The sequence below is a fragment of the Panicum virgatum genome, chromosome 9K (genome assembly GCF_016808335.1).
Source record: "Panicum virgatum strain AP13 chromosome 9K, P.virgatum_v5, whole genome shotgun sequence".
In the NCBI taxonomy this organism is placed as follows: Eukaryota; Viridiplantae; Streptophyta; class Magnoliopsida; order Poales; family Poaceae; genus Panicum; species Panicum virgatum.
In genome coordinates this window covers 60,946,839-61,080,746 of record NC_053144.1, presented here as the reverse complement: position 1 = coordinate 61,080,746, position 133,908 = coordinate 60,946,839, and the positions used below count along the sequence as shown (strand labels likewise).

General features: G+C 49.8%; 12 protein-coding genes and 3 long non-coding RNA genes across 19 annotated transcripts; 6 read left to right on the top strand and 9 right to left on the bottom strand.

Annotated features, from left to right (window-relative positions):
- Nucleotides 1–8,831: 8,831 nt before the first annotated feature.
- On the bottom strand, nucleotides 8,832–9,980 carry LOC120646677 (chaperone protein dnaJ 11, chloroplastic-like). Its single transcript, XM_039923094.1, has 2 exons — nucleotides 9,202–9,980; nucleotides 8,832–9,022 (listed from the first exon to the last, which is right to left on the bottom strand). The coding sequence occupies exon 1, from the start codon at nucleotides 9,790–9,792 to the stop codon at nucleotides 9,307–9,309; it is 486 nt and encodes a 161-aa protein (XP_039779028.1). The 5' UTR covers nucleotides 9,793–9,980; the 3' UTR covers nucleotides 8,832–9,022; nucleotides 9,202–9,306.
- Nucleotides 9,981–10,914: 934 nt separating this feature from the next.
- Nucleotides 10,915–11,768, top strand: LOC120648855. Its single transcript, XR_005665103.1, has 2 exons — nucleotides 10,915–11,116; nucleotides 11,200–11,768. It is a non-coding gene; the product is annotated as an uncharacterized LOC120648855 (long non-coding RNA).
- Nucleotides 11,769–12,580: 812 nt separating this feature from the next.
- Nucleotides 12,581–20,146, top strand: LOC120646676 (probable 4-hydroxy-tetrahydrodipicolinate reductase 2, chloroplastic). The gene is made up of 8 exons (XM_039923093.1): nucleotides 12,581–12,857; nucleotides 13,945–14,199; nucleotides 17,571–17,672; nucleotides 17,792–17,866; nucleotides 18,152–18,253; nucleotides 18,822–18,931; nucleotides 19,076–19,163; nucleotides 19,260–20,146. The coding sequence occupies exons 1-8, from the start codon at nucleotides 12,693–12,695 to the stop codon at nucleotides 19,326–19,328; spliced, it is 966 nt and encodes a 321-aa protein (XP_039779027.1). The 5' UTR covers nucleotides 12,581–12,692; the 3' UTR covers nucleotides 19,329–20,146.
- Nucleotides 20,147–20,324: 178 nt separating this feature from the next.
- On the bottom strand, nucleotides 20,325–21,913 carry LOC120646675 (proline-rich protein 4-like). Its single transcript, XM_039923092.1, has 2 exons — nucleotides 21,667–21,913; nucleotides 20,325–21,089 (listed from the first exon to the last, which is right to left on the bottom strand). The coding sequence occupies exons 1-2, from the start codon at nucleotides 21,836–21,838 to the stop codon at nucleotides 20,494–20,496; spliced, it is 768 nt and encodes a 255-aa protein (XP_039779026.1). The 5' UTR covers nucleotides 21,839–21,913; the 3' UTR covers nucleotides 20,325–20,493.
- A 1,313-nt stretch (nucleotides 21,914–23,226) lies between these two features.
- LOC120646674 lies at nucleotides 23,227–24,513 on the bottom strand. Its single transcript, XM_039923091.1, has one exon. It carries the CDS (start codon nucleotides 24,349–24,351, stop codon nucleotides 23,389–23,391), a length of 963 nt encoding a protein of 320 aa, XP_039779025.1. The 5' UTR covers nucleotides 24,352–24,513; the 3' UTR covers nucleotides 23,227–23,388.
- Nucleotides 24,514–27,313: 2,800 nt separating this feature from the next.
- On the bottom strand, nucleotides 27,314–29,592 carry LOC120646673 (3-ketoacyl-CoA synthase 1-like). Its single transcript, XM_039923090.1, has one exon. It carries the CDS (start codon nucleotides 29,415–29,417, stop codon nucleotides 27,804–27,806), a length of 1,614 nt encoding a protein of 537 aa, XP_039779024.1. The 5' UTR covers nucleotides 29,418–29,592; the 3' UTR covers nucleotides 27,314–27,803.
- A 12,149-nt stretch (nucleotides 29,593–41,741) lies between these two features.
- On the top strand, nucleotides 41,742–42,855 carry LOC120646672 (26.7 kDa heat shock protein, chloroplastic-like). Its single transcript, XM_039923089.1, has 2 exons — nucleotides 41,742–42,131; nucleotides 42,232–42,855. The coding sequence occupies exons 1-2, from the start codon at nucleotides 41,870–41,872 to the stop codon at nucleotides 42,684–42,686; spliced, it is 717 nt and encodes a 238-aa protein (XP_039779023.1). The 5' UTR covers nucleotides 41,742–41,869; the 3' UTR covers nucleotides 42,687–42,855.
- Nucleotides 42,856–47,351: 4,496 nt separating this feature from the next.
- LOC120646671 (glucan endo-1,3-beta-glucosidase 10-like) lies at nucleotides 47,352–49,974 on the bottom strand. Its single transcript, XM_039923088.1, has 2 exons — nucleotides 48,590–49,974; nucleotides 47,352–47,886 (listed from the first exon to the last, which is right to left on the bottom strand). The coding sequence occupies exons 1-2, from the start codon at nucleotides 49,850–49,852 to the stop codon at nucleotides 47,821–47,823; spliced, it is 1,329 nt and encodes a 442-aa protein (XP_039779022.1). The 5' UTR covers nucleotides 49,853–49,974; the 3' UTR covers nucleotides 47,352–47,820.
- An 18,282-nt stretch (nucleotides 49,975–68,256) lies between these two features.
- Nucleotides 68,257–69,175, top strand: LOC120648854. Its single transcript, XM_039925501.1, has 2 exons — nucleotides 68,257–68,584; nucleotides 68,669–69,175. The coding sequence occupies exons 1-2, from the start codon at nucleotides 68,461–68,463 to the stop codon at nucleotides 69,121–69,123; spliced, it is 579 nt and encodes a 192-aa protein (XP_039781435.1). The 5' UTR covers nucleotides 68,257–68,460; the 3' UTR covers nucleotides 69,124–69,175.
- A 2,631-nt stretch (nucleotides 69,176–71,806) lies between these two features.
- On the top strand, nucleotides 71,807–79,138 carry LOC120646670 (filament-like plant protein 4). The gene is made up of 6 exons (XM_039923087.1): nucleotides 71,807–72,506; nucleotides 74,387–74,487; nucleotides 75,103–75,298; nucleotides 75,549–77,874; nucleotides 77,950–78,010; nucleotides 78,306–79,138. Exons 2-6 carry the CDS (start codon nucleotides 74,401–74,403, stop codon nucleotides 78,729–78,731), a joined length of 3,096 nt encoding a protein of 1,031 aa, XP_039779021.1. The 5' UTR covers nucleotides 71,807–72,506; nucleotides 74,387–74,400; the 3' UTR covers nucleotides 78,732–79,138.
- A 424-nt stretch (nucleotides 79,139–79,562) lies between these two features.
- On the top strand, nucleotides 79,563–92,160 carry LOC120646668 (homeobox-DDT domain protein RLT3-like). 4 transcript variants are annotated; one of them, XM_039923083.1, is made up of 18 exons: nucleotides 79,563–79,846; nucleotides 80,619–80,709; nucleotides 80,792–81,193; nucleotides 81,934–81,986; nucleotides 82,509–82,733; nucleotides 82,831–82,893; nucleotides 83,083–83,299; nucleotides 83,383–83,483; nucleotides 86,237–86,323; nucleotides 86,405–86,536; nucleotides 87,212–87,352; nucleotides 87,483–87,605; nucleotides 87,724–88,182; nucleotides 88,638–89,012; nucleotides 89,111–89,764; nucleotides 90,553–90,657; nucleotides 90,782–91,000; nucleotides 91,463–92,160. In XM_039923083.1, the coding sequence occupies exons 1-18, from the start codon at nucleotides 79,832–79,834 to the stop codon at nucleotides 91,487–91,489; spliced, it is 3,489 nt and encodes a 1,162-aa protein (XP_039779017.1). In that variant the 5' UTR covers nucleotides 79,563–79,831; the 3' UTR covers nucleotides 91,490–92,160. The 4 variants fall into 4 exon arrangements, with proteins under 4 accessions (XP_039779017.1, XP_039779020.1, XP_039779019.1 ...); XM_039923086.1 differs by having other exon boundaries at nucleotides 79,579–79,846; nucleotides 90,887–91,000; XM_039923085.1 differs by having other exon boundaries at nucleotides 79,579–79,846; nucleotides 90,887–91,004.
- A 7,861-nt stretch (nucleotides 92,161–100,021) lies between these two features.
- Nucleotides 100,022–109,124, bottom strand: LOC120646667 (brefeldin A-inhibited guanine nucleotide-exchange protein 2-like). Its single transcript, XM_039923082.1, has 11 exons — nucleotides 107,706–109,124; nucleotides 106,152–106,469; nucleotides 105,706–106,051; nucleotides 105,135–105,557; nucleotides 104,775–105,061; nucleotides 104,341–104,614; nucleotides 103,342–103,820; nucleotides 102,922–103,243; nucleotides 102,443–102,818; nucleotides 101,648–102,333; nucleotides 100,022–100,976 (listed from the first exon to the last, which is right to left on the bottom strand). Exons 1-11 carry the CDS (start codon nucleotides 108,965–108,967, stop codon nucleotides 100,365–100,367), a joined length of 5,385 nt encoding a protein of 1,794 aa, XP_039779016.1. The 5' UTR covers nucleotides 108,968–109,124; the 3' UTR covers nucleotides 100,022–100,364.
- A 6,836-nt stretch (nucleotides 109,125–115,960) lies between these two features.
- LOC120646666 lies at nucleotides 115,961–117,367 on the bottom strand. The gene is made up of 2 exons (XR_005664536.1): nucleotides 116,375–117,367; nucleotides 115,961–116,286 (listed from the first exon to the last, which is right to left on the bottom strand). It is a non-coding gene; the product is annotated as an uncharacterized LOC120646666 (long non-coding RNA).
- Nucleotides 117,368–122,037: 4,670 nt separating this feature from the next.
- LOC120646665 lies at nucleotides 122,038–123,063 on the bottom strand. 2 transcript variants are annotated; one of them, XR_005664535.1, is made up of 2 exons: nucleotides 122,398–123,063; nucleotides 122,038–122,280 (listed from the first exon to the last, which is right to left on the bottom strand). It is a non-coding gene; the product is annotated as an uncharacterized LOC120646665 (long non-coding RNA). The 2 variants fall into 2 exon arrangements; XR_005664534.1 differs by having other exon boundaries at nucleotides 122,038–122,268; nucleotides 122,398–123,062.
- A 1,968-nt stretch (nucleotides 123,064–125,031) lies between these two features.
- LOC120653020 (LOB domain-containing protein 30-like) lies at nucleotides 125,032–127,101 on the bottom strand. The gene is made up of 2 exons (XM_039931005.1): nucleotides 126,641–127,101; nucleotides 125,032–125,823 (listed from the first exon to the last, which is right to left on the bottom strand). The coding sequence occupies exons 1-2, from the start codon at nucleotides 126,986–126,988 to the stop codon at nucleotides 125,392–125,394; spliced, it is 780 nt and encodes a 259-aa protein (XP_039786939.1). The 5' UTR covers nucleotides 126,989–127,101; the 3' UTR covers nucleotides 125,032–125,391.
- Nucleotides 127,102–133,908: the final 6,807 nt, after the last annotated feature.

Sequence of the window (133,908 nt, the reverse complement as noted above, 5' to 3'; positions counted from 1 at the left end):
ACGGCTCGGCCGGCCCTCTTCCCCGTCGCGCCTCCCCTCCTCCCCGAGCACACCTAGCCCGACCCCTCCTCGCCTAACTCTGCTCCCTGCCCCGCACGCCAGCCGCTCCCCGCAGCAACTCGGCGCACCGCACTCCTTCGCGCGCTCCGCACGCCGCCCACGCCACGGCTGCCCAGCCGTGCCCGCGCCGACCACACCACGCCGCCCGGACCCACTCGCCCGGCGCCCACGTGCCTTCCCCGCGCACCGAGCACCGCCCCGGCCCGCACGCCGCGTCGCGCACTGAGCACCGCCGCTGCCCGCGCCGCGGCACGCGCGCACGACGCCAAGACGCTACATCGCCACGCGCGCACGCGCGCGCGCACACGAGCCTGCCACGGCACGCCGCGCCGCACGCCGCTGAGCGCCCTGCCGTGCCACGTGCGCGTGCCCGCGCCGCCCGCCGTGGACGCCCTGCCTCGACGCCGGCCGCCCTTGCTCGCCCAGCACCGCGGACCCGCCCGCGCACCGCACCCACGCGCTCCACACGACGCGCGCCGCCCGCCGCGTAGCTCGTCGCTCCGTGAACAGAGCCACGCGCGCCGCCCGCCGCTGGCGCCCTGCTCCGCTACTGCTCCACGTGCGCCGCCCCGCCACCATTGCTGCCGCTTCCCTGTGCCACACAGCGCCACCGGCCCCGCTCGCCGCCTGCCCGAGCGGTCAAATCGCCGCTGTGCCACCTCGCCGGCCGCGCCGCCGCGTCCCGACGCCAGCAAGCGGCCGAGGTGCCATAACTTCGCCCCGCACCGCTCGCCGGACGCCCCCCGACCACACCTAACCGCCATTACCGCGCTCGACCTCCCCGACCGCCTTAGCTCGGCTATAAATAGTCCCCGAGCACCACATCCGCCACCACAAGCGACCACCGCCGCCTTAGCTCCTCCTCTACTCCCCTAGTGCCGCCGCCGCCTGCCTTGTAGCCCCGCCGCCGCTGGCCGCCGTGGCCAGGCCGCCACACGCCACCACCGCTCGAGGTGAGGCCGGGGAGCAATCCCCCGCAACTCCCTCTTTCTTTCCCCCTCACTACCGGCCGCCGTCGTGACCCAGGGAGCCCGAATCGGGCCGCCTCCGACGCGCCGCCGCCCTCCCCTGTTTCCCAGTGCGAGGGGAGGGAGAGGACAGAGCACATTTGCTCAAAACCCCCTCGTCTTTATTCAATTTAATTAGGAGTCCTCCCACCTTTCTAATTCATTTGCAAAAGAACCCTTTCCTAATTCTTTATTCACAATTAAACCCTACCGCCACAAACTTAATTCCAAAGATATCCCTGCATATTTCCAGCGAACCCCAAATATTTCTAGAAATCATAAATAGGCCCCTGGTTCTCCCGAAACATTTACAAACAGGTCCCTAGACCTTTATTTGACCCTAGACTTTTTCACAACCTATCATTTTATGTACCAAACGATCTCTGATCAACTCAAAACTTTACCATACCAATTCTAATACAATTTTAGGCCGTACCTTTAGCAAACCACTCAAAGATGTTACTTCTATCTCCACATTCTATGAGTTCCCGATTCGAGCTCAACGATAGGTTCTTGTTTTCTGAGTATTGATTGTGTGCTTATTTGTATACGCCGTAGGCCACGGAGTGAACGAAGGAGAGCCCGTCAACGAGCAGTACTGTGAGCAGGAGAACGAGGACCAGTTCCGCGACCCCGAGCCCGAAGGACAGGACTTCCCCGAAGGCTTCGAAGACGGCAAGTTCAATCCCATCCTGTGATGCATGTTTATGTCCTAGTTTTTATAAACACAACCCAAAGGCATGCTTTATAAAAATTGCATATGTTTTACTTGCATGAAAAACACGGTTGGATAGCCACCCCTTGATTTGTGATGACCATTCCTTGACCACCTAGATTAATGTCTGATTTTACTTGGACGTTAATCGATATTAGAATGCTTAGGACTTTGCTCATAATACAATTTATTTTTATAAAGAAAATGTGTGTGTGTGGGAAGGGATAAAATGTGGATTTTCGAAAAGATGAGTGTGGACGGGATGGACGGCATTTCTGTGTGAATTGCCGATTGGTGTGCTTATGCCTGTGTGGCAGGGCAAAGAAGGGAGATATCCATCTTGTCGTGTCTAAGGACCGAGTTGGTGTGTCATCTCACCTAACTCTACTGTTGTGCAAACCACTCGACCGTTGAATGGGCAACGGCATAGCATAAATCCCACTAGTTGGTGTGATAGCCCTCAGGAGGGCTAAGAGCAACGGGTGACCAAGGAGAATGGATATGTTCAGTGTGACTTATACCCCGGTTATACCTCAGAGTTGGGTCGATGACCCCTTGGTGAATCCCGTGATGGTTAGTCAGACTTAGCTATGGTGGGTAATGGCTATGTTGGGAACTACACCGACACGATGGTGTTCGAGTTGTGGTATCCTACTTGTGGGTAAAGTTGCACACCTCTGCATAGTTAAGAATCTATTCGAATAGTCCGTGCCCACGGTATTGGGCGAGTTACGGTGTGGTCACATAGCTAGTGTTTCATTGGGATGGGCTGGTGTGAGTTGTTTTGGAATTGTGTCCGGCAGTTGTGCCATGTGCTACGACGGACGGGGAGTCCGGTAGCAGTTTTAAAATATGAACTTCGTGTTACCACAAAGACTGTTTTCTAAAAAGGTTTTTGTAAAATAAACCCCTACATAAAATATCGTTTTTCTGCAAATCAAACCATAACCTCATCCTTGTTTTACCTATGCATATTAATCTGATATAACCCCCTCCGTGGGTGTGGTTGGACTTGCTGAGTACGATTGTACTCACCCCATTCTTACTTTTTACAGAAGAAGATCCAGACTTTGTGCCAGACGACGCTGAGTAGGGTTTTCGTTCTACACCCAACCTTGCCTGTGGAACCGGCCCTGTCGAGATGCCTCCGCTGTCGCAGTACTCTGAGCCTGTGCTAGACCCCATGTGGTTTGCGGTCTGGTGTTATGTTGTAGCTTGGTTAATTATTATCATTATCTGTATCGAGTGTCCTCCAAGGTTTGTACGGTTTTGAACTATCTGATGTAATAAATGTGGCATCAGCCTCCTGGGACTGGTGCTTTGTATCACATTTAAGTCTTCTCTTATGAGGGGACGCTTCAGCTGTCTTGATGAAGATCCAGTCCGCGGTTTTGGAGGGTCCGCGAAACCCAGGTAGGTGGCCGGTTTTGAGAAAACCGCCAAAACCTCACGCGCGGAAAGATTCCCGCCTCTACGCCGTGGCCCTAGACGCCGTTCCCGCCTCGTCCTTCTGACGGCCCTAGACGCCGCCCGACGCCCGTCACCTCGTCGCCCGCAGCGAGGCCATAGACGCCGTCGACACCCGTCACCTCCACGACTTGGCGTCTTCAACCGCCGTCCGCCTCCTTGGTTTTGTGGCGCAAACCAAGAAACCCGCCTTCCGTCGCCGCTTGCGCCCTCGATCCAGGTGTGGACGCCACAGCTGCCACCCGGTCCGAGCTCCGGTCCCGGCTGCCCTTCACCGCCGTCCACCGCACGGTCCATCGGCCACAGCACCTCCATGGCAGCTCCCCGTCGACACTCGACGCCCGTGTACCTGCAATCCAAAGACCAAGCGCACGATCACACCGCACGATTGACAATTCACTCATCACAAGCATGATAGAGTACTCAACATTCCTCACATGATGAACGCACGCTCGCTGCAGTGGTTGGAGACGATCTACAGTACCAGCACCAAATATTCTCCCAAGCATTTTGCAGCCTGGTTGCTCAAGCAGTACGTGGCAGGAGCCTATGCGGCGAAAAATCCTACATCTCGATCCCGGGCCTTATTTTAGAGAGACAATCCCTCAACAACCGTGGAGGCGAACGAAATCTTTGCTTGCCCGAGTATAGTACATACCAGCGGCGCCTAAACAACACTGAGCAGACGCTAATCGGGGCCCATGCTCAACTAGGGTTGGAAACGAGCCGAGCCGAGCCAGGCTCGGCTCGGCTCGGTGCGGCTCGGTGGGTGGACGAGCCGAGCCTGGCTCGGTTCGGTCCTTTGGCGAGCTCATTCAGTAGGCTCGGCTCGGCTCGAAGGAGGCTCGCGAGCCAGCTCGAGCCGGCTCGCGAGCCGGGGCACAGCAGTTGCCGCCGGCCAGCGACCGGGCAGCACGCGCGACGGCGCGCGGCCGAGCTGCAGCGGCGCATGGCCGGGCGGAGCGGTGGCGGCGAGGGAGGGGGAGGTAGGACGCACCCACGCCTGCGGCCGTGCTCCGCCCACGCAGCGAGCGCCATGGCCGTCGAGAGGATGGGGAGCAGGAAGGAGAGGAGAGTGAGGGCGGAGAGGGAGGGAGGGGGCGGAGGGCTGGCGTTGACCCGCCAGGGCAGCGAGGGAGAGAAGGGAGGGGGGCGCCGGCGTGGACCCGTGGCAGTCGGCTTCGCCCGCGCAGGGGAGGAGAAGACGGCGGCGGGGAGGAGAAGACTGCGGCGCCCGCGAATCGAAGATGGCCGGCTTTGGGGAAGAAGGCCGCCCACGCCCGCGGTCGTGCTCCCCACGCCGCTGTCCGCCCGTCCCCTACTGCTCCGCGCGCCGCAGCGAGCTCCGTGCACGCCGTCCTTGCTTATCCGCCGCCGCCATGAGCACCGCCGCACGCCGCACGCCACGAGCCGCGAGCTTCACCGGGAGGCTCCGCCGTTGGAGGGTAGGGCGGCGGCCGGTGGGCGCGGCTGATGGCTGGTGGCGCCGTGGCGGGCAGCGGGCGGGCGGCCTCCGGCCCGGAGGGCCGGAGTGGGGGCGAGGGCGGCGGCCGGCGGGGACCGGCACTCCGGAGTCCGGCAGGTCGGCAGTCGGCAGGGGACGGCGGGCTGGTGGCGGCGGCGGCGCGGCGCGTCCTGCCTCCTTGCTACTGGGTGGATGGGCCTATGAGGCCGCTGGGTGGATGGGCTGCTGGGTGGATGGGCCGGCCTGCTACTGGGTTGGCCCAGCTCGCGAGCCGGCTCACGAGCTGAAGCGAGCCGGCTCGGCTCGGCTCGCTGTTTGGACGAGCCTAATATCTGGGCTCGGCTCGGCTCGTTCAAGGCTCGCGAGCTGCTCCGAGCCGAGCCGAGCTGCACCGAGCCCGAGCCAGCTCAAGAGCCTCGAGCTTTTTTTCCAGCCCTATGCTCAACTGTTTGACAAGTCCGATCCGTTCGAAAGAATAATGCAATCCAGATCCAAATAATGGCCCGATCAAAACAAAATCCTCCCTCAAGAGAGGCTACCGGCCGAGCTCCAGCAATCAGGTGCGTGATCGATCTGTTCGTCCGCTCAACAACCATGTCGTGTGTGTGTGTACCCGTCCAAGCTAACGGTACGTGCTGTCCGTCCGATCACGGATCCACAGATGAGATTCACACTGACTTCACCTGGCAGCAAATGAACGCGATCGAACTGCAGCAGAGGCGAGGCACAAAATTGCTGCACAGCGGCAGACGATAAACAATGACGACAAGATTCATGCGGCGGGCCAGGAGATCACGCGGCGACAGACGACTGAACTTTTTCCGGTCGGGCCACGCTGCCACGCGACGACAATGGTTGGCTGGTTGCGATCCTGAGGGGGCGATCACGACGATCTCCGTGAGCCGTGACAGGCAGAAAGGCCGCCGTCGCCCAGCTGGGGGTGGCGCCCGTCCAGGCCCCAGGGAATTTTCCTCGCCCACTGCTTTACTGTTACAGGCACCTGACCGGCAGGGACCCGCACGGGTGGACGGGTGCCACACTGCCAGATGCCGATGCTGATGCCGTTTTGGTTGTGGATCAGGGGAAAGGGGATCCCGCGCGATCGGGTCCCGTGACGACGCGACACGACGCCTCCTGCCGTCCCGCGCCGCCGTGTCAACAAGTTTCGCGGTCACCGTCTCACCGGTAGCACCACTAAAATGAGCGGAGCGGTGGGCAGCGGCAGCTGCCGGCGCGCAAGGCAGGCACGGTGTTTTTGGGATATTTTTCGCGGAGTGGCTGAAGTTTTGCGGAAGTTCTGGCCCGGCGGGGCCGGAAGGCGGAAGCACGGCTTTTTAATTTTTATATTTTTAAAAATGTTTTTTACAGAAATATATTTTCGGTTTCATATTTTATAGTTTTATACCCTTACCGCCCGGGGGCCTACCGCCCGGCAGAGGGGGCAGCGGGGACCTACATGTAAGTAAATATAAATTTTTTTTGCGCGGAGGCCCCCGGCGGGAGCCTGCCGCCCCCCTGCCGGGCGGCCCGGTGGAGGGGCGGCAGGCAGCCCGCCTGCCTGGTAGGGGGGCGGCAGGCTCCCCCCCAATATAAAAGTTGAGCCTCTTCCCTCGCAGCCTCATTTCCTGTCCACGAGATCCAGAGAGGAGAGAGGGAGAGAGGAGGGTGAGGGAGGTAATTCCAATGATTATATTTTTTTGTGAACCTTGAACCTCGTATGCCTCTATGACTCGGTCAAGTAGAGCTGGCGTTCAGAATTGTTTGATTTGTTTAATTGGTGCTTGTGCTAAAGGTGGCCATAAACCATGTGTCCAAGCATTTGGGGCTGACCAATTTGATACAATGAACGAAATTTAAATTGAACGTTAAACAAGATACCACATAAAATATTACATTGAAGGTTTCATTCATTACAACTAAATTCTATAGAAATACACACTGCCAACTAATTAAACAAGATATTTAGGCATACTACATACACAATATACTTAGTTTCGTACAAACAAATACATTGGAAGGTGTGTCGTGCACAACTACATGCGGCAAATGGGTCTTTGGATTCACATTGAACTTTTTGTGAAGACATTTCCGTATGAACTCAAAACTCCTATCTAGGGGTTTATCTAGATTGCACTGTCTTCTTTCCAATGCTGATAGATTTACTCCATATGAATCATGAGTAATTCTATAGAAGTCACCGTAATGAACTTGAAACGCCACCTTGCTCGACATATCTGGCCATCCAAAGACTTCATTTTAATTAATCCAATATCTAGAAACATGTTATGACTTCAATTATAACCACTAATCTGAACCCTAAGTGCTTGCAATAATAAAAAATACTAATCATATAATTAAACATACAAAAAAATTTCAATGAGAAAGTTGAGAAATATTGGTTACCTGCGGTTCGGATCCAAAATCTGGCAGGACTTCGTCGGTAGAATTACCTCCCTCACCCCTCCTCTCTCCCTCTCCCCTCTCTGGATCTCGTGGGCAGGAAATGAGGGTGCGAGAGAAGGGGCTCAGCTTTTATATTTGGGGGGGGCTGGTGGCGGCAGGCTCCCGCCAGGGGCCTCCGCACAAAAGAAAAAATATATTTATTTATATTTAGGTCCCTGCCGCCCCCTCTGCCGGGCGGTAGGGGTATAAAACTGTAAAATATGAAACCGAAAATATATTTGTGTAAAAAACGTTTTTAAAAAATATATAAATAAAAAAGCCGCGCCGGAAGCAGCTGCAAGACCGCGCGGCCCACTAGGCTGCGCACCTTCTTCTGGCCCACCCATGTTTATATGTAGTTGGGCCAAAAGTCCTCAGGAACTCGATGCTTCCTCAGAACAGATGGGCTGGCTAGCCTACCGGTCATGGTTATATGTTTTTCGGCCCGTTGTTGATGTGGTATGCTTACATCGTTTATCACTCACTCCGACCCAAAAAGAAAACACCTGTCTGCCGTCAAAAAAAAAACAAGAACAAAAACAAAAGGAACAACAAGAAGAAAAAAAAAACATCCTGCTCCAGCTCTCACTACAGCACTCTTTTAATCCTCCCAGAGAATGAGAGAATAAAGGCTCCGTGCTTCCATGGTTAAGGGCCAGGAGAGAGTTGGATTCATAGAAAGAGTGCCAGTGGCCAACGGGCAGAAAAACGCTCCTTGCTTTCTTGGAAACAACCATCTTTGCGCCAAGCATGGCCTTGGCGTGAAACGGAGGAGTTGAGCATGTGGTAGGTCTCACCCGCCCATGAATCCATTATCCATGATGGATAGCAGTGTAACCACTAGACCACCGAAGAGCCAAGCACAGCTAGAAAAGTATTTGCCCGATCATATGTCACCAGCCAATTTATGGGTGGACCATATTTGCCTGAAAAAGATGCATCTGATATTTGCTGGTTCTGTGCCTCCATGGGACCCGCTGGCTACCGCATAAAACCAAGATCCACCACCTCTCTCGCGAATTCTAGAAGTTATGCAATTAGTTTTATGATTTTATCATTAGTCTATATATAATACTTCTAATTACTATCTAAACATCAGATATTATAGAGCTAAAATTTAGCATCTGGGAGCCAAACGGCCCCTAAAATACAACGTCTATGAACTATGATTTCCCAATCTTGTGCGGTTGTGCCGCAGCATCAGCAGCTGCTCGCATAAAGAAACCAGAGTGCAAACAAAGGCGCCAAAGCTTATACAACAGCAACCGCTGAGCAGAGTCAGTTTTTTTACGAACAACTGCACACATCAAGCACGCAACTCTGACGAAACGGCGGAATTCTGTACATGGAGACGCAAACGAACAAGGGAATCAAATATATTTACTGAATATTTGATCAGGTTTAATACAATTTGCGTCGCTCGTGGGGCGACTTTGGAAGATGGATCCTGACCCTTTCCCTCGAGGAAAAACAAGCAATTCTGCAACTGGAAGCATTCAGAGCCCACAAGCTGCGCAACACGTCTGCACTCACCACGTGAGAAGAGTATGCGGAGACACTGACGGATTGCTCTCTCTTTTTTTTTTTTGAAAAAGTATTGCTCATTTCCCCCGCCACATCCACGATCACCCCAAGAAGAACTGAAGAAGAGTATGCAACGAGACAGAACAAGTCGCTTTCTGCTAAAACTTGGATTGCATTATTGCTGCAGCCATCAGCCTTATCTCCAGTGTAGATTAAGGCAACCTAGATCCTATCACAAAACCAGGCCAAAGTCACACATACACATCCACGATCCAAAAAGGGGGACGTCACACACCATGCGTTTTTTACAGGTCGCCGGCGACGGCGTGCGAGGGAGGCTGTCCTAGGGCGGAGCCGCATGGGGGGCGGGCAGGGGCCTGGCCCCCCTAATACTCCATTAATTCCACTTAGAATCTCTAATCAAATATAAAATTACACTATATGATTCCTCTAATTAGTTTTTGGCCCCCTCCAAATAACTACTTGGGCCCTCTCATTTGGAATTCCTGGCTCCGCCCAATACCACCATTCTTCTGGGAAGGTTCCATCCAAATGGGAAGGTTCCGCGGCCCGACGGGGACAGCGAGGGCCGCCCCAGCCGCAGGGCGCGGGAGATCTTTACGCTGTCACCAGCACTGGTCGGTCTCCCAGGTGCGGCGGGAGCGGCGCGCCGGGAAGGTGGGCGAGCGGCCGAGCGCCGCCGGGTGCGCGCCGTGGCGTCGGGCGGAGAGGAGGAGGAGGCGGCGGTCGTAGTCGGCGCGCTTGTCGGGGTCGGAGAGCGTGGAGTAGGCGGCGTGGACGCGGATGAAGTCCTCAGAGGAGGAGGAGGAGGCCGGGTGCGGGGCGGCGTCCGGGTGGACGGCGAGCGCCAGCCGGCGGTACGCGGCCTTGATCTCGCGCGGGCTGGCGCCCGGGCGGAGGCCGAGGACGTCGTAGAAGGAGGAGCTGGCGGCCGCCGCGTGGTCCGGCGCGGTGACGGCCGCGGAGGCGGAGAAGGACGCGGAGAGGGGCGGCGGCACGTTGGGGCGCGGGGAGGCCGGCGGGGACGCGGCCGGGGAGCCCGGCCGGAAGGCGAGGAAGCTGGGCGACAGCGCGGGGCGCGGGGAGATCATGCTGGCGCTGGCGGTGGATCGCTGCAGGAGAAAGATTTTGAGAGGCGGGTTGGATCGCTGCAGGCTCCTCCCCCTCCAGCCCTTTTATTTGGCTCGCCGCTCGCGTCGCTTTCGGCGTGGGTTTGGCGCCCGCTGGTCAACGATTTCTGTGGGCTGCCTGTATTGGCCGCTGTGCTAGTTGACTTCGTTGGTAACCGAGATAGAGGGAGGGGAATCTCAACCCTCGCTGTACGTACTGTTAATTGCTCTGGATCGACTAGATCCTAATAGATCACATGTATGTGAATAAAAATATAATGTAGACTAATGTTGGTAGTGGTAGAATTGATCAAATATGTAAGAGAGAGAGGGCTAAATGACTTGACTTGAGTTCTACCATTCTTCCTCTATTTATAGCCACTACACACATAGGGGAACCACACCCATTGATTGAGGTTTTGCCCACTGATCACAAGCAAAATCGTTTGAGACTCAAATGGTTTTTGGCAAGACTTAGGACTTAAATTTTGACTAAACTTGAGGGCCAAGTTTCTAACAAAACTTAATTTGAGGGCCAAGTTTCTAACAAAACTTGGGGCTCAATTTGTGTTTCAATGGTTTTCATCTCAACCTTCAATTTATGTTTTAACGGCTGAGATCAATTCCAACACGTACCACCACGGGCGATCGACCGACCGGATCAGAGCAGGTTTAGATTTCGCCGGCAGCCGGCTGTGACTCGCGGTGAGGCGGCGAGTATTTCTGGTGGGTCCTCTCGAAATTTAGTGCCATGCAAAACGTTGAGCCAATAACAGCCATGCTCACGCGTGTGGAGCCGGCTGTCCTGAAACGCCAGTTTGGTTCTCTCAACTCGTTTAAAGCAAGAATAATAATTTAGCTCAAGTCTAAGTGTAAGCATACTTGCAGGCTACCCTCAGCTTAGGAGGCGTTTAGAAGAGCTCCACTCTAAGAACTCCACCAACTCTTTCAAAATATCATGCCAAACGCGTAGCTCCAACAACTCCAACTCCGAAAAAAACATGAAGTTGGAGGCTAACTTCATGTTTTTCTTGGAGCTCCTCAAGAGGTGCTCTAAAAACACATGTTATGGACATCCATATGGAGTTGAGATAAAATTATCCACCTCTACCGCTGTTTACACAACATAACGTTTCAGAAAAAAAAAACGAGCCACCCGTGCGTCACCCCATCCCCTGCGCCTCCTCCATCTCCCGACCTCATCTCTCCCGCCGCCGCCCAAACTCTAGGCGCGCCTCCAAGGTTCGTCGCCGGCGGCCTCATATCTCATGCGGAATGGATCCCCAAGATGATGATCTTCCTTCCAGTATAGATATTGTGACCTAATTTCTTGTAAATCCCCTTTAATTTTTCTTCTTCTCCCTCACAATTTCTTCAAATCCATGGTAGGAACAGCCTCCGCTCCTTGAGGGGGGCCGGACCCCTTTATCCCACCGGCATCGGCTGGCCTAGCGCCGTCGAGGGCACCCAGGTGGCTGGGCGCGGCCGTGGCCTGCTAGCAGGCCGCAGGCCTGCACTGGCGCCGGCCGTGGCCGTGGCGCAGCCAGACTGGCGGCGCTCCGGTGAGTGACACCATGGCCGACGATGGCTTCAAGCTTCAGACGAGGTTTCGCGGTAGCGTCGCGCACATGCTCTCCGCGGTGCTCTCGTCCGTGTTCTGATTCCTGGACGAAGCAGTAGTTCTTTACTGTGTGGATTTGTTCTTGATGCTTCGCTAGCTAGCCCTGTAGCCCATGTCTATTTTGTACCCACGTAAAAATAGATTTGAGCTGAGACTTTTTGTTCACGTATCCTGTTGCATGATGAGAGTGGATGTTTTCTTGCACCACCAATGCACAACCCTTTATTCACAGGAACAATTGTCCGTGTAGCAAATTGTTGCAGCGAATTACTGTAGTGAATTACTGTAGCGCATCAAAGAAAAAGAAAAGAAAAGGTAAAAGGACTATTCCTCCTAATGCCTCCCATTCCTGGAGCTGGAGTCAACCAATCAGCCAAACACATTGAACAACTTCTTGTTTTTCTGAAGTTGGTGGAGTTGAGCTAAAAAAATATGGAGTTAGTGGAGTGGAACTGTTTTTTTGGAGTTGAAATGCTGCCAAACACGCGCCTTACTTGTATAGTGGTTAGTCTATTCATCATTAAAATATGGCCCATATCTCTCTCACAAGTTTTCTTGGTTCTTGTATCGAAGCAGACTGTAAGCTTACAGCCTACTTTCCTTCTCTCTCCTCTCCTCTCCTCTCTCCTTCACCTTATCATTCAGCATGCTATAATACTTCTTATTTGTGCTCTACGATGGATACCGCCGGCTTACGGCCGTTTATTAAATCTGCTCTCACGAAGCGAAACAGGGGTTATGGCAATGAGACGGATTCGGGTTGGATATCCGTAGGTTTGTTTATTGGGTTCGGAGTTGATTTTTCACCCACGATTTTGGGGCTTCGAAACCTAGCGGGTTCGATTTTAGGTTTAGTTTTCACCCGTGGATACCAAATGAAAACCCGAATAAAACTATCAAATTTGTTCTAAGTTGACTTGAAAGATTATTTACTATTTTATTGCTCTTATTTATACGTGTGAATGTTATATATACTTATTGCTCTTACCAGCGGGTTCATTTTTGGGATAGATTCACCCGAATCGGTGTTCGGGTAGATTCAGATTTTAAATTCGGATATCATTTTGGGTGTCCAGATACTTGACCCGATTCAAATCTGACCCGTTGCCACTACTAGAGCCCGCCTGGCGGCGTCTGGGCATGTCCATGCCGCGGCTCCCAGCCCAACTCCCATGCCTGTCCACTAGGCCCGGTTTCCACTAGAGATAAAACCATCCCGGCTATCTGGTACCCCGTGTCCCGCCGCCGCCGGAGTAGGAAGATGCTCTCACTCCGGCCACCTCACACCACGTTCCCTCGCACCTCACCGTGGCTGAGGTGGGGCCGCCTTGGCGGAGCCGCCGCGCCGCATTGTCTCAGCGCCGCGGCACCGGCGCTAGCACGGGAGACGGCCGCGGGACCGGGGAGCGTCTCCTTCCCGATTCTGGTACGCGTTCCGCCGGTCGTTCCCGATGTGCCGCTAACCTGTTCCGATGAAACGATGCGTTGGGGATGCTGCCTCTGCTATTCTACGTAATGGTTTCCACCTAGCACTAACGTGTTCGATGTAATGCCGCAGCGCGGTTCGCCGTGTTAGGCCTCGCCGGTGACTTGGACTGCCTTTTGTGGGAATCAGAGGGTCCAAAAATTTTAGGTTTGGATTCAGATGTGTCTTTTGATCCATGGGGTCTTCAGAAGATAAATTTGCTTACAACCTAATGCCTGAACAAATGTGCCCACGAGTCGCCATTGTACATCTACTAGGATGACAATGTCAGCGACACTACCTTTCTGGAGAAACAATGTCTCAATATTAATGTAAAAAATGTTTTTATCTTGGGTTGGTCATGAGTTACTTCACTTTCAGATTTTCTGTTACTCTTTCAAATGTTTTTAACAAGAAGCTAGGTTTCTTGTTAGCTGATACATACTGAGGTAAAAGACTTGGTCATATGAAGCTTGGTTTCCTTGCTGCAAAGAAGGCTTCTTCAGCTATCGCGTTTGCTTCTGTAACACACAAAGCAAGGGCAAAGTCGCTAATGTCTTCAGATTTTCTTTTCCTCAACAAAACTCCTGCTCAGCAATACTTTGTGCTGATAGTGACTTGTCTGGCTCATCAGGAACATCAGAACTATATAAGAATTTGATAAGATCTTAGAGAGAAGGATTTGGAACGAGAAAGACATAAGCCTAGCTGATTAACTATGCCGATGTGTAATTATTTAAATGTTAAGAGGTGGGCAACTTGTTTAGTACCTTATGTAGGTAGTTCCTACTGTTTTTGAATGGAAGAACTTCATACAGGGGAAACAAAAATATTTTAGCTCCTATTGCAACAGTTCTGTTTTCCAAACTTTTCAGCACTTTTCAGTTCACGCATTGAATATTGCTAGGCTCAATGTCAATGTTTTATTTATGCAGTGGATGCATTTTTTGTACAGTAATAGCTGTCCAGAATTCTTCTTTCTATCTTGCTGGTCTGATGGGACCTGATCTTTTGGGTACTTAGTTTGTCAATTTGTTCCCTTATGTAGGTGAATGGCTGCACTGGTAAAATGGGGCTAGCTGTTGCTGAGGCTGCTGTTCTTAGGGGCCTTCACCTAGTCCCCGTTTCATTCAGTAGTAGAGAGAAGGTTAAAGAAACAATACAAGTTGGACAAACAGACATTCGTATATGTGGTCCTTCTGCACGAGAAGATGATCTTTCATCTGTCGCTGATGAATTCCCAGATGTCATTGTTGTGGACTACACAGCACCTGATTCTGTGAACTGTAAACAGTTTAATCCTGTTTTTTTTTTTGAATATAACAGTTTAATCCTGTTATTTTCTCAGTATGCTATACAAATAAGTTATCATCACTTTACGTTATGAGATCATGATATCACCGTTTGAGAAATTCGTTCAGTCTTCTTGCTAGTTCATGCTAAACATGCTGGTGTTCATATAATATGTGACAGACCCGCCGAGTTAAACGCTTAATTAAGTGTAACCGCCATTATCTGAACGCATCAGGCGCATTAGCTTAATTAAGTGTAATTTGACAAGCTGTTTCCAACCCACAGGCCGATCGAAACACACCAGAAGTCTCGCACGAAAGCGAGCACAGAAGGTACCAGCATGATAAAATCTTACAAAAACAGTAAATAATATTAAGACTTTTACAAAATAGCTTTAAATTTAAAATTTACAAAAGAAAAGATAGCAGTGGAAGAGAATTTAATTTATAGAGCATTTTTACTAGAGAGTAAATAAAACAAACTAAATAAGTCGAGAACTACCGAGATGTAAAGACAAGGCACCACATCGAGCCCACCGATGTGAAACCTAGTTAGCTCCTATACCTGAAATAGGGTAAACAACAAACCCTGAGCAACTAATACTCAGCAAGACTTACCCGACCAGTGGGTATAACTTAGCCCACCTACCTAGACATGCAAGGGCTTTGGCTGGTGGCTTATTTTGCAGAAAACAGCGACTAAAGTAATTCCTTAATTTCCATATTTTAGCTCTAGGTTCTATATAAATTAACTCTAATATAATATTTGCACGAATCAACTATATCAAACATGGTGGTGCAATCAATAATAATTCAATATTTTCATCATCATAGGTATATAAATATACTCATTATCCCATCATAATACTACGATGCGACGCAGTGATCAAGGTGCTCATATCCGAGAGCGACTGACTGCGAATCGATCCGATTTAACCTTGCAAGGTGGACCTAACCAACACGGCACGCAAAAGCCCCGTCGGACCTCACGCACCAACCTTTCCCCTTTCCCCTCCCCGCCTCGAACTACAGAACCGCCCCACCTGCATATAGTCAGCCGAGCCCTATAAGAGAAAACCAAAAGTAAACTGCTGCATCTCAATTCTCCGCGGCCACTCGACTCGCCCTAAGGGGTGGGTAGAAGTTCTATACTTTTGAAACAAGGCAGTACTCGGCTTACCGGTTTCGACTACCTCCTACTCCCGGCATGCGGTTAGTACAATTCAAACATGATCAGCAGGGCCAACAACGGTACGGTCCTCAATCGACTCGGACGGGGCTAAGACACCCAGGAACCCTGTCCTGCTGCCATACCTATACATCATCATCATTCCCCGCCCGGTCTCATATTTCCATGTCAATTTCAACAACTCAGGTATTGTAAATAATTATATAACCTATATCTCACGAGTAACCGGAAATTACTCGACTTCTAAATATCATATATCTCGCGAGTGTAAGAAGTCACTCGACTTCTATCGAGAACTATTATGCATAGCATTTCTATCGTCCTATACATGCTAGTATAACTCAGGGAAACCTAAGGATCATGCAACTAGGGTTCCAATCAACTCCTAAAACGTAATGCACAAGTAATAAATACATATATAGGTGTCATGATTTCAAATAATAGGATGTGCACCGGGGCTAGCCTGAAGGTAACACTAAGTTAGTGTTAATATTAACAAGGCCTTGGGCCCTTCCGACCATTGGGCCAGGTCTTCACGAATCCCCTCTCAATCCTGCTTCACCGATCCTGAGCTTCACGATCCATCTGTAGTCGACGTTCTCACCACGTATTCTATACGAATGCATATGAAATGCCAATTAATGTACATGCATATAAATAATGTAGATATAATTTCATAAACACGAAGCAACTATTGACCGAGTATAAACGCTACGATTCTCATATAATTACGACTGTCAGCCCTGCTACTACCGGTCAGACCGGTCCGGCCTATGTGCGACTTGAGACCAAAAATCCGGAGTATCCGGACGTATTCTCGGAGTATCCGGACTCCCAAGCCCGGAATATTCGGACATAAACTCGGAGTAGCTAAACCACTACAAACCCAGAGTATCCGGACCCATACCGGTCAGACTGGTCCAAGCACCGGTCAGACCGGCTGGCCGAAAATAAACCCTAGCTAAGTCATATAATATTGGTTTAGCTCTCTAATTTAATTTAACCTGATTCTTCTTAATTGTAAACTATTCTTAAATTTCCAAACAAACCAACACATGAAGAATTCACTAACACCTCAACTATGTTTTCTAGGCCGGAAACTTGTATAGTGGACTACACATGCCTAAACTAAACCACTGCCTCGGTTTCATAATTTTTGGACTAACAGATTTGCCGAAACTAATTAAATGAGTCTAAACACCACTTAAACTCTACTATGGGCAAAAAGGACATTTCGCAAGAACAAACATTTTTCCCTTGTAGATACATACGTAACCAATCTAACAAAACTAACTTTGTATTTTTACCATTTTTCCTTGATTTATTAGGCAACCTGCAAGTTTTCGCTGAAATAATAAAAATAAAAAACCAACCACCGGAGACTCCGGGTTTTACCCCAGATTCTCCGGACACAATGTCCGGAGTTTCCGGGATCCCCAGTCCGGAGAATCCGGACGTATATCCAGAGTTTCCGGGTATACCTAAACAGTAGCCAACCTCGCGCACCCATGGTGAATGGCGGCGCACGCGGCACACGGAGCGGTGGTGAAAGGGCCGGGAAAGGGGTGGGGAAGGTGGAGGAGCTCACCAGGAATCCATTCCCATGGTCGATTTGGGTGGAGGAGGACCGGAGAAGCGGATCGACGCGAAGTGGCGGAGCTCGGGCGGCGCTCCCATGGCGGTCGGCGGTAGGGCCGTCAATTCCCGCCGGGGAAGGCTCGAGCAAGGCTCGTGGAGGTGCGGAACACGGTTTGGGAGGCTCTCGTGGAAGGAAATGGACGAATGGCAGCTGAAGATGGCCGGGGCGGTGAGAGCAGGGGCTCAGCTCGAGCTCGGGCTGAAGGGAGGAGCGAGAGCTGAATGAGAGAGATGCGGACGGGAGCAGGCAGCTCGGGATAGGATAAGGACATGGGCGGTCCGGAGTATCCGGGCACATTCCCGGAGTATCCGGGGTGTTACATAATATCTCTTTGCTTCTATGTTCAAATCAAAGTGTACATTCAATCTGTTAGGTCTCTATTAATTATTACATTTCTGTTCTTACATGGCAGGATAACAACAATTATAATATATTTTTTTATTGGGTTCATTCTAAGCCTTGACCTCTTGCTTTTACCTATATTATGTGGAGGGAGGGAATCTGAAAGCAAATCGCAGATGTTTGCTTTTTTTTTTTTTGGTTCTTCCTAGTAGCTATTTGTGATGGGCACAACTGGTGGGGATCGGCAGTTGCTCTACAAGTCAGTGCAAGATTCAAAAAACTATGCACTAATATCTCCACAGATGGGAAAACAGGTATATTAAAAAAGAATTATCTATTTTAATAGAAGTTAACACGTTAGTTTGTCATTATTGTACTTCAAATAGGTTGAAAACATGCACAAATTGTACCATTTTCTTTCATTCTTGATCAGGTGGTTGCATTTGTTGCTCTAATGAGAATCTTCGCCGAGCAGTTTCCAGGGACCTATTCGGGTTATCATTTAGAGGTACAATTCTACCTGGAATGTTTCTGTAAGAATCAAAGGTTAAGATAATGGTTTATTGTGTTTAAGGATTTAAACTTCTACTGGACCAGTAATGTATCATCTGTCAAGCTTGTCGAATGTCTTGGGGAAAAATGCTTGGGTTGCTCTGCTGGCTTCAATTAGTTGTCTAGCATGAACTTATTTTAGACAATTAGGCTAAAGATGTTTTTGGTGACCGAAATGAGATCTTTGGTCATAGTATCTACCATATCTGCAATTCTGAGTGCCATTATTTCCTTTTACCAGGTTTTAGAATCCCATCAAGCTAGCAAGAAGGACACATCTGGTACAGCTAAAGATGTGATTGCTTGTTTTGAGAAATTAGGTGTGCCATATGATATGAACCGGGTACGTTTTTATATTTATGCATAAATTATTCATGTTATCAGAAAAACATCTGTTTGTGCTCTGGAAAAAAACATCAACACTGTTAAACTACCACACTATTTCCATGGCTCAAGATGTCTTCCTTGTAATTTTTTTGTAGCTGTTCTCATGAACTCTTGTGGCTATTCATTTTCAAAGTTCCTGTATTGGAATAGTAATTATAACTAATAACTAAATTCGTGGTAGGATTCTATTTCCATGTAGAATAAGTATTTCTTGGAAAGAACTGTATAATTTGACCTAATTAAAGGTGGCTCCTTACAGTCGAAAGTCAGTACTTAAGTAGGATCTCTCTCTACCCGCATATGGTATGTGCATAACTGACCGAATAAATATGTGGATTTCCATGAAAATAGTTCCATCATTTAACACATATGGATCCATGGTTTCATTTTCAGAGTTGTTTGATGAGCACAGTGTTAGATTTGGTTTACTGATGTTTTTTCCCCTGTCTTGTTCTGTCACATTTTATCCTCAAAAGAAAACATAAAATTTACTAGATTTTGCTTATTACCTTCTTTGCTAGCAGATGGTTAAGATTAGGGATCCTGAGCAGCAGCTTGAGATGGTGGGTGTCCCTGAAGAGCACATTGATGGGCATGCATTCCATTTGTACCACCTCACTTCTTCTGATGATAGGTAATGACCAATCTCCTGAAAATTGATGGTACGGATAATAAAGGAATTCTACTCAATCATGGATACTTTTATAGGTTCTTTGATACATCAGACCAATTTGAAGGTTGATATTGTTTTATCCATGTTGAGTTTGCTGTGTTTAAGTGCTTCATTTGAGTTCCAGCACAATGTTGGTGGCCGTTCAATCTACGCTGAAGGAACTATTGATGCTGCAATATTTCTGCATAGCAAGGTTGTTTGATGTGTTTCTTTGATTATTTTTAAATGGTAGCACTGCGTTACAGATACCACTGTCTACTGGTACCTTACCCAGATTTGTCTAATGTAGGTACAATCAAAGGATTCTAAGAGAATATACAACATGGAGGATGTCTCGCGAGAAGGATATATGCGATAAAATTTACTGTTCAGTTGTTCATTAGTTTGAAGCAACGTACTGTTTTTTTTTTGTCTGTGGGGAAGTATTAGATACTTATTATTAGAGCTTCTTTGTGAGAACTAAATAAATAGTTAGTCTACTGAGTTCAAGTTTCTATCATAATTGAAGAAAAAAATACATTAGAAATAGAAAAAACTACGCATTAAAGAGTACTTAACTTTCTTTTGGGTGCAAGTGCAAAATAACAATCAATACATTGTTCTAATATCTAATTGAGAAAAATCATGGACTTTCAAAGTAATTTACATTCTCCTTACACGTCAGACTCTGGATGAAACCTCTCCAGGTTTTGGTTTCATGAAGTACCGTGCCAGAGATACGGCATGTAAATTACTACTCCGTAGATTCTGGATTTCATTTCAGTACTTTTTTGAAAACGAACTTGGTAAGATCCATATCTCTAGGGACAGACTGACAGTCATGCTCGGTGGAAATGTGGAATGCTTTGTCTCTGCCGTTTTGCCACTGACATTGTGCTTCATGTCGTAGAAATTCGCTGCTATATAACTAGCCCTGGGCTGGCTATGGCAACTTTAAGAGGTGATCACCAGAACCTGAACCAAAGTTGCAGGGTGCCGTCGATACAAGAAGTCGTACAAGAAGAGAGGTGGCACTCGACAATTCGTACAAGAATTCGTTTTGGTCTCTGCGCGATCCGACGAACTGCATCCGGTGCATTTAGTGCTCAACTAATCGTGCGCCGTCGATTTCAAGGAGAAGATAATGTCTGAAAGGGTCATTTCAGAGCTGGAGTTTTTTCAGTAGCTCGTACAGTTGTACGAAGTTAGAGGGTGAACAGTGGAGTTTTTTCAGTAGCTGGTACAGTTGTACGAAGTTAAAGGGTGAACAGAGGAGAGCGAAGGTGGTGGACCTTGATGACTTTTTCATGAGGATTTCATCTTAACTGAAAAGTGAAAACCCACTAAAATTGTCATTGGTACTAACAGGAGAAGCTTTGCTTTAAAAATCACTATCTTTATTTCTCAAATCACAGAGACAAGCAACGGCACTGAAACAACAATGACGCCGCGACACACGGCGCGAACAGCACGAAAACAATCACTGACAACACAACAACATCACCGAACACAGAAAGGCCAACATCTCGCTGCGCGCGCGCGCCCTAGTTCGGTTTCTTGGCGAGCTTTTCCTGCTGCCCGCCTGCCGCGGGCGGGGTCGTGTCGTCGTCGGCGAGCGGCGGGCACGGCTTCTTCCTGTGCATGAATTTCATCTTCGGCTTCTTCTTGAAGAACGGCTCGGGCTCCTCCGGCGCCGGGGGCCTGGGCTCCGGCACGGGCGTGGGCGTGGGCGTCGGGGGTCCGTACGTCGGCGTGGGCGTCGGGGGGTTCGGGGTCGGCCTGGGCGGCGGCGGCGGCGGCGGCGGGCCGAACATGAAGTGCTTCTTCTTTTTTCCGCAGGCGCACGCGACGGGGGAGAACACCGTGTCGGCCGCGGCCTCGAGGTAGGTCGCGCTGGCGGTGTCGGCGGTGCCGTCCTGGCTCAGGCTGGGCGCGATCCTGGGCGGCGCCTGGCCGACGCACGGCGTGTCGGGCGCGCTGTGGAGCTGGGCGAAGCAGTCGCCGTCCAGGCTCCCGTCGTCGCGCAGGAGATCGGCGGCGAGAGGGATGCGGAAGACGCCGGCGTCGTCGAGGGCGCCGACCGCCTTCGTCTCGTAGGACTCGTCGGCGGCGGATCTGCACTTGATCGCTACCTGCAGGCCTGCAAGGGAACAAAATTTTAGTATTCGCGGCCATGTCACGGGCCGCAAAAGTTGAGAGATGAGCGCGTAGTCAGGCCTAATCGGGCCTGATTCAGAAAGACATGTGGCCATATCTACTACTATTGTAAGTTGTTTCGAGGGACAGGAATTTTCTCACAAAAGATTGCAAGGTGTGAATCAGTGAATGGAAAGAAAATATGTAATTCGCAACAAAATGGTGTGTATTTGAAAAACAAATAGAAAAGTGTGTCTAATATTTTATGGGATTAAACTATTATAGTTTGTTGAGGATCGCAATATATTAGTTTCTGCAGCCCCATTATATTCAGACGAGAATATATAGATCATTCGAGTTACTGAGGAAAATCTTTCAGTTGAATTTCTTCTGGACATAGTGCTTTTGTAGATTTTTTTCTCTCTCTCAAAACCCTCCAGGCTGCCATTTGTTAACAGCTACCTCAAAATTGAATAGAAAGCAAGTCGCTACATTTAGTCAGGCCTAATTTTCATGGCCGTCAACAGGACTAACCGAGAAGAGCAAGTCTGCAACTGCAAGCAGAGGCAATTTACATCTACCTTGGAGGGTATCTTCGGCATTGACACCGTTGGGGGAGCAGTCGAGGCACTTGATCGAGCCAACCACGACCGGCGGCGCCGCTGCCGCCTCGGCCTTCCAAGCCGCTGCGCCGAAGCTGACGGCCAAGAGCGCAGCGAGAAGAGCCGCGACTTGAGGAAGACGAGTCCCCATGGCGGAGTCCTGCTTCTTATTCTTCTTCTTCAGGAGGATAGATACCTGAGGAAGAAATGGCTGTGAATTTGGTGTTTGGATGGCGAGATGGTGCCTGGGTGCATGCGTATATTTATAGGGGCCGGGAGGAGAGTGAACCTGCTGTGAGCCTGTGATACTGTGGCCGGCCGGCTCCGCGATTGAAGTCTGGGAGGGAGGGACAGGTACTGGCCGGTGTCCATGAGACAAGCTCGTGGTGGCTAAAAAGTTTCTGCAATAATTCAACGGATTTATGCAGATTTCCGGTGGAGTCTCAGTACTGATTTGATCATTCCGTCCGTGATCTGTACCTTTTTTTTTCTAACCACCAACATGTATTGCAATTACGCCGAACTTTTGCGTTGATGTAGCTACAGCAAAAGAATTTGAGCCACCCACAAAAAGATTCAGGTTCATTTCGTTTGAGAATTTGCCGTCAGATACTAGACGAAAACAAATAAAAAAAAACTCCTACGTTCTGCACAGAGATATCATCATCATGTTACAAAAAATATATATAATGCTTCAGAAAACCATCTTTCTATTCCAAATAGAACTCTAAGCTTCAGAATACGTCTTCATGGTTCTTTCTAGTGCCGGCCTTATCTGTCGTTCGACATTTGAAAGCCCATCGCCAAGACGCCAACGGTACCCTCAGACCCTCACCAATGTGGTGTGCTTCATCTGTCACGGTGCGGTGGCTCATAAACCTCGCACGGCGCATGGTTTGCGCGTGACGGGGAGAGGAACGGGGGAGGGTGGGTTGCAGCGACCATGTGCGTGCCGTCGCCGATCGAGCACGGAAACCATACCATACCGGCCGGATTGTACCTTGCTCGGCGTCGGGCTAATTGAAAAGCGTCGGTGGGGAAGGACATTAGCAGTGACAGCGTTGTGGCAGCTGGGCAAGTAAGCGAACACGCGAGGCGCTTAATTTCCGCTAAACATTTCGTTTCGTAGCTACATGCTGGCATGCCGCACGGCGAACTGATACGCCGAGCGATTTCGTAGAGCCGCCATTGGAGAGTAAGGAAAACACTCTGTCGTCAAGGACTGCAGAAATTGGTCCTAGTGCCTACCTTACCTGGAAAAATCGATCGAGCTGACAAAAAGAGAACTAGAGAAGAACTCCTTGGGTGTCACAGCTTCCAATCGAGCGAGAAGGTTAGGAAAAAAAATTGTGTGGCCCAAAAGTACAAATAGAATGGGCTGGGCTAGTGCAGGCCGAGGAGACAGCGGGCCATTTTGGTTTCGGCCTCCACGCCCCAACGGTTTTTGAGATCACTGTATAGGTATAGATTGCTGCATATGGCTAAACACGTTTGCGTTCTAGCGCAAACTTTTCATAAGAAAATGCATAGGCCAACTCAATTACAATTTGCAATTTCAAGTATACAACAACATCCCCACTGACATCAGCAACACCCCAAACACAACGAATACGTATATCCCCCGGCTGCTTGTGCCGGAAACAAGAAGAATTTTAGTAAATCACAACCACTCTCACGCGCCCATGCGTGCATGTCTCCAGTTCAGAGACCCAAACCCATGGCAACGGCGACGCTGAAACCCAAAGCAACTGAGATCCCACCGAGGCTGCATCCATGCTTCAGCGCCCCGCTGTCGTACGGGCTGTTGTCCACCAGCGGCTGGTTGCCGAACCCGAACGCCTGCCCCGCGGCCGCCCCGGCCTGCCCCTGCCCCGCGGCGGCGGCGCCTCCGAACTCGTCATCTTCCTGCGGCAACGGCGCGAGCGGCAGCTCGGGCTGCGGCAAAGGCGCCAGCAGTGGTGCCTCGGGCTGCGCCACGCCGCCAACTCCGGCGCCGGCACCGTCGTCGGCGCCGCCGTTGCCATCGCTGCCGAAGGGCAGGTCGCTGCTCCCGTGCCCGATGGGCTCGGCGAACGGGGGCAGCGCGGAGGCCAGGCCGGGCGAGCCGGGCATCCCGCAGTGCTGCGCGGCGCGGGGCTCGTCGCTGGCCTTCCACGCCAGCTCCCCGCCCTTGTCGAGGATGCGCATGTCGCCCTGGTCCACCAGCTGCAGCGTCTCGAGGAAGTTGTGCTCGTCGGACTGGGCGTCGTGGGTGTGCCACACCGAGGTGCTCCCGTCGAACACCTCCAGCCCGTTCCACGAGAAGACGAGCGCGCACGTGTTCACCGTGCTCACGGCCAGGCACTCCGACTCCCACACGCTCCGGCCCTCCGCACCGGGCGCCGCCGTGTCCAGCACCTCCACGTAGCAGAAGTCGGCGCCGAGGCCGCCGGCGCCGGGGGCCGTCTGGCTGCGCATGAAGTAGGCCGCGTACTTGCCCGACGGCGAGGTCAGGAACAGCACGGGGTTCTCGTCCCAGTGCGGCGGGATGCTCGCCAGGATCTGCTGCTTGGTCACGCGCTGGATCGTGCCGGCCGGCGGCGCCGTCGCCGCGGCGTGGGACGGGAGCAGAAAGGATAGCGCGAGGCAGCACATGGCAAAATGGGGAAGAAAGCTAAGCTGCATGGCTGCTGGCCGTCTGGGTTTTGTCGGGCCACTCGTGCGCCGGTCTCAGGTGGAATGGAAGTGATGGATCAGGATCCGTGTGTGTGTGTGTGTGTGTGTGTGTGTGTGTGTGTGTGTGTGTGTGTGTGTGTGTGTGTGTGTGTGTGTGTGTGTGTGTGTGTGTGTGTGTGTGTGTGTGTGTTCGTTGCGCTTTGTGCTTGTGCATGGGCTACCTGGCGTGCGAGTCTCTTTTATAGCGAGAGATGGAGATGGAGTGGTGCAGTATGGTGACGGTGTAAAGGCAACGTTGAGTGGTTGACGTTACCGGCTCCAATGTTTCTGTGGGAGATTAGGGAGGAGGAGGAGCTAGCACAACACTTTGCTAGGAGATTTGTTAGGCTTTGGGCGTTGACTAGTAGTGCCATATATACATGCATCCGGTTGATGCTGGGGATTCTTAGAAATATGATCTGATTTAACAACTGAGAGTGGAGCATACGTAGCAAGGGTATGACTGAAAACTCTGAATCCCATTCCGACGAAGCTGTCCATTTCAACATTGGATCAGGTTGGAGGAAACTTTATTGGTATGAGTCTAAAAAAACACAATTTTTCTCCTGGATACAACGCGGACTGGATTAAACTGGTCAACTTCATTTTAAGTTGTTTTTATACTATGTTTCCACCCACTCCACCGATAGTCGAATTCGGTTATTAGAATTGTATTTCTTCCCTAAATCACAGGTCGCGGACTCAAGTCGTACAACAATTCGCGAGAGAGAATAAAAAACCATGAGCTGTGCCGAGTTGGGCCTGTAAACATCTATCCGCAAATTGGTTTCTATTAGGCCCATGAAGCACACTATCATTTGTAATGGGCTTTGGTTTAGTAATTGCACTCGTCGTCATGGGCTTTAGAAAACCCTTTCGTCCTTTTTCTTTTGCGAGCCCAATTTCACTCTCAAAATAAAAGGGGTGATTTTTTAAGATAGATTAATGAAAAAAATGGTAACTTCGGCTCAGCTATGGAACCTTCCAGGAGGGTAAGCACAGTGCTAGCCGTCTCCATCTCCGTCGGCTAACCCTAACCAGCAATCAGCTAAGCGTCACACGAAACTGCATGCCCAATCAATGCTACCGTCAGATCTCCCCAGGCCATCATCTGGTGCCGCGGCGCCGTCAGGAATTAAATGGGAGCGACTCCGGCGGACTCCGAGTCCAACTCGACGGACGAAGGGAAGACGAGGTCGGCTGCTCGCTCTCGCGGAGCCAGGCAGCCAGCGCCCAGGGCTAGCCTCCCCTCGCCTTTTGATCCTGTCACACGGGAGTGGATGGAAAGAGATGGTTCGTGGTTGGGCGTTGAGAGGTTTGGCCACTTGACCTTCCCGATCAAGTTCAGGTTCAGCTCACTGTCTCTGATTCAAGTGGAGCTCGTTTTTTTTTTAAAAAAAAAAGATCAAGTGGAGCTGTGAAGGCCTTAAGGGGACTATTATATTCCAAGGGCTTCCCGAGTCGCTAACGCATGCTGTTTCAATGAGTAAACTAGCTTGCCTTGAATTGGACGTGGTGAAGTTTTATGGCAGATTTTGGTGTGCTTTTGCTGTCAAGGCAGCGCTTAATAATTTTCATGGAAGCATACATTAGACTGTAAGGCCCGGTTCCCAAAAAAAATTCTACAGTATCCGTCACATCGAATGTTTGGACACATACAAAAAATAACCAATTACACAATCTAACTGGTTAACACGAGATAAATCTTTTAAACCTAATTAGTTCATGATTATATATTATTTGTCAAAGTAACAACAAAATATGCTACAGTATCAAAACTAACAACTTTTCACCAACTAAACAGGGCCTAATTTTCAGAGTCCAAGTGTGTCAGTCTGTTCCGGTCTTACTCCGGCCATCGCACTTGGATTCCTACATCAGCTCGTCAAGATACATTGCCACCACGTCACAGGTGTGTTTGTCATGACACAATATATATGCATTGAAGCTACTCGTGGTGCACCGTGCACATACAGCTTGTCAGAAAGAACTTCCTAGCTCAATCATTATTACATCTACTAATGATTAATCCTTCTGATGCATAGTAAATGTAAAGCTGTGCAAGGTAAAGAGAACGGCAATAGTCCTCCTTTTTAAGGCCGAAAGCAACGGCCGATCACCAAAAACATATCAGCTGAAATTCTGCTATCCGGGTGGCCGGGTCGCATCGGTTGAGTCTTGTGTGCGTCAAAACTGTACTGCACATCTTGGCATCAAGTAGTACTGTTCGGTGCTTCTTTGGACAGGGTGACGATCCTGCAGAAAGTCCGATGAGCGTTGGGCGATGCTACAGTTCATAGACAGGCGCCGCAATTAGCCCGGGATAACGACGCAGAACCACATGGATCTGCTAGGTCAAATCCAACACCGAGCTACCATACATGGGCCGTGTTTGTTTAGTTGCGCTCCGTAAAGTTTTTGAAAAAGCATATTTTTACATTTGAAGTACTAAATATAGACTAATTATAAAAATAATTACAGAACTCGTTTGTAAATCGCGAGACGAATCTAATGAGCCTAATTAATCCGTTATTAGAGATTATTTACTGTAGCATTAATGTAACAATTTAGCATCTAATTACAGCCTAATTAGATTCGTCACGTCATTTACAGACAACAGTCGCAATACGTTTTTTATTTCGTCTAGATTTAAGTCTCCATGCATGTGCCAATTTTTTTTTGGAATTTTGATTTTTGTAACTAAACACGGGCCTAAGCCCTCGCAGAACCGGGCGTGTCGTGTCTCCAATCAGATACCCTTTTTACATGTAGCGTGGACAACACATTAGAAATCTTGGACGAGACTGCACGTTCTGAAAACACAGATCTTTCGTCAGGGATCTCCCATGCACCAATCATTGGCGAACATTTTTAGTCCTCGTTGGGGGAAGCAACAAAATAGCAAAACCTGTGAAGCCTCACAAAACACATGTGATTTAAAACTTGGACTTGGCAACAGAACGTGTACTATACAGCTGTTGATGATTTAGTAATTCACACTTGATTGATGATGAACCTCTAGTCATGTGAAACTGCACAAGTGTGTCCGTCCGTCAACTCTTCCCCGGCGTCTAGAAAGCCAAGGAAGACAAAGGACCAGACAACAAAAGGCTGAGAAAAAATAGCAGTGCTCGCTCTTGGAATTCATTCATTTTACACGACATAAAATGAATCTCTGAATTCCAAAAGCCAGCACTGTCTACGCACGGCAACCTACTACACTGCTGGAAGAAAGAACGAAAAAGAAAATTACAGAGAAAATTGAGAAAGAAAAACATATATGCTGTGTTCTTTAGTTTCCCTCGCGCACCCTTGTTCAATTCGTTCTGTCGTCGTGAGTGATGTGAGGAAATTAAAATCGAATGGAATAATCATACAATTGTTGTGTGATGCATGGTGATCAAACCACGTGACGTGGGCCATCAGACGTACGCCTTGGGAGGGTACTTGTCCACGTCCTCCGCCCAGGGGTTGCAGCAGCTCCTCCGGTCCCCGGCGGCGCCGCCGCCTGGGGACGGCAGCGCCGGCACGTCGCGGAGCGCGCGCCACACGGCGCTGTTGCACTTGAACCCGGAGCCGAAGCCGATCTGCCACACGCGGTGGCCGCGGCGCACCCGGCCCTTGGCCTCCGCGTACGCCAGCTCGTACCACAGCGAGCTGCTGCTGGTGTTGCCGAAGCGGTGGAGGGCGCACTTGCTGGGCTCCATGTCCGTGTCCCGCAGGCTCAGGCTGCGCTGCACCTCCTCCAGCACCGCGCGGCCGCCGGCGTGCACGCAGAAGTGCTCGAACGCGCGCCGGAAGTCGGGGATGTAGGGGCGCACGCCCTTGACGCGGAACACGCGGCGCATCATCAGGGACTTGAGGAACTTGAGCTGCTCGGACAGGGGCAGCACCAGGGGCCCCAGCGTGGTGATGTTGGTCTTGAGCGCGTCGCCGGCCACCGCCATGAGCTCCCGCGCCAGGGAGACACCGACCTTACCGACCTCGTCCTCGCGCTGGTACACGCAGTTGAAGCACTCGTCGGCGGCGCCCTTGTGGGTGCGCACCGTGTGGAGCAGCCGGTACTTGGCGCGCCCGGCGTCAGCGCGCTTGTTGGACAGCAGCGCCGCCGCGCCGCCCATGCGGAAGATGCAGTTGGAGAGGAGCATCGAGCGATCGTTGCCGAAGTACCAGTTGAGGGTGATGTTCTCGGTGCTGAGCACGACGGCGTACGAGTTGGGGTTCGCCTGGAGCATGTCCTTGGCGAGGTCGATGGCGATCAGGCCGGCGCTGCAGCCCATGCCGCCGAGGTTGAACGACTTGACGCCCCCCCGCATCTTGTAGTGGTTGATGATCATCGACGCCAGCGACGGCGTCGGGTTGAAGAGGCTGCAGTTGACGATGAGGATGCGCACGTCGCGGCGCGGGTCGATCCCGGTGGACCCGAACAGCGCGTCCAGGCACCCGAACATGACGGCCTCGGCCTCCATCCGCGCCTCCGCCATGTTGAGCCTGGGCGGGCGCGCCTGGACGCCCGGGGGCAGGTACGTCTCGTCGCCGAGCGCGGAGCGGTTGGTGATCTTGGTCTGGAAGTCGAGGGCCGCCTCGTTGAAGCAGCCGGTGCTCTCGGTCATCTCGAGGAACCCCGCCTTGGAGATCTTGTGCTGGTCCTCGGGCTTGTAGCACGCGAACTCGACGAGGTACACCGGGCGGGGCCGCTTGAAGTAGTAGACGGTGAGCAGCAGCGCCGCGGTGCCGAGCCAGGCGACGCAGGTGAGCAGGTCGATGGAGTAGTAGATGACGTCGAGGCGGACGAAGGAGTAGGCGGCGGCGGCGAGCGCGGGCACGCAGAGCATCGGCAGCACCGACGTGGGGCTGCCGCCGTGGCGGATCCCGAGCTTGACGTACTTGAGCTTGATGTTCCGCGCGAAGTCCGGGAGCCGGCGGCGGATCTTGATCACGATGCTGGGCGCCGGCTCGCCCCCGTCCGGGTCGCGGAAGGCCATCTCGGCCGTCAAGCGCTCCCGCTCCATGACCGCCGCCGGCGCAGCCTCCATGGCGACCGGAAGCGACCGACCGACCGAGCTACCTAGCCGATCGAAGCTCGAAGCGGGTCGGGCGGCGCGGAACGGAACACGACGTCGTCGCCTTTGGCGTGAGCTGGGAGCGGGCGGCGGAGCCGGATGCGTGTGGTTTGGTCACGCGGGCAGCTCCCGAATATATAGGGCGCGCGGCGCACACGACGGGACGGCCGGAGCGGTCAAATTTATGGGCGCGTCGAGGCAACTGCTCGTCTCCGACCCGTATGCCATGCCCGAGTACGAACACGAGCGCGCGCGGAAGCCTGTACGCTCACCAGACCGAAACGGTGACGTGTTCCGGTCGCGCAACAACTACTATCCGTTTACGGCGACACCTGCTACTGTTGCCGAGCCGGCACACGACATGACTTACTGACTCGGAGCTCCGTCATCGGAAGGGGGAGGATGAGGTGTCAGGGGTGGGGCCAGGCCGTGGAGGAATTAAGGGTAAGCAACGGGGAAGGGCGAGAGGGATAGGTGGGGAGGGTGGCCTATTAATGACGGTTGTTACCGGGGGACGCTCAACTACTTGGAATTAAGGAGGCACAGGTGGACGTGTACAGGATCCGCCTGGCGCGGCCGCCGGGCGCTGGCCTGCCCCTGCCTGCCTGCCGCCGGTGGTGTGGCCGGGAAGCCAGCCAGCAAACAAGATACAGCCAGGGGGCACCGGGCCAGGGCCAGGCAGGCAATGGCTCGCGTCGGCGTCGCCCACGGCCCAGCGTGCTGCGACTTCGCTTCCTCATTTGATTGACCGGCCTTCGTTGGTTGGGGGGCGGCGTTGACAGGTTTCTTCCTGCGCTTCTGCTGACCCCTATTTCGCCACGAGCGCATACTCTCATATCTCATCCATACCCCATGTACCCAAAAAAAAATCTCTTAATTGCGGCGTCGCGACGTTTTCATGGCGGTTGGATATTTGGATCAGGCATTCAGGCGGACAAGGACTAGTGAGAGATGAACTCGCCTGGCGCTTCTTTGCAAGGCCTGAATATCTTCCCTGTCCCCTAGAGCAGAGCTTCTTCTCCATGCACTGCTCTCTCTTTCCACACGCGAAGCCGAGAGGAGCAGAGAGCAATCAAGTCGGCAGCGATTCTTTTCGTATCATTACGCGGCGGCTCTTCGGGCCGCCAGCAGGCCCCTTCCCGTGCGTAATTCTGTTGGTTGGCCGGTGTGATAGGTTCCTTCCCGGCGCTTGCAGGCCACATGAATGCGCTCTAACAGAAAAAAAATCGTATCCTGACTTCCCGAGACACTGGTACAGACAGACGTATGGAAATACCCTTTCTCGAAATGATGCTTACACATAATAACAAAAGAAGAATCAAATAAAACCGATCTGGTTGCTTCGAACAAGTCTTTTTAGCGGTTAGGCCGTCCACAACGGGCCGAGCATCCTAAGGAGCATCTCCTACTCGGTTTCCACGCCCTCTCTGTCTACAGTGCCAAACAGTACGTCTACAGTGTCAAATAGTACATTTGCTCCTCCATTTGCTCTTTTCGCTGTGGACGGTCTTAGGCAGCTGGATCGCCTGGACTGAAAAAAGGAGCAGCAGATGAAACGCGGCACGCAAATCACGTGACGACTGACGACGCCCGGCCGAGGTATATAAGGCAACTTAGGGCCACCGAGTCTATCGACTTGGAAGTAGAGATACAGGAGTAGAGTAATGTATCAGCAAAGCTAGATGCCACTGCCCGAAACGAAGAGACACGCACGTCTCGAGCTCGGAAGTTCCGGTAGGAGGCATCATCAATACCACCAGTACAACGGCAGGTTGCAAGCAGCTTTCCGTTGACAAAAGACTTCGTTTGGCGGCGATGATCGACCAGCAGAAGGATCGCAAAAAACGGCGTGGGCCGGCCGTGCACCGAACGATCGCGCCATGTTCTTCTCAGAAGCTATGAGCCATTTAGGCCAGTCTCAATGCAGGTTTCCTGAGGGTTTCATCAGCATTGAAGTCTATGCCACATCAGAAAAATGCTTACTTGGCAGAGGAATTAAGAAGAGAGAGATTGAAACCGTTTCGTGGTGACGAAACGCTCTGGGCTCGGATACCAAGTCCCACGAAACCACATGAAACGCGCACTGAGAATGGATTCGTTTCATCCCGGATCCGCTACGCTGCCCCTCCCTCCCTCCGCTCATGGCACCCCGCGCTCGCGCCGCCTCCCAGGTTCGCGACCTCCTTCCGCCGGAGGGAGATCCCGGAGGGGAGCTGCGCGGCTCGCCGGGGGAGATCCCGGAGGAGAGCTGCGCCTGGGGGAGGCCGAAGGGTGGGCGCGAGACTGAGGGAGGCGGGAGGGGAGCGCCTGGCGGAGGGAGGGGAGCTGCGGCTCGCCGGAGAAGAAGCCGAAGGGGAGCTAGGGAGGTCGGAGGTGAGCGGTGGGCCGGTGGCTCACGAGGCGGAGCAGAGCGACGAGTCAGGCGATGAGATTCTCGTGAGGAAGAAGATAAGAAAGATATGGCCGGGTGAAAAGAAAATTAGAGAAAAAAATAATGGTGAATGACAGGTGGGGTATCAAATGAAAAATGGACCCGTAGAAACAATTGCAAAAAAAGCTATAGAGTTCTCATGGTATATTTGATCACAACACAATGTACATATTAAATACTGCATCCTGCCTATGAAACTGTGTAGCGAAACTATGCACTGAGAGTGGTAGTTTCATGGTAGTTTCATCCCACAGAAAAGCTGATGTGACAGTCTAGGTTACAGTGCCATGAAACTCGCACTGTGACTGGCCTTATTATAGTGCTGCCGGCTGCCGCTACTTGGAGAGCTCGCTAGCGAGCTGCAGGAACTTGACTAGAATAGTGTTCAAAGCTTCAGATAATAATGCCGGATCACTTTAGTAGTTAGCACCAGGGTTTTTTTTCCCAACCGGACACCCCAAACCGGAGCACTCCGGTTCCGGTAAACCATCCCAGTGCAAATTCAAATCGTTCGGCGCATTTGGGAACCGACCGGTTTGACCGATATACTGGCCGGTTTGGCTGGTAACCGGTCAAATTCAATTTTTTTGTTTAAATTCAAATGCCCGCAAAGTATATTAAATAAATATTTGTATAACATATTTTAGTCTAAATGAACCCTCCAACCCTCTTTTGTACTATTTTTACATTGTATTTGTATACTTTTGTATGCACGTTTTTTTGTTTAACTTCGAATTCCTACAAACTATACTAAATGAACGAATTTTTGAGAAAATTTGACACCATTAGATTTGTCGCACCTTGAAGTATTTTTAGGAACTTTTTGGATTTTTTTTCTTCATTTTTTTGAATTTAAATTTAAATTTTGAATTTGGGCCGGTTTGGTACCGGCCCAAACCGGACCGGTTCCCACCGGTTAGGTGAACCCTGGTTAGCACAGCCATGGGCTGCCTTTCTTCTTCGCTGGCAGAGTCCCTGCCCGACTACGAGCTCATCATCTCTCCCTGACTCCCTCCACGGGCCACGGCTCCACCTCCGCGCAACTCCGGCATCGCTCCATTCCATGCCATGGCACGTAGCCATGACATGATGAGTAAACGAGCAATGGGCAATCTGGCAATGCATTGCATCGGCGACGCTGTCGACAGGGTGATCTAGGCGCCGCCAGCGGGAGTTTGCGGAAGCCAGACGGTGCACGGGGTCGGCTGCCGGGATGCCCAATAATTTGGGCCGGTGAGTGGTGAGGCGAGAGCAGCGAATTGAAGGGGGTACAGTACAGCTGCCTGCGCCCATGCTCCGGGTTGTCACCGCCGGTGCGGCTGCAGGCTGCAGCCGCGCGCACGGACGCGGTCAGCCAGGCGTAGCCTCAGGCGTCAGCCCTCGGAGTAGTCAGTAATGGCCACTGTCTCGCCGGAAATCTTGATGCAAGTGTGAATAATGCAGGCTCCAGTCTCCAGTCTCCAGTCTCCTGCTTTGCAGTTGCAGGCTCGCAGCTTGGCTTGAACAATGCTGCGTTTGCAGCGACGACTTCAAAAACTTGCTAATGTCTTGTTTCAAAAACGAGAGAGTTTGCTAGAGTGACGGAGACTCCATCCAGCAATTAACAGTGCCACAGCGACATGGAGCAGATACCAGGGTCTGACTGACCGAGCCGCTAGTGTGGATTCAGGCGGCGGCTCAGCAATTAACACCGTACCAGTAGCCGTTGGCAGTTTCCAGTTTTTTATACGCCTATCAGCTCTTTAATGTTCCTGAGACTTGCACGCACTTAACAAATGTCAAGTCTGTTGACTCTGGTAATGGAACGTGACTATTAAGACCAGTGATTTTGTCTACTCCTCGGAATAAATTTCTCCTGTCGCAGCCTCGCGGGCAGGTTCCCATACAGCAGTACTAGTATACTATGTAAGAAAACCAATTGTGTAAATACAACTATTAAATCAAGTACTCTCTCCGTCCTAAATTATTATTCATTTTATCTTTTCCATATGCATAGTTTTTGTTATGAATCTAGATATCTAGATTCATAGTAAAAATTGTGCATCTAGAAGAGTAAAACTGATCGACTAATAGTTTGGGACAAGGAAGTAGTCGACAATTTTTACTGTACATGCTACGAAGTACTACGGTGGAATTGAGAGTCCTCTCTAAACTTGACAGGTGGAAATTCTGGCAGATGAGCGTCACACGCCGTTTTTTCAGGTAATGCCAGTGCGCCCCGGCCGGGCGAGCCCATTCAGGGTTGGTGTCGTCTGGCGACAAGATCTCCATTATTTTTCACAGGACCAGTGGCTTCGGCAAGCATGCAGTCGATTGCATCGTAAGCTAGCTTTACTATTAATCGTCTGAAATCGTACACTTTTAAACTGTTTTGCTGGGGGGCGGAAATGTGGTCTCAGTTCGTCTTAGTACGCGCCAGTACAGTACCGCAGCGGAGAGCAGGTTAAGGCGCGCTCATGGCTTACCTAATCCCTGACTTGCAATTCAATTGCTTGTTGGAACGAGGGCAGTGCAGGCTAAGCCTTCCAGAAGGGTTCAATTTCCTTGGCGATCTGATCGACGGTTGATTCTGTGTTGCATTTTTGTTAATTTTTTTTGCTGATAAAGGTGACACGGAGCTGCTGGTTAGATTGTAGCATTGCAAATTTACATGACTGACAGAGCTGCATCATGCAGCCACATTGCTGGAATCACTGCAAGATACTAGATACCTTTGGCTGTAGAGTGGAGACAGTATATGCACCGGGGGCGGATCGGAGATAGGCTAGAACTGCTCTATTTATTGGAGTCAGCTGATCCTGACGATTTTGTGAGTAATCCAGTAGAAAATCTTTATAGTTAGCCGTCAGTGACCCCAGGACCAGGAGACCTGATGATGAACGGCAGCTCTGTGCCGTGTGGAGTGTGGACTGTGGGACATGATGACCAGCAGCGTCATCGGATAAGCCCATACGCTGATACGCAGTATTCTATTGGGCTAACAATTATAGACAGAGTAACGGCACACAGTTTGGGCCCATCAAGCGGGTAATAGCCCAGCCGTAAGGAAGCCCATTACAATCCTCATCCGGGGATCAGGGCCCACGAAACTCAGCTGTAAGAAAGCCCATTACAATCCTCATCCGTGGATCAGGGCCCACGAAACTCTATCCAGACATCCATGACATCATCTCGAAGCGTCTCGGAGCGCACGAGAATGTTCAAGAGAAACCGACAAGCCTGGAGAACCCCGCGCCGCCGTCGCGAAGCTCTCCCGTCCCACTCACTCCCCCACCGGCCACCGTACCATAGGGGTGGTAACGGGGGGTGCGATTATATATCGATGAAGGCGATGTTTCCTCAAACTATCGCCTTAAGTACACCTCTGGATACTAATTTAGGGCGCAATTAAACTCATTAACATTACGTGTTATGCATCCATCTAGAAAGAAGATTCTCTCCATGCAATTGATGATGTCACTCACATGCTTGCTAATTCGTAACTAAAAAAACTATAAGTATTAAACTGAGCATCAAAATAAAATTTAAATTGCACCATTATCTTTTTTTAATAAAATCTTCAAAACAAGACTACACTTGGCCATGTTTGCATGATATTTTTTAAATATTTAATAAAAACATTCGAATACTAAGAATAAATATTTTAACAACACGAACAACTAATTATTTTATACAAACAAAAAGATTAAATATAACGAACAAATAATAATACACAACGAACAAAGTATTACGCATTGCGAACATTTGATTGCATAGGATAATAAAAAAATAGATATCACGAATAAATTAGTCAACATCACGGAACAATTTAATCTACAAAGCGAACAAATAATATAATATTACGAACAATTTGTAATATGATGATAAATAGTTTTACATGAGGATAAATACATCTATGTTGTAAAAATATATTTTTATAAGCATAATTTTTCATCACGAATATATAGTTTGTATAGTAGATAATCTAATTAAAGATATATTTAATAGTATACAATCATAGATTGATGAAAGGAAGTAGAAACAAGTTTAAAAAATATAAAGAAAAAATTAAGATACAAATAAAAAAGGAAAAGAAGTAAAACAAAAGGAGAAAGGAAAATATTTTGTATATGCATGCGTACAATAAAAAATATGAAAAGAAAAGGAAAAGAATGTAGAAAAAAGAATAAACTAATAAGAAAAGAAAAAAGAAGAAAAAACTACTCACATGACCTAATCATCGGCTGCATAGTAACCGGACCCCTGTATAGTAACCGGACCCCTCTCCAAGGAAAGGAATCGTCACCCCGCCTCGGGGTGGTCCGGGGCCACCACGTGTCAACAGGCTCAGACACGTATATAAGGCCGCTTGGTCTCCTTATTAAGGCTCACCTACCGCGGCATTCATTACGACAGGAGGACGTCCGCATTGATGTAGCAGAAACCGAGGCGATACTTTGACCAGGGGACACTATTGATCCCGTATTACCAAGATAGTGGAGCTGCTGGCGCCGCCCACGCCGCGCCTGCCAGTCTGCCATAACAGATGGATACGACGGCTCGGCTTCACCCATTATGACGCCTACATAATAGCCTCCACAGGCCACGCCGCAAGCTACGCTCCCCTAACGGACACCTTGGTGACGGGACAAGAGAAGACCACCTTTCGTCATAGCACTAGCAGGGCGTGGGAGCGTATCGGAGGAAAGATTCGTAACCACTGTAGCCATCTAAATACTCTGCGTAGTATGCTGCGCAGTCACGTTGGGCCCACTTGTCGGGGCCCCAACGTCCTATGTATCCGCCCTCTTGGTCTATAAAAGGGGGCGCCCGCTAGAAGGAAAACTCAGGCTGGGTGAGAGCCAAGGCCCGGCAGAGGATAGATTTATACACAACAGAGATCAAAACTTCTCCCAGTGGATGTAGGGTATTACGCTCCGGCGGCCCAAACCACTCTAGATCATGTGTTCTTGTGTGCTTATCTCAGAGCTAGATCAGCCCAATCGCCTAGTACCTTCCCGAGCACTCCCTCTCAGGGAATAGGCGGGTGCGTTCCGCCACCCGGCTGTGGGTACTCTAGAAATCCCACGACATTTGGCACCGTCCGTGGGGAGGATCAGGCGCTGGCTGGATCTTCAGGCTTCTGGGGCCGTGTTAATCCTCTGCAACGACGAACGAGAAGATGAAGAGAGGCATGGTGGCACCTACGCCGCATGTTACTACGCTGAGGCACCAGCGCCCTCGGTGCGACGGTGCACGGCAGCGGCGCCTGCTGTGCGTCGCCACTGCGACGCCTCAGAGCCGGCACGGTGGTGCGCGGGGGCGACGCCTGTTGCGTGCCGCCCCGCGCCATCCCAGTGTCGGCTCAAGGTTTTCTCTCAAGCAACGGCCATGCTTCCTCTCCGGCGGCATGACGTCGGTTCAAGGCTTTCTCTCAACATGGAGCCTGGAGCCGACGGCCATCCCGGAGGAAGTTGGCCGTGTCGTCCTGCCGTCACCAGCACCGGAGAGCCGCCTCAGCGTAGCTTGGTGCTGCTGCAGACAGGGCCCCGCCGCCAGGCGCGGGGGCCCCTGGCGCTAGCACCAAGGACAAGCCGGCGAACGACCGCACCTCTCCGCGATTCGCACCGGTCCTTCTACAGCGCAAGGGCGTCTGGCTTCCATCGGCAGACGACGGCGGCGGCAGGGGGCCTCTCCCATTCAAAGCCAAAGAATTTGTCTCATGCTACCTAAGCATATGACAGCTCTTAGGCAAGGAGTGGCCCCCCGAGCTCCCGAGGTGATGCTGGATGATGCAGTTCAGGCACATCCAGGGCGCCTCCGCCTCCGACGACCATGAAGAACCCCGGAGTAGTGATACCACTCCCAATCAAGAGAAGAACATGCTGTATAGAATGCAGCCGAAGGTTACTCCTAAAATAGGGCTGGGAAAATTCCTCCTTCGTAATAACGTGGCGCCTACGTGTGAGTCCAGAGCGGTCAAGGTCCGACCTTGTAAACCCGACCTCTGGCCCTATCGCACAAACAGGCAAGCTACGGTCCGGAGCGGTAGAGGTCCGACCTCGTAATCCCGACCTCTGATGTATACCGTGACAACCACAATAATAAAGGAGATCTTTCTCAGTTTTATCTAGGCTCCACCTTGATTACATTTATTCGCCTTGGTTTAGCTTTTCTTTCCTCTAAAACGGAATCTTCCTATTATTGCTAACAATCCAAGATAAGTTGCTGGCTTGTGGCCAGGTGGGGACACCCCTTCAAGCTGGAAGGCAGTTCGGACCCCTAAGGACCTGGTCCGGAGAAGTAGTACTCGTATCCTGGGGTAGAGAAGCTCCGCGTAGCTTAGCCTGGTAATGTACCCTAAGTTTACGTACTTCACTACCCTGTTATAAGTACTCTAGTATCTGAGAACTGCTGTCTTTAGAGGTCCCGAGCTCCCTTCTAGTATAAGGCTTGGTTTCTCCCACCTTGGTTTCTCGCATCTTACTATCAGATCCGGTGATATATTTCATCGGATCATCAGCAACGACTCAAGTCCACTCCGGTGGCCCGCTTCGGCGGAGACCGCTCGCCACGGTCGACTCCAGTCCACTCCGGTGGCCCGCTCCGGGGGAGACCGCTCGCCACGGTCGACTCAAGTCCACTCCGGTGGCCCGTTCCGGCGGAGACCGCTCGCCACGGACGCCTAGAGCCAGGTCCGGGATTTGGTGCATGCTCCCTGAGCGATCCGAGGTCTGTGTAGCCGCTTAGCTTGGTTCCGCACCCTAAGCCTACACCTTCGTCGCCCCGTGGAGAGCACTCTAGAGCCTGAACCTGGCAACCGGTGTACCGGCCTCAGGGGTCCGGAGCACCCGCTCTTTGTATGAGCACACCGACGCAATTAAGTTTGCGTGGAAACACATCTCGTTAGTGGCCCCACCCGCGGGTTCGTGCCTCTCCCGAGGTGGGCCCGGGGGCCACTGTCGGTACCCCAGGACTGGGGTACCCCCTCTTGCTGCGTCTAGACAAGAGCCTTGTAGTTATCCTTAACTACGTCCAGCAGCCGGACCCCTGTGGTCCGGAGCCCTGCTCACCCAACAGCGGTCCCGGACCCGTCCCCTGGTTGGGAAAGGTCCGGGAGCACCACGTGTCCCGGGAAAAGCTGGCGGTCAGCCCGAACGGCTGGAAGCTCCGGACCTCCCGAAAAGGACCGGATCCCCAGGGAATCCCGGACCCCCCATGGGGTCCGGGACCCCCTGTATAGTAACCGGACCCCTCTCCAAGGAAAGGAATCGTCACGCCGCCTCGGGGTGGTCCGGGGCCACCACGTGTCAACAGGCCCAGACACGTATATAAGGCCGCTTGCTCTCCTTATTAAGGCTCACCTACCGCGGCATTCATTATGACAGGAGGACGTCCGCATTGATGTAGCAGAAGCCGAGGCGATACTTTGACCAGGGGACACTATTGATCGCGTATTACCAAGATAGTGGAGCTGCTGGCGCCGCCCACGCCGCGCCTTCCAGTCTGCCATAACAGATGGATACGATGGCTCGGCTTCACCCATTATGACGCCTACATAATAGCCTCCACAGGCCACGCCGCAAGCTACGCTCCCCTAACGGACACCTTGGTGACGGGACAAGAGAAGACCACCTTTCGTCATAGCGCTAGCAGGGCGTGGGAGCGTATCGGAGGAAAGATTCGTAACCACTGTAGCCATCTAAATACTCTGCGCAGTATGCTGCGCAGTCACGTTGGGCCCACTTGTCGGGGCCCAACGTCCTATGTATCCGCCCCCTTGGTCTATAAAAGGGGGCGCCCGCTAGAAGGAAAACTCAGGCTGGGGGAGAGCCAAGACCCGGCAGAGGATAGATTCATACACAACAGAGATCAAAACTTCTCCCAGTGGATGCAGGGTATTACGCTCCGGCGGCCCGAACCACTCTAGATTATGTGTTCTTGTGTGCTTATCTCAGAGCTAGATCAGCCCAATCGCCTAGTACCTTCCCGAGCACTCCCTCTCAGGGAATAGGCGGGTGCGTTCCGCCACCCGGCTGTGGGTACCCTAGAAATCCCACGACATCTACTTACTACATGCTATCAATGAAAATGTTATTAGGCTGAAATCAATCTCATCCGCCCAATAACCAGCTTCAGCCGATGGATCCTTAAATTATATATAGTCGTTCCGTAGAAAGAAGCAAACATTAAAAAATTGGAAAAGAAAGTAACATCCCTATCCGAGGAGACGTTTTCTCTCACCAACTGCATGCGCATGATTATTGTGGGCCATGAGCTTTTATGCTGTCAGCATATATTGGGAGCGTTTAGTTCTCCATCCAAAAATTTTTGGATGTCAAATCAGCACTTTGACCGAATGTCGGGAAGACTTTTCGGACACTAATTAAAAAACTAATTTCAAAACTCACTTGGAAACCACGAGACGAATCTTTTGAGGCCTTTGACCGCGTCATTAGCACATGTGGGTTACTGTAGCACTTATGGCTAATCATGCACTAATTAGACTTAAAAGATTCGTCTCGTCATGTACATCCAAACTGTGTAATTAGTTTTGTTATTTAATTACATTTAGTGCTTCATACATGTGTTTAAAGGGGAGGTGAAAATTTTTGGGTGAAAATTTTTGGGAACTAAACGCGCCCATTATTCCGGTGAATAGTTTAGACAACAAAACGAGCTGCAGGAATGACTATTGGGCCAAATACTCTAAATAAACAGCCCAAATCAGATGCTCACGCCTTCAGGCGATGGATTTGAAATTTGCAGCGTGGGCGGTGTATAGCCATCCCGGGTAATGGGCCATGGCTCTAGTGGCATCTTCACAGCCCAATAAGACTTTTAAAATTTTTAGTTTAAAATTACATAAAATTAGAGTTCGTTTCTTAGATTTTCTAGTTCAAAATATTAGGCCCTCTACTACCGCAATTCCTATCCATCTTCCGGAAGGACAGAAGCCCACCTGTCTTCCAATGTTTGAGATTCGTGCAAACTATATTGACCATGAGATCCATGTAACCCTAACCTCCCTCCATCTTTCTCTCTCCGGTCTCCTTTCTCCCTCCCGTGAGCCCAACGCGCCGCCGGCCTCTCCACACGCCCGGCCCGCCGTCTCCGTGCGCTCGGAGCCCCACCTCGTCGCCCGCCGCACTCTCCGCCTCGTCGCCCGCCCCACCTCGTCGTCTCCGCCGCCCGCCGCCGGCCGCTCCTTCCCGGCGCCGGCCTATCCTTCCTCGGCGCCAGCCTGCCTCTCCGCGCGCCCGGAGCTCTGCCTCGTCGCCGTCGCCCAGAGCCCCGCTGCCCTCGTCGCCGTCGCCTGGAGCCCCGCCGCCCTCGCCGCGTCGCCCAGATCCCCGTCGCCCACCGCCCGGAACCCCATGCGCGAGCCACAACATTCCCCTAGAACTGATCAACACACCTCTAAACTGAGTCAACATTCCATGAAAATTGATTCAACATTTCACCCTACTGATTTCAACATCACCTCTAAACTGATTCAACATTTCGTTTAAACTGATTCAACATTTCACTGTCTAGTGTTTCAACATCCCCAATCCACCATTTCAACATCAGCGGGCTGTTTATGGCGCATCCTCAATTAGTTTTAAATATTAGTACAAACAAATGCATAAAGATACAAAAAATGTTCATGGCGCATGACTGTTTATTGGTGGGCTGAATTAAAAAGACTAAATGGGCTTACTGGGCTTAAAGATGTATTGATTAATGATCTTCCACAAGATGCACAGGACTCCCCTCTACTACCCCTACCGTACCATCAGCGGCGCTGTACTAAAAAAATCAGCGGCGCTGTCCCGAAGCTTCAACGCCTCTCCCCACCCTTCCACCGCACTCCTCCCACGAGCTATAAAATGCGACGCAGACCCACGGTCTCCCACCAGGTAAGCAACGCGCGTCGCAAAGCACAGCGAGTAATCATCAACCAACAGCTCCGACGATCTCAAACGTTCTCGGTCAGGCCTCAACGTTTCAGTTCCTAGATCCCAGTAGCGCAATGGCAGCTGCTCCGTTCGCGATCGCCAGCTGCCTCTCCCCGGCCGCGCGCCTCCCTGTCCGCGCATGGAGGGCGGCGAGGCCGGCGCCCGGGCTTGTGGCGTCCGGGAGGGCCCGCTCCCTCTCCGCGGCGTCCGCGGCGCAGGAGGACAGGGACAACGCCGTCGACGTCCAGGTCAGCCAGAACGGCGGCAACCGGCAGCAGGGCAACGCCGTCCAGCGCCGCCCGCGCCGCGCGGCGCCACTCGACATCTCCCCGTTCGGTAAGTCCTCGATTGCACGATCGCTTCTCTTTCCAGAGCAGAGGATTCTGCGATCGGAGAGAGCAGAGGAGGCCTGACATCGCATGGCTTACGCGAGCAGGGCTAGTTGATCCGATGTCCCCGATGCGGACGATGCGGCAAATGCTGGACACGGTGGACCGGCTGTTCGACGACGCCGTGGGATTCCCCATGGCGATGCGGAGGTCCCCGGCGGCAGGCGGCGGCGAGGTGCGCCTGCCGTGGGACATCGTGGAGGACGAGAAGGAGGTGAAGATGCGGTTCGACATGCCGGGGCTGGCGCGTGACGAGGTGAAGGTGATGGTGGAGGACGACACGCTGGTGATCCGCGGCGAGCACAAGGAGGAGGGCGCGGAAGGCGCCGGTGGGGACGGGTGGTGGAAGGAGCGCAGCGTGAGCTCGGGCGACATGCGGCTGACGCTGCCGGACGAGTGCGACAAGAGCAAGGTGCGCGCCGAGCTCAAGAACGGCGTGCTCCTCGTCACCGTGCCCAAGACCGAGGTGGAGCGCAAGGTCATCGACGTGCACGTCCAGTAGCGTTTTTTCAGCTCATCAAGGGATGAGATGCTCTTCTGTATGTAGCGTGCATCTCACTCATCCAGCTTTCTCTCCGCGCGCGAGCAGATTGTGTGTTGTGTGTAAATGCTGCTCGCAATCAAAGGAGGAGAATAATGTGAATAAAACTTTTTAACTCTTCTATTCGGTATGTCTCGTGTTCTACACTGATAACTGTCATTTTTGTTTCAAGAAGAAACTGCGAACAGAGCACACAGATCACGTCAGAGGAGCATCCCCCCACCCCACCCCAAAAAAAAAAATCGTGGACCTGTTTACTTGCAGAGAGGTCATGTTTAGTTAGGGGTGAAAAAAAATTATGAAAATTTTTAGCAGCTTTGATAACTAATTAGAGGTACTAAATGAAGTCTAATTATCGAACCACCGTCAAAATTGTGAACTGTAGCACAGATTATGGTACTGTAGCACTTACTATAGCTAATGAAGTCTTTGACCGTACGATTAGAGAATTATTAGGCGCGGTTAGTTTCGCAAATAAACTTCGTTCACGCATTCATTTTTTTTGAAAATTTTTTCATCACGGCCAGAGATGATTGCTTCGTGGCTGCATTCCCTAGCTTGCAAAATTGATTTCCTTGGAGGTATATATTAGCGTAATCATAAAAAAGTAAGGCCAGGTTTGGTTTTTTTAGTTTAAGTCATTGGTTTTTTCAGTTTAAGTCATAAGTCCCGCCACATCGCATGTTTAGACATCAATTAAGAGTATTAAATAATTTATCATAAAATTAATTTCATAAGTTGCGATTTAATCACGAGACGAATCTATTAAGCCTAATTAGTTTATAATTTGGTCATTAATTGTTACAATATTCATTCGCTAATTGCAACTTATGCAATTAGTTTTATATAAATTTTGGCATCCAAACATTCAAATTCACATCGATGCGATAGCTACTTAAAAAATCAAACGAGATATGAATTTGCAACTGGGCCTTGTCTTATGAATAGGAATCATTGATTCCTTATCTTATTCATCACAGAATGGTAACGTCTTGCTTTCAAGCAGCATATCCTCTGGGCACCCTTTCTGCGCAAGAAGATTCTGTCTAATGGAATCTGATTGTAAATTGTTTTTACCCTGATTTTTCCTTCTACTTTGTTGCCTTATATATGTTATCCTTAGAGCTGTGTTGTGACATCTGAACTTATCTTTCCCTTTTCCGTGACAAAGGCTGGTCATGCGCTGCACACTAATTTTCTGAGCCATCCACTTTGGGCCAAGAAGAGCTTGCTGAACAATGCTGAAATGTGCGGCTCATATTCATTGTGGTTAGTGGCAGAGGACAGACTAAAATTGAGGTATGTCGCAGTTTGATTAGATGGAGCTCCAAATCTTAATTCATGGTGACAGTGTAGAGAAAATCACTAAAAATTGCAAAGATCTAATAAGTAGAGGTACTCCCGGTAAAACAAGCTATGGCAAGGGCCACACCTTGCCATACCGCTCCGCCACTGATTGTAGTATGCTGAAATCCTAGATCTTTGCACGTTATTGATGAAATGGAGATCAGTTCGATGCTGGTATCTCACTTATGACCTGATGCGATCGATCCCCGTCAACAATGTAATCATCATCTAAAATGTTTTTTGTTTTAACAATGTATGCCCACTGAGTATATTTCACTAACTTTGACACGGCGGAATCCACGGAGATGGGCCGGGTTGGCAAAGTGACAAGGCCTACTGGCGGAACAAATTAATATTGGGCCGGGACAGTCATGGTGTAGCCCAGCTAGGGGTGGTAACGGGACATGGCCCTAGTGACATCTTCACAGCACAATAAAAATTTTAAATTTTTTAGTTCAAAATTGTATAAGATTAGAGCCCGATTCTTTTAGGGCCCGGACTTTAGATTTTCTAGTTCAAAATATTGAGCTCTTTACCACCCCTAAGCCCAGCTTGTGTGCGCGCCCCTCGGCTTCGTTCGGTTCTGTTGTGAATCAACTTGTCTGAATGTAATGAACACAGAGTTGAATCAATATGCTTCTGAATATTTGAGCATCTGCAAGCAAAATTTGGAGCCAGTGCAGGCGACCAAACATGTGTGGAAGCGACCAGGGCTGGGTTAAAATCAATTCAGACGGTGCTGTTTCTAAAAGCACAGACGAGGGAGGTTGGGGGGGGGGGGGGGGGTGATAATCAGAGATGAGATGGGAGAGGTGGAAGCAGCTGCCTGAAAAATATCAAGACCCTTAGATACTTTCCAATCGGAGTTGGAAGCGTGTTTAGCTGGGGTAATGTTGGCAGAAGAGGTGGGTGCTGAGCGTATTGTTGTTGAGACTGACTCTGTAGTGCTCAAACAGGCTTTGCAAAACTCGACACATCGTCTGGCGACCATATGTAGAGTGATCTGCGAGATACATGCTTTGCTAGCTACAAGTTTTAGCTCCTTTGTTATTGATTATGTCCCTAGATCATGTGATAGGTTGCTCATGCCTAGCGACAATTGGTTGTAGTAAGTGTCCTCCGAGTGTCGTTGGGAGAGCACTCCGACTTTTGTGGAGGATCTCGTGGCCAGCGATCGCGCTGCGTCTCTGCGTTAATGGAAAGTCTTTTTTCCACAAAAAAAAAAGAGTTGAGACTGAAAAATAGTGGAACCGAGCAGCTTTTTTCATTGATCATTGGGGTTATAGATTACAAATGGAGTTTAAACTTGTCGGTGTCCTGACCCGGTGGTCCGGACCCAACCAGTGATGATGCTGCGTGTTCCTCATCCCAGATGTTGATGCAAGAAGCAACACTTACGCACGGGTTTATCCTGGTTCCGGCCGTGGGGCTGTACGTCCAGCAAAGAGGTGTGCGAGAGCACTGTACTGTCCTACACCAGGGGTGCCTGTAGTAAGGGGTACAAGCGAGTCGAGAGAGGGAGGGAAGCTCCCAAGTCTCTGCTAGAAGGGGAGTTGATTGAGGTGAGTGCCAATATCGGAATTCAGAGGAGTGTATGTGCTCTGCTAGTAGTGCTGAGCGTTGTGTTCTACCGAAAGGTGGGCCGACCCCCTTTTATAGACACAAGGAGTGACGGTGTACATGCACAGGGGATCGTGGAAGTCGTCGTCTTCTCCCCGAATCGCGGGGGTGCAGTGTTCGAGCACTGTGGGAAGTACACTGTGGGGTATGGCGCCGGTTGTGGCAGTCGTCCTGGGCATCGTCCTTGACTCCATCTCATCGAACCAACGGTCCCGGACCCGCTTACCGCTCGGGGACGGATCCGGTGTCACCACGTGTCCCAGATGTGGGAATGCTCAGCACCTGTGGCCGCAGACCCGGACCCCGCAGGTGGGTCCGGGACCTCCACGTGCTATCCGGACTCCCGCGAGCTCTCGGCTCAACTAGCTGCCTAGGAGAGGTCCGGAGTCGCCACGTGTCACGCAGACGCGGGCGCGGGCGGAGATCGTGCCGGCGTCCTGAAGGTCCTACATGCCAGGGTCTTGTCCAGCTCAAGGCTGGAGCCGCTCCCGAGGGTCGTGCCCATGCCGTGCGAGTGCTCCGCAGAAGGGAAAGTACGAAGGAGGTATGAGGAGTTGGCAGTATAGTAGCTGGAGCAGTGCCGAGCACGTCTTGCGCTGCGTCGCAGGTTCCCACAGCGTCCGGAATGGCGGAGCAGTGACCGGAATTGGCGGAGCAGTGACCGGAGTTGGCGGACGAGACTCCGGTCACCGCCACTGTGGGGAATGGCGGTCTGACGCCATCTTACCCGGGCGCTGTGGAGGAGTGGTTGGCATTAATGCTTCCGTACGGTGGGCGGGTGAGTGGAAGGACCGTTTGTCCTTTCCGTCGGGGGTAGCCTCGAGCGAGGCGGAGACGTTCTGCAATCTCGAGGGCAGGCTCGCTACCCTCGAGCGAGGCGGAGGCGCGGGGCATGGTCGAGGGCTTCGACGGGGAGCCCTCGAGCGAGGCGGAGATCACCCCGCGGGTTCGAGGGGGGTGCGGACGGGCCGCACTGCGTACGTGGGTCGCGTGCTGGGCTTCTTTGAGTCCCTTACTTTCTTCCAAATTGGAAGAAGCCTGCAGTCCTTCGTGGACCCGGTTGCACAGCACGCGTTTGCGTTTTTAGGACGATTTTAGTCTCCTAATTAGAGTACCCCTAATCATGGTATCCAACAAAACTCCTCTCTTTTTCCGCTCAGAACTCCCATGTCGCACGAACTTGAGATCATGGGGCTTGACCGAGAGCTGATGAGCGGGAACGGTTTTGCCTTCTTGTGTTTTGAACGAACGGATGAGATCATCCTTTTCATTCTTAACAGGTTCAATCGATGATCGACGTCGTCGGCGGTACGGTCGACGTGAACCCGTGAACGAAAATGTTAGTGGCGCTCTACCATGAGCGTCTCGGCCGTCAGAAAGCATGAGTGAGCCGCGACCCGAACGATCGTCAGGAGACAGGAGGCCCCGCAACCCCGTCTAAAACAGTGAAGATTCCGCACGATAGGGCAAGCATCGCCCCATTTCTGTGCCTGTAGCCCTCTACTCGAATCAGAATGCGGCAATGGAAGGAACTGCCAAAAAGGAACGGCAGCACGATCATGCGCATGTGCGTGCCACAGGTTTTCAGGAACCGTAGGGACTTGGGATGCGACCTTTGTTTAATAACCTAATACTATGCGCTACTGCTCGTGCGAAGAATTACTCCAGGAATCGTCCCTTCTTCTTGGCCAAACCAAATGGCTTGTTTAAGCAGTAACAAAGTGCATTTCTGCTGGGATTTGGCGCCTTCCCCAGAAAACAAGGAACGGTAGCTTTTCGCTCAAAGTCACACGTCGTTCACCACGTATCGTCTCATCTAGCCTCTTCTCTCCTCGTCCGGGGGTTCCACTTCCACCACTAGCTCGCAAGATTTTCTAGAAGGCAGGCAATCACAAGCTGGAAACTAATCCAATGTTGCTTGACTAAGAGCGCTTGGCTGCCACCAAAAGCATCAGGTCACCCAGAAACCACAGCAAACGAGCACCACGAGATCAGGTGGTCATCATCGTCAATGCCGGCATGCCGCTGCGCCAGGACGGCACCACCCTGTTCCTACATGATCTACCTACCCACCCCTGACGATCTGCCGTTCCATCAAGGCAGTGCGGGGTGGCGCCACGCCGTGATCTCACACCGCCACCACCAGCACGGCTGCTGCCACGGCCGCCTGCGCCCACGTCCGCCACCAGCGGCCCTGTCGACCACAGCCACAAACAGACGAGGCGCACCTCATTAGGAAAAGCATCATGAGCAAAATCCGTAGAGGAAACAGCAAGCAGATCAATCCGGGAAAAGTAGTGTGGGGCGGCACTCGTCAGCGCCCATTTCTAAAGAAATTTCATGGAGCGTTGGACCGCATGTGCGGTGCTGGTGCGAGCGTGGAGGTGCTGTGCTGTGTAGTGGCCCTAGTGCCCTAGTGCCCTAGTGCAGGGGTGCCTCCAAACAAGTGTGTGAAGATCTTCAGACTATTCTTCAGACATCCTTAAGAATTTTAAACAAAGACGCCATGTACGAAGGACACTGGATTCAGCGAAACAGCGACAGCAGAATCGCGTTTGATGGCGATTAAAGAGTCCACATCTAAACTTTTAAGACTGAAACCATCCTATCCACTTCGCCGATTGGGAGGATCTGCACGCTGCGGGTTTCGGGGGTGCTGATCATGCGGCGAAGTTTGTAATTGCGTCATCTAATTCCCCGTTCAGAGCATGGTCAACGTCAACCTACGACATGTACTCGGATGATGGTCATCGCCCGACATTCTCGAGTGCTAAAGCAGCCACACCTGATGCAATCACCTAAAGTATCTTATCCTTTTTTCAGAGACACACCAGCAGCTGAATCATGATCGCCATAATCAAGAACAGTTGGGGGAGCAGGGTAGAACCGGAGCTCACCGGAGGGTCACGCGCCGGCGCCGCAGCGGAGATGTCGTAGTAGCCGCCGCTGTTTCCGCCGCCGTTAAAGTATCCGCTGCTGCCATTGGCGTTGCCGCCGCCACTCCCGCCGAATCCGCCGCCGTGGCCGAAGGTGGAGTTGTCGCGCGGCAGCTTGAAGGAGAGCTCGTACGCCGGCGTGCCGTCGGGCTTGAACAGGCCGTAGTAGCGCTCGGACGCCAGCCCGGGCTTGAGGTTCTCGTTGAAGAGCGCGAACACGTAGGCTCGCAGCGGCACCCCGGGCTTAAGCGGCGTGCCCCTGCCCTCCGCCACCAGCCGCATCGCGTTGCTGTTGTACCGCGCCGCGTTCTGCGGCGTCGCGCCCGTCTCGTTGGCGGCCCCCGCGGAGGGCCACCCGGTCTCCGAGACCCGCACCTCCACCACCCGCGACGCCGCGGTGTTGGCCGCCGCGATGGCGTGGTACACGGCGTCCACCTGCGCCACGAGGAGGTTCGGGTAGTGCAGCCGAGAGTTGGGGTCCTGGACGCCGGCGTAGCCCGGCTCGAGCAGCGCGTAGTCGAGCTGCACGCCCTTGGGGTCGTCGGAGTAGGCGAAGTAGGGGTACGCGTTGACGAGGAACGGCGAGCCGGTCCGGGCGAGGTAGTCCAGGATGGGGCAGAGGTAGGGGAGCAGGTCCTTGCGGAAGGCCCCCGCCGAGGGCGGGTACGACGTGCCGAGCACGCCGAGGTTGTGTGCCGTGGTGACGGTGATCTGCTTGTCGAGGCCGAGCGCGGCCACCGCGCCGTGCAGGGACTGCATCGCCGGGAGCAGGACGCGCGAGAGCGCGGAGCTGTTGCCGCCGGTGAGCACCTCGTTGCCGATGGTGAGCACGGCGATCTTGGTGTCCTGCAGGAATGGCACGATGCTCCTCTTCAGCCACTGCGCGGCGCCGCCCGGGTCGGCGACGGCGGCCAGGCACTCGTCCGGCACGCCGACGACGAGCTCGACCCCGGTCCGGGCGAACGCGCGCAGCACGGCGGGGTCGGCGTCGTACACCCGCACGCGGCCAATGCCGAGGCCCTCGAGCAGCGGCAGCACGGACTGCGGCGGCGGGAGGTTGCTCCCGACGCGGCCGTAGTTGATGCCCACGAGCGATGCCGACGTGGCGTCCGCGGCAGGTGCCAGCGCCAGCGCGGCCACGGCCGCGCACAGCGCCGCGGCAAGGCGAGAGCCGCACGGGCGTTGAGGCCCCCAGCCGGCTCGGAGCAGGCGGCGCGGCGCCATTCCTGGAGCGCAGTCTGACCGTGATACACGGATGGTGACTGGATTCGAGGCAGGATGCCTGGATTGGTGCGAGGAAAAGAATTGGGAGGAGCCGGGGGGGGGGGGGGGGTGAGGTGATCTGAGTTACCTCTGCTTGGAGCAGTCAGAGTGGTATACAGTGCCTCGAGAAGAAAAGGATGCTGCTGCTGATGGCTGACGGAAACAGCCAAAGCACGACACGCTGATCGTGCTCAGCAGAGGGTCCCAAGATCAGCGAGATAGGGTCAAACACGGGTTTTGTTGTGGCATCAGTTACTACTAGTTTTGGGACGGGCGGAGTGGAATCCAATGGAGGCCAGTAAGACAAGCCAGTCCGTCACTCGGCAGGGCTGCAGCCTGCAGCCCTGCAGCGGCTGTTGCAACGGAAAACGCTCCGCATGGAAAACGCTTGGTGCGTGGTCCACATGGAAGGCAAGGCTGTGCCGCTGTGGTGGTAGGTGCCGGAGGTCCGAGGCCGAGCAACCTGGGCCCAGCCGTGCTGAGGATGCCGAGAACACACGGGCTCTGTTTCGAAGCGGAATGGGCTCCACAAAACTAGGCCCATTTTCTTGGGCTGCTGTGCCGATCCATCACCTTGTCGGCCCCCAAAAAGATGATTGTGGACCAAACAAGGCTGGTTCCGTGTCGTGAGTGAATTCGGCCCACAGTATAGCCGTTGGGCAGGCAACTGTGCTTTGTTGTGTGGATCGCAATTGGCCCGATGTTGCTAACGAGGTAAAGCCCATAAGAAGAAAAAAAATGGGGCCAACAAACAATGCTAACTAGTAGTACTCTACAAGAACCCCTAAAAAAAGTACTCTACATGATCATCTAAGAAAAACTTCAAAAGAACACATCTTCATCTTTGCTGGAAACTGTTACCCTATTTAAGTGTGTCACGGATACTTTGTTTCAAGTAATCTCACCGAACAAAAATTAAAATAAGTAAGCAAATGTACAAGTATACAGTTGTGCCAGCACTGTCTGTTGAGCAAAAACATTGATTAAGCTGCTCAATTATTTCGTTAGGTCTTAATGACAGGATTAATGTAGCTAATATCAGGTCATTATGGGTCAATTACGATGGCATTAAATTTATTGGTGAGGGCCGCTGTCCAGTCAATCATCAATCTTCCTCACAGCAGCGGTGACAGTTTTCGCTGTTCATTTCTTCCCGACACGGATCAAACAATTTCTGACATGAAATTCAGTGCCATGTCCGTCACCGTGCAAGCATCAGCAACAGTCAGGTCCTGCAGCTGCCGAATGGCTCTAAAATCCAAGATGCACAGCCGAGACTGTGGGGTCAGGTCCTGCAGCTGCCGAATGGCTCTAAAATCCAAGATGCACAGCCGAGACTGTGGGGGCACAGTTCGTTCAATCACCAGAGAAAAGACGGTTATTTTCTGAAGAGTAACCGCTGCACAGTTCGTTCAGGCTACCGACGGATGAAGCCATGTCCTTACAAAGTAACCGCTGCTTGTTAAAGAAAGCAGTCTTCATGATCCAAGAACAGCCCCACTGGTTATCAGTCTCAACACATGACTAGCTGATTAGGTTATGAGAAACGATAACCAGTGGTTATCTCTCGTTCCGAAACGAACAATCAATGTGTCCTACAGTTCTTTCGGATCAGGTGTCATCTTAAGCTTGCAGTTTGGACAAGTCCTACTCACACATCGACACATCCGGCTGGAGCTGACTGTGTGTACTGTATTGTATTCCGTTCATACTGATGTTGCCTCCGGTATGTGCAGCCGCAACTGCAGAGCTTGATGACCACATTTTTTTAGTGCTGTGATCGAGTCTTTAAGAAAAGCTCTAATCTGTTGGAACACGCCCATCAGCTGAGCTTTAGCAGCCTTTCGTTGTGCCGGGCATCAGTTGGGGAGTTCCAATCTCGAAAGCGCTGGCTCGTGTCCCGCCAGAGCTGTTCTCTAAGCAGGTTTATGCCTGATAGCAGTTCGTCTAACAACCGAAGATTCGCCCCCTCGTCCCCTTGCCGTTTAAGAACAGTTTTTTTGTTTTCTGATTAAACTTGAAGACTTCCGATGATTGTCGCCAAGCTGTGGCATGTCGATCATTTCCTCGTCGCTTTGATTTCTCGACTGAAAAAACTGTGGAAGTCAGCGTGTGGATTCTCATACACTGCGTGGCTAGCAGAGTAGCTACGACCATATTGTCCGGGTCTCCGGGAGAGCACAGACGCACACTGTGAGCCTGTGAAGCCAGATAAAAATGTTGTTGGGGGTGTTTCCTATTTCCTGCCGGGGTCTTTATTTTTAAGAGATAGTACAGAACAGTGATTAGCACTGATTTTGTAGAAATCCATCGGGGTCGGCAGACCCCAACGCAACCACGCAGCTCCGCCCCTGCTCCGACGGCCGGGGCTCCCGGCGTCGTGCCATGCTTGTTCACCTGACCCATCTGTCCGGGCTGAGGCGGGGAACGGACAGCGCCACAGTGGTGCCGTGCTGCGGTGCTGGCGCAGCCTGGCGCTGGCAGGGCGCATGCAGGCCGTTCCACCTGGTGATGGCGGAGAAACCCGAGACCGCCTGCCTGCCGAAGGGATCGGATCGGAGGTGCTCCGTGAATCCGTGAACGACCGTTCCAACGCCATCGCCGAGCACCGACACCGACTCGATCGCGCTAGAGAAAAACACCGACACGAAATCCGGTAGGAGTAGAAGCTAGTAGAAAAGAGGACAGTGCACGCACGGAGATTACTGCATGGAACACCACCCCCACCAGCCGTGTCCTGTGCGCGGCGTGAGCTCCCCGTGCATCGTAGTCACACCAAAAAGTTAACTATTTACACTTCGAAGCTCGTAACCCAATCTTCTCAGCAGAGCACGTTTGCTAGTTGAAACAAGAAGCACTGTTCATGTTTTTTTTTAGCATAAGCACTGTTCAGGATTGCGCAGTTCGCAGAACAGCACGGCGATGACAAAGACGACAGGAAGCCGCGTCATATACTAGTGCTCGGCACTTTGCAAGCGGAGAGGGACTAGTCATCGCGAGCCCTGGCATCGCACGATGGACGACGTCCCAACGGAAGGGCCGGGCCGGCCGCGGCCGTGTCCGTCAATCTGGCCGCCCGCACCGTGTGTGTCACCCGGGCGTGGCGCGGCGCTAGGGGAAGCTCCCCCCCGGCGCGGCGGAGCTGACACCCGGCGGGCGCCCGCGCGGCGGCCGGGCACGAGGCGGCGCGCCGGGGGCGTTGCTGTCAGCGAGATGATTGTCCCGCTCCACATCGCTGTCGCACGCTCGGCATCGATCTCTGACATGACATTTACTCGCGACACAGACTGCGTGGCAGTGGGGTGTCACGCCCGTGGGAAAAGGACGCTGCAGATCGTACCGCTGCCGCTGCACGATCTGCCTGTGCTGTCGGCTGGTCTACTATCCTCCAGTCCTATAGTATTTCCCTCTCATACCGCTCCAGCCACCAGCTCCAACTCCAACCAGCCCAACAGTATTTTTCTCTCACACTACTCCAGCTCCAGTCTGCCGAACGCAGTGGAGGAGGAGGGTCCGGGACTCGGGGTCGTCGAGGAGCACGAAAGCCGACGGCCGGGCATGGGCTTCGCTTGTCGCGCGGCGTCGTACTTGCCCAGTTGCCCGGCCGATGCTTTGCACAGTTGCATGCAGGAGAGGTCATTCCAAAGCGCCAGGAGTCGAACAGTTTCTCCCAAGATTGTCACATGTGTTTCACCTAGACCAGAGCTCTCTGAATGTGATCGCGGCAGTGTTTAGATTCGTAAAATAGTAGTAAAAAAGGTCGCATCGGATATTGTATCACTTTTCGTTTGTTTGTGGTAATTGTTGTCCTATTGTGACCTAACTAGGCTCAAAAGATTCGTCTCGTCGTGTACATCAAAACTATACAATTAATTTTTTTATTTACCTATATTTAATGCTCCATGCATGAGGCAAAATATTTGATGTGATAAGTGAATAGTGAATTTTGGAGAGAGAAATTTTGAATCTAAGACTTGCTCCAACGGTTCCCTGGAACCGCCCCCACCCTACGTAGGTGGAGCTTTAGGGGGAAATTCCTTCCAACGGTTCCCCCAAAGCTCCCCCTATATACGGGGTGAGTTGAAACTCCCCTTATATATAGGGTGAGTTTTAACTCCCCTATATTCTAATCGGTGAGTTTCAACTCCCCTATATTCTAATCACACCGTTACTTCACGATATTAATCTCGTTTGAGCCCCGTAATATGATGATAATGTGTATTATGACAGTACAAATATTGTATGATTTTTTTTTAAAATTCAAAAATGATAAATAAATAGTTAGCTAATGAGTGATAGTATATAGAGGGAATAGATATGGGGGGAATGGTTGGAGAGAAGGAATTATAGGGGGAATTTTTTGGATGGAGAGAGTAAAATATAGTAAATAGTATGTTTGGGGGAGTTGGAGAGGGGGAATGGTTGGAGATAGCCTAAACAGCCGAAACAGAGGAGAGGTTTGCTGTCCATGTCCACAGTGGCATCTGAATTATGGTCTGAAGTTCTTCAAAAAGAATTATGGTCTGATGTCACCGATTAGATCGTGCAACGAAACAGAGGAGAGGTTTGCTGTCCATGTCCACAGTGGCATCTGAATTATGGTCTGAAGTTCTCCAAAAAGGATTATGTCCACAGTGGCATCTGAATTATGGTCTGAAGTTCTTTCTCAAGGCCAGGAGGTCGTCGGACAGACCTGCATCTGCATGAATGGAACGAATCCAACAAACCATGTTGCGTACAGACTATACCTTATTTTGGCTCCAAAGATGAGCTGGTAAGTAACTCGCAGCTTCCTTTTTAAGCATGACTAAACAACTCGCATTGAAGGCATCCAAGCAGCCGTAACGATGTTGCTTTGGGTCAAGTCGAAGCAGTGGTGCTCCGTGCAGTGCAGTCAAAAACACAGTTTTCTGTGGCACTTGCGAGTTCTCTGACGGACACCTCGAAAGACTACCGGAGACTAGCGTCGTGTTTACTGAAAGAACTGCTGCTTTTTCTTCAGAAATGCTACCCACCACCCATAGCTCAACACAAATGTAGTTCTCCACCGCTGATTTCCTGTCCATCTGGCCGTCAGATAGATCACCCGCGACGACAGGGGACCCCCGGGCACGGAGCAAGGTCGGAGGTTGCCAAACACGCGTATGGCACCACAGCGCAGTCTCTGTGTCCGTGCCGCCTTCTCTGGATGAGTTTCTTCGCGCTCACGCACGCGTGCCGCCGCCGGCGAGCGAAGCGAAGCACGAGTGCCGGACCGGACCCCGGCGTGCGGCGAGCTTCCTTCCTCGATCGCGTGTCCGACGCCAAACAGTTTTTGTCGCCAAACTGACACTGACCACACTACTGCAACCGACGCCAGTCGCCGTGGACGCGGCATGAACATTCGAGGTTTTCACTGCAAAAGTAGAGTAATAAAGTACTGGAGGTCTCCTGCAGAGCACTTGTAGTGTCTTGCCACGACGAGAGTAGTTGAGCTGATGATCAGTGATCGATCAGCATCTCAAGGTGCGCGCGGGCCGGCGCCGAACAATGTTCATGTTACTTCTCCATAAACCCGAAGCGTCACTTCGATTCCATCAAGCCTGCATCATTCCATTATCTTGTACGTGTACCAACTTCGTCAGTCGCAGCTGCATGCTGATAGATATCGACAAATGATTGATCTTTTTAAGATGGGCGGGATGAGTGATTAGTTGATGCCTCTAGCTATCCTGGTTGTTGCAGCCGGATGAGTGATCAGTTCGGTTCGGGCGCAGGGGAACTGAAGCGCAATCAGTTGAGCTCGAGCACGATCATTGGGAGGATCCTGCCGTGTCCCCCCGGGGTCGCAGCCCGGGGTCGTGCTTTCGGCGTCGTTTTGTACTCTAGCCGTTACATGTGGTAACACATGCAACAGCTGCGCAGCACATTCACAACAAACAGGACATGTACAGTCCTAATCCATGCTACCGTACCCGAAAGAAATCAGATGAGTTTGACCAGTAATTACCACGCGGTAACTCGATACGTACTGTTTGGAACTTTTGGTAATCTTGACCTGTACCTCGCCGAGCCGTCCTGCAGGGTCCCAAAACCTGTGGCTTTGAAAAAATATGCGAAAAGTGTTTGTGAAAAGTATTGTAGCACTTTTCGTTTGTATGTGGTAAATATTGTTCTACCATAGACTAACTAGGCTCAAAAGATTCGTCTCGCAACGTACATCAAAACTATGCAATTAGTTTTTTTATTTACCTATATTTAGTATTTCATATATGGGTTATTTATTATATTTAATATTTCAATGTGATGGAAAATTTGGAAAATTTGGAGCAGCTGGCTAACTAAACACAGCCTGTATCGGACTGGCCGTACGAGCAGTAGCATCCGATGCGTTGCCTGCTGGCTTCGCTTCTGCCCACGTACTGTGAAGCAACAGAGGCCTGCCTACCGCCTACTACTACTGTGCCTACCAGGAGTAGCGCGTACCGCACAGGTGGCCGTCGTCGCGCAGGACGTGGGGGACACCGGGCACGGATACGGGTGGCGCCGTGCCCACGGGAACCCCCCAAGAAAACATAAGAGTTAATTCCTTCTATGCCATCAAGAAATATAACTCATCCCCTATGTGCCATTGAAAAATAGTCCCTTCCTTCTATGCCACTAGTTTTAATATTGCATCCCTTATGTGCCATTCTGTTACTCTGAGCCGTTAGCTGGGCGTTAGCTGCTGTGGCCCCGCTCGCCACTCCCCTCTCCATTTCTTTTTTTTCTTTTGAAGAAATCTCCCCTCTCCATCTCCATGGCTCCCTTCTCTCTCTCCCTCCATGGCTGCGGCTGCCGCTCGGCCTCCTCTCCATGGCTGCGGCTGCCGCTCGGCCTGCGAGCGCACGCCGCCGTTGCACCACCGCCGAGCGCGCATGCAGCCCCACCGCCCGCGTGCGCATGCCGCCGCATTGCCCCCGCGCGTGCACGCCTTGCCGCTCGGCCCGCACGCGCCCTCGCCTGCCGCCGCTCGGCTCGCGCGCGCACGCTTCGCCGCCGCGCTCCTGCTGTCCGAGCTCCGCGAGCTCGCCGACCTCAAGGCACTGCTCGCTAGTCACCCGGACCCCCTCCCGCGGCCGCGGGGCGGGACGGCACGACGCTGGCCGCGGCAGGAACGCGCGCACGCGATGCCGCACGGACTGCGGTCGATGGGGCGGCGGCAGCGGCGGCGGCGGCCGGCGAGCAGGCCTCATCCTCGTGCCGGCGCTCCGGCGAGGCCTGCGCGCCGTCCTCCGCCGCTGGCGGCCCGTGGCGCAGGTGGGAGGAGCGCGCGTGACCGCGGCACCGGCGAGCGCCCCCTGGAGCTTGCAACCGCGTGCAGAGGCCTGGCAGGATCTTGGACGGCGCTGCAACAAGCTTGGCAGCCGGCGCCCCTCCTCTCTCCCCTGCGGCGGCGGGCGGGCGGCCTGTGAGCTCGACCTCGGCTGCCGGCGCCCCTCCTCCCTCCCCTGCATTGAACCCCAAGATCCCGCCGCCCCTGGCTCCTCTCCGGCGGCCGCGCCGCCCTGGCTCCTCCCCTCCGCGCAGGGCCGCGGGCGCTGGCCTTGCGCGCCGGCGATGCCTCCTCCGCGCAGGGTCGCAGGCGCTAGCCTCACCGCGGCCGTGCCGTGCCTCGAGCGTGCGGTGGCTATGGGTGGGGTGGCCATCAGCGCGGGCGGCGGCGCCTGCGGGCCATGGCGATGGGCTGGGTTGCGGCGGAGGGGTCTTGGGCGGCCGGTAACTCACCACGGCGCTCACCGAAGCTCACCACTGGCCACGCTCCATGGCCGGTCGCGCACCTCACCGAAACAGGGGCCGCCGCCCGTCAAGCGCGCCGGCCACCGCTCGCCGTCCCGAGCTCAGCGCCGTGCAGCTCGACGCCGCCGAGCCCAGATCCAGCGGCGCTCGCGGAGGAGGGAGGAGGGAGCAGGTGCCGCGGCGGGAGGATGCGCCGGCCCTGCTCGCCACCGGTCCTCCCCGCCGCTCGGATCCGCTCGAGAGGAGGCCGCGAGGAGGCGATGGAGGGAGCAGGGGAGCACGGTGACCTCCCGCGCGAGGGAGGGTGGGCCGCTCGGGAAAAAAAGAAGTAACTGTTGAGGGAACGGAGGGGTATTCTGGTCTTTTCGCCGTACCCTTTAACGGATTTGTTAGGGAGACTTAACAGCAATGGCATGGAGGGGATGGAAAATTAAAAACGATGGCATAGAAGGGATGAGCTAATTTCCAATGGCACATAAGGGATCACCTCAATTTTCCAATGGCATACAGGGAATTTACTCAAAACATAACCACTTCTCGATCGACGGCCCCACCATGCATGCAGCAGTGCTAGACGCCAGTCGTGCTGCTCGTCGCTTCTCCGGGTCAGGGACAAGGCACGCATCTCCAGGCACGCGGGGAGCTGATCGCAGTTCAATCACTCGCGCATCGGGTTCCGCTGAGCGTGGGGGCGCGGGCGCGGGCGCGGGCCGTGGCCGGGGCGCCGGGCCGGGGACCCCGACACACTAGGCGTGTACAGTGCCCGTGATCGGCCGGGCCCGGTCAATGCGTTACGCTTCTGACGTCGCGATTAGAGTGGCGTATTACTGTATTAGTACTACGTGTCTACTGTCCTAACTCATCAGCCATCATTCATCAGCCATGCAGCCAATGTACTCTCCCGGCCGCGTCGTCCCGCGTACAAACTGTACAGTGTACTGGCGTGCAGCCACACGCCACGAGACGTGCACAACCCAGAAAAGGATGTGCAGATACTTATATTAGCTTTTCTAGAATCTGAATGACTAGATGTAGGTTCTATCATCAGCACCAACTTTGCCACGCCTAGTTGCCTACTGATAATGCCCCGTCCCATCCCATTGACCATCTTAATGCACATGCGCCTTTGTGATTTTGTCCACGCATGCGCCCACTTGACCCTTTCTTTTGTCGCAAGGAAGCCCATGTCACGACACCCCCCGAATTCCAGCGCTGGAACAGCCAAGTTTGGGAGGAGTTGGTTCTCCAGGGCACGCTAACGCTAGCTAAACGCACAGCTGGACGTGATCCATACTCTGATGATCAGGGGAAAACTTGTTTGACACTCGAGTCCAATGCCGGAGCAGACGTCTCTTTAGTCAACGCGGTACGCGGCGCGTTGTAAACTATACTCCGTATATATTCTTATTATTTGCCCTTGCATGTGCATATACTATACGACGAACGACACTAAACGTTCACGTCCTTATCGTGCACCGCGGTGCACTGGCAGTCACGATGGGGGCGTCCCCAAATACTAGCCGTCCATTGCATGCTTCGTCTCCGCATGAGCTGTGCTGTACCTGTATACCTGCTGTGGGACAACAGGGAAAGAAATCGACATGGGCACACACGTACGTAGTACATCAATAGGAGCATGACGCAGACGCCTACATATATCACATCATAAATACGAAATGATAGCTGTCGAACGCGTATACGGGTATCGAGCTCGTGTACACGTACGAACACCGTTTTTTCGTCAGGATCTATTATTCAGGACCACAAGTACAGATAATAGTATCAGGTAGCGCGGGGCGCGGGCGCGGGTCTCGTCCCGCACGGCCGCACCCGTGCCAGTTTCTGGTTCGTCCTTGCACGGTATGAATAATGCACGGCACCAAGCTAAAGAGACCCAGACTGTGACCCACACGAAACTGTCCGTCCAGATGACTCGTCAATTCCTCCCCACTCGACCATGCAACTAACCCGCCGACCGATGCCCAGGCAGACATCCCATGCTCGGCGGTGCACCGCGCGCGAGATCGATCGATTTATCGCCAAACCGAACACACAACACGGAGTAGCGTCGTCGGTCGAGCGATACCGGGGATCGCCAGCCAATCGGCCCACCCGTCACGTCCCCGTACAGGCACACCGCCCGTTGCCTTCGCACCTGTGTCTGCGTATGCTTGGGCCGCGGCGCGCGACTGGTGGTCCAGGCGCCCGGCGAGTAACCCTGGGCATGAAATACCGAATACCGATTGCCGAACCGAATTTATCGAGAACTGAACCGAAAGTACCGAAACCGAAATATTCGGTTCCCTGTTCGGTTCCTAGTTCTGGGGAACCGAATCTACCGAGGTATATTCGGTTCTGTATCTCGGTAAACCGAAGTACCGAACTAGTACCGAATTACGCAAGTACCAGCTCATGTTACGTATTTGTTATGTATTTATGGACAACTTTGTTACATATTTACAGTAATCTACTCATGTAGTATTGTGGCCTTTTATATGTATGATTTTTATACTATTATTCTCTATGGAATCATGTTGAATTTGTGTCAAAGTTGGCTATTGAAACTTGATATTGCATGTCATTGTAGTCTGTTCGGTTCTTTCGGTAAATATCGGAACCGAACCGAAAGTATCGATACCGAATTTCATCGGTACCGAGTTTCTGCAGAAACCGGTCGGTACCGACTTACTGAGGAACCGAATTTGTATGGGTACCGAAGAACCGAACCGATCGGTTCGAATGCCCAGGGTTACCGGCGAGCACGTATCTGCGCCGCACGTTAGCGCGCGGCGGTCGGCGTCGATCGACGCCGAGGCGGAGAGACGACAGCAGGGGTGGAGTCTGGAGGCGCGCGGAGAGCTACCCGCGACCTAACGGCGGCGGCGTGCGCGCCAATGGCCGCGGGCCGGGCATCCGCTCGCGCGAGGAGGCTGGGGAGGAGGATCGTGGTGGTGTGACAAGTTAACAACGCGAGCGAGAGAGAGAGAATGGCCGGGTAAAGGTGGAGGGGACGGCGACGCGGCAACCGACTCGTTCCTTTTTCCTCCGCTTGCCAAAGCGCCATGGCCGCGGTGCTGCGTCGCGGGGAATCCGAAAAGGGGAAATGGACGCGGCCGCCGGGGCCGAGGGGAGGGGACCGCGGCCCCTCGCGCAGTCGCGCTCGTCTTCGTCGGCTCATTCCGCGCACGCACGCACGCCGCTGCTCCCGGCTTTGGGTGATGGCCTGATGCCCTGATGGGCCGGCGTGAAGGGATAAAGGCTCATCAGCCGGGTAGGCGGGTAGTCGCGTAGGAGTGACAAGGACAAGGGGTGTAGAGTCGTAGGTTTCATTGGAGCGCTAGAGCTCTAGCTAACATTCCCACTATGGCACTATCCGGCTAGAGCAAAATGGAAACCAAGGAGCGAGAGTACGTTAGAAAAGATGGATCGACGTGTTCCATAGAACAGAGAACGCTGGGACGAAATGAAAGCAGAGAGCCAAGATGAGGCGATAACGCTGTAGACCTCACCTTCACGACGATGTACTACTAGTTAGCAAGCTGTTACATCGGGGAGCCATCCATGCCGGCATCGACTCGAGCTCCTCATACGCACCACAGCACATCTACGAGAAATTTAGTAGGAGTGCCACCACCAATCACGGGGAGGCCATGCTGGGTACCCCACAGATTTGGCCATGCGTCATTCGGTCGAGCAACTAGTGCTCACCTTCGTGCCCAGGTGTCCTTTACTTAAAATCATCAGTGGGTGCGCGAGAGCGCAGTATGGTCATGCCATCCGGTTTCTGCTAATTTGAAGTATTAAATGAAGTTTATTTACAATTTTTTTTTGCACAGATGAGTTGTAAATCGCGAGACGAATCTAATGATGCTAATTAATTCATGATTAATCAATAATTAGCAGATTGTTACTGTAGCATCACTGTTGCAAACCATGGATTAAATAAGCTCGTTAGATTCGTCTCGCGATTTACAGCCCATCCATGCAAAAAGTTTTGTAAATAGACTTCATTTAGTACTCCATGCATATATAGAAACATTCGATGTGATGTTTTTTTTTATATTTACGGAGTTTATGGGTGGTAACTAAACAGGACGCAAGAATTCAAGCTCTACGCACTACGCTTGACCACCTCAGTTTCGTGCCGTCGCTGTCGACGCGCTATTTCTAGTTACCAGAGGGGGAGGGGGGGCGTCCTGTAGACTGTTCACGCATACCCTTCTGCTGCTTACACAGTGCTCCCCAGGCTCAGGGCTATACTCGTCAGCCATCCGTTCGGTTGTAGAGAGAAAGGTACGCCAAGCAACCGCCCACTGCAACGGTCTACTGTTCGGTCTCCGGCTGTTCCCACACTCATGTTTCCCTGTATTTATCCTCAAAAGAGAATATACTATTCTTGTTATCGAGATTTTCGTCTCTATATTGTATTTCTCTGCACTCATCTATCTTCTAAATCTTTCCCTATACCAACTACAAGACTCATGCGTCAGCTTTTTTTTATTTTTCCCCTACGCCCCTCCCTCCTCCTACGCGCTCTCTCTCTATCCCCCTCGGCTCCCACGCGCGGATCGAACGCCGACGCCCTCCGCGGCCGCCTGGAGGTCGAGGGCCGCGCGCGGCGTGGCCGTCCGCCGGTCCGCGGCGGTGCCCGGCAAGGCGGGCCGAGGCAGCGCAAGGCGGGCGCAGGGCAGCCACGGCCCCCTGTCTCCTGGCCGCGGGGCGGAACGTCGGCGGCACGTGTGCGGGAGGGGGAGGAGGAGCAGGGGCACCCACGGCTCCGCGGATCCATGGCGCGGGGGCGGGACGACGGCGGCACGGAGGAGCTTGGGGAGCGGCGGCGGCCGGCGCAAGCGCACGCGGCGAGAATGGAGCGGGCAACGGGCGAAACGCGCCCCCTCCCTCCTTCCCCGCGGCGGGGCCCTGCTCGAGCGCGCCGGCCGCGGCGGGGCAGCCGCGCCGCCCCCTCCTTCCCTCTCCGCGCCGCACGCCACCGCGCCGCTCACCCCCGCGCTCGTGCCCCCGTTCCCCTGCCTCCTCGCCCTCGTGGTCTTTTTTATAAGACGATATTCTTATAAAAAAGACCAAAAATATTATATCAGCAAAGGATGGGACGAGCATGGCATAAATGGAGATGGAAAATAAAGCAACTGCCCTGGCCTCGCATTCGATTCCTGAAATGATACAGACCCTTTACTTTTCTTCACGGATTCGGCACTTAGCTTTCATTGGCTGGTATATATATCTTCACTCCTTTATTTAGATAAAAATCAGTCTATTGGCAATTGTTGCTTTTTTAGTTGCCTTGCTATTTTAGTCAAGTCGACTTATTTGACAATCAAACAAGATTATTGTGGAAACGGCAAGTGATGCAGTACCACTATGAATGCATAGTAACACATCACGGAATAAAAATATCAAAACGATTTGAAACTACTACTGAACAAGTACTGCATTTCAATAGTTTTGATTGTACCTTGGTTTAAATTTTTGGGGATTCGATGCGAGATTCTGAAATAACTTGGTTATAAAAAAAATAAGTTTGGAATATACCAATATACCCCCCCCCCCCCCCCAAAAAAAAGGTGAATCATGCTTTTGAAAAGTCAATCTTCGTGTATTTGGGTCAACAACTAGTCAAATTATATGCATCTTAATTTATAAAAGCTATATAATTTGTGTATTATAGTATCGTCCACCATCTATTTAAGTGTATTGTATATTGTAAAAAAATCTGTGATTCAAATATACCTCTAAATAGTTTTGTTTCATATAAGCCTATTAAAGACGATAGAGTAATACACATATTGTCCTTACCTAGTTTCGACCTTCTCTAGCTAATTGATTAGTCTATGTCCCATAAAAAATCGATATTTTTCAGAAATCACCATACTTTTTTTATGGAAATGCAGATACTTTGTTGAAAAAAAGGCATCGTGGGATATAGGAGTAGTAATCTAAAAGGGACGGCAGCATGTTCTGCATTTAAAAAGAACTATGCCAAAGTAATTTACTCCGCGTTATAACATCACAAGACATTCATTCATGTCCGTTTGAAAGTCTGGGCTACTGCGATGCAGCTGTACATTCTGCCGCTTGTCCCCCATTAAAAATAAAGCGGTAAACTCCGGGCCGGCCCTGCAGTCAAAGCAGTTCTTTTAATCACTTGGTTTAATGAAGCTGACTACGTGATCTTTACAGCTTTTGATGCACTGGCCGGCTGTCAGCAGTGGCGGTGCGAAACTATTTCTTGGACCTCCTGCAAATCTTCTTTCTAGGACGCAAGATTTTTTTTTATTCCGCATGTAGGACGACCGCCCGTGCAACAGCGCGATGCCGTGCACAACAGGACTGGTGCACAAGGAGGTTAACTGAACGTGATATAGTAGCGCTTAGTACGATTCAGAGAACAGAGCAGATCAGAGTTTTGTTTTCCTTTTGTTTTCTTTTTTTGCAGGGATCTAACATGCCCATGGTCATCAGAGCTCAGGGAAACTAACATGCCTACGATCATGGAGCACACATGACAGAAGCAGACAGGGGTGCAGGATAACATCTCATTCTCATCGAGTGCCAGGGCACTCCATTGCATCTGGCCAGGCTATAGAAAGGAGCAACGACACTTGGGGGCGACCCCCGCGGTTTCAGCCCAATCAGCGCCAAATCTTTCGGCCGTAGCCCCTCGCACGCACGCCCCCAGCCATGATTACGCAGGATGGCTTCGGACACGGCCGGCCACGGAGTACTCCTACCTCGCATTCTGCAGCTCTCTGCTCGTCTGGTTTCCCACGGGCGGCGAGCAGATCGCCATGGCCATGCTCTCGAGGCAGAAATCGTTGCGGCCAAAGGGGTAACGGCTCGGCGCGGCGGCCCGGCCTGGCGCACCGCTCGTATCGGGGCCGTCGGTTCCGCCGCGCAACGGCGCGGCAGGTGCGTCTCGCGCGCGCGGACCCAGGGGCGCCGTGTCGCTGCCCGTATTAAATCCTCTCGCCTCATTGTTAGCGCTCGCTGAATTGCTGGTAGCTCGGGTGGCGCTGTTAGCCGGTGGTAACACGCGCCACCTACTGCGAGCGAGCCTTGTTCGCTTGCGCTTGGACGGTTGCCCGAGCCCGGCTTAATCGTCGCCATCGCGGCCGAAGCCGTTCGCACCAACCGCTACTAGTAACTCTCCCCAATCACCATCCGATGTGATTAGATTAGATTAGATGGACGCCGATAATGCTCGCCTCGCCACGAGTATTGGGGTGTTTAGTTGGTGAAAAAGTTTGGATTTGGGTATTGTAGCATGTTTCGTTTTATTTAATAATTAATATTCAATTATGAATTAATTAATATCGTTAGATTCATCTCTAGGGAACCAATCAAATTGTGTAATTAGTTATTTCTTTTATTTATATTTAATGTTTCATGTATGTATTTAAAAATTCGATTTTACGGATACTGTTGGAAAAAATTTGGAAATAAACGAGGCCTCTGTGCGGCGTGGCGGTGACATGCCAGGACGCCACTGACCGGCAGTCTGACACGGCTTGGGAACTTCTGAGCTTGGCGCAGGCCTAGATGGCTAGTACACAGGCTAGTCGAACAGGTTTGGTCCGGACGAGGGAGAAAGAGGGATAGTGAATGAGCTGTACTGCCGCAGCTGCTGCCACTGGTATCCTTGGATCCCCTCCTCTTTTCCGGCGCCAGGAGCTGGATCCCCTCCTCTTTTCCGGCGCCACTGATCTGAACGAGCTTACCTTTCCATGTCAATTGGCATCCCCACCTACCTAACCTTCCGAAAAATAACCAAGGAACAGGGCAGTCAATGGTGTTGTGGGAGCTGGGAGGCGAAGTTGGAATCTTTGGCTGGTTTCTTAAGGAATCAATGACATGCCTGATTGAGGCGTTATCGTTGCTTAAGAGGAAGATCTTCGCGGGCTGTCATGGTTTCTTCAGAAAAGGAGAAATCAGGAGGTGTGTTAGGGGTCTGAATTTTGCGGTCAGTCACTGTTTCATGGAAATGCCCTTGGGTGCGCCTAGTACTAAAATTCCTCATTTTTCTAAAGCTTCTTTCCCTTCATATCCTTTTCGATCTACACACCCTAAGGGACCTTTCTGTTTATTAGCATAGGTAGTACTCCACTCGTTTCAAATTGTAGGTTGTTTTGGCAAATCTAGATACATAATTTTTGTTATGTATCTAGACATAATGTTTATCTAGATGCGTAGCAAAAATTATACATCTAGATTTGCCAAAACGAACTATAATTTGAAACGGAGAAAGTAGTAGGTGGTGAGCTGTGCAAGTTGAACCGATCAGATTTGTAAAAAATGGTCCATTTTTTTGACGAGCCGCAGCGACCAGCAAGGCGGCAAGAACGTTTTTCCCCCTCTTCCAACAAAAGCAAGGCATCTGACACGAATTCCATGGCCTATACCAATCTTTTCCTTTTGAGAACGATAAACAACTGGGCAGGCCTGGTGCTGGTAGCACCGGCTGATTGGAAATTGCCAAGGATCGGACGGATGCGACAACAATGCATCAATTCGGCTTTCAGTTGAGTTCCGTGCATCATCCAATGCGCTTTCAAAAGCTGATGCTGAATGAGCCTTTGGAGGCTAGCGATGTTCCAACTTACTGCTCTTCTTGGTTACAGTCGCCCTGATTAGTGATCTCCTGCCCCGTGCCAGGTTTTATAAGAAAAAAGATACTAGCTCGGTTGAGCTGTTGGTGGCAGATTGGAATGAATGATACAGATGTTAGAAGATCAGGGACAAGTGTCATAGATTAAACCTCCATACTGAATGTGCACATCTCACCTACCGATTCGATCCCACCTGCTGTCTGCTACTCAGTTTAGTTATCCTTTTTTTTTTTAAAGAAGAACTCCAATGCATACGCCGGACATGAACATCGGAGATACGAGTATACGACCAGATGCGGAGAGGAGAGTAACCGTGTGAGAACGAAGCAGGCGGCGGCGCGCTTTCTGGGCGGCGGTTTGCTCGCATGATTTGCATGGGCAATGTGGCGCCGCCCTCCGCGTCTCGGGGTCTCGGTTGTTGTGGACGCGGCGGCGGTGGCGCCGAGCTCCAGCCCCGCCAGCGCAACGAACCTTCCCGCGAACGCATCAGATTACTACGCATGCTACTATTGCAGCACTGATAAAAATACTAACTGTTCCTTCATTTTCCACATTTTGCGTTGTGTTATTACTAGAAGTTGAATTGCATTCTACCCTGGATTTCAATTCCAAACCGCGGAACAGCAAATACGTACTAATAACGTGTTAGTACAGCTCATGTTACCGTGTGTTTGGTTCCAGAGTCGAACTGGGTCGGGACAGGTTTGACCCAGTTGCACCCATGTTTGGTTAGGGGGTTCATATGGGTTGAGTTCAACCTGTAGGGGAATATACCCACTAGATGTGAGTCAGGGTGATTCCTTCAAAACCAACAAACCACTCCGACCCACTTCCCTCACGTGCCGTCACGTGCGTCGCGCGTGAGCCGACGGTCACCCCTCAATCCTTATCCTCACCCTCACCCTCACCCTCCCACGCACACCCCCGTTGGATCTCGCGAGTCGCGACGCCCCTCTCTGGCGGGCAGCGGCGGCGCCCCTCCTCCATGGCGGCGAAGCTCCGCCTCCCTGCTAGTGCATCCCCGCTCCCTCCCCTCCCAGGTATTGCGCCATGACCCCGGCGCCCTCCCCTTCTCATTTTTCCTGGCTGCGCCTCCCCCTTCCCTCCTAGCTCGCGAGCTGAACCGTGCCGCCCCTGTTCTTCCTTACAGGCGCCGCCCTCCCCGTCTCCCCTGCCCGCGCCGGCCCGGCGGACCCGTCCCCTCCCCTCCCTCGCCGCGGCGACCTAGTTGCACCGGCCCTCATCGTCGTCACCGCATCTCCAGCAAGTCGGCCTTCTCCTCCACCACCGGGCATCACTGAGCCGCGCCATCCTTCTTCCGTCCCAAGGTAAGCAAATCCAAACCGATTTGTTGATTCTCATGTGTGGTGCTTGCTAGATTTGGAACTAATTTTGCTACAACAATGGGTATACATGTATATGTTGCTAGATTTGGAACTATGCCATGCCTATATTATTGTTGTTGTCATTGTTATGTTGTAGATGGATAAGAAGACCAAGGCTGTAATTTGCGTTGCTGCTGCACACATGTTGTTATCAATGGTAGCCGTGATTATTCAGTCTAGAAAATGTAAACGGGGTGAAAGGACTGCTGGTATTACCTATGGGCCTATGGAGGAAAGGGATAGGATGAGAATAGAATACCTAAACAATAAAATTTGGAGGGATGACACAGTTTGTGTGAACATGTTAAGACTTAATAGAGACAAGTTCTTTCGGTTGTGTAGTCTTTTTAGAGATCGTGGTTTGCTTAAAGATACCATTCATGTGTGTGTTGAGCAACAAGTGGGCATGTTTCTAAATACAGTGGGACACAACCTTAGGAATAGGTTAGTTGGAACTAATTTTGATAGATTGGGAGAAACAGTTTGCCGTTATTTCAACAAAGTACTCCATGCTATTGGTCAGTTACGGAGGGAATTAATTAAACCCCCATCCTTGGACACTCCAAGCAAAATTGCAGGGAACTACAGATGGGTTCCGTGCTTTAAGGTGTGAGCCTTATTGCTGTTTTGTTTTCAGATTCATACTAATCTGACCTCAGCAATGTCCCTAATCTTTTCTTGATTTATTTGAAAAAAATAGGATTGTATTGGAGCAATTGATGGTACACATATAACAGTATCTGTTCCTAAGGATATTGAGAATTCATTTCGTGGTAGGAAGTATCATGCCACACAAAATGTTATGGCAGCCGTATATTTTGATGTACGGTTCACTTATGTCTTGGCTGGTTGGGAGGCGGCAGCACACGATGCTCTAGTTTTACGAGATGCATTAGAACGTGAGAATGGTCTTCGTGTTCCACAAGGTAATAGAGTAGCAGGCTCTGAACTTGTGCATACAAATTTGTCATGTTTATAGAAATTTGACCAACCTGTCCATCACATGATAGGCAAATACTACCTAGTTGATGCTGGATATGGAGCAAAGCCGGGATTCTTGCCCCCTTTCCGTGGCGTCTGGTACCACTTGAAAGAATGGGGGAGGGGGAGTAATTCGGTGCAAAATGAGAAGGAGTTGTTCAACCTTAGACATTCCTCTCTTCGTGTCACAGTAGAGCGTGCATTTGGGGCACTAAAGAGAAGATTCAAAAGTCTTGATGATGCCATCACATTCTTCCCTTTTCCAACTCAAGTAGATATTGTTGTTGCTTGCTGCATCATTCATAATTGGGTCATACAAGATGGGGTGGATGATTTTTTTTTGAGGACTATCCAAGCTATGAACAAGCTTCAACAGTCGCTGGACAAGCAAATGACCATGCTGCTATGGTTCATTTCAGGCAACAAATTGCTGATCAGATGTGGTCAGATCGTCAAAACAACAATGTTAACTAATATTGTTTGATGCATTTCATTTGTAAGACATATGTATTGTTCAATTCCATTTGTATTGAACATATTGCTTGCTGTACCATGTGTGTAAGACATTTTTGTTTGATTCCATTTGTATTGGACATATTGCTTGCTGTACCATGTGTGTAAGACATTTTTTGTTTGATTCCATTTGTATTGGACATATTGCTTGTTCATGTGATTGTGCTGAAATTCAAGTTCATGTGTATAACAGGGCGCTGCAACTAAAATTAAGTGTGCAGCTGGACATATAGTTTGCTGATTTTGTTTTTAATTATGTGTTTGTATGACAGGCAATGGATGCAGCTGAAGGACTTGGGGGAACTAGCGGGCCTGCCATATGGACTTCAACAACGTCCGCTTTCATGCTCACTCACCTCTGTAATTTGGTGGCTACTGGCTTGAAGACATCGAAGGGCTTTAAGAAGGTCCATCTCAATGCTTGTGCTAGGGCTATCAATGAGAAGTTCAACACTATGCGCACGGGTGAGCAAGTCAAGAACCATTTGAAAACATGGCAGAAAAGGTTTGCAAAGATAACTAGACTTAAGAAGTTGAGTGCTGCACTATTTGATGAAGATAATTGCATGATTACTCTTGACGCTGAGCACTACAATAACCATATTCAGGTAATCTATACTCCATTTTACCATCATTAGGCTCATGATGAATTTTCAGATTTTGTTGACTAATATGTAGTACATTCTAGGATCATAAGGTTGATGCTGAGTTCTTTAACAAGCCCTCCTGCACTGTAGAGAGATGAAAACAATATTTGGAAATAGCATGGCCATAGGAAACTTTGCAAAGGACTCAAGTGCACCTCTAGGAAGAGACGATAATGATGCTGACAGCCAAGAGGCGGAGGATACTGGATATGATGCAAGTGAAGGTACTACTCAAGGGGCAACATCTACTGCTAGCAGACCCAGCAAGAGGGCAAAGTTAGTTGAAATCGAAGAGGAGGGGTTGATTGGTGCTGTAAAAAATGTAGGTAAAGACCTTGCAAATGCTATACAAATGGTTGCTCATCCGGATGACCTGCCACCAGACCTATTTCCAATGTTGCAGAGCATGCCTGGTTTCAATTCAGCCAACATATCTTATTACTTCCATTATTTGGTTGCAAACCCTAGCATTGGTAGAGCTTTCTACGCCCTGCCATGGGAGAACAAGTTAGATTGGGTTTCAATGTACATCGCTGAGAAGTTTCCTGGACAGTAATGGCGATTTGGATGAGACACATGTTTCTTTTGTTGGGCTTTGTACCCTATGATGTGTAAGCCTTGACCTTATATCTTATAAGGTTTGAACTTGACGTATTGCCTTGAACTTTATATACTTAAGTAAGTCTTGAACTTGCTATATCCTATATTAGTTGTGGCAGCTTTGTAATATGATTTAAGGAAGAGTTGCACCGTGAACTAGCTATATTATTATGACGTATGGTACTGCAATTTCATTACTACTATTTGAATCCTACTATGTCTTATGATTTCAACTATGGTAAACTCACCAAGAAGGTGACCATATTCCCTGATCAACCCTCATCCCTCCATCCAAACAAGAGATGAAGTCACTCCAACCCACTTTGTCCTTGCAACCAAACAAAAAACTAGGTCCAACCCAACCCAGTAACCAAACATAAAACTGGGTCTTACCCAACCCTGAAATCAGGGATGGACCCAACCCATCTCCAAACCAAACACATGGTTAGAGCATGTTTTATAATCTAGCCGGCAGCGGGCTGCAAGCGCGCGCCTGCCCGCGCACGAGGGTGCGGTCCCCACTGGCATTAAATGCTGCCGCAGGCAAAATGAGCCAATAGAAGAGCGACACGGTGTGGCACAAGTTGTCTCAACTGGCTTGGGCGGGCCTCTTTCTCTCTCTTCATTTCTCTCTCTTCATTTCTCTCTCCGTCACGCAGATCCTAGCCTTCCTACCGCCGATCGTAATACTTGCTCTTTGCAGACAGCCCGAGTGGTGACGTGTGATCATTTATTCCAGTTTCAGTGGGAGTTCCATGGACACATATATCTAGACTGGAACTAGGTAACCGTGCTAGATGAGTTTCATGGTGATGAAATTCTCCTCACATCCCATGAAACTCCATCATTCTCTTTCCTTGCCACGTCAACAAAATTGATGGTATTTAATATCATAAAACTCTTGATGAAACATCTACTGAGACCGGCCTTAGTGCACGTTGTAGAGTACTGGTATGACTTTCAGTAGGCAAAATGATTCCGGACTACCCCGGTGCACTAGTGCCATTACGTGATGCCATCAAGCGTGAACGTTGAGTCGGATAGTACCGTGTGTCCTGAAGCAAGAATAGAGACTCCTTTGGAAAAAAAACTAGCTTTTCAAAAAAAAATCCCAAACCAAAGACTTGCTTCAAATAGTATATCTTAAAAACAGAAACCCTGCATTTTTCACTGTTCCGAGATGGTGGTATTACTGTTGCTGTCAATTTTCTCTCTTTTGAGGTGATGTGTAATTCTCTGCTGGCATCACTCCCAGACTCCCTCCCCTCTCTCTCCTCTTTCTTTCATCAGAGCAGCAGCAGAGCTCCCCTCCCAGCTTTTCCCCACTCACCCCACTTTCCACCCTCACCTCCTCCTCCCTGCCATCGCCCCCGCTTTTTAGCCCACCTACCGGCAGCAGACGCAGGCCGCAGCGCCCCCATAACAAAAGCACCCGCACCTCCATTCCCCACCTTTCTCGCAGTCTCGTTCTCCCTCCCTCTTCCCACCTCTTCAAACCAAAACCAAAACCCAAACACCACCACCGCCTCCGCCACTCATCGCCGCGGCAGAGAGCCAAGAGGAGAACCGTATTGCCCAAACCAGGCGAGCCGCAGTGCCGCACGCGCCCGCCCCACACCGCGCCCGCGACGGCCGCACCGAGCCGGGGGGAGGCGCCCGCGCCGCCAGCTACACCAGCCTACGCGCTTTGGCCTGGCGCTAGCGCTCGCAAGTAGTAGCGGGGCTAGCAGAGCAGCGGGGGGCGGGCGAGATTCCAAAGGGAAAAGGCCCCGGGAGCAAAAGGGGAGGCGAGGTGTGGAGGAGGGGAAAAGCGGCGGGAGTGGCCAGTGTGGAGGGGAGGGAGTCCAGTCCAATCCAATCCAATCCAGCCGGACCCCGGCCGACGCGGCTGCCGCAGCGGTGTCTGGCTGGAAGGGAGAAGTGTGCGCGGCAAGCGACGCACGCCACCGACACCGGCACCGACACCCCCGCGCCGATCGGAGCCGCGCGCCAGATCCGACGTCCCGCCGGAATCGCGGCGGATTCCGGCGCCCGCGGCACCGCCTCGGATTTGCATTCCGTTCGGGGCCTCGCCTCCTGATCGCCTCGCGCCCTCGCCTCCCCCCAAGTAAGCGCCCTCTTCCGTTCGCCTTGCGCCCTTGTGCCTGCTTGGTATGTTTTCTGTATTTTCCGTTCCTTGCTATGATGCGGTTGCTCTTCCCGTTCGTTTGGGCAATGCGTGCAGTTATTTTTACTACGTCTTGTTGGGATTTTTTTTATGATCATGTGTTTCGACGGCGGAGTTCCTCTGTTCATGTCGGCCTCTCTGAAGTTTTACTGTGCAGTTTAAACCCAAAATTCTCCACAGTTTCTGAACATCCTTTCCACCGCGCCGCTCGCTTTGTTGTTGCTCCGCCGCCCTCCGGTCTTTCCGCTTCGTGTTTCCTTGTCCTTTCTGGACGGAACTCTTAATTCAGTTGCAGCGAGGATCACTCACGCTGCGTCGGTTGCACACAAATAGTTGCGCTGGGGCAAGTCCGCAAGTGGAGTCGCCATGCTCCCTCTCTGCTAGCTTTCCCCGTCTCACGCTGGTCTGCACTCTACTTCTGAGAAATGGAACATTCCCAACTCAATTTTACCGTGATTTCAATTTTCTTGTCCGTAAAAAGAAGGCACCGGTGCGGCGGCTTACTCACTCCTCCACGGGATAACTGATAAGGGCTTCTAGTACTACCGCTGCTGCTGCCAAGATTAGGACGCCCACCCCGCCGCAAGACACGCAAGGACAATGATGCAACGAGGCATCTGGTTAAAAGCCAAATCCACCGAGCGGAGACCGCCATCAATGTCCGTATCGAGTTTGTGGGTAGTAGTAGCTCCGAGCTTTTAAGCCGGGTCACGCGCGCCTTCCTTACGGCCGGAACCACCGGTTCTTTCACCGGAACGGAGGAGAACGCAGACTTGCTAGAACTGGCAGCTGCAGCGGTGTAACCATTGATTTTTGATTCGTCACCTGTGGCCGGGGGAGCAGTTGGCGTCTGGATAAACATATGCTTCCCCCACGCCGCAATTACTTCCGTGGGCGTCTTTGGTGCCCGTCTTAACTGCGATTCTCGTTCTAAAAAAAACTGCGATTCTTGCCGGGCGGGCCTCCGTTCGCGCAGCTCTACAGCCTGTGCGCTTTGCAGCTGCAACCCAACGCGCGATGATGGTCCATGCGGAGAAGATACCGCGTCAATTGAGCTTCTCAGTTAGGTGCGCACACATGAGTGATAGAGTAATGACAATAAGCTTGCTTGCCCGCGTCAATGCCCTGGCCTAGTTCTGGCATGACGGTGATCGGATCGGGTGTACTGTGCTGTGCTCGCAACTTGGCCTTACGTGGGGCCCGCCCCAACAACGTTGCTGATTGTACCGGGTGTTCTTGCTTGAAGGATTGGTTCCGCAGGGATTCGATTCTTTTGGCCTGCCCTGTCCTATATAGCTGTGGCTCCACTGTGGCAGAAGCTTCTGCCTTTTGATAATTGGATTGGATGTTTACGCGGCCTTCTAGTGGAATTTTAAGATACTTGAGCTGGTGAGGTGCGTTCGGATTTATGAACCCTACATGGCCAAACTGTTGACTGATTGGAGTTCTTGATTGTATTGTTGGGATTATTTTATAGCTATATATAGTAGAATGATTGTGACCTTAAGTGTGGGTAACACTTGCCCAACAACCTTTGTTCCACTAGTTTCTTACTGTGATATGCAAACTGGGGGTCGCTGTGCCAATTATGGAAGTTTTATGTAGTACCTGATTTGTCTAATGGCTGGAGCCATACATTAGTCTCTTCTCTAAATTCTTCACTGTATAATTTAGGTTCACTTACTTTTTAGTTTTGACGTTTCCAGTCTCCGAAAGTGTATATTGGGTTTAATGTGTCCTGCAATGTTATTTTCTTAAAACTCGTTACATGATCTCAGGTAAACTTTGTACTGATTGTACCTTGTGGTCTTGCTTATTAGATACTCTGCAACCAATGGATCGACGCAGCTGGCCTTGGAAGAAGAAATCATCTGATAAATCATCAAACGGAGATGCGTTGCAGAATTCCAATCAAGAACAGGTTTGCCAAGCTTTCTTGTGTAGTATTATTTTAGATTTATCTAAGTGGCAGTGTTTTAAGAGAATATCAACCCTCTTTTTTTTTCCTGCTTTACACGGCCAGAACCAGAAGAAAGATTTGATAGGTGCAATACCATAGGGACCGTTCTGAATTAACTAATGTCACGATCCTTGGTTGCTAGTCCATGCAGACATGTCTCTTTAGTTAATTTTCTCCTCCTTTAGCCATAAGGTTTATTATCTTGACTGTGCCTTCAAAACTATGCCAATGTCCCTTATTGTTATCTTTTCACATGATTCTTTTTATCATTTTCTTTCATGCACCTGGGTGGTGTGGCAAAAGGGTCACATACCACTTGTCAAAGCAACGGTCAGCACTAGTTGCTCATTTTGCTTTATTTTAAAACCCAAAAGCTGGTTGGGCAGTAAATTTATCCATTAATTATGTACTACTCCCTCCATTCTTGAATAGCAAACATATTAGTTCATTTTGAACTAGTTTGCTTGTCCTAAACGGCATGAATTCAAGAACAGAGGTAATATACAAACCTGATTTTAAAGATTTAACTTATCTTTAACGTATACTTCTGTTGAAATAACATTTCCTTCTTTGCAGGAAGATAAAGCTCCAAAATTTGTGCAAGTTTCACCGGAAACATATTCACATCTTACAGAGTCAGAGGGGAAAGTAAAAGTTTTAGAAGAAAATGTGAAGGTCTTGAATGAACAACTCTCTGCGGCACAATCTGAGATCACAACTAAAGATGCACTAGTGAAACAGCATGCAAAAGTTGCCGAAGAAGCTGTATCTGGTGTGCATAAGTTGAACTTCACTTTTCTTTTTGAAACATATTTATATAAACTGTTTTCTTGTTTAGATTTAGATAAAATAATTAGTATGCATCATATTTGGTCTGTTAGTTATGTCTCATGAAAGTAGGCTGGCTTCTCTAGATAAACTTTCTGAGGATAGTATCTTCTGTTTTCTACAAGATACAGCCTAGTTTATGAGACCACTATACTGAACGAATTGGTGACATGATTTATGTTTTGTCATGCTAGGTTGGGAGAAAGCTGAAGCAGAGGCCTCCGCACTGAAGCTTCAGCTAGAAACTGTTACACTGTCTAAGCTCGCAGCTGAAGAAAAAGCTGCCCATCTGGATGGTGCTTTGAAAGAATGCATGAAGCAAGTAAGAACTGTTAAGGAAGAAGGTGAGCAGAAACTACATGATGTAGTCTTTGCAAAAACCAAACAGTGGGAGAAGATAAAGGCAGAGTTCGAAGCAAAATTAGTTGAATTTGAACAGGAACTCATAAGGGCTGGTGCTGAGAATGATGCACTCACAAGATCACTCCAAGAACGGGCAGAATTGCTGATGAAAATTGATGAGGAAAAAGCTCAAGCAGAAGCTGAGATTGAAGTCTTGAAAAGCACAATCCAATTGTGCGAAAGGGAGATAAATTCCCTCAAATATGAACTGCATGTTGTCTCCAAAGAGCTTGAAATCCGCAATGAAGAAAAGAACATGAGCGTGCGCTCAGCTGATGTAGCAACTAAACAGCATCAGGAAGATGTCAAGAAAATATCAAAACTTGAAGCTGAATGCCAAAGATTACGTGGCCTTGTTCGGAAGAAGTTACCTGGTCCGGCTGCACTAGCTCAAATGAAAATGGAGGTGGAGAGCTTGGGCAGAGAACATGGAGACCACAGAGTACGACGATCCCCTGCAAAGAATTCTAGTTTCCATCGTCCTATGTCTCCTATGTCTCCTGTTCCTGATTATGCCATAGAGAACTTACAACACATGCAGAGAGAGAATGAGTTTCTAACAGCTCGTCTATTAACAATGGAAGAAGAAACCAAGATGCTAAAAGAGGCACTGACAAAGAGAAGCAGCGAGCTACAGTCGTCAAGAAGCATGTATGCTAAAACAGCAGGCAAGCTCCGAAGCTTGGAGGTTCAAATGTTGACTGGAAACCAACGTAAGAGTCCAACTCCAAACATGGATATTCACTTTGATGGTGCACTGAGCCAAAATGGAAGTAACCCACCTAGCATGACCTCAATGTCTGAAGATGGTGTTGATGATGAAGGAAGTTGCACGGAATCTTGGGCCAATGCTCTAGTATCTGAGCTCTCTCACTTCAAGAAAGAGAAAGCAGCCAAGAGCAGTGCGACAGAAGACTCCAATAGGTTGGAACTCATGGATGACTTCTTAGAAATGGAAAGATTAGCATGTTTGTCTTCTGAGGCTAATGGCAATGGCAGTACCATCGACAAAATGAAGATAGATGAAGTTGGGGCTACTTTGGCTGGTATTACTGAAGGAGACGGTTTTAAAGATTTGCAGTCAGCTTCACCAATGTCAGAAACCCCATCTAGTAAACAGCAGCTATCTGAGAAATCTTCACTTTTGAAATTGCAGTCAAGAATATCTTCCTTACTGGATTCTGAATCAACAGAGAACAATGCAGGAAAAATGATTGATAGCATTAGAAATATTTTGAAGGATATTGAAGATGAGGCAGATTCGATAAATGCAAATGGGACTCATCACTTGGATGGGACCTTAAGTTCAGGTAGCAAATGTGCCATGGATCAAGAACTAAAGACTGCCATATTGAGGATTCAAGACTTTGTCAAGTTACTTGATCAAGAACTCTCCAAGTTCCAAGGCCAGTCATCTGATTATGATGGGCTATTTGAAAAAACACAACACTTCTCTGCATTAATTGACAAAGTTTTGTCAAATGATAGCGGCCTAAATGACTTTGTCATGGCACTATCTGTTATCTTGTCAAAAACTAGTCAGATTAAGTTCACAATGTCGAGAGACAACAGCAATGAAGCAGAAAGTAATAACTTAGATTGTGTTGACAAAGTGACTCTTCTTGAAAATAAGGTTCAGCCTGAGCCAGTAAAAGACAGTGTTTCTGATCTCTGTACACTATTGCCTCGTTCATCTTCTGATCCTGAGTTTGAGGGGCCTGCTGATGCTGGATTTGATGCTAAGACTGCTCTGAAGATATGCTCACCAGAGGAATATGAACAACTTAAATCTGAGAAGACCAATCTGGAGGTAGAACTAGTGCAGTGCAATGACATAATAGAAGAAACAAAGGTTAGATTAAGTGATATGGAGAAAAACTTGGAAGACCTCACAGCCAAGTTGGCTGACAGTGAGAAATCAAATAGTTTGAGTGAGACACAGTTGAAGTGTATGGCTGAATCCTACAAGTCACTTGAATCGAGAAAAGTTGAATTAGAGAATGAGATAGAAGTATTGCGGTCCAACATAGATACTTTGACAGCTGAACTGACCGATGAAAGACAAAGTCATCGGGAGGACTTAGCCAAATACAAAGACCTCGAGGAGAAGATGGAAAGGTGAAAATCAAATCCTTTGTCATGTAAATTACCATCAGCTTGATTTTTCTTCTGACTTGTTTTTATGATTTGAAGGTATGAGTTGGAGAGGAGTTCAATGTTTGTAGATGAGGATCCGGATACCAATTCAAAGCAGGTACATAGTTCAAAAACATCTAGTTTCGAAAGTTTTTCACATTGATATTGCCTACTTTCTATTCATTTGTAGCTTCTTGATGAAAAATACTGGCAGTACCCCCTTCTGCCTTGTGAATAAAAGGCTTCCAAATCATTAAACATGGCAGCATGAAATTGCATAACATACGCAAGAGCTAAACCCATTTGAACAATTTTCAAGATTACTCTGAGCTGTAGGTTTTTTATGCTGAACTATTTAACATTTCTTGATATGGAATACTTTAACATCTAATTTTATATTTAAATGATGACAGGAGAAAGAGATAGAGGCTGCAGCGGAGAAGCTTGCAGAGTGTCAGGAAACAATACTGATTCTCGGCCGTCAGCTGCAAGCTATGCGTCCTTCAGCTGAGTCTTTAGGTTCTTCACCTAACCGGCAACGTATGGAAGACTTTCTGCAGGATGCTGTAGGAACAACCGCAGGAGAGTCTTCCCAGAAGCCGGCAGGCCAACCTGATACAGACCAGGAAATTCTTGGGGCAGGAAATGAGTCTCCCGTCAATAGATTCAAGACGCACATGACCCCTTCTGACGCTGACGGGAGCCCTTTCCCTTCTCCGAAGAACTCCAAGCGTCCGAAGCATCGTTCGAGATCGTCATCTTCTTCATTCGCTAACCACCAGTTGCCAGAGAAACAGAGCCGCGGATTCAGTCGTTTCTTCACAAAGGGCAAAGAGTAAAAATTTCTCCTTGTTGCCTCATCAGATTTGTTGATTAGTGACGCCGAATGGGTGGGATGGTGGAGGCCCTTAATTTCTGTAGAGCTAGTGGGGCAAGCCTGCTTGTGTATTCTCACAGGTGACGCCGTGGGTTGCTGGAATAATACTCAGCTTGCAGTCCAGCAGGTTGTGGGCGTGGCGAGAGTGTGTGTGGGAATGTAAGCCATCGGTATCTTCTGCTAGAGCTTGTCCGGGTTGCCGTGTGTTTGCTCACAAAAACCTCACTGTACATGTGCTTACTTGGCTGAAGAAGAGCATGGTTGTTGGTTTGTGTTGAATGCTCTTTGTGAAGTAGCCTGTGTGCCTTGGACTGGTTTTTGTTACAGTTAATCTGGGTTAATTACTTAAATGTCAAGGGTGTCGATGTATATTTGTTGACCAGTCTGAAATCCTGATGGCGCTATGCAATGCTAGAGATGGTGCGCTGTGCATACACCCAGCGGCGCCACGTCCGCGTTAGACACGAGCATGCTGCTCACCGGCATTTTGGCATCATGATACTTCGCTCAATTTCAATAGCATGGAGTAGTAGGAACAAACTTCTCAAAAAAAAAAAAAGTAGGAACAGACATAGGAGGTGTTGTTATTTGTTAAAAAAGAGAAAGAAAGGAGAAGAAGAAATGGGCCGCTTGGGCCGAATAGCCAACTACTGAATGAAGGCGGCCAGGTTGCAACCCCGTAGTGGGTTTCCGCGACCACGTAGTATTTATAATGCTCTAAATTAAGCAATCTACAAGGACCGACGCGGAAAAAAAGCGCAAAGATATTTCCACCTCCCCCAAAGTAGTAGCCATTCGCCAACCCCTAATCTCCCCGGCCCGCGAGGGTTTAAGGGCCGAAAAAAGGCAGCGCAGCCACGAGCAGCAGAAATGGCCGCTTGTTGGTAGGGTTTTGGCCCCTCCGCCCATCGCCGCCGTCTCCCACCCTGTAACACCCGCCGCGCACCATTCCCGCCGCACTAAGTCGCCGGGCAGCCTGCCGTCTCCACCGCCGCCTCCGTCCCCCGCTCGCGGCCGCCCATGGTGCCCGCATGCTGAAACCTCCGCGCCGCCACCGCCGCCATGCCTCACGCGCAGGTACGTGAGTGTGCGGTTCGCTGATCCAGCAGCTGGGCTCTCGGCGATTGGAACGGTCTATGTTGGAATCGGGGTTTGATTCGAGGGATTTGACCAGCGGGGATATTTGAGGGCGTGATCAGTGTAGGGGATGGATGGGGGATGTCGTGTGAGGAATGAAGCGTTCAGTTTTTGGTTGAATTGGTTGATTTGCTAGCTTCTGCTTGCGAGGGCCTGAGCGCGTGGGTTAAAGGGATCATGGTTTGGGGCGGTAGAGATGGCAGTGTCCCCTGTTTTGCCGCCACCTTCTTTCACAGTGCAATTTGCTCGAACTGGTTCTATTGGCTTGTATTAAATAGAAACATTACTGTGCTTTTGTTTTGAGCTATGATTGCTGCAACTGCGGAGGATTATAGGCGTGATCTAGCTCGGTTTGATTTTATAGTTTGTGCTAGGAATGGGTGGAAGTAAAAAAAGTTATTTGAACCATGTACGTTTGGGATGTATCGTTTAGATATCGGTCACTGCCCTTACTTGGCATGCGATTTTGCTTGATCCACTCATTTGTCAAAATAAATTTGTCATTAAGATAAATTTGTTAGCAATGTTTTGTTCTAGCATTAGTAGTTGTAGTACTTGCTGATCAGTTGCAGCCAGTTTTTATTGGCATTGTTCTTAGCATTCAAGCTCATAACATGAGTTGCAGAGTTATTATATGCTGTAGTTGGGGTTCTGGGTAGTTGTGCTATTTCTATTGCTTATCTTGTTTAGCACTAATTATGGCTTTGTTCAGATGATGACCAATAGCCCTGGGGCAAAAAGGGAGAATGCAGGGACAAAAAAATCGCCCCAGCAAATCCAGATGCTGGAGAAATTTTACTCTGGTAATTATATGCTTGTGTTTGGAAATCTTTTCCTTCGACTGTGCTATACATTTCATTGTTGCTGATATCTCTTTCTATCCAGATGTGCAATATCCAAAGCCAGAGGAAATGGGGCAGTATGCAACCTGTGTTGGTTTGACTTACAATCAGGTTCGTATATGGTTCAAAGAGCGGAGGAGGAAAGAGAGGAGGAATATGGAAGCCATTGGGTCTCGCATGGAAAGGCAACTTAGTGCACGATCAAGTGGAATTATATCAAGCAGCAGTTCGTCCTCTTGTGACCAAGATCCCATGTATGGTACTTCGTGTTCACGACCTGAGTTTGGCAGTAGGAGTACCAGCATTATAGGAGAGGAAAGTACAGTTCGGTCACAAATTCTGTTCCCGAAGGATTATATCTTGAGGAAAATCTTTCGCAAAGATGGTCCACCTCTTGGGAGTGAATTTGATCCACTCCCCCAAAGTGAACGTGATCGTATCAGAGGTATGCCAGTAGAAAAGGAAGATCATTGTATGTTATTTAGATAATCTATATATTGCTTCCACCAATGGCTGGAGGTGGATGTGGCCAGTTCTACTAACAGTTATGGTCCTTTCTTATTTTGCTGGGGATGATAAATATGTTTTCATATACATGCTCATGCCACCTCAATTACTGTTCAATGTAAACTGTTTTTTGTTGGTGAGCTGTTGACTTTCTACAAATATATCGAAACATTCATTTACTCATGGTACTATTGTGTCAGAACTCAGAAGTTAAAGTCATTCCTGTGCTCCTGAGCTTGATTTAATTCGTTACTGTTCACCAGTTCTGCACAGGTGCAGTTTATTGTTTCCGGTGCAGAAATTTTATGATAGTACTATTATGTTTAGAAAAAAAACTCAACCATGGGGGGAGACTCCCCCCAGGCTTTGTTCTATAGAAGGTGCCGTGCTTTGAACCCGGATTGGGATGGGAGTTTCATCGACTCCTGGAGTTCCACACTGACCAATCCACATCAAGAAGCTTGGCTGCTATACTATTTTGTTAACAATGAAAACAACAGCGATTTGATTTGCTAGTTACATTCTCCTAGTTTGCAGTTATGTTTTCTAACACTACTGTTGCTAACATTCCCCTCCTTTCTCATATAAGTTTCATATTTCTCTTGAAGATGCATTTAATATCCTAATGGTGCTGTGTGCAACTGATATAAATGCTCCTTTTGTTACATATATTTACAGATACTACATGCCATCATTCCTCTCAAAACCAAAGAGCTGTGAAGAAGAGAAAGGTACAATAACTCAATAAGTCAATACAATCAGGCTATTTTTACTCACTTTAATTACAGTGGCATGTTCTTTATTCCAAATGAAGTACTGGTCAACTTGAAGTATTTCTTCATTTCCTGTGTTTCAAATTTTTTTGGGGTGTAGCAGTTAGAGGTATAAATGTAAGTTCTGGCCTGTGAAATCAAGTGTCAGCACAGTTTGTTCAGTTAGCACAGTAGGAAATCCTATTTACTATGTGGATGCCTTTGTAAACATTATCGGGAAATCTTCCACCTTTTTTACGATCAAATGTGAGATTAGGCTCTAGTATATCCTGTATAAAATCCTTATTTTTCTGTTTAAATTTTTTATATATTTGGTGCGAGCTGAAAACACGTTCCACCACCTTATCAATTTATCCCATTTTTATTTCTCTCAGAAGTTCCTTATTTTCTCCCCAAGCCATGAATCTCAGTTAGTTTTGATTTTCCATATTGATCTTTCTAATGCAGCACCATTTGTGTTCTTGAACTTATCATCTGTAGATCATGGGGTCTACCAGCCAGAGGTCCGATGTGCCATATGAGGATACTGTTCCTGTGAGGAAACATGGAATTGGCAAAGGTCTGATGACAGTGTTGCATGCAATGTATTCCCACAATGTGGAATGTCAAAGCGGCCCAACTTTTATTGATGAAACTGGTTGTTTGCGGTCCTTGAGACCGTTTGATGATTGTGATGGGTTAGAAGATAATGGAAAGACTACTCAAGTAACGTTTCAGTTATTTGATCTGATTTAATGAAGACTATATTACTCTGTGTATACAATTAGCCATTTACAAATCTTCTCTGGTTCCCTATACGCAGAATCAAGGTATAGTGCAGAAGAAGGTTGACAAAAGGAATAAACCTCCAGAGAACAAAAGAAAGGTATTTTTTGTTTTGCTTGGCATTATAGATGAAGAAAAAGAGAGCTTCCACAGTAGTACTACCTTATCTACTATGTTGGACATTTGGAGGAAAAGCAAAACCGTCCAATTTGGACTGTTTTCTGATTCAGAATAGTAGATTATGAATTTCTTTTTTGTTGAACGATAATGATGATTTTTTTTTCTATAGGTCCCATATAAGAGAGTTACTAGTCCAAAGGAGCATCCTCCAATGGATTGCCATCTTTCAGTTGATAAATCAGAATCTTCAGAAGTACTGACTGAGCTGGTGACTTTAGTGGACGATGAGGAGCTTGAGCTCAGTGAATTACAAGCAGGTCCTAATCCATTAAGATGTTCAGCTCATCTTACTTCAAGTGGGAGACATGGCTGCCCTCTCTGTAAAGGTTTGTAGCGCCATCTCATGTCCCGCTGTACTCATATTATGTAGATGATTATTATTTACAGAAATAACACCTTTATTATGCAGATTTACTTGCCAAGTTTCCTCCGCAGAGTGTCAAGATGAAACAGCCATTCTGCGCAAAACCTTGGGACTCATCACCAGAAATGGTGAAAAAGCTTTTTCAGGTCATATGAAATGCCACTATTTTTGCATCATCATCATTATCTTGATGGACCTGATCAGCTGTTCATGCACTAAAAACATTATATTTCTTATGTCCATCCTAAGTTTCTATTGTGATTTTGTGAATTAGTAGGCAACACTTATTTTGTCTCGAACACGCAGGACAATGTTTAAAGTTTGGGGCTTTGGCGTTTTTGCCCTTTCGACCGTGCGAATTTGCACCTGCTTTTTGAAAATGAAGGAAGCGTTTGGCCCTATTCCGTGAAAACCAGTTAATGGTGTTAAAATTGCTATGAAAAGACCAATTTGCCCTTACGGATTTGCCCCTACTATTATGTGAACTTTGTGATTTTACCCTTATTTTAAACAAAAGAACTAGACTACATGATAGGTTTTAAAAGAATTTTTCTCAAGCAAATTCAAACCAATTTTTTATATCGTTCAAACATTCTGATTTTTCTATGATTTATAAATGGTTTTACATGTTCACAGATTTAAACAAAGATTTGAAATACCTTTGGATTTTTGCACCTAGGAACTCGATCCTTGCAATGTGGCCCCTGGCATCGCTACTGCGTCGGAGGCCAAATTTTGGCTAGGGGGAGTGTCAGCCGGCGGCGAGATCACTAGGGAGGCGAGGGCGACCTATGGGTAGCCTTGGTCGGGGTTGGGATGGTCGGAGGAGGGCTGACGGCTGTGGGGTGGCCTATAGCTGCTGAGGTGCGGCGCTCCGGCGAGGCAAGGCGGACGGGGTCGGGTTGGCGAGGTGTCCTGGCCAGGAGGAATGCGTTTTGAGGGTGGGTTGAGGTGGTGGTCATGCGGAGGTGGGACCTCAGTGGAGCTGGGCCTCGGGGCAAGGACGTGCAACGGCGTTCCCAGCGAGGTGGTGGTCGTGGTGGCTGATTGGCGGCTCGGGGAGGTGGAGTGGGCGGTGGCGAGCATGCCTTGGTGGTTAGTGGAGGTTGGGGCGAGGTGGCTTAGGGGGGGATTGTCAAACAGCGGCGTTCGTGCGCGAGCAGGGAGGGGCAGCGAGATCCTGGCGTGGGCGAGGAAGATTGCGCGGCTGCTGCAGCGGCTTGTTGGGCTAGCACTGGCGCACTCCTGCGTGGGGTTGCGCATTCGCCCGCGCTAGGTCGGCCTACACGCTCACGTCCGCGCTGGCCAGCCTGCGTGCCCTGCCTACGTGTGCGAGCCCCCCTCTCCTGGTGCCGCACCCGCCGCTGCCGCACCCGCCCCTCGCCTGTGCTAGTGTTCCAACGGAGGGAGGTTCTCGGAACGTGAGTTTGGGGATGAGAAAGAAGTGAGCATTTGGATAGGTTAAGGGTACTACAGTCTTTTTCCATTGCTCTAAATTTTTCCTCAATTTGTTTTCATTTTTTAGATCCAACTAACAGAGTTAAAACTAGGGGTAAACGGTGCCTTCGTTTTCAAAAAGCGGGGGTAAAACCACACAGTTAAAAAAACTTGACCAGGGGGTATGACGGCCCCGCCGTTTTTCATTAAGTGGAAGCGACTTCGACTTCCCGGCTGAGAAAACCCCACAAACCCTAGCTTCTCTGGCTAGCGAGGGGGATTTTTTTAACCTCAGCATGAAATTTGCTCCCACCGGAAGTCGAACTCAGGACTTGAGGGGTGCTACCAGAGCCATCTAACCAAGTCAGCTATAGGCCCTTTCGCGTAAAATCACACAGTTGAAAAAATAAGGGTAAAATCACCATTTGAGTTCGAAACAGGGGCAAGAACGCCAAAATCCCAACATCTACCCGACTGCCCCTGTAGTTCGTAGATTGTAAGCACATTTTCAATAAAAGCATGTTGTACATTATGTTGGTTCAGCTTCAAGAAGCCAGGCTAAGCTAGAACTGATTTAACCGAATCTCACATGAAGTTGGAATATACTTTACCCAGATACTTCTTTTGTAATTTTATAGTTTGCTTTGGAAATCAATACATGGACATATAAGTTTGGAATGTGAATGACCTTTTTCAGGCAAAAAAAAATCTTATTAAACATTGCTTTATTGAAAGCAAAATGTATCAGAGTACTAACTGTGGACCCTGTATACTATAGTATAAAGTTCATAAGTGAAGCACTTGAACTTTTTTGGGTGTAATCATTTAAAATTTTTGAAAGGACAATAACTCCTAAGCAAGCATAGCACTGCTTCTATCTGGGTTTCAGTCCCTCCCTTATGGTCATCACCTTGCAGTTTTTGGCTAGCGTCTATCCCCTCCTTTGCAAAATCGTAATCAGCAACTTCTCCAAGAATTCCCTTGCAAGGCAAGAAACAATCAATAGTTCAGCTAATGCCACTTGTTCTATAACTTATTAACTTGCCAAGAAATGAAGTCATTTTTTTCCTATGGTGATATGCATGGAAGCATGGGCTCATGCCATAGGATGTTGCATAGACTTGAATCTTGCGTGTTAATAGACTCATCTTGCAGGTATCCATGCTGTTGGAAGTATTATGTGACCTAGTGATGCCCATTTGCTGTTGGAAGTGTATGTGCATGTGAAATTGGATCACATAAAAAATAAAATCTTACCCAGAAGGCTTTCAGCCCAAAATTGACCCTATGTTGTAGGATAATTAATGTAGTAGCCACAAAATCCAAGAAATTTGTGATTAAACACCAAGCACCTGGATACTTGGCTATATTGTGTTTGCTCCTTATGCGGTCGTATTCCTCTATCTTATTTTTATTTTCTGATAATGGGTACACATATTAATTGGTGAATTATTGTTGACAGGTTGTCCGGTTTGTGTACACTCATTTTGGTAGTGTTGATGTTCACCCCTTCACATTTGATGAGTTTGCTCAAGCATTCCATGACAAGGTGCAAAGTTTTAATCCTATTTCTCTATAAGTTAGCATGACTTCTTTTATCACATTCCCATAACCCTAATATAATTTGCAGGACTCTTTTTTGTTGGGGGAAGTACATATTGGTCTTCTGAAGCTGCTGTTGTTAAATGCTGAGATGTGTAGTGGTGGTATATTTGCTCCACGATCTTCTAAAGACTGCAGATTTCTTAGTTTCCTGAACTTTGTAAGTTTCCTAAAGTGTTTATTGTACTTCAGTCCAATAATTAAATTAATCATTGCCCTGAAGAGGCCATATAGGGCAGTGTCTAATAGATTAAATCCGCAGTCTTTTGGAGGAATTTAACATTATCCAGTAGTTGATTTTTTTCGTTACCAAAAATATTCTTCAAGAAGCACAACATAAAACTTTTTATGTCAATATTTTCAGTTATACTCTCCTAGGGCCTGGTGAAACTATACTAGATCCATGGAATAAAGTATGCTATTTTTTAAATGTAGTGTCACAGTTTCATACCATTATGAAGCCAAATGTCTGTTAAGGTTTGAGGTATTTGTTCATCTAAAAGATTGACAGACTAGTGATTGATTGTTTGAGAGTTGCCTTCATTAATTTATAAATTTCCTTGAATTGCTTTCCTTAGGAGATGCTAGATGGCTCGACTATTTATTTCAATCACCTGAGTTGGTTCTTTATTCAGATAAAATATAAAATGAGAATTTCAAAAAGGTCTTTGAAACAGGCCTATAAAGTGGAAAAAGAGAGAGTATTTTACTTTTCAAAGAGTATATTGAAATAATAGAATAGTTCAAAAACATTATGTAATTGAAAGACAATCTTTAAAAATATGTGATGTCCATGCACGATGCATTATTCCCCTCTGAAGATGGTTCCTTCCAGGTTAGCGAGCAAGAATTCGATGTTAATTTCTGGATCAGATCCCTGAATTCTCTTACATGGGTTGAAATACTACGACAAGTCCTTGTCGCTTCAGGCTTTGGGTCAAAACAGCATATGTTGAATCGGGATTTCTTTAACAAGGTATTATGGATATCTCAACATTCTAAAGTCTTTTTGTCAATTTATGTTGTAACTGTAGATTTTCATCTGCCACTCGAGTAGTAATTCATGTATGCTTTGGAAGTAAAACACTTTCCTCTACCTTTTTTAGGAGAAAAATCAAATGGTTAAATATGGTTTGCGTCCCCGTACACTGAAAGGTGAATTGTTTGCACTATTGTCTAAGGCAGGAAGTGGTGGTTTAAAGGTTTCAGTACTAGCAAAATCATCTGAGGTATTTATCTTGTTAATATGGGAAATAAATCATTGGTATTGATAACAGCTGATGTTATCTCTGTATATTTAACCGAGTTTGTCTTTGACATTTCCCTTTTTTATCTCTCTCTTTTCAGATTGTTGATCTTAATATCTCAGGCACATTAGAACTAGAGCAGTTGATATGTTTAACTCTTTCTAGTGACATCACATTATTTGAGAAGATTGCACCTTCTGCATACCGTCTCCGTGTTGATCCCCAAATTAAAGGGAAGGAAGATGCTAAATCAGATAGTGAGGAATCTGGAAGTGTTGATGATGATGAGGATGCTAGCAGTAGTGATGATGAATCTAGTGGTTCACAAAAAATGAAGTTACTTGAGCATGATAACAGAATTGCTCCAAGGAAGAAGCAGAAAAACACAATTGCTAGTCCAAATAAATGTAGTGAAATTGATGAAAGTTATCCAGGTGAGCGTTGGCTTCTGGGATTGATGGAAGGCGAGTATTCAGATCTAAGCATTGATGAGAAGTTGGATTGTTTGGTTGCCTTAATAGATATTGTTTCTGGTGCTGGTTCTGTTCCCAGGCTTGAGGTAATTTTCTATAACTGCTCCAGTACTCCTCAGTTACACCGTGCCATCTTTGCTCTTGAGAAAATTGATTTAACTTCCCTTCCAAATTAAACCTGATGTTTGACTTCCAAATACTAGGGGATTAATTCTAGACTAATGCAGTTGCATATACTAACTGTATCTTAGTATATTCCTTTTGCACGTCAAAGATGCAAATGTCTTTTCAGGTGAATGGGTGATGGATCATTTCAGTCTAGAATTCTTGTAATTGGGACTGCTCTAAAAATGTCTCTTCAAGTCTGAAGTGAATGTACATGTACCACATTTCCAAGGGAACTTTGTTCTGTGTAACTATTGATCTGTTTTAACTCAAATCTAATGCTTGCTCTATGTGTAGTTCATCACTGCTTTTTGAAAATGTCTTGTATTGCTATTGAATAATTTGAGAAGCTTATGTTGTTATGTTTGACTTCTAGGAACCACAAAGAGTCTCGCATAACATACCAAGAGTGCAGCCACACCAATCAGGTGGGAAAATAAAGAAATCAACAAAAAATCTGTATCAATCTAGTGATGAGTCCTTAAATGGACCAGGAAACTTGTACAGTTTGGATTGTTCCCAGCAAGGCCGATTATCAAGCCGAAGAAATCAGAGTCACATCATTGACTCTGGAAGGAACGATCTGTCTGGAGTTGCACATGAACCACAGGTTGTTCTCTTAGGATCAGACAGGAGGTATAATAATTATTGGCTTTTCCTTGGCCCTTGTAGGGCAGATGATCCAGGGCATCGTAGGATCTACTTTGAGTCCTCAGAGGATGGTCACTGGGAGGTGGTTGATTCACCACAGGTTGCCCATTTGCTAACTCTGCTCAGATTGTACCGTTCTTTTTTTTTAAAAAAAATCTGTAGACAAATTTACCTCACCATTAAATTTGCTGAATGCAGGAATTGCTTTCCTTGCTCTCTGTTCTAGATAGCCGGGGTTCTAGGGAAGCACATCTCCTTGCATCAATGGAGAAGAGACAAGCCTGTCTTTTTGAAGCCATGAAAAAACATGCGGAAGGAGGGAATGCAGTCGGGCTTGCAGCCTCATCTGATTCATTTCGCTCTGAGACAAGTATTGGAGATGGAGCTTCACCCAAGACTAGTAGTGTATCTGGATCTTCATCTGTATCATCAGATGTTGAGAGTGCTTCTGTTCCTACAGACCTTGAAGATAGTAACTTGGATTCATCAGTTGCCATAGTAATTGAAAATGGGAGAAGAGGTGATGAAAGAATACTTATGTGGGATAGGTCACAAGCATTTGATAAGTGGATCTGGACTTCTTTCTATTCTGCTCTAACTGCTGTTAAATGTGGCAAGAAATCATTTAAGGAGTCACTCGCTCGTTGTGAAAGTTGTCATGATCTGTATTGGAGAGATGAGAGGCATTGCAGAATATGCCATTCAACTTTTGAGGTTGGTTTTGATCTTGAAGAAAGGTATGCTGTACATGTGGCAACATGCAGGGAGCCTGAGGATGCGCATGAGGTGCCAAATCATAAAGTTCTGCCTTCACAGCTACAGGCGCTTAAAGCAGCCATTCATGCTATTGAGGTGAGTATTTCAAAACATGCTACTCCGATGCAATTTGATCAACGGGAACTTGTCCAAAAGCATGCAGTGTCTCTGTGTGCTGAAGGGAACTTAAGTTAGCTATGCATGATTATTGTTAGTATAATCATTGTTGCATGTTAGTATGGTGTGGTTCATGTCTTTTCTTATGTGCAAGTCAAGTCTTTGCCTCAGTGTGTAAGTCAAGACTAGAGTCTTCATAAGTAGGCTACTAGGGCTGTCTTGTACTCTTGTTATATAAAATGAGGTGGTGCAGCAAATGTGTTAGGTGTATATGCTTAGATGTATATACTTTGTGTAGTTACTATTACTAGTGTAGGGTGCTTTCTGCCCTTTGGGCATGGCAATAGACTTGAGTTGCTATTCCTAACAAAGTGAAGTGGGTGCAGAACAGTGGTGTAGAGTTGATCAGTTTGTGAATGAAGCAAGTTTATTAGTTTGTGAAGCACGGACTGTGTGCATAGTTGACCCTTTGGCATGTCTGTTAGTGGAGCTAGTGGCATGAGTGTTTTGGCCGAGTTATGACCCTGAATTGCAGCATAGCCTCTGCGAGTCTGTGTTATTAATATCATTGTAATCATCGGGTTGAACTGTGGGGTGCTGTTATGCAGTGCCCCAAAAGTGTGTATATTTCTCATCTGTGAGCCTTTTATTCAGAGGTAAACACCGTGTGTGTGATCCTGGGAACTAGGGACTGACAATTATAAAAGTTTATACAAATGTCTTAAGAAACACATGTTTCATAATTTGTCCAATTTTTGCTTGTGTAGGCATCGATGCCTGAGGTAGCTTTTACTGGTCCTTGGATGAAGTCTGCTCACAAGCTGTGGGTTAAGCGGCTGCGGCGAACATCATCACTGCCAGAACTTTTGCAGGTCAATAAAAGCTTTTCAGATATTCTAATTTTATTATGTTGATATCTGAACCTTCTATGCATTTTTAAGCATGTATATTTTGTTTCTACTGCCTTTTCTTTTACAATGTGGTCATCCCCTGCAGGTTCTTGTCGATTTTGTTGGTGCGATGGATGAGGATTGGTTGTACAAAAGTTCCGCATCTGTTACTTTTAGCTCGTATCTGAATGACATCACTGTCTACTTTCAGACAATGCCACAAACAACATCAGCAGTTGCACTTTGGGTTGTCAAGTTGGATGCCCTCATCGCGCCTTATGTGGACAAAGCTGATACCTCCAGGGCCATCAAAGAACCAGCACAGGCAAGTACGTTTTTGTTCACAATCACAATAGCTAGTTCTATTGTGATCTGGATATCTTGCATGTTCAGAGTCATCTTATTTCCTGTAGTTAATGCATCTGGTATTTCTTGCAATTTTTTCTTTGTAAAATAACTATTTAGAAATACTTCTGAGGTCCAGAAACCTGCTTTTAAAATTTTCTTATCATAGTGTTTTATCAATCACAATTAGAGCTCTGTAGCTTCACAATTGTTCATGCTGCCTGAAAAATATCCTTGATCGTATTTTGCTTCCTTTAGTAGGCTTGAACATATGTTCTTGCATGGTATTATTAATACTAAAGTTTAAATGAAGAATTTGATTATTGTAACTTTTTTTTTTGTACCGGTAGGTTGTGCCTTAATTTGCTCTGGTATTTCATCAATTTATGTTTCCTTTGCTCTCTTATTCATCAATTTACATTTAGTCAATTTTATGATACAGGATCACAGGCGTGTGCAAGGTAGCTAGGAAGAATGGCAGATGGATTCTTTTGCATGATGCTCCAGCATGCACCAGCTGACTTCTTTTCTGGTATCATTTGCAAGACTTTGCTTGATGTTCGAGCATTTCCTCTAGACATGACAGAATGTGACAGTTCGCTTTGAGCTTGAGAAGTAGGTCTTGCACCTATGCTAGCCTGCTGTACCTCCCAGCTGAGCATTGTGCACCTATGTACAATAGTAGGCAGTAGGAAAGTTTTTGCTAATAATCATTGCTTCGGATATGTGAAAGTTTTTGGCTTTCCTTGTAGCAATGGGCGGCAAAATGCACAACTGAGATATAGGCGATTTCACAAACAATTATATGTAGGTGGTTGTTGGACTTGGCTACTAGCTGCGCCCCCTTCTTTTTAATGAAATAAGGGAGGTTATACACATTTTTTCCGTAGTTCAGTATGCTGCGTAGTTTGTTTGCTTCCAGCGGATTTGGTGGACGAGGTAATTTAGGTTGGATCCCAGTTTCCACTGGTTTGCTGGCCTTGTACAGTGGTGCTTCCATGGCCTTCCATTTTCGTTTTGTACTTGTAAAACTACTTCCCAGTATATACTGTTCCAACAGCAGTGCATATGTTCTTTGTTGAAACTACGACATGGTCTGTACTAATTTGTAAGACAAGACTATCCGTTTTTTCCCCTGTCCAGTTGACCTATAATGTACAAAGAACGTTTCCTGTTTGGTTAGTAGTGTAGGAGGATAATAGTTGTTGTATTCCACCAACCCTAGAAGGGTGGGTATAAATATAGTACCTACACATGGGCTCAATATACTCCAACACCCCCCCAGTCTGAACTACTGGCGCAGCGGTGTTAAAGACTGGACAACAAGAAAGCTAACCCCCCTCGTAGTCTGAACAACCGACGCAGCGGTGTTCAAGACTGGACACGATGAGAGTACAAGTAGAGCACAAAAGGGCTAATACCCCCCGCAGCCACAACTAGCCACCGGCTACGTTGAGGCTGGATCGAAACTCTGAGAAGGTCGACGAGGGCAGCCCCTTGGTGAAGATGTCAGCAAATTGGGAGGTAGTCGGGACATGGAGGACCCGAACATCGCCGATGGCGACTCTGTCGCTTACGAAGTGTAGGTCGATCTCCATGTGCTTCGTCCGCTGATGTTGGACGGGGTTGGTGGAGAGATACACGGCGCTGACGTTGTCGCAGTAGACGAGCGTGCTCTTGGCGAGCGGGCTGTGGAGCTCCGCCAAGAGCTGTCGCAGCCAGGACGCCTCCGCCACACCGTTAGCGACAGCCCGGTACTCCGCCTCGGCACTGGAGCGGGAGACAACCGGTTGCCGCTTGGACGACCAGGAGACCAGGTTGCCGCCCAGGAAGACGGCGTAGCCGGAGGTGGAGCGACGAGTGTCCGGGCAGCCAGCCCAGTCAGCGTCGGTGTAGACCACCAGCTCAGCAGAGGACGAGCGGTGAAGTACCAGGCCGAGGTCCACAGTGCCACGGACGTACCAGAGGAGACGCTTCAGCGCAGCAAGGTGTGACTCCCGGGGATCATGCATATGGAGACAGACCTGCTGAACAGCGTAGGTGAGATCCGGCCTGGTGAAGGTGAGGTACTGCAAAGCGCCGGCCAGACTCTGGTAGGCAGTAGGATCATCCACCGGATCACCCAGATCAGCAGACAGCTTCGCCTGAGTGTCGACTGGAGTGGAGCAGGGCTTGCAATCAATCATCCCAGCCCGCTCCAGAATATTGAGGGTGTACTGCCGCTGGTGAAGGAGAAGACCAGACGGGCGAGGCTCAACAGTGACGCCCAAGAAGTGGTGGAACTGACCGAGATCCTTCATAGCGAACTCCTGCTGCAGAGAGGAGATGACACTCTGAAGCAACTGCTGACTGGAAGCTGTGAGCACAATATCGTCGACATATAGCAACAGATAGGCAGTCTCATCCCCATGGCGATAGATAAAGAGAGACGTGTCAGACTTGGCCTCGATGAACCCCAGTGTCATCAAGAACGTGGCGAACCGAGAGTACCAAGCCCGAGGAGCCTGCTTCAGTCCATAGAGAGACTTGTTGAGCCGGCAGACCATATCCGGACGACTCGAGTCCACAAATCCCGCTGGCTGTGAGCAGTAGACAGTCTCTGACAAGGTGCCGTGAAGAAACGCATTCTTCATGTCCAGCTGGTGCACAGGCCAGGAGCGCGAGAGCGCAAGCGAGAGGACCGTGCGCACCGTAGCGGGCTTCACGACCGGGCTGAAGGTCTCATCATAGTCCACACCAGGCCGCTGAGTGAACCCCCGGAGAACCCAGCGAGCCTTGTAGCGCTCCAGTGTGCCGTCAGCCCGACGCTTATGTGTCCAGATCCACTTGCCAGTCACCACATTGCAACCAGACGGACGCGGCACGAGGTCCCACGTCTGGTTGGCGAGAAGAGCCGCGTACTCCTCTTCCATCGCGCGACGCCAGTGAGGATCCGCCAAGGCGCCGCGAACAGAGGAGGGTACTGGAGAGACTCGCGGCTCTCCCTCGGTGGCGGAGAGAGTCGCGGCCTGGGACGCCATCCGCCGAGTCACCATGGGATGGATATGCCGAGGATCCCGATGGATGACCGGCGGGTGGTACACCGCCGGCTCAGCTCGAAAGGGAGCCGGAGGTGGCGGCGGCGGCGACGGCTCCGGTGTCGGCGTCGCAGGAGCCTCCGGAGCAGGAGGCGGCGCCGGTGTCGACGCCGAACGACGCCGGTACACCTGCACCGGCTCAGCGTACCGCTGCGGCGCCGGGTTCGGCGCCGAGCGGCGCCGGTACACCTGCACCGGCTGAGCGTACCGCGCAGGTGCAGGGGAAGGCACCAGGGCCGCGCGTGGCGCGACCGCGGGCACCGGGGCCGCGCTCGGCGCAGCAGGGATCACCGGAAACGGTGCCGGCGTGACGGGAAAACCTGCAGGAAAAGGACAGACAGGTAACGGTGGCTGAACCACCGTGTCAGTCGGAAACAGAGACTCCAGCTCGGGGTCAGGAGGTGTAGAGGAGGTGGAGTAGGGGAAATCCGACTCGTCGAAGACGACATGTCGGGAGATCAGGACGCGGCGAGTGGTGAGGTCAAAGCATCGGTACCCCTTGTGTTCAGGGGAGTAACCGAGGAACACACAACGAGTCGAGCGGGGCGTCAGCTTGTGAGGAGCGGTGGCGGAGGTGTTAGGGTAACACGCACACCCGAAGACCCGTAGGTGATCGTAGCGAGGAGGGGTACCGAAAAGAGCGTGGTGTGGAATGGGAGCAGGAGAAGCAGTGGACGGAAGACGGTTGAGCAAGTAGGTGGCGGTGTGGAGGCTCTCAGCCCAGAAGCGCGTGGGGAGAGAAGCCTGGATCAGAAGGGTGCGCACGACGTCGTTCGTCGTGCGAATCATCCGCTCGGCCTTGCCGTTCTGAGGAGAGGTATACGGACAAGACATACGCAGCTGAACACCCCGAGACAGGAAGAAAGACCGGGAGGTGGAGTTATCGAACTCCCGCCCGTTGTCGCACTGGACGGCCTTAACAGTGAGGCCGAACTGAGTGGACACCCAGGCAAAGAAGTGGAGGAGGGTGGGGAAGGTCTCAGACTTGGCACGCAAAGGAAACGTCCAAGAGTAGTGCGAGAAGTCATCGACCACCACCAGATAGTACTTGTAGCCAGAGAGGCTGAGTACAGGGGAGGTCCACAGGTCACAGTGAACAAGGTCGAATGCATGCGTCGCATGCGAGGAAGAGGAAAAAGGAAGTCGAACATGACGACCGAGCTGGCACGCATGGCAGAGGGGCTGAGCAGGAGCCCTAGTACCAGGAACATCGATACTACGACCGAGCTGAGCCAGAACGTCGCGGCCAGGGTGACCAAGACGACGGTGCCAAGTGGTGGAAGACGGCGTCGCGGCAAAAGCGGCAGACCAAGACGGCCAGGGCGAAGAAGAAGACGAGAGTGGTGCAGCGGAAGAAGGCGAAGGGTGTAAAGGGGCCCCGTGCTGTCACACCGGAGTAGCGGACGCCGGGAGGCCGAATCCTTTATAGTGAGGCCAGAAGAATCAAACTCGATGGAACAGGAATTGTCAGCTGTGAACTGACGAATGGAAAGAAGGTTATGAACCATCTGAGGAGCAACAAAGACATTGGGAAGGAGAAAAGAACTAGGAGCAGAACCCACGGCGGTGACAGGAAGGCAAGACCCGTCACCAACCATGATGGAAGAAGGACAAGAGGGGTGTGGGGGTCGGACAGAAGAGAGGATACCGACATCTGGGGTGGTGTGGAAGGAGGCACCCGAGTCGGCGATCCACTCGGTGCTGACCGGCGTCGTCCGCCCCATGGCGCTGAAGGACTGCGCGAACGGGGGAGCAGCTCCGGCAGTAGCAGCACCGGCGGCGATCGGCTGCCTGCTGAAAGCGTTGGCGGCGAACGGCGCGGCCGCGGGGGGCATCCCGAACGCAGGCCTCGCAGCGGCGAGGGAGGCAGTGGCCCGCGCGGAGTCCCTGGGCGCAACGGCCTGCGCGGCGTGCGCGGCGGCGAGGGAGGCGGCGGCCCGCGCGGCCTGCGCAGCGGGCGCGACGACGGCCATAGCGGCGGCCAGGTCTGCGGGCGCGACGGCGGCCTGCGCGGCGACAGCGGCCATGGGCCACTGCAGCCCGGGCTGCAGCTGCAGCGAGTGCAGCTGGACGCCCCGCGCGCCCGCGGCACCCCCTGCACCCGCGCCCGCGGCGAGATCCTGCAGGGGCGGGGCGGGAACCGGCGGCGGCATGTGCAGGGCGGGGGCCGCGACGGCGGAAGCCCGAGCCGGGCAGCCCAAGCCCTGGCCCGGGCCTACCCCCCAGCCCGAGGCCCATGGGCCTACATTTGGGTCGGGAGGGGCGGCCCAGTGGAGGGCGCAGGGCAGGGAGGGGGCGCCGCCCAGGGGAGCAGCAGCGCAGGGGCCTGGGCAGCGCCCCTGGGCGGCGGCGGCGCAGGAGAAGGGGTCCCGCCCCTGGGTGGCGACAGCGCCCAGGGGGCAGGGCCCCTAGGCATCGGCGGCGGCGCAGGAAGTGCGCCAGGCGGAGAGGGGAGCGGCGGAGCGACGACCACGCGAGCAGGGGAGCTGGCGGCCGGCCCGGCAGGAGGAAGCAGTGGCGTCCATGCGCAGCCAGGCAGGGGCGCCGCGGCCGGCTGCAGCGTGCGCCAAGGGGCGGCTGCAGGGGCGGCGGCCGCGCCTCCCGCTTCCTGGGCGCCAGAGGAGGGTGCCCGGGCCGCACCCCTCGCGCCAGCCGCGCCCGCCGCCGGCGGCGGCGGCAGGGGCAGGCAGGGGCCCCCGATGCTCAGGAGCAGAGGAGGGAGCGGCTGCGATCCAGGCGGCGCTCGGAGCAGAAGGAAAAGAAGAGAGGGGAGGGAAGGAGGAGAGGGAAGGGAGGGGCGGCGTCAGCGGCCGGCGGCCAGCCATGGAGGCCGGCGGCGGCGGCTGCAGGGTGGGAGGGAAAATCTAGCCTGATACCATGTAGGAGGATAATAGTTGTTGTATTCCACCAACCCTAGAAGGGTGGGTATAAATATAGTACCTACACATGGGCCTCTAGATGGGCCTCTATACACATGGGCTCAATATACTCCAACAACTTAGACCACCCCCTCTAGCCACTCCGACCCTAAAACCCAGGTGTTAGAGTGGGGGAGAGGGGGGGCTTTATCACTGGACCAACATTTCCCCTACGGCGAGCGAGCCGCGCCGCGCCTGTGGCTGCTGGTCTCAGCGAACCCCGCAGGGGAAATCGCGCAGCGGAAGAAATGCGTGGCCGGTGTGTTTCGAACCCGGGACCTGGCTCTGGTACCAACTTAGACCACCCCCTCTAGCCATGTAGGCACGCCCCACCTAGCCAACCCGACCATAAAACCCAAGTGTTAGAGTGGGGGAGAGGGAGGGCTTTATCACTGGACCAACAAGTAGTAGCACATCTAGCGCTACAGACTCTTGTATGCATAGAATACTAGACGAAGTTTATTTATAAAACTTTTAAATATATGGGTGTAACTTTGCGTGACGAATCTAGTGAATAATTAATTCATGATTGGCTACAGTAATGCTCATGGTGTGGAGTTAGTTTTGTAAACTTTTTTTAACCAAACAGAGCAAGTAGCCTGTACGTGTGTGTGTTTGAATCATAATAACTTGAAGTACAAGGGTGAGTTGTATGATTGACCAAAATTTAAAGTAAGAAATATTGCTTAGAGTAGATTGCACTTGGATTTTCAAATTATCAAATCATGCAATTGGATCCCTAAACTGTGTTAAGTATTCCATCAGATATTCAAAAACACGCCCGAATTTTTTATGCTGCCACGATGGGGCCACGGTGGTAAATATTTGAAAAGGCCCCCAGCACTGCATTTCCCTCCCTGCACGGTTCTCTTTGCTCCTCCCTGCATTTCCCTCCTAGGCTCCCACCCCCTTTCTCCCTCTCCATCTCTCCTGCCGTCCTGCGCCATATGCTGCCTTGCGGGCGAGCTCCAGCCGCCCGATATCCGGACCTCGCCCGCTCCCGGCGCGCCGCCGTCACCTTTCGCGGGGGGTCCGCTGGGGAGGAGCGGCCGGCCGGGCGACGAGCGGCTAACGGACCTCGCCACCTCGGCACGCAGCCGCAAGGCCAGCCGGCGGCGGACAGTGCCTACTCCGGCGCCGCAATCCGGCGGTCTGCGTGCCCATCAAGCACGGCACACAGCCGTCCTCCCCTTGCAGGAGACCGACCCGGAGCACCGGATGCCATGGCGGCGGAGCGTCGCGGCTGCTCACCGCATGCGATTTTGGGTTACTCTGTTAGTGAGAAGCAATCTAATTCGGCATCAATTTTTAATTCCGAGTTGTGATAGCACTGGAGCGAGCAATTCAATTAAGAAAGAGGCCGCACCTTCTGCAAGATCTTGTGCTGGTTGCTGGCGAGCGCGAGCACCTGCAGGCTCGCTAGGCCGGCGAGGCCCCGCGGTATGGCCTCGGACAGCGCATTCTGCTGCAGGTTCAGTGCCGTGAGCGCGGCGAGCCGCGCGAGACTCGTCGGGATCGGGCCCGTGAGGTTGCAGGACGCGAGGCCGAGCACGTCCGGGATGGAGGCCGACAGGCCCGGGTTGTTGCCGGCACGGAGCACCTAGAGCGCCGCGAGCTTGCCCAGCGACGCCGGTATCTCACCCGTGAGCAGGAGGCAGCGACCGGCGGCGCGGCCACGGCTCGTCGCCCGCGGGGCTGCCGCCTACCGCCTTGGCCCACGTGATGTCCGAGCGGGACCTCGAGGCGCAGCTCCGCCACGGCCGCCGTGTCGCGCGGCCGCGGCAAGCGAAGACGGCGGCGAGACAGCGGGCCACGAGCGCGGTTCAGACGGCGGGCGGGGCTGCATCGCGCAGAAGCGTCGAGCTGCATCTTGCCGCGGCTGGCAAGCAGAGGATGGCAACGAGCGGCAAGCCGCCTCGGGGCTTCGATTCAGAGGCTCGGAGCTTTGATTTGGTGCTAAGGACCGACGATTTTGCCGCTTGATTCCATCCCCTGCTCGATGGAGCTGCTCATGGGGGGAGAAGATAGGAGAGAATAGAATGTAATTTACTACTGTGGTGCATGCCGCGTTGATCTAAATGCACGATTCAAGAGTTTAAGATCTAGGTGAAATTGCGGGATAAATTTAGAAACCGTGCAATTTACTGTATTGCTCGTCTAGAAATAGTTAAATATCAATTAGATACTAACATGTCATAACATGAGTAGAAAACATGTTTAAAACTTGAGTAGTCTTATTTAAAATCGCTCAATTGTAAACAATATTTCATCATGTCAACCATTTAAAAGCTCCAACACATTAATTATTATACTATTCATCATATAAAAATGCATATAGTGAAAACATGTCGAATTAAACTGATGAAACTCAATTTCTCATATATAGTAAGTTTAGATGTCGACAACATGTGTTGTCACTTCGTAAGGATCACGATTCAAGTATGCTCAGATAGGATCGCGATCACAATCATTTTTGCTTGGAGGAATATAATTAGAATCTCATGATCGTATCGTGTAGGATAATGCCACAAGCAGCAACTATTACCACTGAATTACCAATACGCCTCTCACACAAGTTTCACATGATCGTTACCGGGGCTTCTCCTCAACTAATGGAGGTGCATATTCTAGAGCATCCTTTGCCAAGACAGATCCTAATTATATTATCATGATCGTACAAGGATACTGCCACAGCCCACAAGCAACAAGTAGTTACCACTGAATTAGCAATACACCTTTTACACAAGTTTCACATGATCGTTACCGTGGCTTCTCCCCAACTTATGGAGGTGCATATTCTATATAGCATCCTTCGCCTAGCCCTAGATGGCATATGATGTGCTATTAGACCGCCTTTTTCGCCAGCCCAAACTTCATATTAGCTTCGAAGCAGTTCCTGAATTTGCATAATAATATATATCTGGTCCACGTCCAACTCTAAACCAAAAATGGTACAACTCAACCGTACGAGACTTGTATTTAAAATGTCTTGCGCGGCACCACAAGTAAAGAAGTGGTAAGTGGTACTTTCAATAAAAGGCTTCTAAAACATGTCTACAGAAACTATGGGATGCAGTACCTTGCGAACAGGACGGGCACGACTTTTAACTAAACTACCATACATAATTCAGTCCTCTATAGCAACATACAGTCCTCCCGAGGCGAACAAGAAAAGAATGTAAAGGAAAAATGATCTGCAAGATCAGTTTGGCGCAACAATATAAACTCCCCCAGCAACTAAATGATGAACAGAGCAAAATGGGGGAAAGGCACAAGGGGATTCCACTGAAACAAAGAATAACTTACATGTGGATGTATACTACTATGTATGACAGCTCACTGCTCGTCATCAGCAAGACTGAAGAACGAGCGGTCCAACCCAAGTGCTGAACATGTCGCTCAAGGCCACCTGCACTTCAATTGAACCATGCTCGCAGCTTATGAGGCCAGCAAGGAGGGGGAAGAACTGGCCAAGGTTCTTCTCGAAAGATGAATCACCTAGGCCACTGATAGCTTGCAGGGTTGCAACAACCAGGGGTGCTCGGGCCGCAAGCTCTCTCCGCTTCGATGAACCGACAGGGATAAGCCAGTGGCCCAGTGACTGGGTGCCACTGGAAAGCTGGGCAGGCCGCGCTGTGGTCAAGTATACCTCAAGGACCTCCTTGCACAAGCTGATAAGGTGACCCTCCACCACTTCTGCGCTTCCATGGTTAGGGGCGCTGTCCAGGAATATGTTCTGGAGGATAGTAAGGCACAGCTGGTACGACTCATTCTCAAGGCGCAACAATGGTGGATCCTGCATTTGGGTCATGGAGCCCAACTCTTGCAACTTGGACCGCAGGTCGTTATCACTGTTTATTTTGTGGGCATGGATAGCAACAGCATGTAAGGCCTCAAAGAGGATAACTGTATTCTGTGCAGACAGTTGTGCTCTGTACATGTTATATACCTCCATCACAGCCTACACAAAGGAAATGCATATGGGTAAGCACAACATGCATCATATATTATCACCATCATCTTTGAGAAACCAAAACAGATACTGTATAGTGATTACTATAGTTAATGAAACTCCAACTCTATTTCTCAGTTACCAGAGAAAGATTAAATGAAAATAGGCTTTTGCATGAGCAAATAAGAAATGGCTGAGAAAGGTTCTACAGTTGCAGAACCTGAAACATTCAGTTTGTCTAATAATATAATGCAACTAGGAAGATCATCAACATCATCAGGAACCCAAAAAATTAACTTCACAATAGGATAAGATGACATAGAAAATTTAAATTGTATGTTATTTTTCGTTTGTCCAATAGAATCATTTTTGGGTTAGGAAGGCTTTCTATATACTCCCTCCTTTTTTTTTCTCGAACGCTACTCACTCCTTCCTTTATATATGATGTTGAACAGTGCAAAATTGAACTGATCGAAGTCATATATAAAAGGAAGGGCTATATATGATTTAAACTATCGAACCCAACTCAGACAAGCCTTACATTTTTTTAATTTTTCTACACTCAATCTAGATTACCCCATAAAAGGTGTTGATACCAGATTCGAACTCAAGAAAATCAGAAGCATGGGAAACCAATATGCTTCCAGACATAAGAGCGAATAAAAGAAGATATTATATACCTGGATCAATAGGAGTTGCACAGCAGCTCGACACTTGGCATCGCCAATTGCAAAATATAGGTTCCTTGATCTAGAGGATTCTTCATTATCATTCTCTAATGGTTGAGATTCGTCTTCTCTCTGTTCAGAAGAGCCTCCATTTTCTGTTGGTACATTTTGCAGGTAAGCTCCAGATGAAATATAAGTGAAGTCAGGAAGCGTCTCGGTGGCAGCTTCTTTCATGGACAATACGACCTCTAGCCATTTTTCATCCACAAACATGGATCCAGCGCTGCTCATCAAACGGACGAATGCAGCAATACCTATACCAGCAAGACTCTGATGAGGACGCTTTATGAAACTAGTCAGGAGCGAAAGAACCTTCTTTAGAAGTGGATTGACTGTGCTATAGAACCTAACAAAGAGATCTACAACTAGCTGAAGTGCCAAAGTGCATGTCTCATACAGCCAAGCATCTTGATCAAGTTCCGCAGGATCGTTTTCCACACTTTGTCCTTGTGGAGAACTACCAGATGGATCAATAGCATGCCGTACATAATCAAATATTGGGAAAAGCACTGAATCAAACACCTTCTCCCATAAAGGCAAAGAGAAAAGATGGCCATGATTTCTTAATGTGTCAAATAACACTTGCAAAGCACTTTTTCTGATTTCTGGTCTTAAGTCGAAGGTAAGTTCAGACAACCCTGCAATGTTTAAGAAAAATAAAGATTACCTCAAGCTTTAAATATAATAATACCAACTGAAAGCAGTAGAAGAATCGCTAGAATAAAAAAAAAGTGAAACACAGTTTACCTGCTAGTAAAGGAAACCAAAAGTGTATATGGTCATCCTTGTCGGTAAGAACTGCACCTTCCTGCTTGCCATCACTGGCCAAATGAGGTGAGGGTGGGTTGCTGTTCGAAGTGGGATTGTCCTTCAACCTTGAGGATCCAATATCACCTTCGGCCAACTTTGCCGCACAGAATCGAAGAAAGCCAATTGCATTAAGGCTTATGTCTTTGTTAAACCTGCTGTTAGTAAATGCGATGAGACAGTTGACACAATCATTGAAAGTCGTTGACTCAGTCTCAGTGATGTATGGAAAGTACTCCCGCAAAATCTTTTCTATAATTTCAAAGGCCAAAAGTACAATGTTTTTGTGATCATCATATGAAGCTGTCGCAAAGACCTGCAAGATGTACAACAGCAATCAATATTCAGGAATGAGAACAAGAATGTTCCAGGTAGTCTTCAGATAAAAGTTACGGCACGGGTAAGTAGAGGTGCCATACCATAAACATGCTCTTCCACCCTGACTTTACATGATTTACACGGGCTAGTACCATTTGAGAGACACACCTAATGATAAGTTCTCTGATCTCAACAGCTCGGCTCTTCCTCATTACAACAACAAAAGGCTTCATAAATTCATTTTGGAAATTGTAGTTAGCCAGCTCTTCTCGCTCCAGGAACTTCATCGACAACTGTCGTAGGGAGTCCATAGCAAATATTGCAATTGAAAGATTTTCTGAGCAGCCAATGGTCACAAAAAAATCAGACAAGACATGCCATATGCTTGACCAGACAAGCCTGATGCGGTTCATATTGTAATGCCTACAAGGGGTAAGAGTAATCACAGTGTTTATAGACAGAATATAAGTGTAAAGAAACCATCGCAATGTAGTGATGATATGAAGCCTTAGATTTCTTACGCTATCTCGACTATTTTAGTCAGACTAAAAACTCGTGGATCAGATGCAGACCGTAATTCCTCCATAGAAACCTTACAGAGAGCCTTTACAAAATCAATTATACCCTCACTGTTGAGCTTTTGACTTCTTACAAATACACGGTTCATTTCAGCCATTCCAACTTGCTCCAAGAGGCTTGTCACCTCATTATTCATTTGATCAACACCAGAAGCTTTACCACCCACACCAGCGCTGTCATAGGAACCCCTTTTAGAAGCTGAAGCAGCATTAGGAGCCTTCTTTTTCAGAACAGGAAGAATCGATGACTTGGCCTGTTTTGATTTATCAAGGTCTGGCTGCTGCAGCGCAAAGAATGTAGCATCTGGAGGCGCTCCTTCTCCAACAAGATGAAGATTTTCAAAACGAGAAACACAAGTCAATATATGCTCCCATGCTTCTTGCAAGTAATTTCCATCTTCATCTGCAATTAATAGAATTGCCTGTAAGGCAATCCACCACAACAACAGAAGAAATTATTATCATAATACAAACTAAGATATGGCAAACTGCAACTAGCACCACGACATATGATATATGGATCTCAAAAATGAACAATTAGCACATTCAAATGACAAAGCAAAAGAGGTGAAGGATAGAGTCTGAATGCAGTAAACTTCAATACTTGCTCCATTATTAGAGGTCAAGAATATTGAGTCAGCCCAATACCAAACCAAGCAGCCTAAATCACAACAAGCTCTGGTCTCATCCCAATATCAAACCAAGCAGCCTAAATCACAAGAAGCCCCACGTCACTACATTTAACTTTTAGAAGATGACATTCCCAAGATTTAGCACAAACACATCATACATCAAAGTATAAATCAGTTTTCTGTAGTCATCAAAACAAAACAAAACAAACCTCTAACTACGAAGCATTATGGTTTCAAATGATATCTTTTATAATATTTTTGACAAATACTAGGAAGAGGGATAATGCTCATCTCAATATACAGAACAAACCTTAATGGCTTCAACATTTTTCTGCCTGATATCAGCAGCAGAGTGAAGTGATGTAAACTTGGCAAGTGAAGTGATAAATGCATCCCTTTGAGTCTTCATTGACATTGCTGCAGTAACATGGATTGCAGAGCGAAACCCTTCAAGGCATTGGGATATGACAATCTCATCATCACTCTGGTCAAGTGGAACACTGAAGGCAGCAAGCATAGGAGCCCAGCAAACCTCAACCATGAACTTTAAAACAACTACATCTGTGGCTGGATAAAATACTGACCTGATTGTTCAAAAAAAAATCCTAGATCAGCCATTTATATGATAAAATAAACCACAAAAAACAACAAAAGAGCATAAACATATGGGTAGCAAAATAGAAAAATATTCAAACAAATTAATAGATGACACAGCTATCCATCTAAACATCTAATATAACTTACTCGGACATGCGGGCCTTTTCTTTAAATTGCTCCTGCATATGCTTAATGAGATCATCACTTGTCTCCATAGATGAACCTCGCTTGCGTACAACAATGTTGAGAATGTTATCCAACCCAAGAATTTTGTTAGAACTTGTTGATTGTTGCTGCTGGGGAACAAATTCATCTTCTTTCATCTTAATCTCCTTTTTCCAAATCCTTTCATACAAGGATCTCATAAATTCTTCAGGCAAATCTTTCCCATCATCAATACCGCGATTGTTCCTAATGAAATCTTCTGGTGACATCTGCATCAATTTACATGTCATAAAATTGTGTGAAGTAGAACTAAACAAAAGAACCTTCAACACAAGAAAGTACCTTGTTTTTGACCATTGGGTTATGTGCATCAGTGTTAAGCATTATGACTGAATAAGCAAGGACGTAGGCTGTATCCGCACTGGAAAAGGCCTTTGGGTTACATTTGCAGTAACGCTCTGCAAACTTTTCCATAATCCGGTCGATCTTCTGAGCTTCTCCAGGCAACCTGAAACCTTGAAGGAAAGCTCTAATCGCTTCGTCAAACTCCATTCCTTGAAACTCAAATGAGTCAACATACGCATGCATGACTTTGAGTGATAAATCTTCCCTTTCCCCTAAATAATCACCAATCATAGTCTTGTTCAAGCCAGAAGCACTTTTTAGGAAAGCAGCTATTTCCTCTGGTGACTCCCCAACCTTGCTCGCTTTTACTAGGAACTCAATTCCCTTCTTCGGCTTCCGATTAAACAAAGAGATACCCTCCTGTTATTGGGAATCAATCAAACACGTAAGGACAAGGAACATACAATCAAGAACTGGAGATGCAGACAGCAAAGAACAGTAACTAGCACATTCCCACCAAGCAGTACAAACGAAATAACTTATAGAGTTATAGTACAGTATCATCCACCTGAAGCTCCATCTTGTAAGCTCGACGTTGCTCCAAAGATGCAGCCTCTGAAATTCCATTTGATAGTTCAGAATGTGAATCGGATGCTTCACTAGACTCATCTCCATTGTTATCCGTCTGGGGAAGCTCATTGCCACCATCATTATCGTTTTTCTCTGATTCTACAATAGGAGAAGCAGGATCAGGAATACGTAGCTGCTTATTCATCCAATCCCCCATGGATCTGAGAATAGCAACTAAGCATTTCATTGCTTCACTTTTCATTGTGGTATCCTGAGGTGGTACCAATGTGGTAGGGACACCAGCAGGAGGCCCTTGAGCCGTCTTTAGTAGACCATTCACCATCCTGTTGGCCAAAATCAAGAAAAATTCACAACAAGAATACAGATACAACTAATGCTAAAGTTTCTAAATTACAGTACTAAGAAAATTGAACAGCCCGGTACCTCTCAAATATGTTTGATGAGTGTACATCACAATCGTAATTGAGGAAAATGTCAACTAAAATTTGAGAATCACCACAGAGCTTCTCCAGAAAACGAAGAACAATCATCTTTGCCTGATAATTTGGCTGTGCAATATTCTCCAAAACTCTCAAAATGATCATGGGAAAGAACACTCCAATTTCTGCCTTTAATCCTGGTCTGAATCTTGAGACTAGACTAATAAAAATAGAACAAGATAGCTGAAAAACAATCATATGTGATGAGGCACAGTTCTTCAAAAGTGATAGGCATAGATACTGCTTGATGGCACCGAGAAACCTGGACATATTGAGAAAAAAATATTGATCAAACAGGGATATTCTGAAAAACATAAAAAACAATCAAGAAAATGGGTTACACTTACACCTCTACTGTTGCTATTAAATCCGAGAGAAGAAATAATCACACATTTGTGTACTGTAGACTTACAGCATGTTTCCTATTGGCAACTGAAACAAAATTCTTCTAGCTACTGATTATTTTCCCCTCAGGTAATTTCAATTTAACTGTCAGCCCTAATTATTTTATTACAACAAAGCCGGATGGAGCATGATTGCAATAAATTAAGACAACAGAAGTCAATGAAGATCAAAAGCCATAGTGGGGGAACTGAGACTGTGGATTTCAGTATATTCGCATAACAGTCCAAAGTAACACAAAACTTCTAACCAACAACACAAGACATTTTGTAACCACATAGCCATACGGGAGTAGCTATGTACATATCTCTTATGTAATAGTAAAATTAATAACTCCATTTAAATTCTATCTGCACTAGATAAACAGATTCTATAGATAATACCTATGGAAACAGAGTGGACACCACATAGGCCTACAGTTCATGCTGGCAAACGCAAAATCTCAATAAAGTACTCCACAATGTAATTCCATGTTTACAGTGGTGAGGTTAGTAGGTACTTTTCAACATAAATTCATGGTGTCACACGTTTAAAACTATTGGAACCCTTTCTTAGCACCATTTAACCTGACAATCACAAATGTTATGACGTATAGTTGTAACCTGAAATCTAAAATCGATTTGATGATTGAATCCTTGCCTCATGAATACTACCTGGCTAGGGCACACTGCTTTTCAAAACAATAATCAAGAATTGGTGATATTGAATATAACACAACGATTTATTCCAGGACATCAAGTACAATTGAACAGGTTTCTATTTCAACATCTAAGCAATAAGCAGTGTGCATATCAGTCTAATCCTGCCAAATCACAGTTAGGAATTTTGATACTTTAAGTAACAGTTTATTCACACAGACATAGAAACACTGTCTCATATCAATCCAACAGTATCACCATAATGAATTAAAAGCCTAAATCTTTTGGGGGTTATTGGCACTCCTCCCCTCGCCATAACTATGCCATCTTTTCAACTTTCATGCAATAAAATGGTACAGAAATTATCATTCAAAACTGTTAACAATTTTTGAACAAATTATGAAGATATGTGGCACTACGAAGTTGCAAATAAGAAGTTTCTGTGAGGGCATATGTACCTCTCGCTGGTCCGGAACACAGCACCAGCATTTTCAAGTAAGATCTTGAGAAGCTCAAGGGCAAGGATCTTCCCCCGCATCACTATGGGATCTGCTGGAGCATCCTTGGGTGGTGTCTTCATGGAAAGCTTACACAAAGCCCGGAAAACTAAGAAAGCATCCCTCCGCAGCTTATTTCCAATCCGCACATCAGCATCATCGTCCAAGGTGCCCACCACTGCTCCCTCTACACCAAGCTCATCCTTACGACCCTCAATAGCTGTTTTATACATGCTGATCTCCCAGTATTTGGCATCAAGCATGTCTTTATCCGTCGAATCAAGCAGATCTGCTGGGTTTGCCCCTTCCTCTGCTGCCGCTGTTGTCTCAAACGCACCATCATGGGCTACAGTTGCCCCTGCCCCTGTTGACGAAGTTGTCCGTGCTAGAGGTGTGAGTGCACCATCAAAGTCACCAATGATCTTCGAAATGAATCCCTGTACAACATTGGGGTCGGCAGTTGGCGAGGAGCCAGGACCAGCGTCAGGCAGCTCAATCATGTCAGCCACGACTATGGGCTGCACAGGCACCGTCGACGAGTCAGCCTCCATGCGGCGGAACACAATCACCAGCATCTGCACGAGCGAAGCCTTGGCAGTGGCCTGGTTGACAGCACTGCGGCTCCCCAGGTACATATCATAACACGCGCGCACAGCACGTAGCAGGCAATCCCCGTGGAGGCGCACGGACGTGGAGGTGACCGCCGAGAGGAGCGTCTTGAGGAGGAGGAGCTCAATGTGCTCGTCGTCGAGGCCGAGCGCGTTGCAGGCGGCGTCGAGGAGCGAGGCGACGAGCTGCGCCGAGGGATCAGCGGATGGGTCGGCCTCCCCATGGATGTACGAGTGCGCGATCAGCCTGTGGAGGAGCTCGAGCGCAGCCTCGGCGAGCTTGGCGCTACCCGAGCCGAGCGCGGAGGTCACAGGCGCGAGGAGCAGCTCCGAGTCCGCGAGCGACAGGCTACGCAGCGGACCAGGCTGCGCGGACGAGGAGGTCGGTGTGGAGGGGGCGGAGGTCGGGGTGGACGGCGCCTGCGCCTCGGCTGCGGGCGGCGGCTTCTGGAGGCGGTCGAGGATGGACTTGGCTGTGTGCGAGAGCTTGGAGTGCGCCTTGTTGCGCCACGAGGCGTTTTTGATGAGCTTCTCGAGGAAGGGTGTGAAGACCTCGACGAGGCGCGGGTCGGACTCCGGCGGGGTCGGCGGCGACGCGGCGGCCGCGGAGGCCATTATTCCTCTGCGGGATCCGGTGGCCGCGGCCGCGCCGCGCCGGGTGGATCTGGATCTGGGCGAGGGCGGGGGGCAAGGCGGGGGTTTGAGGTGGTTTGGATCGGGGAGTGGGGCGTCGAGGAGAAAGGCGCAGGGAGAGGAGAGGGGTGTGCTGGTCTGCGCGTCGTAGATTTGCGAGGGGAGCTTCGAATTGACGGATCTGTCAGCAGTGCATGACAGGTGGGGAAAAGCTTTCGTGGGGCCCGCGTGTCGGTGAGTTACTAGCGGGGCGAGCGCTTGCAAGTGTGCCTTCCTGCTGGGCACGGCGGCGATCGACGGGCGCAGACGATGCGAGTGAATGGAAGAAGGGCAGGTGAACCGGGTGATGAGCACGCGGGACCCTGACGACAGAGTCACGGAGTTAAATGGGCCGGATATTGGGCCATCCAGGAAGGCTGTGAAATGGGCCCCATTTTGCTAGTAGGACGATGATGGCCGCGGCTCGCGGATGTTGCAACTTGCAGCAGTTCATCCGCCATTGCTACTGCCCAGTAGTAACTGCCAGGAAGCATTTTGTAAGAGCATCTCCAAGAGTGCCTAAAAAATAAAGCTTAAAATACTAGTTTTGGGACCTTGCCAAAAACTATTGGAGGAAAAAAAAAAAGACCCCCTCCTCCAACAGTTCCCAAAAATTAGCTATAAAATAATTTAATTACTGCCACATCATCCACTTAACTGCACAGCAGATATGTGTTCTCTAACTTCCAATCGAAGCAGCTTGAGCTCCTCCCTCTCCCTCTCTTTCTATTCCTCTCTCCACCGAAGCAATCAGTTGCTGAAGGTCCAAGCCGAGTACCATGCGCCACTGCTTGAGCAAAACAGGCAACCAGTGTTGCTAGCAACTCAAGCCGCCCCACTTCTACATCTGCCATTCCTCCACCCATAAGCCTCGATAGCATCAGCAGAGCTACAGCTCCTCAACAGTGGAGGGCCTTGCGTCATTGCGCACTGCAGGACATATGGAACAGAGGAAAAACGGCACCCAGGGAGAAACCGCACTGCAGGGAGGAGAAGAAATCGCGCGGAATCCATTCAACTTCAAGGATTGGGAGTGCGATCGAGCGGCACAAAAATGGCTCGAGTTTCAGCCAGTTTTGGGCGTGTGGGAATATTGGGCAGTGGTTTAGGGAACTGTTGGAGCTGCTATTTTTTAGTTTATTGCCAAAACTACTTTTTGGAAGTATATATTGGGCACTCTTGGAGATGCTCTAAGTATACATTCCTTCCAAAAAAAAGGTAGAACATTCTATATTATTCCTTAAAATATGAAAATGAAAAAATCCTTGCACAATAAGGGCACATGATGATGAGAAAATGCATAGAGCAATGACGACTTTCAATCACAGAGAACTCATCCGTGTGAGATAATAATTATTATTAGACACTAGTAGAGCGCACGTGCGACATCGCACCTGACATCGCACATGTTTGAAGAACAATGTTGCGAAAAAATAACCATGCTAAGTTTAAGTTGCAACAAGCAATTTGTGACAATTAACAAACGTCTCATAGACAAAATATTCGAAGCATGAAAAAAGTATATAATTATAAAAATAGGTAAATAGTGATATGATAATAATTAATAATATGAAAATTTAGCGTGCTATACGTTAATACGATACTAACTAAAATTTAGCGCGCTTCTCTATTGACACCATTGTTTCTGAAGGCACTTGTTTCAATTTATCTAAACAGCCAACACATAGGCAACATAATTTTTGGTATATACTGCTCATCAACAAAAATATACCAAATAATAGGGGCAAACCTTGGTTCCTGTGTTTCAAAGGCGACAAGTCGAGCTGGGTATGGCCGGATGCTTCGGCATACATTGCATGGATCTTCTTGCTCTATCCACACCATTGGCAAGCAAGACCCTTGCTATATCTCTATTCTACTCTGTATGGCAAAATGTTGTGGTGTCCATCCATCCTGCATTAAAGGCAATATATTATTAAAGGAATTCATGTGTCCCTGAAGGCCTGAAAAGGGTTGAGATGATCTAATTTTGGCAGTGTATTAACATACCTGGCTTTTTTATTTTGTTATGGCGGAACTGCGGAAGAAAGGAACATTGTTGAGTTGCAGCATGCCAAATAATGTATTTTTTCTCTGCAAGAAAAAATAATGAAGCACCACAAGATCAAACTTGGAGATTAATTGTAACACAAAAAATAATTGATGTGAATGAATCCCTAGAGCAATTGGCATAAGAGATCAGATCATGCCAAAAAAAAGGGAACGTTACCTGCTTTCCACCTTCAGATCCATCAGACAATCCCTATCAGGTTCCAAGCACTCCATGTCAAGCATCCATCTACAAATGTTACACGACAATTCGTGGGTCCAGTGCGGAAAAAAGATTTGAATGCCCCATTTTAATTATTTTTAGTTTGCAATAGATAACATTTGATGCAAACAATAGCTACTCCAGTTTGTGCCATTTATAACAGTTCTCCTTTCTTACTGCAAAAACTACTACAAAAGAAAGGTTAGGTAATTTAATAAAGGGTTATCAGATTTTTCTCATGCAAGACTACGAAACAAAGGATATATGTAATTTGATCAGATTTCTGTCCTCTCGTCAATATCAACATGGCTTGGGTAGTCCCATAATTCAGGAACACGATAAGCTGCAGAGCAATGGTCAGCAGGCGTTTCCTACACAGAGCAAGATATATGGGTCGGTAATACTTAGACCGAGACAGCTTACACAGTCTACACAATGGGAAAAAGGTCATCGATACTCTTCACAAATCACAACATATCTGCAGCTAGGGGAAACAACAACCAAAGATCAACATAGGGATACTCACACCGTTGGAGCGTCGTTTGGGCCAAAGAGGGCCATGGCCTCCCCTTGCCATGCAAAATTTAAACGGTAATTTTGACACAGTGTTTGTTCCCAGGTGGATTAACAAGACTGCAGTTACAAGAAATATATTAACAATCTAGTGGTTGCCAGCATAGCCAAAACATAGTAGCAAACGGGGGAAGGTGCACATGAACTGTCCTTTGGATTCAGTTATAGGTACCTACCTGCAAAAGAGTCAAGAAAGATTGAGCTACTGATGATCTCTTTCAAAAGGTTCTTATAGAAATCTATGGCAACCAACATTCTGGGAAGATGATGTACAAAGTAGGCATTTCATTGTTGGCTAGACTTCATGAGCTATTTTTTTTTTCGGGCTGGATATGCACCAAAACAACATTAGGAAGTTCCAAAGTTCTAGTTTGTACTAATGCAACAAAGGAGTAGGACTGTAAGAAAAGAAAGAGTGGACAATACGACTATAAGAAAAGAAAGCGTGGACAATACCAGCGTCTAACCATAACAGTCGAAGCCCATAATCTCAAATAACTTGGAGTATGTCCATCCTTGACGCTTGATCAAAATAACAGCAACGACCAATACTGCGACCTAAAACAGAAATCAGAATAGTGCAAATGAAACACTATTCAAACTGAATCATCAACCTACCACATTTTTCAAAGTTCTATTGTCTAAATTAATAATGAAGCTAAGTTTTTATAAATGGAAGCAATTGCAAAATAAAATGCACATATCTCCCAATGCAATTGCACTCATATTTTTTCCAATCTAAAAACACAACACAAAAGTGGCTGTGATTTAGCTCCACCCATGAAGCTACGATTAACCACCATTGTAAGCCCACATGAACCCACTAAATTTCACCAGTAGCAGTGAACAATTCAAGCAACAAGTAATGACAGCCACCAACACATGTGATGAAAAAAAATGGGTTATTTACATTTCTCCCACTAGTCTAGCCACTCTCCTCAGTATTCCCCCTAGCTCATCCTCCTCAATTTTCCCCCTCCACCTCAAATTTCTCCTCAGAATTGCCATCACGGAAGGTTTCCGTCCCTCCTGCGCCCTGACAAGCGGGACCCAGCATCCCTTCCGTCACTGCGCCCCGACAGGTGGGACCAAGACGTGGGGCTCACACGTCAGCAGGTGCCCAACCCTAAATCGCAGGCACCAACCCTAGCAGAAATTCCCCAATCCAAATCCAAATCGAATCGAGCAGGTCAAGCAGGCGGCGGTGTTCAGCGAGCGTGGGCCATCGCCGGTGCCGCCACCTCCCGCGCCGGTGCCACCCACGCCATCGCCGGTGCCGCCCACGCCATCGCCGCTGCCGCCCACGCCTACCCCTACGTCGTCGCCACCTCCTCCGTCCCCCCACCGCCGATGGTGACACCGTCCCCACCTCCGGCAGTGCCCGTCCCGACGCCATCTCCTCCTCCACCGGCGACCGTGCCAACGACATCTCCTCCTCCGCCGGCGACCGTTCCGACACAATCTCCTCCTCCACCGGCGACCATTCCAACACCATCTCCTCTGCCGCCTGTACGCCGGCCTCCTCCTCCTAGTGACGTTCCCACTTCTCCGCCACCCCCTACCGGCGTCCCAGTGTCACCCGCGCCTCCTCCGCCGTCACATCTGTTGCTGCCTCCACCTCAGCCGCCCTCGTCGCGCGAGGGGCTAGGGACGGAGCTCACACCGTTGACGTGGGACAAGCTCGTCCCGGACTCTCTGAGAGCCGCTCCATTTCACGGCCTCTGCTCCCGCGGCCGCTCGGCCCCGTCCCCGCACGCCTGCAGAAGCTCTGCCCCGAGCGCCCGTTGGCCTTGCTCGGCCAGCTGCAGCTCGAGCGCCCGCGGGCCTGCTGCAGCTCGAGCGGGTCGAGCAGGCGGCGGTCGTCCCGTCCCCGCGCGGTCGGCGTCCCATCCCCGCGCGATCGCCGTCCCCACGTGCTCGCTGTCCCCACGTGCTCGCTGTCCCCGCGGTCTGCTCGGCTCCGTCCCCGCGCGCTCGCCGTCGCCATCCGCGCGCTTGCCGTCCCCGCGGGCTGCTGGAGCGCGGCCAGGAGCCCAGGCTGCCGTCCCCGCGGTCTGCTCGCCGTCCCCCGCGCTCGCCGTCCCCGCGGCCAGGAGCCCAGGCTGCCGTCCCCCGCGCTCGCCGTCCCCTCGGTTTGTTCGGCGCCGTCCCCGCGGGCTGCTGGAGCGCGGGCTGGTCGAGTGCGGGCCGGAGCGCGGTGCTCTCGGCCGCCGCGCGAGCTCTGCTCGAGCGCGGGTAGGAGCACAAGAGCTCCCCCGGCTGCAGACCCGCCTGTGCTCTCGGAGCACCAAAGCCCCCTGCCCAACCACAAGCAGGAGCCCTCGGCCACCGACCTGCCCGCCGGCTGCCTCTACTCGGCCCTGTTGACCGGCTGCCTCACCATCCAGCCTCGCCGTCCCCGCCGGCCTGTTGCGCCCTCACCATCCCCGCCGACCTCGCTGCTTCAGGGAGCATGTCGCGTGCGAGCAGCTCATCCGAGGGAGTACATGGCTGGCCCAATTACGGCCCTGTGCCGCTCACCCGCTGCCCTTATTTCTCCCGCTTGGAGCCGCTCGTGCGGCTTAGAACAAAAAAAAACAGAGAACGGAAACTACGGTCGGGAGTTCGTGAAGTGCGAAAGCAAGGCACAACCAGGGAAGGTTTGTGCTCGTTTTGTCGATTTTGGTTTACCATTCATTTCTTTTTGTCGATTTCATGTGATTTTAGCTTAATTGGTGTTATTTTGCTGGATTAGATTATTAAGAAGTGCAACTTTTTTATGTGGCTCGACGAGTACATTGAATGGTTGCGCTTGAATGGTACGATGAAAGAGGCACGGACCAATTTTGGGGAAGAACAAGCTGCTGCACAACCGATGGTGTCCAATTTTGGAGAAGAAGGTGATGCAAGTAGAGCAGATTTGTCCATTCTTGCTGTTGAATTGAAGAAGATGAATGGCGCAAGAATTATTGAATTGAAAGAAAAAAAAAGAAGTGTTGCATGTATACATTTTGGCGGCATTTTGTGCTTTTATGATTTTTATCGGCTTGATTTTCGTTATGATGAACTATGGATATAAGCACTAGAATTGTAGGTCAAAATTGTAATCACTATGTATTCTCCAAAATTGTAGTATTATGGTATTAATGAAATGAATGAGTTGTAATCACTATGCACTATAGTTGTAAGAAAGAACCTTGTAAGGGAAGAAAAAAATGAAAAAAAAAACAACCCTTGCCCCTGCGTTAGTAGTGTAGGGGAAAAACGACAAAGCATGGGGATCTCGAACCCACCCCTTCTCTGGATGGGGATGGATATGGTTGGTGCCACTAGCCACTAAGGCCACTAAGACAGGTAACAGACTTTGTTAAAGAAAGACGCAATAAGTTATATGATTTATACTACCATGAAAATCCTACCAAAATACAAAAAAAGTAGCTAATTTGAACAGTAGGTACCTTAACCAAAGTTCAAAAAAATCACCAAAAATTATATTTTGAGACTAAAATACAAATGTACATCATATACAAAATAAATTTCCAAAAATCAACTATTTTAGGTACTTTATTTTGAACTTGTATTTGGAAGGCATTTTAAAAAAAAATTAAGAATATGAAAATGTGGTCCGGAAATTCTGAAACTTGGCATGGAGTCATAATATCATAGTAAAAGCATGACAAAAAAAGTTTCACGTGATTTTACAATATTTTGCGTTAAAGTGTTCACAAATTGAACACATCTCATATATGTTTCATACATATTGAACTACAACTCCCTATTTTGCACTATATCGGTTACGTTTTTTTATTATTTCCACTTAAAATTTGGTACACATATTCATGTAGGGTATTTATTCATTTAGGAGCTAGAAATATAATTTTCTTGCATATTAACCAATTTCTATCAATTAATTGAATTATCATATACGTAATAATAGAAATTTTAGTGGTTCTGGGCCGCCGTTCGCCTGCGCGCTGCCGCCGCCTGCGCGCTGGGCTGCTGGCATGCGCACAGTTCGTCGGCATGATCTTTCATGCCTATGTAGTCGTGATAAAAGTAGCTCAGGCAGTCCCGCACACAACTTTAACACCACACAAATTTATTAAAGAGAAGATACTTAATCTGCTGGTTCACACTGACTCCCAGATGCAAAACAAGATTACACGATCCCATACAAGCAGCAACACGTAGTAGTCTAGGATATGCCATTTACGCATCAGTGAACCTGCAATCCACGAGACCTGGGCATAAAATATGCATACATAATGTTCCGCCACAAATAGAAGACACAATTAGTTCTAGGTTGCACCACAAATAGTTCAAGCACACATAGAAATATTACAAATCCAGAATCTACCTAATCTTCTTTGATCGGATAGGACGCCTGCTTTTCCCGTCTTCAGTTGTGCGTACCACCTCTTTTCCCATCTTCCTTTTCCTGTACAACAAATAAATGACCAATAAAAATGAATTATTCATTCATGATAGTAGTGCAACAAGCTGTACAACAAATAAATGAACAATACCTCTGTTGTGACACAAGAGTGGAGGGCTCAGCTAGTGGCACTATAGCAATAGTGTCTTCTCCTTCCTTCTTTTTCCTCCGCTTAGGTGCATTCTTTTTTCTGTCCAACAAATCAAATTATTATTGATTCACGACAGTTAAATATTACAAAATAAGCAAACCTACAATACCTGGAGGGCTCTACTGCATTTTCTGCACCCCAATGCTGATCTTCTCCAAAAGATGGATCAACTGCATTTTTACATTTGCTAGCAAAATGTACTAATTCTCCACATCTTTTACATTTTCGCTTCCTAGGGCCAAGTCCAGTGCCCTCTGCACTTGATCTTATTCTAGTCTTCTTTGGCCTTCCTGGTGCTATTGTCTGCAATGGAGCGTGGAGAATGAATCCTGGATCAATGATGTCCCACTGATACTGTGACTCAATAGAAGGAACATTCTCACTCAATAGAAGGAATATTCTCAGCATATGTTGCATTAAACTTGGCGACAGAATAATACTCATCCACATATTGGTCGATTTCAGCAGCCGGACCACGCAATGAAGTAATGAAGAACAGGACATGGATGCTCGGCAACCCAGAAATTTGCCATTGTCTACAACTACATGTCTTCTTTTCTAAGTTTACAGGGTACCTCCATTCCCTATTTTCTCTGTCCTGGGCTGTCACCTCTGCCTCAAATGGCGCACGCCTTATCATTGTCATCTTCAAACCTCTAGTTTTTGCAAGTAATTTCTTCATCACAGATGGAATTATTTTATGGCCAACAAACTTTGCACCTGCAATTCTCTGACGTAACTCAAACTTTTCCATAATCATCTGTCTAATCTTGTCCAACATTTCCACCAAATGAAGCCCCTTGATTTTTCTAACCCTCGCATTGAAACACTCGGCAAGATTATTGTTTATATAGTCGACCTTGCATACTTCATTGAATTTGCTTCTTGCCCATAACTTTTTATGACCCTTTTCGAACCAATCCTTCACATTTGGATGATTTGTTGCATGCAATTGCCTCAAGTGATAATTATGCTTCTTGAGGCTGCATGTCAATGATGCAGGCCATAGGTTGTCATCAAATATCTTGCCTTTAAAGGTCTTGCTAAAATTTGTAGCTAGGTGACGCATGCATTCTCTATGCTCCACTCTACGGAACACCTTCACAACTGCAGTTTCTAAACCCTTGCAAGCATCTGTGTGTATAACCAGTCCATGTGGAAACCCAATAACCTGACGTAGATTCTCAAGAAACCATGTCCAGCTCTCTTCTGATTCAATCTCTAGCACACCATAAGCTACTGAAAAAAGCCAGTTGTGTGCATCAATTGCACAAGCAGCTACTAACTGCCCTCTAAATCTTCAATTCAATGCAGTTGCATCCACTGCCAAATATGATCTGCAACCATCTAAAAAGCCCTTCCAGCATGCCTTAAATGAAACAAAAGCTCTTCTAAAACATTCCTTCTCCATCATCTTCTTTCTCATTTTGTACGTCACCGTGTGATTGTCAACCTCTACAACACTTCCTGGACATGCTTTCTCCACTTCAGCTTTGAATGTGTAAATCAACTTAAGACTATCCTTCCACGGACCATAAATCTTATCAAGAGACATTTCCTTACCATAAAACACTCTCATGTAAGGCACATTCATTCTAAACTTCTCATGTATCTTCTTTATCAATGCAGTTGGACCAATACATGGGTTATCTCTCACCCAATCCGCCATAACTTCAGTGCACCACCTGCTCTTAGCTAGTTTCAATGTCTCTTTTCTTTCCGTACTTGGACAAGTGTGAGGCCAACGGTTCACTTTGACTTGAACAAGTGTGCTATTTCTCATCAAAGAAGCATGCATCCTCCATCAACACCTCTCGTATGTGCAATGCACTCTCAACCTGCTTGGCTCACTCTTGTCAATTTCAAGGTCAAATTCTCCGCTAATGCAATAAGTAGCAAGTGCATTCCGACAGTCAACCATCGATGGAAATATGGCGCCTTCTTCTAGGGAGGGATTGTCCCTATCATATTCAATGACTGGTCTGTCCTCATTGTCTTCGTGCCCAGACATCCCCATGTCATTGTTCTCCTCCTCTTCTTCATCAGTGTCAGCAAATTGTGCAGGCCTATTACCTAGTGCTAACATTGGACAGCTTTGAACCAAGTCTGGATACAACCTCTCATCCTCATTGTCATATAAAATAATTTCATCATGTTCATCATCATCCAGTGCTAAAATTTGACGGCTTTTCTTGCTAGATGGTTGAGAGCATATTGCCTGATTTGCAGTCTCTGGACACTCAAAAGAAGTATTCGAATCCATCCTAATTTACAGGAAAATCGGATCAATCAGTCCTCAAATCTATAGTAGTGAATACTTACTTTTTAATGTTTCAACATCTAGTGTTTCGATTGATCACTAACAGGTGATAGTAAGAAGCAGCAATAACAGTACAGTAATGCATTGTAGTAGATTGCTGAATTATAGTGAAGGGTACCCTATAGTGAATCCTTGAACGAAGTTAGTAGAACAATTTACTAACTCGAGACTTCTTTGGCTAGTATTTTGTTCGATCCACCAGCAGATATGAAGTTGATCCGCAAGTGGCAGCAGGACAGTCAGCAATCTTGCCACAATCTGCAAGTTCTACGAACATTGTTAGGCTGCCACTGCCACAAGACAATTCCCTAAACCACAATCAGTACGGGACGAAAGAACTAGGGGATTTTTCATTTCTACCACTAGTCTAGCCACAATCCATCCTAATTTTTACATTCCTCAAATCATTCCGTAATCATTGCCTGATTTGAAGTAGGAAGAGCTTACGTGTGGGCAGGTCGGCACTAGGGGAGCCCGCGCTGGAGCAGAGCTCACGCGGCGGCACTCGAGCAGCCCGCGCTCCAGCCCGCGCTCGAGCAGAGCAAGCGCGGCGGCCGGTCGGGGCCGAGCCGAGCCCGCGCTCGAGCTGCAGCAGCCGCGCGTTGGACGGGGCCAGCTGCAGCAGGCCCGTGGGGCGCTCGAGCTGCAGCTGGCCGAACGAGGCCAGCGGGCGCTCGAGCCCGAGCATCTGCAGGCGCGCGGGGACGGGGCCGAGCGGCGGCGGGAGCGGAAGCCGGCGGTGGTTGGTCGAGGCAGAGCGCTCGAGCTGCAGCAGGGAAAGGGGCCGAGCGAGGCCAGCGGGCGCTCGGGGTCAAGCTTCTGCAGGCGCGCGGGGACGGGGCCGAGCGGCGGTGGGAGCGGAGGCCGGCAGCGGTCAGTCGGGGCAGAGCGCTCGAGCTGCAGCAGGGGTTGGATTTGGATTTGGACGAGCGGCAGCGAGCAGACCTGCTAGGGTTGGGCACCTGCTGACGTGTGGGCCCCACGCCTTGGTCCCACCTGTCGGGGCGCAGTGACGGAAGGGATGCTGGGTCCCGCTTGTCAGGGCGCAGGAGGGACGGAAACTTTCCGTGATGGCAATTCTGAGGAGAAATTTGAGGTGGAGGGGGAAAACTGAGGAGGATGAACTAGGGGGAATACTGAGGAGAGTGGCTAGATTAGTGGGAGAAATGTAAATAACCCAAAAAAAAATCCATGCAACAATTATTGTTCCCATCATACAACCATCAGTGAGGCATTTTGTGGCTTGTGCAAATGAAAAAAAAAACAAAGCGATGGACGTGATCACCGACATTTCTTAGGAAGTTAGGTGTCGTTTCTTCCCTTTCTATAAGGGAGCATATTTTAAAAATGGCATGAGAATTAACGATCTCGAGGGCAAATCACATGTCCTAATTATCTGGAGGAAATATCAAAATCAGGGGAGGAAAGCTTTCATCAGGCTTCATTTAAAAAACAGTAAAGCACCAATAATGTATCCAATCAGGAAACTTGATAGCGTTGAAGGGTCACTGGAGCAAGAAAATAAAGATGAGTTAAGATAGACACAAAACTCCATGTGAAAAAGACAGATAAAATTAGAAATCAGCACATTCGTTATAGATAAATGAGACTTTTGAAGATTGTTGGCTTGTTGCTATAGAACTTCCAGAGAACAGATGAAACTTGCGGTAAAATAAGATTGAGTTATATGCATGGGAGGTCCATAAACTTGTAAGAGTGTGTCATATAGGTCCATCAACTTCGAAAGTGTATTTTTAGGTCCCTAAACTTTTTAAGTCGTTCACCGCAGGTCCATACCCCTCCACGTGAGCAAGTATCGATGACATGGCGTGCTGACTGAGCATCTTTATCTTTCATGCATATCTCCTTCCTCTCTCCACCCCTTCCTCTCTCTCTCCCACCCATCCTCTCTCCTTGCGCCGACGGCTCCCACCCTCCCTCTCTCCCTGCGCTGGCGCCGCTTGTCCCGCGCCCCGCCACCAGCTCGCCGCTGTGCTCCGCCTTCGCCCTCGCCGCCGCTGCGCTCCGCCTTCGCCCTCGCCGCCGCTGCGCTCTGCCTTCGGACTCGCCGCCGCGCCCCGCCACCGCACTCGCCGCCGCGCCCCGCCACCGCGGCACGGCGACCAGCAGGAGGACGGCTGGCCACGGCTCGCTCCCTCCCTCCCTTCCTCCCTCTCTCACTCTCCCACTCCCTCTCCCCAGGCGCGCCGCCCCTCGCCATGCTCCAAGCGCGCCGTCCCTCGCCATGCTCCAGTCGTGGCGAGGCGAGCCGCGGCGCCGCCTCCTCCCTCCCTCCCTCCACCGCCAGCGAGAGCGCGGCGGGGCGGAGGCGGCCGGCGAGCGTGCCTCGTCGGCCTCGAGGGCGCCTGGACGCGGCCCCGGAGCTCCGTCCCGACCGGACCCACGCGGGGCCAAGGCGGTGGCGGTCGGAGGCCCGCACCGCACCGGAGCCCTACGGGGTGGCCACCGACGAGCACCCGCGAGCGCGCATGCGGTGGCGCCGGCCGAGCTCGCCCCTCCTCCCAATCCCGTGCCGCGCCCGTCCCTCTCCCTCGAGCTCCTCCACCGCGTGTGGAGACCGGGCTGCCGGGCCCCCATCGAGCTCCGCGCGCGGCCGAGCTCCGCCGTGGGGCCATGGCGCGGCTCGAGCTCCCGTCGGCACTCCTCCCTCCGGTCCATGGCGGCAGCGGCCATGGCGTATGCCCGCGCGGGTCCATGGCACGGCGGCGGCCTCCCCGCGCCGGTGCTCCCTCCAGATCCGGTTCTCTCCGTGCGGCGGCGAGCCTCCTCGCGCACCTCCTACCAACGTGGGCGGCGCGGGGCGGGATGGCGGCTCCAGCGAGTTCCGCAGGCCAGGGGCTACCCCGGCGGTGGAGGAGACGCGGAGCAGAGGCGCCCCCTCGCCGCGGAGCTCGTCGGCCGAGCGGAGCCGCGGGGCCGCCCTCCCTCCCTCGAGCGGAGGTGCCCCCTCGCCGCGGAGCTCGCCTGCCGAGCGGGGCCGCGGAGCTCACCGGACGAGCGGAGCCGCTTGGCACCCATGTCTAGAGGAAGAAGAAAGAGTGGCGCCTAGTCAGCGTGCCACATCAGCGCTAGCTGCCCACATGGACGCGTATGGACCTCCGGTGAACGACTTAAAAAGTTTAGGGACCCAGAAATGCACTTTCGGAGTTGATGGACCTATATGACACATCCTTACAAGTTTATGTACCTCCGATGCATTTTACTCAATAAGATTTATATATGAACACAGATAGGCCCTCTCCTGGTGACATGGATCAACATCTGAATTAGCGTTCCAGTAAGCATCATATAATGCATGACAAATGATGGAAAGAATTATACGTACAACCTAGTCAAACAATTATGTGAGCTTTGCAAGATCAGGAGGAATAAACCCAGTCAAATGACTGAAAGTTAGGTGACATACTGACATAAGCATAAAGAACCTGCATAGCTTTACTACATTGTCCTCTGCATGGCCGAAAGTTTCTTTGATCATGGAATGGATATCACCCTGAATAAACAACTAAACATGCAAGTCACAAAGTGATTGACTTGTAAGTAGAAAAAAAAATATTGTGGTTACATGACGATTCAAGAGTATGGTATTACTTGATAGATTTAAATATCTAGATTTACTGACCTTGGAGACAGATATGCAGGCCGTGGTCATCCATCAACTTGCCATTAATATTGGCATTCTGTTGTGGCTTAGGCATTTAGTCGAACACATCACATGCATTGGACAGGAAAATAGGAGACAAAGCACAGAGAGATAGTTTACCATCAGGCATGGAGCAAAAGATGTAGAGAACGGGGATGGTTTACCTGTCTGCTGCCGCTACACTGCCCAAGCTGGTGGCCACCGCCTAATGTCGCTTGGTGGATCCATGAGCTAACCAAACAAGAACAGAGACTACTCATCAACGAAGCAACGCATTCCATGGAATCAAGCAGCAGCTAGCATCCATGCATGTCAGCCCGGGTTTGGCACTCCAATCTCGGCAAGAGGCTGCGGCCGTGGTCGGGCTCGGCGCGGGTCGTTGCATCCTCTTGTTCCGCGTGGCGGCCATGGTGGCGGTGGTGTCGGAGGCGAACGAACTCGGGGTGCTGGATGGGTGCAGGGGATGAGGCCAGCATGTAGGGCGTGTGGGGCGGCGTCGATCCGCTCGTCGTTGAGTGCGGAACCACTGAAGCTGTAGTTGAGTGTGCCCGCAAGCGGGTCCGTCGGCGTTGAGGGCGGGCCCCGCGGCTGGGCGGCGGCGGCCGGGTGCGAGGGTGAGGGCGCGATGGTCGGATGGATGGGGAGAGTAAGGCCCCGTTTAGTTCCCAAAATTTTTCCTACAGTATCCGTCGCATCAAATCTTTCGATATATGTATGAAGTATTAAATATAGTTGAAAAAAATAACTAATTACGCAGTCTAACTGATTAGCATGAGATGAATCTTTTAAACCTAATTAGTTCATGATTGGATATTATTTGTCAAGTAACAACGAAACGTGCTACATTAACTTCTCACCCTACTTTTCACAAACTAAACGCGGCCTAAGGGTGACGCGCAGAAGGAAAGAGGATGGGAATCAGCCGTGATTTCTGCGTGGGTACGCGGGGGCGGGTAGCATTGCGCGCGGTGGAAAAAAAACGTTGGGGGAGGCAGAAACATCGCAGAAATCTTTATTTTTTGCCGCTAGAGAGTTTCGTTGAGTCTTGTTCAACCAAAAAAAATTTGATTTGTGGGCCCTTTATGAGTGGGTGGGGGTAAATTTTTTTTGTGGGAAGCTATTTCAATTATTTTCGTTCTTTATAGTATAGATAGATAGATGCGTGTGCAACAACTCGACAATGAACTATTAGGCATCTGACGTGCATGAAGAGTCTCAAGGGAATCTTCGAGATTTTACTTAAATTAGTGTGTGCCATGTCATGCTCTGCTGATGCTGAATGGCCACCGTCAATATGGGCTCGACGACCTAACTATATGTGTTGTTAGAAACCACAATAAATAGCATAAAAATACAATGGAACGGCTTGCCGCAGCTATTGGGTATTATTAATAAAGAAAATGAGTTACGCTTTTCTACTTATAACGATCGCGTACTGACGTCTGTGAACAAATTAATAATTAAATGATGAACGCGTAGCTCATTGTAGAGTCCTACACGCTACTGTTAGTAGTATAAACGTCCATGCTTAATTTCCTTTTTTCATAGCAGCAATAATCCAGACTGGTTAGCATCAGAAGTCATCATTTGCTCAAAAAAAAAGCATCAGAAGTCATCATTCATTTTGTTTTCTAGGGCCTTTGCTTTAATTTGGGAGTTACACAAAAAACTGCACGTTGGTCTCTCTGTTGGCTGAGATAGCATTAGCCGCTCGCTCCTGTACTGCTATATGTACTATACATCAAGCCAACACTTCTATTGTTTTAGTAGGTAACCAACGTATAATTAAAATAGATAATTTAATGCCGATGAATGAATGAACTAGAAATGCACATGAAATCATACACAGTTTATTCGCCAGCAGAGCACTATTCAGAAATTACCCCAGCCATCAAAATCGATTCTCCGATCTGTATGTTATTTATTTATTTATTTTTGAAGGTCACCGAGAATCCCCCACCTGAATTTTCATTTCATCCGGCCCTGAACTGGCCCATCAGAATGTTTCAATACATTTTACAACATCCACTTTTCAATGACACGGTGGAAACCGCCCCCAGGAAACAGGGGATACGTAGGTCTACAAGCAACATCAACTGCACTAGTAACATGTAGTACTAAACTATTGTCCAGTCAAAGAAATGCTTGACCGACGACTGACCAAAACCATATATACCTTTTCCATCTCATCAGCTCGAACCGAGGAGCCAGTCATTTAGCCACATGCATGCACCCTTCTAGAGGAATGGAGTTCATACGAGTCCCAGTCAGAAGTGACCCTTTCATACTACACAGTACTGTAGTGTTGCAGTAAACATCACCGGCAATCATCTGCCAAAATTTTCAACTAATATAATTCTGCTATTTGAATTTATAAGTTAGTATCTTGCTAGATCTGTACAGTTGACTCTCCAGTTATTTGATTAACTTTGAGATATCTATAACTTACCCATAGAGGATATTGCTTAGCACATTCTATTTTTAGCATACATACAAACTACTCACTGCTTGTTAAATGCTACTACTATACTTGAAAAAAGGATTATGACTGTCATTTTCGATGCATTTAGACTAGGAAAGCAAGCAAGATTAGTAGCTTCGTTCTGAAAGCAGTATAGAACCATGGGGCTTTCATAAAATCTTGCAATTAATGGAACGGTGACAAAGGTAATACTGTTCCTACTACATGTCAATTCTAGCACTACTCTCGATCGATCCCCAGCACTCTTGTTTGTCTTGGAGAAAATCCAAACCGGAGCATATATCAAGCAGGTGGGCGCCATTGCACCCCAGCTTGGTTAACAACAGGATGGATACGCGAAAACCGGCGAATGCTAGCTGCTTACCTACTCCCTGCTCGCCATCGCCCGTCACCGACCCCAATCTCCCTCGTTATTGCCGCGCGCCAACTCTCTTCATGCCACTCGTCATCACCTTGTTCTCCGCAACATTTGATTGCTCCCTCCGTCCAGCTCATCTTGAGTGCGGCGGCGGCGGATGCTCGAGCTTCACGCCGCCGGACCGGTGGCGGTCCACGAGCTCCCTCGCCAGCGCCTGCAGGTCTCCGCCGCCGGCGCCCGAGGTCTCTGCCATGCCGGAGCCGCCGCCCCTGACGGGCGCGCCATACGGCGTCGTCGGTTGCCGAAGCTGGTGGTGGTGCTGCTGATGGTGGTGGTGGTGCTGCTGCTGGACCGCCCACTGCGGCGGCTGCGCATGCGGCGGCGGGTCGAAGAGCGCGGACAGGTCGACGGTGGTGGGGACGCTGGTCGACGACGGCAGGTCCGCGATGGAGAAGGGGCCCGGCATCTGCATCTGCGGCGGGGCCGGCAGCGGCGGCGGGGACGGCAGCTCCAGCGTGGCGAGGTGGGCTTGCAGGTAGGTCAGCTCGGCCTGGAGATTCACCACCTGGGGAATGATCACCGGACGTGACATTCATGCACCAACAGTAAATTGTTACGTGCAAACTTCAAACCACACAATCATGTACAGATACATACATACATAAAAAAAAAAAGATTGCAAAGGACGCGTCACGCAAACAATGCAGAAACGCAATGAACTGAAAGGTGTCAAAAGATGGCAAGATTGGCAAAAAGAATGCAGGTTTTGGATCTTCTAGGAGGACTAGAGATTGGCGCTGGAGCTATTCTTTTCAGGGCCTCAGGGGTCAGATCGAGAACCCAAGCGGGTACAAGTAGTAGTATGTATAGCAGTGGCAGTGTACTTGCTTGTTGGTTCGTGCCGAGCCCAAGATACACAGTGACATACTACGCGTGGCTTTGACGGGTGGAGCGAGGGGATCGGACGGCCCGGATGGATGCGACGGATGAGACGTGCATATCATTCACCGCCGGGTGCAGGCAGGCAGGCCTCCCGGATTAGCGCTTGGCGTGCCTCTTTTTGCACTGCCGTTGCTTGGCTTGGCAGTGTTGATTTCCTCATGAAAGGGGACTTGCCTTCCTCGAGAAAGAAACACGCCCGGCCGCTCCAGAATCTTATTATCTCGGGGCCGGGCCGGGCGAATTCAGAAAAACACCCAGATCCACACGCAAATAACACCAAGGAAATCATGCGAGCACTGGTAGGCCTGCCTACTAGGCATCGATCTGCGATCGATCATGCATGCAAGGAAGCTAGGTTCGTTTCCAAACTGGCGAGCGATCGATCGATCGAAAGATCCAATCATCAGAAGCAGCTAGCTAGCATCATATTCATACCCTACCTGCTGCTGGAGCGCGAAGATGTGGGCGACGCAGCCGTAGACGGGGTCGCGGAGGCGCGCCTGCGCCTCGTAGCAGATGGTGACGACGGCGTCGAGGCGCTTGTGCGCCGGGATCTGGAGCAGCAGCTTGGAGACGTTGCTGGCGCCGAACACCTTGTGCACCGCCGCGAAGTGCGCCGCGCCCTGCTCCGAGTCGAAGTAGGGCGCGAAGATGCAGCCGCTCACGCACTTACGCCGGAGGAACTTGCACGCGCCGCAGGGCCCGCCGCCGCCGCTCGGCCCCCCGCTGCCGCTGCCGCTCGGCCCCCCGCCACCGCCAAGGGTGCTGGTGCCGCCTCCCGCGCTCATTGCCCTCAGGTGCCCTGCCCTCGAGGACCTTTTATCTATCTCCCCGCGCTGCCCGCCTGCCTGCTCCACTGGCCGGGGGTCGGGTCGGGCTTACTAGTTATAGGGATAAAACAATGGCGAGGGCAGGCAAGGCACAGAGAGAGAGGGGAGGAAGAAGGGGGGGGGGGGGCTTGGCAATATAGAAGCCTAGCGAGGGCATATGTGTAAACGTGGAAAAACTCTCTCTCTCTCTCTTCCCTTTTGGTGTTTGTCCTATTGGTGGAAGGTCATAAGTGTTCACAGCTCCATTTCCACTCCATTCCATTCCGTTTTTATTTCTGTTGATTGATTAATCCCTTCTTCCATAGAAGCATAGTACAGTATGTATTCTTCTCGAAGTGGCTCTACGAGCTGGTGTATGTGCCGCTTTGTTTCCGTGGTATTGATGAGACTTTAAAGCCACGGCATGGAGGCGGCCTAGCAGCGGCTGCTGATGCTGGTGCTGGTACCTCCTCCCCTTTCCCTCCCTGCACACTTCCCTTTCTGCATCTTTCGCTCTCTCGAGGGCTAGAAGATTGCGTGAAGCAAACATGTATGCGCCCCGCGAGAGACCTACATCTCCCTCCCTATTTGCATCGACGACGCATTCATCTCTCTCTCTCTCGGATGGGCCCGAGAGGGATGAACAGAATAGGTACTGTTTAGTTGGTGAAAAGTTGTTGATTTTGATACTGTAGTATATTTCGTTGTTACTTGACAAATAATATGTAATCATGGACTAATTAGACTTAAAAAATTCATCTCGTGCTAATCAGTTAGACTGTGTAATTAGTTATTTTTTCAAATGTATTTAATGCTCTATGCATATGTCCGAACATTCGATGTGCCATGTTTGGTTTGGGGTGAAAAAAATTTTGCGAAAACTTTTTGCACTTTGATCACTAATTATTAAGTAAAGTCTAATTACAAAATCACCTGCAGAAACATTGGTAAATTCGCGAGACCAATATAATGAGGTCTTTGACCGCACGATTAGAGAATAGTTACTGTAGCATCACTGTAGAAAATCATCAATTATTTACCGTCATTAGATTCGTCACGAAAAGTTACACCATCTCTGAAAAGATTTTGCAAACATACTACATTTAGTAGTCCATGCATAAAAGATTTCCTTTTCACGAAATTTTTACTGTAGAGAAACCAAACAGTGTCTCTAGAAAAACATTCACTGGCGCATGGGCCCGCTGGCAGTGGCGGGGCACACGCAGGGTTTACAAAACCGGTGGGAACCGGTCCAGTTTGACCGGTTACCGGTCAAACCGGTCCGGTCCGGTTTCGGTTTGGGCTGGTACCAAACCGGCTCAAATTCAAAATTCAAATTTGAATTCAAAAAAATGAAAAATTTCCAAAAAAATCCTAAAAATACTTCAAGATACAACGAATCTAATGGTGTCAAATTTTCTCAAAAATTCGTTCGTTTAACATATTTTTCGGGCATTTAAAGTTAAACTAAAAAAGAAAATGAAAAAAATGAGACGACCCATTAAGGCCCACTTGATAAACCGGTTAAAACCGGCCGGTATACCATTCCAAACCGGTTACACATGCGATTTTGAATTTGGATTTAAATTCAAACCGGTCAAACCGTCCGATAAACCGGTCAAACCGGCCGATAAACCGGTCTAACCGGCCGGTATACCGGTACGAACCGGTTGAACTGAGTTTTTTGAATTCAAATTTGAATTCGATCAGTCTCCGGCCAAACCGGACCGGTATACCGGTACCGGACCCCGGCGGTTTGGCTGGTGCGGTCAGTAAATTAAACCCTGGGCACACGGCCAGCTCCTGCCAGCCGAGGAGTCTCCCTCACCCACATTCCGCTGCAACAGTGGGCAGCAGCAGCTCTAGCCCCCCACGTGATCCGAACATGACATCCTGCTTCCAGTCCACACGCCATATGTGTGCGCCTTTATTGCGGCCGAGCTCGCCGGCCGGTGATTTCACTTGCCATCCGGCCTACTCCTACTACTGGTAGCAAAGCAAAGCTGCAGCAGGCAAGCAGTAGTAGGGGGCTACGGCCAGGCCGGCCGCCCGGCGGCTTGACGTTTGTTTCGGTCAAAGGCTTTGCCCGCCGGCCGGCACGCACGCAGCGGGGCACTGTGCGCTCGTTCCGGCACACGTAGGGTGATCTGATCGCTCGACGCCTGCTTGGCCTTGCTGCTGCTGCATACGGAGGCTACCTAGTGGTGGCGACGTGTGCGTCCGCCACGTCGACTGTACTGTCACAAAAATTTCTTTCTTTCTTTATTTACATCTTCTTCTTCTTTTTCCTTTTTATTTTTGTTATCTTTTTGGAGGAGGAGAGGGGGGTTTACAGCTGGATCACGGCAAATAATTACTGATCCTCCGTATGCGATACTGATGGGAGATTAGACTGGATCGGTTAACGTACAAGCACCGCTATCTCGATATTTGGCAATGATAATAATGTGCAAGATATGTTCGCGGATTCAGTACTAAGATAAGTGTAGGCATCAGCAGGGTGTACCGTACAGCTATATCGTCCCTTCTCTACATACGAAACGAACGTACAAAAGTTTTGTTTTGCCCTCCTAATAATGCCCTTTTCATCATACAAACAAGAAGAAGAATGTGGCGGTCAGTCGGTCACGCGCTTCATCGATCGCCCGTTTCACCCTTTTCTCTCTGCAAAGCCATAGATCCCGATCGGAAAAAAAAGGCTTTAACCTAAACGACGACCACCGCCCTCACCTCTCATGCGGCGGGGGGATTAATTGAGAGGGCACGCAAGATAGCCCCCCGCGCGCCGCGTTGACGACGACGACCCTTCTGGCTTTCCTCTTCTTCTTGCACCTCTTATTGGAAAGCACGGCAGCTTTACGCGCCCCCAAAGACTTGGGGTGAACAAGAGCAACTGTAGGGTGCCAGCTAGCCGAAACGGAAATTAAAACAACTGTTCACCGCGTACTTTTTTTTGCAAGCTCCACCAGCTACTGTGCGGAGGAAGGAACCGCGTCGACGACCTCCCCTGCGCGTACGGCGCGGCGCTGGTCGAGCTCCACGCACAGACGCGTGGAAGCGAGCTGGGTCATCGACCATGGCCGCCACACTCAAAAACGGACGGACGCTAGCTGATCGCTGATCTCGCAATGCAATCGCCGGCCGATCGGTCTGGCCAGTAAAAGCTGCGCGCGCGGTTACTGGACTTTTTGGTCGTGGATCATGGGGAAACTGCCGTGCAGGGGCGCGGCGGCGACGACGACGACGCGGCAGCAGGCAGCCTCGAGGAAAACAGGGGGCGAGGATGCTCGGGGAGCTGCCTTGTAACGTTGCTCTCGTTGGCTTGCAGGGCGGCCTCGACCATCCATGTGATGTCAGGTACGTACCTAGAACTAACAGGTACCTGCCAAAACATGTGAGGAGAGACCAGGGTAAAATTTCACCACCAAAAAAAGACTGCCATGCCATGCAAGCTAAGTGTCAGATTACTGCTAACAAATCCACTTCTTAGGCATTAGTACGACCTTTGCACAGCGGATTGCTCGATCACAAGCTAGTCTCCCCATTACTTACTATTTCCATTTGCTTCCATGGAGGTACCCAATGCAAGCCACACCAGGGAACGGGAAATATAATGAGAGCTGACACGTCAACTTGATGGCGTGACATGGCCGTAGTGGGGGCAAGTCAAGTCCATAAAATTCCTAACTGCGACTGGGAGGGTAGGCACCCGAGTTTTGAACTTTTGATAGTATTGGAGTAGCTAGTACTTCAATGTGAACACTGCTGCAAGTCTAACTCTGCCTTTATTTATTCCAAAATTAAAGCTGTCTAGCTATGATAAACAGCAGAAAAAAACCCCCCAAAAAAATCCTCTCCGCAGAAGAAATATTACCAACTTCCAATGCTCTTTGGTCAATGCAAATGTAAGCAACTTATCATCGCATAGGTAAGATTAATTAGTTGCATAAGTCCAGTCTCAGTGGGAATTTTATGGATGATTTCATGACATTAAATATCATCAATTTTACTGACATGGCAAGGAGAGAGAAGGATAGAGTTTCATGGGATGTGAGGAGAGTTTCATCACCATAAAACTCATCTGGCACTATTACCTAGTTCACAGTCTAGGTATGTGTGCCCATGAAACTCCCACTGAGACTGGCCTAACCACGTGTCCCATGATTTTGAAGGAGTAGTAGCTAGTGCTATGTCGTGGTGTGCAAACCCACAGCCGGGTGTCGCAGTGCACCCGACTAAACCCAGAGGGTGAGTACTCAGGGGTTAGCTAGGATTAGCTCAATCTCGGTGCAAGAACACGATGAACACAGCAGGTTTAGAGTGGTTCGGACCGCCGGAGCGTAATACCCTACATCCACTATATGTTGTATTGCTTGTGCTCCCAAGAGGTTGAGAGCAGGATTGCTCGGAATGAATCCGAGCCTGTGTTGTGTGAGTGTCCAGGGTCTGCCTTCCCTTTTCCTGGCCTTTGAGAGTCTCGGCCTGTGTGTATCTATGTTCTAGCGGGCGTGCTCTCCCTTTTATATGTCCAAGGGGAGCGCGTACACTGAGCGTGGCCCCGACATGTGGACCCGACGATGTATTATAAACTACACTTTGGCCTTCAATGCCTCAGATCCGGAGATCTTGTCGTCGGCTTCTGTGCGTAGCTTCTGACCAGGGACGGTCTTGAGCTGTCCAGTCAAAGTAGAGTCTAGCCTCTGCAGCCGCACGTCGAGGTCATGATGAAGCGCCGAACTACTGACTCAGTCCACTGTAGCAGCGTGCACTGTTGCTCCAGTCAGTAGCTGGTCATCATGACTCGTCGCCCATGCGCGCGGCGCTAAGTATTTAATGCTTGCCTTGATAACTGACGAGCCGCCTCGGTAACTGGCGATCCACAGTGTGGACTGACAAAAGCTGCCCCGTGCCCAGAGGCAGCAGAGCCCGCCTCAACCACTCGCACTTAATGCAGGTGGGTGAGGGAGCTTCCAGCAGAAGGCTTGCGCCCGCGCCCGCGTCTGCGTGACACGTGGTGGCTCCGGACCCGTCCCGAGCAGCTAGCTGAGCCGAGAGCTCACGGGGGTCCGGATAGGCACGTGGAGGTCCCGGACCCATCTGCGGGAGTACGGATGGCACGTGGAGGTCCCGGACCCACCTGCGGGGGTCTGGGTCCGCGGCCACAGGTGCTGAGCATTTCCACCTCTGGGACACGTGGTGACACCGGACCCGTCCCCGAGCAGGAAGCGGGTCCGGGACCGTTGGTCCGGTGAGATGGAGTCGGACCCCAGGGGTCCGGCTGCTCAGCTCCTTAGGGCATAGTTACGGATAACTACGCGAGTCTTGGCACAGTAGGAGTGGGTACCCTAGTTGCAGGGTACCGACAGAGGCCCCCGGGCCCGCCTCGAGAGAGGCAACGAACCCGCAGGTGGGGCCACTACTATGAGCAACTTGGCTGCTTCTGGCGCCCAGCGGTGTGCGCCGCAAGGGTCTTGTCCTGCGTCGTCCATCCTTTGGGTCACCTGCTGCATCATCACATTTGGACCTGCACATGACTCAAGGTAGATGCTTAGTAGCGTGCCCACAGGTCCCAAATTTTGTTGGCTGTAATCCTTTGAGATAGACAGCTAGGTTCAGTGAACGGAGCTCAAGGGGCCGTCCTTTAGGTTAAGGGAAAGTCTGGACCTCCAGGTTCCCAGTCATAGGTTCTACGGCACTCATTCACAGGAGGTGGTGCATGCAGGCTTAGGGTACGGAACCAGGCTAAGCAGCTACACGGCTCCGGACCTCCCCGGAGAATGAGTGTGCTTCCCTGAACCTGCAGGTTCCCAGGGGTCCGACCCCCTCTCTTCCATGAGGGGTCTCGAGCTAAGTCACTAATTAGCCAACTCAATTCGGACCACAATCACCGCACAAGAGTAAGAAGCCACGTGGGGGTTAGCGCAAATAGAATGCGTAGATTGAAATTGGAATGTAACATCCTTAGAGGCGAACTGAGAATAAACTTTTCCTTTATAACTAGATGTACATGAGATGTGTGATGTAAGCCAGAACACGGGTTTATAAGGCCAGAGCTGTCCGGACCTCTGGGCCCCCAGTCTTAGGTACTACGGTACTCGCCCTAGAAGGTAGAGCATGCACGCTTAGGGTATGGAACCAGGCTAAGCGGCTACACGGCTCCGGACCTCCCCAGAGGGTGAGTACGCTTCCCTGAACCTGATTCGCAGAGGTCCGGACCCCTCCATGGGGGAGGCTCACCGGACTGGACCACACGGAAGTACTACCTAGTTACAAAGGAAAAGGTTTTATTCCTTGCTGGGCCTCTAAGGGTAGGACTTACAGAGATGTAGAGTCGGGGGTGCGACCGGAGTCGGCTTTCCGCCGGAGAGAGCCACCAAAGTCGGCTTAGTGGGACCGGAGTGGGCTTTCCGCCGGAGCGGGCTTGGTGCGACCGGAGTCGGCTTTCCGCCGGAGCGGGCTTCCTCACATGACTGAGGTATGCTACGAGCTGGGATTTGTCGCTCCGTCGCTCGCAGCTTGTGAGGGGGCCCTTGACGGGCGCCCTGACTCTTGCCGATGTGCAGTGCGCGCTGCTGCCGACGGTGGCTGCTCCACGGGTACGGTTACCCCTGGCGCAGGAAGGCGAGAGGCGTGTGGCGCGGATGACGCCACACCCTCCGTCATCTCCACGTCGTCGTCGTGGTGGGAGTGCTCAACCACCCGAGCCATGGAGATGGGCAAGAGGTGAGCTAAAACTAGCTAAAGCTTCCCTTACCTGGCGCGCCAAATGTCGTGGTGTGCAAATCCACAGCAGGGTGGCGTAGTGCACCCGTCTAAACCCAGAGGGTGAGTACTCAGGGGTTAGCTAGGATTAGCTCAATCTCGGTGCAAGAACACGATGAACACAGTAGGTTTAGATT

Bases quoted from the DNA above. Each gene is read 5' to 3' on its own strand.
- LOC120646677 (XM_039923094.1), bottom strand. From the start codon at position 9,792: ATGATCTCCCCGCGCCCCGCGCTGTCGCCCAGCTTCCTCGCCTTCCGG.
- LOC120646676 (XM_039923093.1), top strand. From the start codon at position 12,693: ATGCTCTCACTCCGGCCACCTCACACCACGTTCCCTCGCACCTCACCG. The intron at 12,858-13,944 runs GTACGCGTTCCG...TCCCTTATGTAG, and splicing joins GCGTCTCCTTCCCGATTCTG to GTGAATGGCTGCACTGGTAA. The intron at 18,254-18,821 runs GTACGTTTTTAT...CTTTGCTAGCAG, and splicing joins TGCCATATGATATGAACCGG to ATGGTTAAGATTAGGGATCC.
- LOC120646675 (XM_039923092.1), bottom strand. From the start codon at position 21,838: ATGGGGACTCGTCTTCCTCAAGTCGCGGCTCTTCTCGCTGCGCTCTTG. The intron at 21,090-21,666 runs GTAGATGTAAAT...GTTCCCTTGCAG, and splicing joins TGCCGAAGATACCCTCCAAG to GCCTGCAGGTAGCGATCAAG.
- LOC120646674 (XM_039923091.1), bottom strand. From the start codon at position 24,351: ATGCAGCTTAGCTTTCTTCCCCATTTTGCCATGTGCTGCCTCGCGCTA.
- LOC120646673 (XM_039923090.1), bottom strand. From the start codon at position 29,417: ATGGAGGCTGCGCCGGCGGCGGTCATGGAGCGGGAGCGCTTGACGGCC.
- LOC120646672 (XM_039923089.1), top strand. From the start codon at position 41,870: ATGGCAGCTGCTCCGTTCGCGATCGCCAGCTGCCTCTCCCCGGCCGCG. The intron at 42,132-42,231 runs GTAAGTCCTCGA...TTACGCGAGCAG, and splicing joins ACTCGACATCTCCCCGTTCG to GGCTAGTTGATCCGATGTCC.
- LOC120646671 (XM_039923088.1), bottom strand. From the start codon at position 49,852: ATGGCGCCGCGCCGCCTGCTCCGAGCCGGCTGGGGGCCTCAACGCCCG. The intron at 47,887-48,589 runs GTGAGCTCCGGT...TGTGGTCGACAG, and splicing joins CGCCGGCGCGTGACCCTCCG to GGCCGCTGGTGGCGGACGTG.
- LOC120648854 (XM_039925501.1), top strand. From the start codon at position 68,461: ATGGCAGCCGTATATTTTGATGTACGGTTCACTTATGTCTTGGCTGGT. The intron at 68,585-68,668 runs GTAATAGAGTAG...ATCACATGATAG, and splicing joins TGGTCTTCGTGTTCCACAAG to GCAAATACTACCTAGTTGAT.
- LOC120646670 (XM_039923087.1), top strand. From the start codon at position 74,401: ATGGATCGACGCAGCTGGCCTTGGAAGAAGAAATCATCTGATAAATCA. The intron at 74,488-75,102 runs GTTTGCCAAGCT...CCTTCTTTGCAG, and splicing joins AGAATTCCAATCAAGAACAG to GAAGATAAAGCTCCAAAATT. The intron at 75,299-75,548 runs GTGTGCATAAGT...TTGTCATGCTAG, and splicing joins TGCCGAAGAAGCTGTATCTG to GTTGGGAGAAAGCTGAAGCA.
- LOC120646668 (XM_039923083.1), top strand. The intron at 83,484-86,236 runs GTCATATGAAAT...TATTGTTGACAG, and splicing joins TGGTGAAAAAGCTTTTTCAG to GTTGTCCGGTTTGTGTACAC. The intron at 87,353-87,482 runs GTATTATGGATA...TACCTTTTTTAG, and splicing joins ATCGGGATTTCTTTAACAAG to GAGAAAAATCAAATGGTTAA.
- LOC120646667 (XM_039923082.1), bottom strand. From the start codon at position 108,967: ATGGCCTCCGCGGCCGCCGCGTCGCCGCCGACCCCGCCGGAGTCCGAC. The intron at 105,062-105,134 runs GTACTTTCTTGT...AAATTGATGCAG, and splicing joins ACCCAATGGTCAAAAACAAG to ATGTCACCAGAAGATTTCAT. The intron at 100,977-101,647 runs GTATATAATATC...TCCTTTGTGTAG, and splicing joins TGCAACTCCTATTGATCCAG to GCTGTGATGGAGGTATATAA.
- LOC120653020 (XM_039931005.1), bottom strand. From the start codon at position 126,988: ATGAGCGCGGGAGGCGGCACCAGCACCCTTGGCGGTGGCGGGGGGCCG. The intron at 125,824-126,640 runs GTAGGGTATGAA...ATCATTCCCCAG, and splicing joins TCTTCGCGCTCCAGCAGCAG to GTGGTGAATCTCCAGGCCGA.